This window comes from Pleurodeles waltl, chromosome 1_2, assembly GCF_031143425.1.
Source record: "Pleurodeles waltl isolate 20211129_DDA chromosome 1_2, aPleWal1.hap1.20221129, whole genome shotgun sequence".
In the NCBI taxonomy this organism is placed as follows: domain Eukaryota; kingdom Metazoa; phylum Chordata; class Amphibia; order Caudata; family Salamandridae; genus Pleurodeles; species Pleurodeles waltl.
In genome coordinates, this window is record NC_090437.1 from 373,035,993 (window position 1) to 373,180,171 (window position 144,179).

Here is a 144,179-nt window from a genome sequence, read left to right on the forward strand (position 1 = left end):
CGACGATAGGACCTTCAACAAATGGTCTTCAGCAGATTTCTAAAGTTGCCAAATTGTCTTAGGCTAAGGATTGTTCCAGTCGAAGGCCTTCAGATAAGGACCCCACCCTCACTTAGCAGTGTCCAGAATTACCTACAGTAATCCTCTATACAGAACATGGGCGTTCGTGGGCGTTTGTATGTCTACTGTAAAGCTTGTATGCTAAAACTGTGATGTCTAAAGTCCCAGTCCTGGTCTCATTGTCAGAGGCACAGCACAGCATAACATAGCATGCCAGACATGGCCACGCAATGCCATGCCATACCATGCCATACCAACTGCCCCTTCCCCACATTTGATGCATCATGCATTTTCAAGGCATAGTCAATCAGAGGCCTGACTGTGTCCTTTTATATCACTTCAAAATTCAACATGCTACCTTCTGACTGCAGCTAATAAGGGCTCTTTCACCTGCATAAAATTTTACCCTGCATTAAATCAACACCATTCAATCTATTTTATTATCTGCATGGAACCTTCCTCACATAATACAACTCAATTCTGGCTCCCCTTAGGCCATATTTGTGCTCTGCAGAACACCAATTTGAAAAAAAACGAATACATTCATAAATGAAGATAAGACGTTGCTCCTATTTAAGCTACTTGAGCAAAAGGAGGGAGGTGGCAGGTGGTGGTGGGGGTGGCAAGATTTGTAAATGTGCCCAACTAATGCAATCAAAAAATGAATTAAATTGTTCCTGTATTTTTTTTAAGTAAAAATAATCTTTTTACATGCAAAAAATCAAATACTGGATTTTTTCCATCTAAACATAATTTAATGGCAGTGGCAGGATTCTAACCCCTGTCCAGTGGTATCTCCCTGCACCAAAGTCACTAGACTTTGCCACTGAGCCATAGGCTCTCAATAGATTTGAGCTGTGCAAGAGACCGTATCAGCATCTGACAGGCCGTGGTGTCAGTGCTCATGGCTGCCACTGCACAGGACACATCATAGCCATGATATAGGAAAGATTTGACAATTAGAGATGGGGAAGCCTGTCTGGTCCAGTGGGTAAGTTCCTGCCTTCCACCCAGACAAGCAGGGTTCAATTCCCAGGCCTGACAGATGTCACACTCAATTTCTCAGCAAGCATCTGTGCTTTAACCACTTTTTTCATGCAATTTTCCTTCCAAATCCTGCAACCCCTTCACCACAAATACAGTCCAATCATTCCTCGATACTCATTCACTCAGTCAGTCCACTTCTCCATTCTACAGGCTCAACAAAAACCAACAAGAACAAGAGCTAGTTCAGCAAGCAGATTCAAAGCCTCTCTTTGGATTTATCTTGATGCTGCTGTCCTCTAGTAATTTTATATGGCAACTGCAGCATAATCACAGGATTGAGAAAGGGATAGTCCTATGCAAATAATCTCCTCCCATGATTACTTCTCTGAGCTTCCGTAGTGGTACGACGATAGGACCTTCAACAAATGGTCTTCAGCAGATTTCTAAAGTTGCCAAATTGTCTTAGGCTAAGGATTGTTCCAGTCGAAGGCCTTCAGATAAGGACCCCACCCTCACTTAGCAGGGACCAGAATTACTTGCAGTAATCCTCTATAGAGAACATGGGCGTTTGTGGGCCTACTGTAAAGGTTGTATGCTAAAACTGTGATGTCTAAAGTCCCAGTCCTGGTCTCATTGTCAGAGGCACAGCATAACATAGCATGCCAGACATGGCCACGCAATGCCATGCCAAACCAACTGCCCCTTCCCCACATTTGCTGCATAATGCATTTTCAAGGCATAGTCAATCAGAGGCCTGACTGTGTTCTTTTCTATCACTTCAAAATTCACCATGCTACCTTTTGACTGCAGCTAATAAGGGCTCTTTCACCTGCACAAAATTTTACCCTGCATTAAATCAACCCCATTCAACCTATTTTATTATCTGCATGGCACCTTCCTCACATAATACAGCTCAATTCTGGCCCCCCTTAGGCCATATTTGTGCTCTCCAGAACACCAATTTGAAAAGAAAAGGAATACATTCATAAATGAAGATAAGACCTTGCTCCTATTTAAGCTACTTGAGCAAAAGGAGGGAGGTGGAAGGTGGTGGTGGGGGTGGCAAGATTTGTAAATGTGCCCAACTAACGCAAACAAAAAATGACTTAAATTGTTCCTGTATTTTTTTTAAAGTAAAAATAATCTTTTTACGTGCAAAAAATCAAATAGTAGATTTTTTTCCATCTAAACATACCTTAACGGCAGGGGCTGGATTCAAACCCCTGTCCAGTGGTATATTTCTGCACCAAATTCACTATACTTTGCCACTGAGCCATAGGTTCCCAATGGATTTGAGTTGTGCAAGAGACCCTATCAGCTTCTGATATGCCGTGGTGTCAGTGCTGAAGGCTGCCACTGCACAGGACACATCATAGCCATAATATAGGGAAGATTTGACAAACTAGAGATGGGGAATCCTGTCTAGTCCAGTGGGTAAGTTCTTGCCTTCCACCCAGACAAGCAGGGTTCGATTCCCAGGCCTGACAGATGACACACACTCAATTTCTCAGCAAGCATCTGTGCATTAACCACTTTTTTCATGCAATTTTCCTTCCAAATCCTGCAACCCCTTCACCACAAATACAGTCCAATCATTCCTCGATACTCATTCACTCAGTCAGTCCACTTCTCCATTCTACAGGCTCAACAAAAACCAACAAGAACAAGAGCTAGTTCAGCAAGCAGATTCAAAGCCTCTCTTTGGATTTATCTTGATGCTGCTGTCCTCTAGTAATGTTATATGGCAACTGCAGCATAATCACAGGATTGAGAAAGGGGGAGTCCTATGCAATTAATCTCCTCCCATGATTACTTCTCTGAGCTTCCGTAGTGGTACGATGATAGGACCTTCATCAAATGGTCTTCAGCAGATTTCTAAAGTTGCCAAATTGTCTTAGGCTAAGGATTGTTCCAGTCGAAGGCCTTCAGATAAGGACCCCACCCTCACTTAGCAGGGTCCAGAATTACCTGCATTAATCCTCTATACAGAACATGGGTGTTCGTGGGCGTTTGTGGGCCTACTGTAAAGCTTGTATGCTAAAACTGGGATGTCTAAAGTCCCAGTCCTGGTCTCATTGTCAGAGGCACAGCATAACATAGCATGCCAGACATGGCCACACAATGCCATGCCAAACCAACTGCCCCTTCCCCACATTTGCTGCATCATGCATTTTCAAGGCATAGTCAATCAGAGGCCTGACTGTGTCCTTTTCTATCACTTCAAAATTCAACATGCTACCTTCTGACTGCAGCTAATGAGGGCTCTTTCACCTGCACAATATTTTACCCTGCATTAAATCAACACCATTCAACCTATTTTATTATCTGCATGGAACCTTCTTCACATAATACAGCTCAATTCTGGCCCCCCTTAGGCCATATTTGTGCTCTCCAGAACACCAATTTGAAAAAAAAAACGAATACATTCATAAATGAAGATAAGACCTTGCTCCTATTTAAGATACTTGAGCAAAAGGAGGGAGGTGGCAGGTGGTGGTGGGGGTGGCAAGATTTGTAAATGTGCCCAACTAATGCAAACAAAAAATTACTTAAATTGTTCCTGTATTTTTTTTAAGTAAAAATTATCTTTTTACGTGCAAAAAATCAAATAGTGTTTTTTTTTCCATCTAATCATAGCTTAACGGCAGGGGCTGGATTCAAACCCCTGTCCAGTGGTATATTCCTGCACCAAAGTCACTATACTTTGCCACTGAGCCATAGGTTCTCAATTAATTTGAGTTGTGCAGGAGACCCTATCAGCATCTGACATGCTGTGGTGTCAGTGCTGAAGGCTGCCACTGCACAGGACACATCATAGCCATAATATAGGGAAGATTTGACAAACTAGAGATGGGGAATCCTGTCTAGTCCAGTGGGTAAGTTCTTGCCTTCCACCCAGACAAGCAGGGTTCGATTCCCAGGCCTGACAGATGACACACACTCAATTTCTCAGCAAGCATCTGTGCATTAACCACTTTTTTCATGCAATTTTCCTTCCAAATCCTGCAACCCCTTCACCACAAATACAGTCCAATCATTCCTCGATACTCATTCACTCAGTCAGTCCACTTCTCCATTCTGCAGGCTCAACAAAAACCAACAAGAACAAGAGCTAGTTCAGCACGCAGATTCAAAGCCTCTCTTTGGATTTATCTTGATGCTGCTGTCCTCTAGTAATGTTATATGGCAACTGCAGCATAATCACAGGATTGAGAAAGGGGGAGTCCTATGCAAATAATCTCCTCCCATGATTACTTCTCTGAGCTTCCGTAGTGGTAAGATAATAGGACCTTCAACAAATGGTCTTCAGCAGATTTCTAAAGTTGCCAAATTGTCTTAGGCTAAGGATTGTTCCAGTCGAAGGCCTTCAGATAAGGACCCCACCCTCACTTAGCAGGGTCCAGAATTACCTGCAGTAATCCTCTATACAGAACATGGGCGTTCGTGGGCGTTTGTAGGCCTACTGTAAAGGTTGTATGCTAAAACTGGGATGTCTAAAGTCCCAGTCCTGGTCTCATTGTCAGAGGCACAGCATAACATAGCATGCCAGACATGGCCACGCAATGCCATGCCATAGCAACTGCCCCTTCCCCACATTTGCTGCATCATGCATTTTCAAGGCATAGTCAATCAGAGGCCTGACTGTGTCCTTTTCTATCACTTCAAAATTCAACATGCTACCTTCTGACTGCAGCTAATAAGGGCTCTTTCACCTGCTCAAAATTTTATCCTGCATTAAATCAACACCATTCAATCTATTTTATTATCTGCATGGAACCTTCCTCACATAATACAGCTCAATTCTGGCTCCCCTTAGGCCATATTTGTGCTCTGCAGAACACCAATTTGAAAAAAAACGAATACATTCATAAATGAAGGTAAGACGTTGCTCCTATTTAAGCTACTTGAGCAAAAGGAGGGAGGTGGCAGGTGGTGGTGGGGGTGGCAAGATTTGTAAATGTGCCCAACTAATGCAATCAAAAAATGACTTAAATTGTTCCTGTATTTTTTTTAAGTAAAAATAATCTTTTTACGTGCAAAAAATCAAATACTGGATTTTTTTCCATCTAAACATAATTTAATGGCAGTGGCTGGATTCAAACCCCTGTACAGTGGTATCTTCCTGCACCAAAATCACGAGACTTTGCCACTGAGCCATAGGTTCTCTTCCAGGGATTTGAGTTGTGCAAGAGAGCCTATCAGCATCTGACATGCCTTGGTGTCAGTGCTAATGGCTGCCCCTGCACAGGACACATCAAAGCCATGATATAGGGAAGATTTGACAAGCTAGAAATGTGGAGCCTGTCTTGTCCAGTGGGTAAGTTCCTGCCTTCCACCCAGGCAAGCAGGGTTCAATTCCCAGGCCTCACAGATGACTCACTCAATTTCTCAACAAGCATCTGTGCATTAACCACTTTTTTCATGCAATTTTCCTTCCAAATCCTGCAACCCCTTCACCACAAATACAGTCCAATCATTCCTCGATACTCATTCACTCAGTCAGTCCACTTCTCCATTCTACAGGCTCAACAAAAACCAACAAGAACAAGAGCTAGTTCAGCAAGCAGATTCAAAGCTCTCTTTGGATTTATCTTGATGCTGCTGTCCTCTAGTAATGTTATATGGCAACTGCAGCATAATCACAGGATTGAGAAAGGGGGAGTCCTATGCAAATAATCTCCTCCCATGATTACTTCTCTGAGCTTCTGTAGTGGTACGACGATAGGACCTTCAACAAATGGTCTTCAGCAGATTTCTAAAGTTGCCAAATTGTCTTAGGCTAAGGATTGTTCCAGTCGAAGGCCTTCAGATAAGGACCCCACCCTCACTTAGCAGGGACCAGAATTACCTGCAGTAATCCTCTATACAGAACATGGGTGTTCGTGGGCGTTTGAGGACCTATTGTAAAGGTTGTATGCTAAAACTGGGATGTCTAAAGTCCCAGTCCTGGTCTCATTGTCAGAGGCACAGCATAACATAGCATGCCAGACATGGCCACGCAATGCCATGCCCAACCAACTGCCCCTTTCCCACAGTTGCTGCATCATGCATTTTCAAGGCATAGTCAATCAGAGGCCTGACTGTGTCCTTTTCTATCACTTCAAAATTCACTATGCTACTTTTTGACTGCAGCTAATAAGGGCTCTTTCACCCGCACAAAATTTTACCCTGCATTAAATCAACACCATTCAACCTATTTTATTATCTGCATGGCACCTTCCTCACATAATACAGCTCAATTCTGGCCCCCCTTAGGCCATATTTGTGCTCTCCAGAACACCAATTTGAAAAAAAACCGAATACATTCATAAATGAAGATAAGACCTTGCTCCTATTTAAGCTACTTGAGCAAAAGGAGGGAGGTGGCAGGTGGTGGTGGGGGTGGCAAGATTTGTAAATGTGCCCAACTAATGCAATCAAAAAATGACTTAAATTGTTCCTGTATTTTTTTTTAAGTAAAAATAATCTTTTTACGTGCAAAAAATCAAATACTGGATTTTTTTCCATCTAAACATAATTTAATGGCAGTGGCTGGATTCAAACCCCTGTACAGTGGTATCTTCCTGCACCAAAGTCACTAGACTTTGCCACTGAGCCATAGGTTCTCAATGGATTTGAATTGTGCAAGAGAGCCTATCAGCATCTGACAGGCCTTGGTGTCAGTGCTAATGGCTGCCCCTGCACAGGACACATCATAGCCATGATATAGGGAAGATTTGACAAGCTAGAGATGGGGAAGCCTGTCTGGTCCAGTGGGTAAGTTCCTGCCTTTCACCCAGACAAGCAGGGTTTGATTCCCAGGCCTGACAGATGACGCACTCAATTTCTCAGCAAGCATCTGTGCATTAACCACTTTTTTCATGCAATTTTCCTTCCAAATCCTGCAACCCCTTCACCACAAATACAGTCCAATCATTCCTCGATACTCATTCACTCAGTCAGTCCACTTCTCCATTCTACAGGCTCAACAAAAACCAACAAGAACAAGAGCTAGTTCAGCAAGCAGATTCAAAGCCTCTCTTTGGATTTATCTTGATGCTGCTGTCCTCTAGTAATGTTATATGGCAACTGCAGCATAATCACAGGATTGAGAAAGGGGGAGTCCTATGCAAATAATCTCCTCCCATGATTACTTCTCTGAGCTTCCGTAGTGGTACGACGATAGGACCTTCAACAAATGGTCTTCAGCAGATTTCTAAAGTTGCCAAATTGTCTTAGGCTAAGGATTGTTCCAGTCGAAGGCCTTCAGATAAGGACCCCACCCTCACTTAGCAGGGACCAGAATTACTTGCAGTAATCCTCTATACAGAACATGGGCGTTTGTGGGCCTACTGTAAAGGTTGTATGCTAAAACTGGGATGTCTAAAGTCCCAGTACTGGTCTCATTGTCAGAGGCACAGCATAACATAGCATGCCAGACATGGCCACGCAATGCCATGCCAAACCAACTGCCTCTTCCCCACATTTGCTGCATCATGCATTTTCAAGGCATAGTCAATCAAAGGCCTGACTGTGTCCTTTTCTATCACTTCAAAATTCACCATGCTACCTTTTGACTGCAGCTAATAAGGGCTCTTTCACCTGCACAAAATTTTACCCTGCATTAAATCAACACCATTCAACCTATTTTATTATCTGCATGGCACCTTCCTCACATAATACAGCTCAATTCTGGCCCCCCTTAGGCCATATTTGTGCTCTCCAGACACCAATTTGAAAAGAAAACGAATACATTCATAAATGAAGATAAGACCTTGCTCCTATTTAAGCTACTTGAGCAAAAGGAGGGAGGTGGAAGGTGGTGGTGGGGGTGGCAAGATTTGTAAATGTGCCCAACTAATGCAAACAAAAAATGACTTAAATTGTTCCTGTATTTTTTTTAAGTAAAAATAATCTTATTACGTGCAAAACATCAAATACTGGATTTTTTTCCATCTAAACATAATTTAATGGCAGTGGCTGGATTCAACCCCCTGTACAGTGGTATCTTCCTGCACCAAAATCACTAGATTTTGCCACTGAGCCATAGGTTCTCAATGGGTTTCAATTGTGCAAGAGAGCCTATCAGCATCTGACATGCCGTGGTGTCAGTGCTGAAGGCTGCCACTGCACAGGACACATCATAGCCATGATATAGGGAAGATTTGACAAGCCAGAGATGGGGCATCCTGTCTGGTCCAGTGGGTAAGTTCCTGTCTTCCACCCAGACAAGCAGGGTTCAATTCCCAGGCCTGACAGATGACACACTTAATTTCTCAGCAAGCATCTGTGCTTTAACCACTTTTTTCATGCAATTTTCCTTCCAAATCCTGCAACCCCTTCACCACAAATACAGTCCAATCATTCCTCGATACTCATTCACTCAGTCAGTCCACTTCTCCATTCAACAGGCTCAACAAAAACCAACAAGAACAAGAGCTAGTTCAGCAAGCAGATTCAAAGCCTCTCTTTGGATTTATCTTGATGCTGCTGTCCTCTAGTAATGTTATATGGCAACTGCAGCATAATCACAGGATTGAGAAAGGGGGAGTCCTATGCAATTAATCTCCTCCCATGATTACTTCTCTGAGCTTCCGTAGTGGTACGATGATAGGACCTTCATCAAATGGTCTTCAGCAGATTTCTAAAGTTGCCAAATTGTCTTAGGCTAAGGATTGTTCCAGTCGAAGGCCTTCAGATAAGGACCCCACCCTCACTTAGCAGGGTCCAGAATTACCTGCATTAATCCTCTATACAGAACATGGGTGTTCGTGGGCGTTTGTGGGCCTACTGTAAAGCTTGTATGCTAAAACTGGGATGTCTAAAGTCCCAGTCCTGGTCTCATTGTCAGAGGCACAGCATAACATAGCATGCCAGACATGGCCACGCAATGCCATGCCCAACCAACTGCCCCTTTCCCACAGTTGCTGCATCATGCATTTTCAAGGCATAGTCAATCAGAGGCCTGACTGTGTCCTTTTCTATCACTTCAAAATTCACTATGCTACTTTTTGACTGCAGCTAATAAGGGCTCTTTCACCCGCACAAAATTTTACCCTGCATTAAATCAACACCATTCAACCTATTTTATTATCTGCATGGCACCTTCCTCACATAATACAGCTCAATTCTGGCCCCCCTTAGGCCATATTTGTGCTCTCCAGAACACCAATTTGAAAAAAAAACGAATACATTCATAAATGAAGATAAGACCTTGCTCCTATTTAAGCTACTTGAGCAAAAGGAGGGAGGTGGCAGGTGGTGGTGGGGGTGGCAAGATTTGTAAATGTGCCCAACTAATGCAATCAAAAAATGACTTAAATTGTTCCTGGATTTTTTTTTAAGTAAAAATAATCTTTTTACGTGCAAAAAATCAAATACTGGATTTTTTTCCATCTAAACATAATTTAATGGCAGTGGCTGGATTCAAACCCCTGTACAGTGGTATCTTCCTGCACCAAAGTCACTAGACTTTGCCACTGAGCCATAGGTTATCAATGGATTTGAATTGTGCAAGAGAGCCTATCAGCATCTGACAGGCCTTGGTGTCAGTGCTAATGGCTGCCCCTGCACAGGACACATCATAGCCATGATATAGGGAAGATTTGACAAGCTAGAGATGGGGAAGCCTGTCTGGTCCAGTGGGTAAGTTCCTGCCTTTCACCCAGACAAGCAGGGTTTGATTCCCAGGCCTGACAGATGACGCACTCAATTTCTCAGCAAGCATCTGTGCATTAACCACTTTTTTCATGCAATTTTCCTTCCAAATCCTGCAACCCCTTCACCACAAATACAGTCCAATCATTCCTCGATACTCATTCACTCAGTCAGTCCACTTCTCCATTCTACAGGCTCAACAAAAACCAACAAGAACAAGAGCTAGTTCAGCAAGCAGATTCAAAGCCTCTCTTTGGATTTATCTTGATGCTGCTGTCCTCTAGTAATGTTATATGGCAACTGCAGCATAATCACAGGATTGAGAAAGGGGGAGTCCTATGCAAATAATCTCCTCCCATGATTACTTCTCTGAGCTTCCGTAGTGGTATGACGATAGGACCTTCAACAAATGGTCTTCAGCAGATTTCTAAAGTTGCCAAATTGTCTTAGGCTAAGGATTGTTCCAGTCGAAGGCCTTCAGATAAGGACCCCACCCTCACTTAGCAGGGACCAGAATTACTTGCAGTAATCCTCTATACAGAACATGGGCGTTTGTGGGCCTACTGTAAAGGTTGTATGCTAAAACTGGGATGTCTAAAGTCCCAGTACTGGTCTCATTGTCAGAGGCACAGCATAACATAGCATGCCAGACATGGCCACGCAATGCCATGCCAAACCAACTGCCCCTTCCCCACATTTGCTGCATCATGCATTTTCAAGGCATAGTCAATCAAAGGCCTGACTGTGTCCTTTTCTATCACTTCAAAATTCACCATGCTACCTTTTGACTGCAGCTAATAAGGGCTCTTTCACCTGCACAAAATTTTACCCTGCATTAAATCAACACCATTCAACCTATTTTATTATCTGCATGGCACCTTCCTCACATAATACAGCTCAATTCTGGCCCCCCTTAGGCCATATTTGTGCTCTCCAGAACACCAATTTGAAAAGAAAACGAATACATTCATAAATGAAGATAAGACCTTGCTCCTATTTAAGCTACTTGAGTAAAAGGAGGGAGGTGGAAGGTGGTGGTGGGGGTGGCAAGATTTGTAAATGTGCCCAACTAATGCAAACAAAAAATGACTTAAATTGTTCCTGTATTTTTTTTAAGTAAAAATAATCTTATTACGTGCAAAACATCAAATACTGGATTTTTTTCCATCTAAACATAATTTAATGGCAGTGGCTGGATTCAACCCCCTGTACAGTGGTATCTTCCTGCACCAAAATCACTAGATTTTGCCACTGAGCCATAGGTTCTCAATGGGTTTCAATTGTGCAAGAGAGCCTATCAGCATCTGACATGCTGTGGTGTCAGTGCTGAAGGCTGCCACTGCACAGGACACATCATAGCCATGATATAGGGAAGATTTGACAAGCTAGAGATGGGGCATCCTGTCTGGTCCAGTGGGTAAGTTCCTGTCTTCCACCCAGACAAGCAGGGTTCAATTCCCAGGCCTGACAGATGACACACTTAATTTCTCAGCAAGCATCTGTGCTTTAACCACTTTTTTCATGCAATTTTCCTTCCAAATCCTGCAACCCCTTCACCACAAATACAGTCCAATCATTCCTCGATACTCATTCACTCAGTCAGTCCACTTCTCCATTCAACAGGCTCAACAAAAACCAACAAGAACAAGAGCTAGTTCAGCAAGCAGATTCAAAGCCTCTCTTTGGATTTATCTTGATGCTGCTGTCCTCTAGTAATGTTATATGGCAACTGCAGCATAATCACAGGATTGAGAAAGAAGGAGTCCTATGCAATTAATCTCCTCCCATGATTACTTCTCTGAGCTTCCGTAGTGGTACGATGATAGGACCTTCATCAAATGGTCTTCAGCAGATTTCTAAAGTTGCCAAATTGTCTTAGGCTAAGGATTGTTCCAGTCGAAGGCCTTCAGATAAGGACCCCACCCTCACTTAGCAGGGTCCAGAATTACCTGCATTAATCCTCTATACAGAACATGGGTGTTCGTGGGCGTTTGTGGGCCTACTGTAAAGCTTGTATGCTAAAACTGGGATGTCTAAAGTCCCAGTCCTGGTCTCATTGTCAGAGGCACAGCATAACATAGCATGCCAGACATGGCCACACAATGCCATGCCAAACCAACTGCCCCTTCCCCACATTTGCTGCATCATGCATTTTCAAGGCATAATCAATCAGAGGCCTGACTGTGTCCTTTTCTATCACTTCAAAATTCAACATGCTACCTTCTGACTGCAGCTAATGAGGGCTCTTTCACCTGCACAATATTTTACCCTGCATTAAATCAACACCATTCAACCTATTTTATTATCTGCATGGAACCTTCTTCACATAATACAGCTCAATTCTGGCCCCCCTTAGGCCATATTTGTGCTCTCCAGAACACCAATTTGAAAAAAAAAACGAATACATTCATAAATGAAGATAAGACCTTGCTCCTATTTAAGCTACTTGAGCAAAAGGAGGGAGGTGGCAGGTGGTGGTGGGGGTGGCAAGATTTGTAAATGTGCCCAACTAATGCAAACAAAAAATGACTTAAATTGTTCCTGTATTTTTTTTAAGTAAAAATAATCTTTTTACGTGCAAAAAATCAAATAGTGGATTTTTTTCCAACTAATAATAGCTTAACGGCAGGGGCTGGATTCAAACCCCTGTCCAGTGGTATATTCCTGCACCAAAGTCACTAGACTTTGCCACTGAGCCATAGGTTCTCAATCATTTTGAGTTGTGCAAGAGACCCTATCAGCATCTGACATGCCGTGGTGTCAGTGCTGAAGGCTGCCACTGCACAGGACACATCATAGCCATAATATAGGGAAGATTTGACAAGCTAGAAATGGGGAACCTGTCTGGTCCAGTGGGTAAGTTCCTGCCTTCCACCCAGGCAAGCAGGGTTCAATTCCCAGGCCTGACAGATGACACACTCAATTTCTCAACAAGCATCTGTGCATTAACCACTTTTTTCATGCAATTTTCCTTCCAAATCCTGCAACCCCTTCACCACAAATACAGTCCAATCATTCCTCGATACTCATTCACTCAGTCAGTCCACTTCTCCATTCTACAGGCTCAACAAAAACCAACAAGAACAAGAGCTAGTTCAGCAAGCAGATTCAAAGCCGCTCTTTGGATTTATCTTGATGCTGCTGTCCTCTAGTAATGTTATATGGCAACTGCAGCATAATCACAGGATTGAGAAAGGGGGAGTCCTATGCAAATAATCTCCTCCCATGATTACTTCTCTGAGCTTCCGTAGTGGTACGACGATAGGACCTTCAACAAATGGTCTTCAGCAGATTTCTAAAGTTGCCAAATTGTCTTAGGCTAAGGATTGTTCCAGTCGAAGGCCTTCAGATAAGGACCCCACCCTCACTTAGCAGGGACCAGACTTACCTGCAGTAATCCTCTATACAGAACATGGGTGTTCGTGGGCCTACTGTAAAGGTTGTATGCTAAAACTGGGATGTCTAAAGTCCCAGTCCTGGTCTCATTGTCAGAGGCACAGCATAACATAGCATGCCAGACATGGCCACGCAATGCCATGCCCAACCAACTGCCCCTTTCCCACAGTTGCTGCATCATGCATTTTCAAGGCATAGTCAATCAGAGGCCTGACTGTGTCCTTTTCTATCACTTCAAAATTCACTATGCTACTTTTTGACTGCAGCTAATAAGGGCTCTTTCACCCGCACAAAATTTTACCCTGCATTAAATCAACACCATTCAACCTATTTTATTATCTGCATGGCACCTTCCTCACATAATACAGCTCAATTCTGGCCCCCCTTAGGCCATATTTGTGCTCTCCAGAACACCAATTTGAAAAAAAACCGAATACATTCATAAATGAAGATAAGACCTTGCTCCTATTTAAGCTACTTGAGCAAAAGGAGGGAGGTGGCAGGTGGTGGTGGGGGTGGCAAGATTTGTAAATGTGCCCAACTAATGCAATCAAAAAATGACTTAAATTGTTCCTGTATTTTTTTTTAAGTAAAAATAATCTTTTTACGTGCAAAAAATCAAATACTGGATTTTTTTCCATCTAAACATAATTTAATGGCAGTGGCTGGATTCAAACCCCTGTACAGTGGTATCTTCCTGCACCAAAGTCACTAGACTTTGCCACTGAGCCATAGGTTCTCAATGGATTGAATTGTGCAAGAGAGCCTATCAGCATCTGACAGGCCTTGGTGTCAGTGCTAATGGCTGCCCCTGCACAGGACACATCATAGCCATGATATAGGGAAGATTTGACAAGCTAGAGATGGGGAAGCCTGTCTGGTCCAGTGGGTAAGTTCCTGCCTTTCACCCAGACAAGCAGGGTTTGATTCCCAGGCCTGACAGATGACGCACTCAATTTCTCAGCAAGCATCTGTGCATTAACCACTTTTTTCATGCAATTTTCCTTCCAAATCCTGCAACCCCTTCACCACAAATACAGACCAATCATTCCTCGATACTCATTCACTCAGTCAGTCCACTTCTCCATTCTACAGTCTCAACAAAAACCAACAAGAACAAGAGCTAGTTCAGCAAGCAGATTCAAAGCCTCTCTTTGGATTTATCTTGATGCTGCTGTCCTCTAGTAATGTTATATGGCAACTGCAGCATAATCACAGGATTGAGAAAGGGGGAGTCCTATGCAAATAATCTCCTCCCATGATTACTTCTCTGAGCTTCCGTAGTGGTACGACGATAGGACCTTCAACAAATGGTCTTCAGCAGATTTCTAAAGTTGCCAAATTGTCTTAGGCTAAGGATTGTTCCAGTCGAAGGCCTTCAGATAAGGACCCCACCCTCACTTAGCAGGGACCAGAATTACTTGCAGTAATACTCTATACAGAACATGGGCGTTTGTGGGCCTACTGTAAAGGTTGTATGCTAAAACTGGGATGTCTAAAGTCCCAGTACTGGTCTCATTGTCAGAGGCACAGCATAACATAGCATGCCAGACATGGCCACGCAATGCCATGCCAAACCAACTGCCTCTTCCCCACATTTGCTGCATCATGCATTTTCAAGGCATAGTCAATCAAAGGCCTGACTGTGTCCTTTTCTATCACTTCAAAATTCACCATGCTACCTTTTGACTGCAGCTAATAAGGGCTCTTTCACCTGCACAAAATTTTACCCTGCATTAAATCAACACCATTCAACCTATTTTATTATCTGCATGGCACCTTCCTCACATAATACAGCTCAATTCTGGCCCCCCTTAGGCCATAATTGTGCTCTCCAGAACACCAATTTGAAAAGAAAACGAATACATTCATAAATGAAGATAAGACCTTGCTCCTATTTAAGCTACTTGAGCAAAAGGAGGGAGGTGGAAGGTGGTGGTGGGGTTGGCAAGATTTGTAAATGTGCCCAACTAATGCAAACAAAAAATGACTTAAATTGTTCCTGTATTTTTTTTAAGTAAAAATAATCTTATTACGTGCAAAACATCAAATACTGGATTTTTTTCCATCTAAACATAATTTAATGGCAGTGGCTGGATTCAACCCCCTGTACAGTGGTATCTTCCTGCACCAAAATCACTAGATTTTGCCACTGAGCCATAGGTTCTCAATGGGTTTCAATTGTGCAAGAGAGCCTATCAGCATCTGACATGCCGTGGTGTCAGTGCTGAAGGCTGCCACTGCACAGGACACATCATAGCCATGATATAGGGAAGATTTGACAAGCTAGAGATGGGGCATCCTGTCTGGTCCAGTGGGTAAGTTCCTGTCTTCCACCCAGACAAGCAGGGTTCAATTCCCAGGCCTGACAGATGACACACTTAATTTCTCAGCAAGCATCTGTGCTTTAACCACTTTTTTCATGCAATTTTCCTTCCAAATCCTGCAACCCCTTCACCACAAATACAGTCCAATCATTCCTCGATACTCATTCACTCAGTCAGTCCACTTCTCCATTCAACAGGCTCAACAAAAACCAACAAGAACAAGAGCTAGTTCAGCAAGCAGATTCAAAGCCTCTCTTTGGATTTATCTTGATGCTGCTGTCCTCTAGTAATGTTATATGGCAACTGCAGCATAATCACAGGATTGAGAAAGGGGGAGTCCTATGCAATTAATCTCCTCCCATGATTACTTCTCTGAGCTTCCGTAGTGGTACGATGATAGGACCTTCATCAAATGGTCTTCAGCAGATTTCTAAAGTTGCCAAATTGTCTTAGGCTAAGGATTGTTCCAGTCGAAGGCCTTCAGATAAGGACCCCACCCTCACTTAGCAGGGTCCAGAATTACCTGCATTAATCCTCTATACAGAACATGGGTGTTCGTGGGCGTTTGTGGGCCTACTGTAAAGCTTGTATGCTAAAACTGGGATGTCTAAAGTCCCAGTCCTGGTCTCATTGTCAGAGGCACAGCATAACATAGCATGCCAGACATGGCCACACAATGCCATGCCAAACCAACTGCCCCTTCCCCACATTTGCTGCATCATGGATTTTCAAGGCATAATCTATCAGAGGCCTGACTGTGTCCTTTTCTATCACTTCAAAATTCAACATGGTTCCTTCTGACTGCAGCTAATGAGGGCTCTTTCACCTGCACAATATTTTACCCTGCATTAAATCAACACCATTCAACCTATTTTATTATCTGCATGGAACCTTCTTCACATAATACAGCTCAATTCTGGCCCCCCTTAGGCCATATTTGTGCTCTCCAGAACACCAATTTGAAAAAAAAAACGAATACATTCATAAATGAAGATAAGACCTTGCTCCTATTTAAGCTACTTGAGCAAAAGGAGGGAGGTGGCAGGTGGTGGTGGGGGTGGCAAGATTTGTAAATGTGCCCAACTAATGCAAACAAAAAATGACTTAAATTGTTCCTGTATTTTTTTTAAGTAAAAATAATCTTTTTACGTGCAAAAAATCAAATAGTGGATTTTTTTCCATCTAATCATAGCTTAACGGCAGGGGCTGGATTCAAACCCCTGTCCAGTGGTATATTCCTGCACCAAAGTCACTATACTTTGCCACTGAGCCATAGGTTGTCAATCGTTTTGAGTTGTGCAAGAGACCCTATCAGCATCTGACATGCCGTGGTGTCAGTGCTGAAGGCTGCCACTGCACAGGACACATCATAGCCATAATATAGGGAAGATTTGACAAGCTAGAAATGGGGAACCTGTCTGGTCCAGTGGGTAAGTTCTTGCCTTCCACCCAGGCAAGCAGGGTTCAATTCCCAGGCCTGACAGATGACACACTCAATTTCTCAACAAGCATCTGTGCATTAACCACTTTTTTCATGCAATTTTCCTTCCAAATCCTGCAACCCCTTCACCACAAATACAGTCCAATCATTCCTCGATACTCATTCACTCAGTCAGTCCACTTCTCCATTCTACAGGCTCAACAAAAACCAACAAGAACAAGAGCTAGTTCAGCAAGCAGATTCAAAGCCGCTCTTTGGATTTATCTTGATGCTGCTGTCCTCTAGTAATGTTATATGGCAACTGCAGCATAATCACAGGATTGAGAAAGGGGGAGTCCTATGCAAATAATCTCCTCCCATGATTACTTCTCTGAGCTTCCGTAGTGGTACGACGATAGGACCTTCAACAAATGGTCTTCAGCAGATTTCTAAAGTTGCCAAATTGTCTTAGGCTAAGGATTGTTCCAGTCGAAGGCCTTCAGATAAGGACCCCACCCTCACTTAGCAGGGACCAGACTTACCTGCAGTAATCCTCTATACAGAACATGGGTGTTCGTGGGCCTACTGTAAAGGTTGTATGCTAAAACTGGGATGTCTAAAGTCCCAGTCCTGGTCTCATTGTCAGAGGCATAGCATGCCAGACATGGCCACGCAATGCCATGCCCAACCAACTGCCCCTTTCCCACAGTTGCTGCATCATGCATTTTCAAGGCATAGTCAATCAGAGGCCTGACTGTGTCCTTTTCTATCACTTCAAAATTCACTATGCTACTTTTTGACTGCAGCTAATAAGGGCTCTTTCACCCGCACAAAATTTTACCCTGCATTAAATCAACACCATTCAACCTATTTTATTATCTGCATGGCACCTTCCTCACATAATACAGCTCAATTCTGGCCCCCCTTAGGCCATATTTGTGCTCTCCAGAACACCAATTTGAAAAAAAACCGAATACATTCCTAAATGAAGATAAGACCTTGCTCCTATTTAAGCTACTTGAGCAAAAGGAGGGAGGTGGCAGGTGGTGGTGGGGGTGGCAAGATTTGTAAATGTGCCCAACTAATGCAATCAAAAAATGACTTAAATTGTTCCTGTATTTTTTTTTAAGTAAAAATAATCTTTTTACGTGCAAAAAATCAAATACTGGATTTTTTTCCATCTAAACATAATTTAATGGCAGTGGCTGGATTCAAACCCCTGTACAGTGGTATCTTCCTGCACCAAAGTCACTAGACTTTGCCACTGAGCCATAGGTTATCAATGGATTTGAATTGTGCAAGAGAGCCTATCAGCATCTGACAGGCCTTGGTGTCAGTGCTAATGGCTGCCCCTGCACAGGACACATCATAGCCATGATATAGGGAAGATTTGACAAGCTAGAGATGGGGAAGCCTGTCTGGTCCAGTGGGTAAGTTCCTGCCTTTCACCCAGACAAGCAGGGTTTGATTCCCAGGCCTGACAGATGACGCACTCAATTTCTCAGCAAGCATCTGTGCATTAACCACTTTTTTCATGCAATTTTCCTTCCAAATCCTGCAACCCCTTCACCACAAATACAGTCCAATCATTCCTCGATACTCATTCACTCAGTCAGTCCACTTCTCCATTCTACAGGCTCAACAAAAACCAACAAGAACAAGAGCTAGTTCAGCAAGCAGATTCAAAGCCTCTCTTTGGATTTATCTTGATGCTGCTGTCCTCTAGTAATGTTATATGGCAACTGCAGCATAATCACAGGATTGAGAAAGGGGGAGTCCTATGCAAATAATCTCCTCCCATGATTACTTCTCTGAGCTTCCGTAGTGGTACGACGATAGGACCTTCAACAAATGGTCTTCAGCAGATTTCTAAAGTTGCCAAATTGTCTTAGGCTAAGGATTGTTCCAGTCGAAGGCCTTCAGATAAGGACCCCACCCTCACTTAGCAGGGACCAGAATTACTTGCAGTAATCCTCTATACAGAACATGGGCGTTTGTGGGCCTACTGTAAAGGTTGTATGCTAAAACTGGGATGTCTAAAGTCCCAGTACTGGTCTCATTGTCAGAGGCACAGCATAACATAGCATGCCAGACATGGCCACGCAATGCCATGCCAAACCAACTGCCCCTTCCCCACATTTGCTGCATCATGCATTTTCAAGGCATAGTCAATCAAAGGCCTGACTGTGTCCTTTTCTATCACTTCAAAATTCACCATGCTACCTTTTGACTGCAGCTAATAAGGGCTCTTTCACCTGCACAAAATTTTACCCTGCATTAAATCAACACCATTCAACCTATTTTATTATCTGCATGGCACCTTCCTCACATAATACAGCTCAATTCTGGCCCCCCTTAGGCCATATTTGTGCTCTCCAGAACACCAATTTGAAAAGAAAACGAATACATTCATAAATGAAGATAAGACCTTGCTCCTATTTAAGCTACTTGAGTAAAAGGAGGGAGGTGGAAGGTGGTGGTGGGGGTGGCAAGATTTGTAAATGTGCCCAACTAATGCAAACAAAAAATGACTTAAATTGTTCCTGTATTTTTTTTAAGTAAAAATAATCTTATTACGTGCAAAACATCAAATACTGGATTTTTTTCCATCTAAACATAATTTAATGGCAGTGGCTGGATTCAACCCCCTGTACAGTGGTATCTTCCTGCACCAAAATCACTAGATTTTGCCACTGAGCCATAGGTTCTCAATGGGTTTCAATTGTGCAAGAGAGCCTATCAGCATCTGACATGCCGTGGTGTCAGTGCTGAAGGCTGCCACTGCACAGGACACATCATAGCCATGATATAGGGAAGATTTGACAAGCTAGAGATGGGGCATCTTGTCTGGTCCAGTGGGTAAGTTCCTGTCTTCCACCCAGACAAGCAGGGTTCAATTCCCAGGCCTGACAGATGACACACTTAATTTCTCAGCAAGCATCTGTGCTTTAACCACTTTTTTCATGCAATTTTCCTTCCAAATCCTGCAACCCCTTCACCACAAATACAGTCCAATCATTCCTCGATACTCATTCACTCAGTCAGTCCACTTCTCCATTCAACAGGCTCAACAAAAACCAACAAGAACAAGAGCTAGTTCAGCAAGCAGATTCAAAGCCTCTCTTTGGATTTATCTTGATGCTGCTGTCCTCTAGTAATGTTATATGGCAACTGCAGCATAATCACAGGATTGAGAAAGGGGGAGTCCTATGCAATTAATCTCCTCCCATGATTACTTCTCTGAGCTTCCGTAGTGGTACGATGATAGGACCTTCATCAAATGGTCTTCAGCAGATTTCTAAAGTTGCCAAATTGTCTTAGGCTAAGGATTGTTCCAGTCGAAGGCCTTCAGATAAGGACCCCACCCTCACTTAGCAGGGTCCAGAATTACCTGCATTAATCCTCTATACAGAACATGGGTGTTCGTGGGCGTTTGTGGGCCTACTGTAAAGCTTGTATGCTAAAACTGGGATGTCTAAAGTCCCAGTCCTGGTCTCATTGTCAGAGGCACAGCATAACATAGCATGCCAGACATGGCCACACAATGCCATGCCAAACCAACTGCCCCTTCCCCACATTTGCTGCATCATGCATTTTCAAGGCATAATCAATCAGAGGCCTGACTGTGTCCTTTTCTATCACTTCAAAATTCAACATGCTACCTTCTGACTGCAGCTAATGAGGGCTCTTTCACCTGCACAATATTTTACCCTGCATTAAATCAACACCATTCAACCTATTTTATTATCTGCATGGAACCTTCTTCACATAATACAGCTCAATTCTGGCCCCCCTTAGGCCATATTTGTGCTCTCCAGAACACCAATTTGAAAAAAAAAACGAATACATTCATAAATGAAGATAAGACCTTGCTCCTATTTAAGCTACTTGAGCAAAAGGAGGGAGGTGGCAGGTGGTGGTGGGGGTGGCAAGATTTGTAAATGTGCCCAACTAATGCAAACAAAAAATGACTTAAATTGTTCCTGTATTTTTTTTAAGTAAAAATAATCTTTTTACGTGCAAAAAATCAAATAGTGGATTTTTTTCCATCTAATCATAGCTTAACGGCAGGGGCTGGATTCAAACCCCTGTCCAGTGGTATATTCCTGCACCAAAGTCACTATACTTTGCCACTGAGCCATAGGTTCTCAATCGTTTTGAGTTGTGCAAGAGACCCTATCAGCATCTGACATGCCGTGGTGTCAGTGCTGAAGGCTGCCACTGCACAGGACACATCATAGCCATAATATAGGGAAGATTTGACAAGCTAGAAATGGGGAACCTGTCTGGTCCAGTGGGTAAGTTCCTGCCTTCCACCCAGGCAAGCAGGGTTCAATTCCCAGGCCTGACAGATGACACACTCAATTTCTCAACAAGCATCTGTGCATTAACCACTTTTTTCATGCAATTTTCCTTCCAAATCCTGCAACCCCTTCACCACAAATACAGTCCAATCATTCCTCGATACTCATTCACTCAGTCAGTCCACTTCTCCATTCTACAGGCTCAACAAAAACCAACAAGAACAAGAGCTAGTTCAGCAAGCAGATTCAAAGCCGCTCTTTGGATTTATCTTGATGCTGCTGTCCTCTAGTAATGTTATATGGCAACTGCAGCATAATCACAGGATTGAGAAAGGGGGAGTCCTATGCAAATAATCTCCTCCCATGATTACTTCTCTGAGCTTCCGTAGTGGTACGACGATAGGACCTTCAACAAATGGTCTTCAGCAGATTTCTAAAGTTGCCAAATTGTCTTAGGCTAAGGATTGTTCCAGTCGAAGGCCTTCAGATAAGGACCCCACCCTCACTTAGCAGGGACCAGACTTACCTGCAGTAATCCTCTATACAGAACATGGGTGTTCGTGGGCCTACTGTAAAGGTTGTATGCTAAAACTGGGATGTCTAAAGTCCCAGTCCTGGTCTCATTGTCAGAGGCACAGCATAACATAGCATGCCAGACATGGCCACGCAATGCCATGCCCAACCAACTGCCCCTTTCCCACAGTTGCTGCATCATGCATTTTCAAGGCATAGTCAATCAGAGGCCTGACTGTGTCCTTTTCTATCACTTCAAAATTCACTATGCTACTTTTTGACTGCAGCTAATAAGGGCTCTTTCACCTGCACAAAATTTTACCCTGCATTAAATCAACACCATTCAACCTATTTTATTATCTGCATGGCACCTTCCTCACATAATACAGCTCAATTCTGGCCCCCCTTAGGCCATATTTGTGCTCTCCAGAACACCAACTTGAAAAAAAACCGAATACATTCATAAATGAAGATAAGACCTTGCTCCTATTTAAGCTACTTGAGCAAAAGGAGGGAGGTGGCAGGGGGTGGTGGGGGTGGCAAGATTTGTAAATGTGCCCAACTAATGCAATCAAAAAATGACTTAAATTGTTCCTGTATTTTTTTGAAGTAAAAATAATCTTTTTACGTGCAAAAAATCAAATACTGGATTTTTTTCCATCTAAACATAATTTAATGGCAGTGGCTGGATTCAAACCCCTGTACAGTGGTATCTTCCTGCACCAAAGTCACTAGACTTTGCCACTGAGCCATAGGTTCTCAATGGATTTGAATTGTGCAAGAGAGCCTATCAGCATCTGACAGGCCTTGGTGTCAGTGCTAATGGCTGCCCCTGCACAGGACACATCATAGCCATGATATAGGGAAGATTTGACAAGCTAGAAATGGGGAAGCCTGTCTGGTCCAGTGGGTAAGTTCCTGCCTTCCACCCAGAAAAGCAGGGTTCAATTCCCAGGCCTCACAGATGACACACTCAATTTCTCAGCAAGCATCTGTCCATTAACCACTTTTTTCATGCAATTTTCCTTCCAAATACTGCAACCCCTTCACCACAAATACAGTCCAATCATTCCTCGATACTCATTCACTCAGTCAGTCCACTTCTCCATTCTACAGGCTCAACAAAAACCAACAAGAACAAGAGCTAGTTCCGCAAGCAGATTCAAAGCCTCTCTTTGGATTTATCTTGATGCTGCTGTCCTCTAGTAATGTTATATGGCAACTGCAGCATAATCACAGGATTGAGAAAGGTGGAGTCCTATGCAAATAATCTCCTCCCATGATTACTTCTCTGAGCTTCCGTAGTTTGTACGATGATAGGACCTTCAACAAATGGTCTTCAGCAGATTTCTAAAGTTGCCAAATTGTCTTAGGCTAAGGATTGTTCCAGTCGAAGGCCTTCAGATAAGGACCCCACCCTCACTTAGCAGGGTCCAGAATTACCTGCAGTAATCCTCTATACAGAACATGGGCGTTCGTGGGCGTTTGTATGCCTACTGTAAAGGTTGTATGCTAAAACTGTGATGTCTAAAGTCCCAGTCCTGGTCTCTATGTCAGAGGCACAGCATAACATAGCATGCCAAACATGGCCACGCAATGCCATGCCAAACCAACTGCCCCTTCCCCACATTTTCTGCATCATGCATTTTCAAGGCATAGTCAATCAGAGGCCTGACTGTGTCCTTTTCTATCACTTCAAAATTCACCATGCAACCTTTTGACTGCAGCTAATAAGGGCTCTTTCACCTGCACAAAATTTTACCCTGCATTAAATCAACACCATTCAATCTATTTTATTATCTGCATGGAACCTTCCTCACATAATACAGCTCAATTCTGGCTCCCCTTAGGCCATATTTGTGCTCTGCAGAACACCAATTTGAAAAAAAACGAATACATTCATAAATGAAGATAAGACCTTGCTCCTATTTAAGCTACTTGAGCAAAAGGAGGGAGGTGGCAGGTGGTGGTGGCAAGATTTGTAAATGTGCCCAACTAATGCAATCAAAAAATGAATTAAATTGTTCCTGTATTTTTTTTTAAGTAAAAATAATCTTTTTACGTTCAAAAAATCAAATAGTGGATTTTTTTCCATCTAAACATATCTTAACGGCAGGGGCTGGATTAAAACCCCTGTCTACTGGTATATTCCTGCACCAAAGTCACTATACTTTGCCACTGAGCCATAGTTTCTCAATGGATTTGAGTTGTGCAAGAGACCCTATCAGCATCTGACATGCCGTGGTGTCAGTGCTTAAGGCGGCCACTGCACAGGACACATCATAGCCATGATATAGGGAAGATTTGACAAACTAGAGATGGGGAATCCTGTCTAGTCCAGTGGGTAAGTTCCTGCCTTCCACCCAGACAAGCAGGGTTCGATTCCCAGGCCTGACAGATGACACACTCAATTTCTCAACAAGCATCTGTGCATTACCCACTTTTTTCATGCAATTTTCCTTCCAAATCCTGCAACCCCTTCACCACAAATACAGTCCAATCATTCCTCGATACTCATTCACTCAGTCAGTCCACTTCTCCATTCTGCAGGCTCAACAAAAACCAACAAGAACAAGAGCTAGTTCAGCAAGCAGATTCAAAGCCTCTCTTTGGATTTATCTTGATGCTGCTGTCCTCTAGTAATGTTATATGGCAACTGCAGCATAATCACAGGATTGAGAAAGGGGGAGTCCTATGCAAATAATCTCCTCCCATGATTACTTCTCTGAGCTTCCGCAGTGGTACGACGATAGGACCTTCAACAAATGGTCTTCAGCAGATTTCTAAAGTTGCCAAATTGTCTTAGGCTAAGGATTGTTCCAGTCGAAGGCCTTCCGATAAGGACCCCACCCTCACTTAGCAGGGACCAGAATTACCTGCAGTAATCCTCTATACAGAACATGGGTGTTCGTGGGCGTTTGAGGACCTATTGTAAAGGTTGTATGCTAAAACTGGGATGTCTAAAGTCCCAGTCCTGGTCTCATTGTCAGAGGCACAGCATAACATAGCATGCCAGACATGGCCACGCCACGCAATGCCATGCCATGCCAAACCAACTGCCCCTTCCCCACATTTGCTGCATCATGCATTTTCAAGGCATAGTCAATCAGAGGCCTGACTGTGTCCTTTTCTATCGCTTCAAAATTCACCATGCTACCTTTTGACTGCAGCTAATAAGGGCTCTTTCACCTGCACAAAATTTTACCCTGCATTAAATCAAGACCATTCAATCTATTTTATTATCTGCATGGCACCTTCCTCACATAATACAGCTCAATTCTGGCCCCCCTTAGGCCATATTTGTGCTCTCCAGAACACCAATTTGAAAAAAAAACGAATACATTCATAAATGAAGATAAGACCTTGCTCCTATTTAAGCTACTTGAGCAAAAGGAGGGAGGTGGCAGGTGGTGGTGGGGGTGGCAAGATTTGTAAATGTGCCCAACTAATGCAATCAAAAAATGACTTAAATTGTTCCTGTATTTTTTTTAAGTAAAAATAATCTTTTTACGTGCAAAAAATCAAATACTGGATTTTTTTCCATCTAAACATAATTTAATGGCAGTGGCTGGATTCAAACCCCTGTACAGTGGTATCTTCCTGTACCAAAGTCACTAGACTTTGCCACTGAGCCACAGGTTCTCAACGGATTTGAGTTGTGCAAGAGAGCCTATCAGCATCTGACAGGCCTTGGTGTCAGTGCTAATGGCTGCCACTGCACAGGACACATCATAGTCATGATATAGGGAAGATTTGACCAGCTAGAGATGGGGAAGCCTGTCTGGTCCAGTGGGTAAGTTCCTGCCTTTCACCCAGACAAGCAGGGTTTGATTCCCAGGCCTGACAGATGACGCACTCAATTTCTCAGCAAGCATCTGTGCATTAACCACTATTTTCATGCAATTTTCCTTCCAAATCCTGCAACCCCTTCACCACAAATACAGTCCAATCATTCCTCGATACTCATTCACTCAGTCAGTCCACTTCTCCATTCTACAGGCTCAAAAAAACCAACAAGAACAAGAGCTAGTTCAGCAAGCAGATTCAAAGCCTCTCTTTGGATTTATCTTGATGCTGCTGTCCTCTAGTAATGTTATATGGCAACTGCAGCATAATCACAGGATTGAGAAAGGGGGAGTCCTATGCAAATAATCTCCTCCCATGATTACTTCTCTGAGCTTCCGTAGTGGTACGACGATAGGACCTTCAACAAATGGTCTTCAGCAGATTTCTAAAGTTGCCAAATTGTCTTAGGCTAAGGATTGTTCCAGTCGAAGGCCTTCAGATAAGGACCCCACCCTCACTTAGCAGGGACCAGAATTACTTGCAGTAATCCTCTATACAGAACATGGGCGTTTGTGGGCCTACTGTAAAGGTTGTATGCTAAAACTGGGATGTCTAAAGTCCCAGTCCTGGTCTCATTGTCCGAGGCACAGCATAACATAGCATGCCAGACATGGCCACGCAATGCCATGCCAAACCAACTGCCCCTTCCCCACATTTGCTGCATAATGCATTTTCAAGGCATAGTCAATCAGAGGCCTGACTGTGTTCTTTTCTATCACTTCAAAATTCACCATGCTACTTTTTGACTGCAGCTAATAAGGGCTCTTTCACCTGCACACAATTTTACCCTGCATTAAATCAACACCATTCAACCTATTTTATTATCTGCATGGCACCTTCCTCACATAATACAGCTCAATTCTGGCCCCTCTTAGGCCATATTTGTGCTCTCCAGAACACCAATTTGAAAAGAAAACGAATACATTCATAAATGAAGATAAGACCTTGCTCCTATTTAAGCTACTTGAGCAAAAGGAGGGAGGTGGAAGGTGGTGGTGGGGGTGGCAAGATTTGTAAATGTGCCCAACTAATGCAAACAAAAAATGACTTAAATTGTTCCTGTATTTTTTTTAAGTAAAAATAATCTTTTTACGTGTAAAAAATCAAATACTGGATTTTTTTCCATCTAAACATAATTTAATGGCAGTGGCTGGATTCAACCCCCTGTACAGTGGTATCTTCCTGCACCAAAATCACTAGATTTTGCCACTGAGCCATAGGTTCTCAATGGGTTTCAATTGTGCAAGAGAGCCTATCAGCATCTGACATGCCGTGGTGTCAGTGCTGAAGGCTGCCACTGCACAGGACACATCATAGCCATGATATAGGGAAGATTTGACAAGTTGGAGATGGGGCATCCTGTCTGGTCCAGTGGGTAAGTTCCTGTCTTCCACCCAGACAAGCAGGGTTCAATTCCCAGGCCTGACAGATGACACACTCAATTTCTCAGCAAGCATCTGTGCTTTAACCACTTTTTTCATGCAATTTTCCTTCCAAATCCTGCAACCCCTTCACCACAAATACAGTCCAATCATTCCTCGATACTCATTCACTCAGTCAGTCCACTTCTCCATTCTGCAGGCTCAACAAAAACCAACAAGAACCAGAGCTAGTTCAGCAAGCAGATTCAAAGCCTCTCTTTGGATTTATCTTGATGCTGCTGTCCTCTAGTAATGTTATATGGCAACTGCAGCATAATCACAGGATTGAGAAAGGGGGAGTCCTATGCAATTAATCTCCTCCCATGATTACTTCTCTGAGCTTCCATAGTGGTACAATGATAGGACCTTCATCAAATGGTCTTCAGCAGATTTCTAAAGTTGCCAAATTGTCTTAGGCTAAGGATTGTTCCAGTCGAAGGCCTTCAGATAAGGACCCCACCCTCACTTAGCAGGGTCCAGAATTACCTGCATTAATCCTCTTTACAGAACATGGGTGTTCGTGGGCGTTTGTGGGCCTACTGTAAAGCTTGTATGCTAAAACTGGGATGTCTAAAGTCCCAGTCCTGGTCTCATTGTCAGAGGCACAGCATAACATAGCATTCCAGACATGGCCACACAATGCCATGCCAAACCAACTGCCCCTTCCCCACATTTGCTGCATCATGCATTTTCAAGGCATAGTCAATCAGAGGCCTGACTGTGTCCTTTTCTATCACTTCAAAATTCAACATGCTACCTTCTGACTGCAGCTAATGAGGGCTCTTTCACCTGCACAATATTTTACCCTGCATTAAATCAACACCATTCAACCTATTTTATTATCTGCATGGAACCTTCTTCACATAATACAGCTCAATTCTGGCCCCCCTTAGGCCATATTTGTGCTCTCCAGAACACCAATTTGAAAAAAAAAACGAATACATTCATAAATGAAGATAAGACCTTGCGCCTATTTAAGCTACTTGAGCAAAAGGAGGGAGGTGGCAGGTGGTGGTGGGGGTGGCAAGATTTGTAAATGTGCCCAACTAATGCAAACAAAAAATGACTTAAATTGTTCCTGTATTTTTTTTAAGTAAAAATAATCTTTTTACGTGCAAAAAATCAAATAGTGGATTTTTTTCAATCTAATCATAGCTTAACAGCAGGGGCTGGATTCAAACCCCTGTCCAGTGGTATATTCCTGCACCAAAGTCACTATACTTTGCCACTGAGCCATAAGTTCTCAATCGATTTGAGTTGTGCAAGAGACCCTATCAGCATCTGACATGCCGTGGTGTCAGTGCTGAAGGCTGCCACTGCACAGGACACATCATAGCCATAATATAGGGAAGAATTGACAAACTAGAGATGGGGAATCCTGTCAAGTCCAGTGGGTAAGATCCTGCTTTCCACCCAGACAAGCAGGGTTTGGTTCCCAGGCCTGACAGATGACACACACTCATTTTCTCAGCAAGCATCTGTGCATTAACAACTTTTTTCATGCAATTTTCCTTCCAAATCCTGCAACCCCTTCACCACAAATACAGTCCAATCATTCCTCGATACTCATTCACTCAGTCAGTCCACTTCTCCATTCTGCAGGCTCAACAAAAACCAACAAGAACCAGAGCTAGTTCAGCAAGCAGATTCAAAGCCTCTCTTTGGATTTATCTTGATGCTGCTGTCCTCTAGTAATGTTATATGGCAACTGCAGCATAATCACAGGATTGAGAAAGGGGGAGTCCTATGCAAATAATCTCCTCCCATGATTACTTCTCTGAGCTTCCGTAGTGGTAAGATAATAGGACCTTCAACAAATGGTCTTCAGCAGATTTCTAAAGTTGCCAAATTGTCTTAGGCTAAGGATTGTTCCAGTCGAAGGCCTTCAGATAAGGACCCCACCCTCACTTAGCAGGGACCAGACTTACCTGCAGTAATCCTCTATACAGAACATGGGTGTTCGTGGGCCTACTGTAAAGGTTGTATGCTAAAACTGGGATGTCTAAAGTCCCTGTCCTGGTCTCATTGTCAGAGGCACAGCATAACATAGCATGCCAGACATGGCCACGCAATGCCATGCCCAACCAACTGCCCCTTTCCCACAGTTGCTGCATCATGCATTTTCAAGGCATAGTCAATCAGAGGCCTGACTGTGTCCTTTTCTATCACTTCAAAATTCACTATGCTACTTTTTGACTGCAGCTAATAAGGGCTCTTTCACCCGCACAAAATTTTACCCTGCATTAAATCAACACCATTCAACCTATTTTATTATCTGCATGGCACCTTCCTCACATAATACAGCTCAATTCTGGCCCCCCTTAGGCCATATTTGTGCTCTCCAGAACACCAATTTGAAAAAAAACCGAATACATTCATAAATGAAGATAAGACCTTGCTCCTATTTAAGCTACTTGAGCAAAAGGAGGGAGGTGGCAGGTGGTGGTGGGGGTGGCAAGATTTGTAAATGTGCCCAACTAATGCAATCAAAAAATGACTTAAATTGTTCCTGTATTTTTTTTTAAGTAAAAATAATCTTTTTACGTGCAAAAAATCAAATACTGGATTTTTTTCCATCTAAACATAATTTAATGGCAGTGGCTGGATTCAAACCCCTGTACAGTGGTATCTTCCTGCACCAAAGTCACTAGACTTTGCCACTGAGCCATAGGTTCTCAATGGATTTGAATTGTGCAAGAGAGCCTATCAGCATCTGACAGGCCTTGGTGTCAGTGCTAATGGCTGCCCCTGCACAGGACACATCATAGCCATGATATAGGGAAGATTTGACAAGCTAGAGATGGGGAAGCCTGTCTGGTCCAGTGGGTAAGTTCCTTCCTTTCACCCAGACAAGCAGGGTTTGATTCCCAGGCCTGACAGATGACGCACTCAATTTCTCAGCAAGCATCTGTGCATTAACCACTTTTTTCATGCAATTTTCCTTCCAAATCCTGCAACCCCTTCACCACAAATACAGACCAATCATTCCTCGATACTCATTCACTCAGTCAGTCCACTTCTCCATTCTACAGGCTCAACAAAAACCAACAAGAACAAGAGCTAGTTCAGCAAGCAGATTCAAAGCCTCTCTTTGGATTTATCTTGATGCTGCTGTCCTCTAGTAATGTTATATGGCAACTGCAGCATAATCACAGGATTGAGAAAGGGGGAGTCCTATGCAAATAATCTCCTCCCATGATTACTTCTCTGAGCTTCCGTAGTGGTACGACGATAGGACCTTCAACAAATGGTCTTCAGCAGATTTCTAAAGTTGCCAAATTGTCTTAGGCTAAGGATTGTTCCAGTCGAAGGCCTTCAGATAAGGACCCCACCCTCACTTAGCAGGGACCAGAATTACTTGCAGTAATCCTCTATACAGAACATGGGCGTTTGTGGGCCTACTGTAAAGGTTGTATGCTAAAACTGGGATGTCTAAAGTCCCAGTACTGGTCTCATTGTCAGAGGCACAGCATAACATAGCATGCCAGACATGGCCACGCAATGCCATGCCAAACCAACTGCCTCTTCCCCACATTTGCTGCATCATGCATTTTCAAGGCATAGTCAATCAAAGGCCTGACTGTGTCCTTTTCTATCACTTCAAAATTCACCATGCTACCTTTTGACTGCAGCTAATAAGGGCTCTTTCACCTGCACAAAATTTTACCCTGCATTAAATCAACACCATTCAACCTATTTTATTATCTGCATGGCACCTTCCTCACATAATACAGCTCAATTCTGGCCCCCCTTAGGCCATATTTGTGCTCTCCAGAACACCAATTTGAAAAGAAAACGAATACATTCATAAATGAAGATAAGACCTTGCTCCTATTTAAGCTACTTGAGCAAAAGGAGGGAGGTGGAAGGTGGTGGTGGGGGTGGCAAGATTTGTAAATGTGCCCAACTAATGCAAACAAAAAATGACTTAAATTGTTCCTGTATTTTTTTTAAGTAAAAATAATCTTATTACGTGCAAAACATCAAATACTGGATTTTTTTCCATCTAAACATAATTTAATGGCAGTGGCTGGATTCAACCCCCTGTACAGTGGTATCTTCCTGCACCAAAATCACTAGATTTTGCCACTGAGCCATAGGTTCTCAATGGGTTTCAATTGTGCAAGAGAGCCTATCAGCATCTGACATGCCGTGGTGTCAGTGCTGAAGGCTGCCACTGCACAGGACACATCATAGCCATGATATAGGGAAGATTTGACAAGCTAGAGATGGGGCATCCTGTCTGGTCCAGTGGGTAAGTTCCTGTCTTCCACCCAGACAAGCAGGGTTCAATTCCCAGGCCTGACAGATGACACACTTAATTTCTCAGCAAGCATCTGTGCTTTAACCACTTTTTTCATGCAATTTTCCTTCCAAATCCTGCAACCCCTTCACCACAAATACAGTCCAATCATTCCTCGATACTCATTCACTCAGTCAGTCCACTTCTCCATTCAACAGGCTCAACAAAAACCAACAAGAACAAGAGCTAGTTCAGCAAGCAGATTCAAAGCCTCTCTTTGGATTTATCTTGATGCTGCTGTCCTCTAGTAATGTTATATGGCAACTGCAGCATAATCACAGGATTGAGAAAGGGGGAGTCCTATGCAATTAATCTCCTCCCATGATTACTTCTCTGAGCTTCCGTAGTGGTACGATGATAGGACCTTCATCAAATGGTCTTCAGCAGATTTCTAAAGTTGCCAAATTGTCTTAGGCTAAGGATTGTTCCAGTCGAAGGCCTTCAGATAAGGACCCCACCCTCACTTAGCAGGGTCCAGAATTACCTGCATTAATCCTCTATACAGAACATGGGTGTTCGTGGGCGTTTGTGGGCCTACTGTAAAGCTTGTATGCTAAAACTGGGATGTCTAAAGTCCCAGTCCTGGTCTCATTGTCAGAGGCACAGCATAACATAGCATGCCAGACATGGCCACACAATGCCATGCCAAACCAACTGCCCCTTCCCCACATTTGCTGCATCATGGATTTTCAAGGCATAATCAATCAGAGGCCTGACTGTGTCCTTTTCTATCACTTCAAAATTCAACATGCTACCTTCTGACTGCAGCTAATGAGGGCTCTTTCACCTGCACAATATTTTACCCTGCATTAAATCAACACCATTCAACCTATTTTATTATCTGCATGGAACCTTCTTCACATAATACAGCTCAATTCTGGCCCCCCTTAGGCCATATTTGTGCTCTCCAGAACACCAATTTGAAAAAAAAAACGAATACATTCATAAATGAAGATAAGACCTTGCTCCTATTTAAGCTACTTGAGCAAAAGGAGGGAGGTGGCAGGTGGTGGTGGGGGTGGCAAGATTTGTAAATGTGCCCAACTAATGCAAACAAAAAATGACTTAAATTGTTCCTGTATTTTTTTTAAGTAAAAATAATCTTTTTACGTGCAAAAAATCAAATAGTGGATTTTTTTCCATCTAATCATAGCTTAACGGCAGGGGCTGGATTCAAACCCCTGTCCAGTGGTATATTCCTGCACCAAAGTCACTATACTTTGCCACTGAGCCATAGTTTCTCAATCGTTTTGAGTTGTGCAAGAGACCCTATCAGCATCTGACATGCCGTGGTGTCAGTGCTGAAGGCTGCCACTGCACAGGACACATCATAGCCATAATATAGGGAAGATTTGACAAGCTAGAAATGGGGAACCTGTCTGGTCCAGTGGGTAAGTTCCTGCCTTCCACCCAGGCAAGCAGGGTTCAATTCCCAGGCCTGACAGATGACACACTCAATTTCTCAACAAGCATCTGTGCATTAACCACTTTTTTCATGCAATTTTCCTTCCAAATCCTGCAACCCCTTCACCACAAATACAGTCCAATCATTCCTCGATACTCATTCACTCAGTCAGTCCACTTCTCCATTCTACAGGCTCAACAAAAACCAACAAGAACAAGAGCTAGTTCAGCAAGCAGATTCAAAGCCGCTCTTTGGATTTATCTTGATGCTGCTGTCCTCTAGTAATGTTATATGGCAACTGCAGCATAATCACAGGATTGAGAAAGGGGGAGTCCTATGCAAATAATCTCCTCCCATGATTACTTCTCTGAGCTTCCGTAGTGGTACGACGATAGGACCTTCAACAAATGGTCTTCAGCAGATTTCTAAAGTTGCCAAATTGTCTTAGGCTAAGGATTGTTCCAGTCGAAGGCCTTCAGATAAGGACCCCACCCTCACTTAGCAGGGACCAGACTTACCTGCAGTAATCCTCTATACAGAACATGGGTGTTCGTGGGCCTACTGTAAAGGTTGTATGCTAAAACTGGGATGTCTAAAGTCCCAGTCCTGGTCTCATTGTCAGAGGCACAGCATAACATAGCATGCCAGACATGGCCACGCAATGCCATGCCCAACCAACTGCCCCTTTCCCACAGTTGCTGCATCATGCATTTTCAAGGCATAGTCAATCAGAGGCCTGACTGTGTCCTTTTCTATCACTTCAAAATTCACTATGCTACTTTTTGACTGCAGCTAATAAGGGCTCTTTCACCCGCACAAAATTTTACCCTGCATTAAATCAACAACATTCAACCTATTTTATTATCTGCATGGCACCTTCCTCACATAATACAGCTCAATTCTGGCCCCCCTTAGGCCATATTTGTGCTCTCCAGAACACCAATTTGAAAAAAAACCGAATACATTCATAAATGAAGATAAGACCTTGCTCCTATTTAAGCTACTTGAGCAAAAGGAGGGAGGTGGCAGGTGGTGGTGGGGGTGGCAAGATTTGTAAATGTGCCCAACTAATGCAATAAAAAAATGACTTAAATTGTTCCTGTATTTTTTTTTAAGTAAAAATAATCTTTTTACGTGCAAAAAATCAAATACTGGATTTTTTTCCATCTAAACATAATTTAATGGCAGTGGCTGGATTCAAACCCCTGTACAGTGGTATCTTCCTGCACCAAAGTCACTAGACTTTGCCACTGAGCCATAGGTTATCAATGGATTTGAATTGTGCAAGAGAGCCTATCAGCATCTGACAGGCCTTGGTGTCAGTGCTAATGGCTGCCCCTGCTCAGGACACATCATAGCCATGATATAGGGAAGATTTGACAAGCTAGAGATGGGGAAGCCTGTCTGGTCCAGTGGGTAAGTTCCTGCCTTTCACCCAGACAAGCAGGGTTTGATTCCCAGGCCTGACAGATGACGCACTCAATTTCTCAGCAAGCATCTGTGCATTAACCACTTTTTTCATGCAATTTTCCTTCCAAATCCTGCAACCCCTTCACCACAAATACAGTCCAATCATTCCTCGATACTCATTCACTCAGTCAGTCCACTTCTCCATTTTACAGGCTCAACAAAAACCAACAAGAACAAGAGCTAGTTCAGCAAGCAGATTCAAAGCCTCTCTTTGGATTTATCTTGATGCTGCTGTCCTCTAGTAATGTTATATGGCAACTGCAGCATAATCACAGGATTGAGAAAGGGGGAGTCCTATGCAAATAATCTCCTCCCATGATTACTTCTCTGAGCTTCCGTAGTGGTACGACGATAGGACCTTCAACAAATGGTCTTCAGCAGATTTCTAAAGTTGCCAAATTGTCTTAGGCTAAGGATTGTTCCAGTCGAAGGCCTTCAGATAAGGACCCCACCCTCACTTAGCAGGGACCAGAATTACTTGCAGTAATCCTCTATACAGAACATGGGCGTTTGTGGGCCTACTGTAAAGGTTGTATGCTAAAACTGGGATGTCTAAAGTCCCAGTACTGGTCTCATTGTCAGAGGCACAGCATAACATAGCATGCCAGACATGGCCACGCAATTCCATGCCAAACCAACTGCCCCTTCCCCACATTTGCTGCATCATGCATTTTCAAGGCATAGTCAATCAAAGGCCTGACTGTGTCCTTTTCTATCACTTCAAAATTCACCATGCTACCTTTTGACTGCAGCTAATAAGGGCTCTTTCACCTGCACAAAATTTTACCCTGCATTAAATCAACACCATTCAACCTATTTTATTATCTGCATGGCACCTTCCTCACATAATACAGCTCAATTCTGGCCCCCCTTAGGCCATATTTGTGCTCTCCAGAACACCAATTTGAAAAGAAAACGAATACATTCATAAATGAAGATAAGACCTTGCTCCTATTTAAGCTACTTGAGTAAAAGGAGGGAGGTGGAAGGTGGTGGTGGGGGTGGCAAGATTTGTAAATGTGCCCAACTAATGCAAACAAAAAATGACTTAAATTGTTCCTGTATTTTTTTTAAGTAAAAATAATCTTATTACGTGCAAAACATCAAATACTGGATTTTTTTCCATCTAAACATAATTTAATGGCAGTGGCTGGATTCAACCCCCTGTACAGTGGTATCTTCCTGCACCAAAATCACTAGATTTTGCCACTGAGCCATAGGTTCTCAATGGGTTTCAATTGTGCAAGAGAGCCTATCAGCATCTGACATGCCGTGGTGTCAGTGCTGAAGGCTGCCACTGCACAGGACACATCATAGCCATGATATAGGGAAGATTTGACAAGCTAGAGATGGGGCATCCTGTCTGGTCCAGTGGGTAAGTTCCTGTCTTCCACCCAGACAAGCAGGGTTCAATTCCCAGGCCTGACAGATGACACACTTAATTTCTCAGCAAGCATCTGTGCTTTAACCACTTTTTTCATGCAATTTTCCTTCCAAATCCTGCAACCCCTTCACCACAAATACAGTCCAATCATTCCTCGATACTCATTCACTCAGTCAGTCCACTTCTCCATTCAACAGGCTCAACAAAAACCAACAAGAACAAGAGCTAGTTCAGCAAGCAGATTCAAAGCCTCTCTTTGGATTTATCTTGATGCTGCTGTCCTCTAGTAATGTTATATGGCAACTGCAGCATAATCACAGGATTGAGAAAGGGGGAGTCCTATGCAATTAATCTCCTCCCATGATTACTTCTCTGAGCTTCCGTAGTGGTACGATGATAGGACCTTCATCAAATGGTCTTCAGCAGATTTCTAAAGTTGCCAAATTGTCTTAGGCTAAGGATTGTTCCAGTCGAAGGCCTTCAGATAAGGACCCCACCCTCACTTAGCAGGGTCCAGAATTACCTGCATTAATCCTCTATACAGAACATGGGTGTTCGTGGGCGTTTGTGGGCCTACTGTAAAGCTTGTATGCTAAAACTGGGATGTCTAAAGTCCCAGTCCTGGTCTCATTGTCAGAGGCACAGCATAACATAGCATGCCAGACATGGCCACACAATGCCATGCCAAACCAACTGCCCCTTCCCCACATTTGCTGCATCATGCATTTTCAAGGCATAATCAATCAGAGGCCTGACTGTGTCCTTTTCTATCACTTCAAAATTCAACATGCTACCTTCTGACTGCAGCTAATGAGGGCTCTTTCACCTGCACAATATTTTACCCTGCATTAAATCAACACCATTCAACCTATTTTATTATCTGCATGGAACCTTCTTCACATAATACAGCTCAATTCTGGCCCCCCTTAGGCCATATTTGTGCTCTCCAGAACACCAATTTGAAAAAAAAAACGAATACATTCATAAATGAAGATAAGACCTTGCTCCTATTTAAGCTACTTGAGCAAAAGGAGGGAGGTGGCAGGTGGTGGTGGGGGTGGCAAGATTTGTAAATGTGCCCAACTAATGCAAACAAAAAATGACTTAAATTGTTCCTGTATTTTTTTTAAGTAAAAATAATCTTTTTACGTGCAAAAAATCAAATAGTGGATTTTTTTCCATCTAATCATAGCTTAACGGCAGGGGCTGGATTCAAACCCCTGTCCAGTGGTATATTCCTGCACCAAAGTCACTATACTTTGCCACTGAGCCATAGGTTCTCAATCGTTTTGAGTTGTGCAAGAGACCCTATCAGCATCTGACATGCCGTGGTGTCAGTGCTGAAGGCTGCCACTGCACAGGACACATCATAGCCATAATATAGGGAAGATTTGACAAGCTAGAAATGGGGAACCTGTCTGGTCCAGTGGGTAAGTTCCTGCCTTCCACCCAGGCAAGCAGGGTTCAATTCCCAGGCCTGACAGATGACACACTCAATTTCTCAACAAGCATCTGTGCATTAACCACTTTTTTCATGCAATTTTCCTTCCAAATCCTGCAACCCCTTCACCACAAATACAGTCCAATCATTCCTCGATACTCATTCACTCAGTCAGTCCACTTCTCCATTCTACAGGCTCAACAAAAACCAACAAGAACAAGAGCTAGTTCAGCAAGCAGATTCAAAGCCGCTCTTTGGATTTATCTTGATGCTGCTGTCCTCTAGTAATGTTATATGGCAACTGCAGCATAATCACAGGATTGAGAAAGGGGGAGTCCTATGCAAATAATCTCCTCCCATGATTACTTCTCTGAGCTTCCGTAGTGGTACGACGATAGGACCTTCAACAAATGGTCTTCAGCAGATTTCTAAAGTTGCCAAATTGTCTTAGGCTAAGGATTGTTCCAGTCGAAGGCCTTCAGATAAGGACCCCACCCTCACTTAGCAGGGACCAGACTTACCTGCAGTAATCCTCTATACAGAACATGGGTGTTCGTGGGCCTACTGTAAAGGTTGTATGCTAAAACTGGGATGTCTAAAGTCCCAGTCCTGGTCTCATTGTCAGAGGCACAGCATAACATAGCATGCCAGACATGGCCACGCAATGCCATGCCCAACCAACTGCCCCTTTCCCACAGTTGCTGCATCATGCATTTTCAAGGCATAGTCAATCAGAGGCCTGACTGTGTCCTTTTCTATCACTTCAAAATTCACTATGCTACTTTTTGACTGCAGCTAATAAGGGCTCTTTCACCTGCACAAAATTTTACCCTGCATTAAATCAACACCATTCAACCTATTTTATTATCTGCATGGCACCTTCCTCACATAATACAGCTCAATTCTGGCCCCCCTTAGGCCATATTTGTGCTCTCCAGAACACCAACTTGAAAAAAAACCGAATACATTCATAAATGAAGATAAGACCTTGCTCCTATTTAAGCTACTTGAGCAAAAGGAGGGAGGTGGCAGGTGGTGGTGGGGGTGGCAAGATTTGTAAATGTGCCCAACTAATGCAATCAAAAAATGACTTAAATTGTTCCTGTATTTTTTTGAAGTAAAAATAATCTTTTTACGTGCAAAAAATCAAATACTGGATTTTTTTCCATCTAAACATAATTTAATGGCAGTGGCTGGATTCAAACCCCTGTACAGTGGTATCTTCCTGCACCAAAGTCACTAGACTTTGCCACTGAGCCATAGGTTCTCAATGGATTTGAATTGTGCAAGAGAGCCTATCAGCATCTGACAGGCCTTGGTGTCAGTGCTAATGGCTGCCCCTGCACAGGACACATCATAGCCATGATATAGGGAAGATTTGACAAGCTAGAAATGGGGAAGCCTGTCTGGTCCAGTGGGTAAGTTCCTGCCTTCCACCCAGAAAAGCAGGGTTCAATTCCCAGGCCTCACAGATGACACACTCAATTTCTCAGCAAGCATCTGTCCATTAACCACTTTTTTCATGCAATTTTCCTTCCAAATACTGCAACCCCTTCACCACAAATACAGTCCAATCATTCCTCGATACTCATTCACTCAGTCAGTCCACTTCTCCATTCTACAGGCTCAACAAAAACCAACAAGAACAAGAGCTAGTTCCGCAAGCAGATTCAAAGCCTCTCTTTGGATTTATCTTGATGCTGCTGTCCTCTAGTAATGTTATATGGCAACTGCAGCATAATCACAGGATTGAGAAAGGTGGAGTCCTATGCAAATAATCTCCTCCCATGATTACTTCTCTGAGCTTCCGTAGTTTGTACGATGATAGGACCTTCAACAAATGGTCTTCAGCAGATTTCTAAAGTTGCCAAATTGTCTTAGGCTAAGGATTGTTCCAGTCGAAGGCCTTCAGATAAGGACCCCACCCTCACTTAGCAGGGTCCAGAATTACCTGCAGTAATCCTCTATACAGAACATGGGCGTTCGTGGGCGTTTGTATGCCTACTGTAAAGGTTGTATGCTAAAACTGTGATGTCTAAAGTCCCAGTCCTGGTCTCTATGTCAGAGGCACAGCATAACATAGCATGCCAAACATGGCCACGCAACGCAATGCCATGCCAAACCAACTGCCCCTTCCCCACATTTTCTGCATCATGCATTTTCAAGGCATAGTCAATCAGAGGCCTGACTGTGTCCTTTTCTATCACTTCAAAATTCACCATGCAACCTTTTGACTGCAGCTAATAAGGGCTCTTTCACCTGCACAAAATTTTACCCTGCATTAAATCAACACCATTCAATCTATTTTATTATCTGCATGGAACCTTCCTCACATAATACAGCTCAATTCTGGCTCCCCTTAGGCCATATTTGTGCTCTGCAGAACACCAATTTGAAAAAAAACGAATACATTCATAAATGAAGATAAGACCTTGCTCCTATTTAAGCTACTTGAGCAAAAGGAGGGAGGTGGCAGGTGGTGGTGGCAAGATTTGTAAATGTGCCCAACTAATGCAATCAAAAAATGAATTAAATTGTTCCTGTATTTTTTTTTAAGTAAAAATAATCTTTTTACGTTCAAAAAATCAAATAGTGGATTTTTTTCCATCTAAACATATCTTAACGGCAGGGGCTGGATTAAAACCCCTGTCTACTGGTATATTCCTGCACCAAAGTCACTATACTTTGCCACTGAGCCATAGTTTCTCAATGGATTTGAGTTGTGCAAGAGACCCTATCAGCATCTTACATGCCGTGGTGTCAGTGCTTAAGGCGGCCACTGCACAGGACACATCATAGCCATGATATAGGGAAGATTTGACAAACTAGAGATGGGGAATCCTGTCTAGTCCAGTGGGTAAGTTCCTGCCTTCCACCCAGACAAGCAGGGTTCGATTCCCAGGCCTGACAGATGACACACTCAATTTCTCAACAAGCATCTGTGCATTACCCACTTTTTTCATGCAATTTTCCTTCCAAATCCTGCAACCCCTTCACCACAAATACAGTCCAATCATTCCTCGATACTCATTCACTCAGTCAGTCCACTTCTCCATTCTGCAGGCTCAACAAAAACCAACAAGAACAAGAGCTAGTTCAGCAAGCAGATTCAAAGCCTCTCTTTGGATTTATTTTGATGCTGCTGTCCTCTAGTAATGTTATATGGCAACTGCAGCATAATCACAGGATTGAGAAAGGGGGAGTCCTATGCAAATAATCTCCTCCCATGATTACTTCTCTGAGCTTCCGCAGTGGTACGACGATAGGACCTTCAACAAATGGTCTTCAGCAGATTTCTAAAGTTGCCAAATTGTCTTAGGCTAAGGATTGTTCCAGTCGAAGGCCTTCAGATAAGGACCCCACCCTCACTTAGCAGGGACCAGAATTACTTGCAGTAATCCTCTATACAGAACATGGGCGTTTGTGGGCCTACTGTAAAGGTTGTATGCTAAAACTGGGATGTCTAAAGTCCCAGTCCTGGTCTCATTGTCCGAGGCACAGCATAACATAGCATGCCAGACATGGCCACGCAATGCCATGCCAAACCAACTGCCCCTTCCCCACATTTGCTGCATAATGCATTTTCAAGGCATAGTCAATCAGAGGCCTGACTGTGTTCTTTTCTATCACTTCAAAATTCACCATGCTACTTTTTGACTGCAGCTAATAAGGGCTCTTTCACCTGCACACAATTTTACCCTGCATTAAATCAACACCATTCAACCTATTTTATTATCTGCATGGCACCTTCCTCACATAATACAGCTCAATTCTGGCCCCTCTTAGGCCATATTTGTGCTCTCCAGAACACCAATTTGAAAAGAAAACGAATACATTCATCAATGAAGATAAGACCTTGCTCCTATTTAAGCTACTTGAGCAAAAGGAGGGAGGTGGAAGGTGGTGGTGGGGGTGGCAAGATTTGTAAATGTGCCCAACTAATGCAAACAAAAAATGACTTAAATTGTTCCTGTATTTTTTTTAAGTAAAAATAATCTTTTTACGTGTAAAAAATCAAATACTGGATTTTTTTCCATCTAAACATAATTTAATGGCAGTGGCTGGATTCAACCCCCTGTACAGTGGTATCTTCCTGCACCAAAATCACTAGATTTTGCCACTGAGCCATAGGTTCTCAATGGGTTTCAATTGTGCAAGAGAGCCTATCAGCATCTGACATGCCGTGGTGTCAGTGCTGAAGGCTGCCACTGCACAGGACACATCATAGCCATGATATAGGGAAGATTTGACAAGCTAGAGATGGGGCATCCTGTCTGGTCCAGTGGGTAAGTTCCTGTCTTCCACCCAGACAAGCAGGGTTCAATTCCCAGGCCTGACAGATGACACACTCAATTTCTCAGCAAGCATCTGTGCTTTAACCACTTTTTTCATGCAATTTTCCTTCCAAATCCTGCAACCCCTTCACCACAAATACAGTCCAATCATTCCTCGATACTCATTCACTCAGTCAGTCCACTTCTCCATTCTGCAGGCTCAACAAAAACCAACAAGAACCAGAGCTAGTTCAGCAAGCAGATTCAAAGCCTCTCTTTGGATTTATCTTGATGCTGCTGTCCTCTAGTAATGTTATATGGCAACTGCAGCATAATCACAGGATTGAGAAAGGGGGAGTCCTATGCAATTAATCTCCTCCCATGATTACTTCTCTGAGCTTCCATAGTGGTACGATGATAGGACCTTCATCAAATAGTCTTCAGCAGATTTCTAAAGTTGCCAAATTGTCTTAGGCTAAGGATTGTTCCAGTCGAAGGCCTTCAGATAAGGACCCCACCCTCACTTAGCAGGGTCCAGAATTACCTGCATTAATCCTCTTTACAGAACATGGGTGTTCGTGGGCGTTTGTGGGCCTACTGTAAAGCTTGTATGCTAAAACTGGGATGTCTAAAGTCCCAGTCCTGGTCTCATTGTCAGAGGCACAGCATAACATAGCATTCCAGACATGGCCACACAATGCCATGCCAAACCAACTGCCCCTTCCCCACATTTGCTGCATCATGCATTTTCAAGGCATAGTCAATCAGAGGCCTGACTGTGTCCTTTTCTATCACTTCAAAATTCAACATGCTACCTTCTGACTGCAGCTAATGAGGGCTCTTTCACCTGCACAATATTTTACCCTGCATTAAATCAACACCATTCAACCTATTTTATTATCTGCATGGAACCTTCTTCACATAATACAGCTCAATTCTGGCCCCCCTTAGGCCATATTTGTGCTCTCCAGAACACCAATTTGAAAAAAAAACCGAATACATTCATAAATGAAGATAAGACCTTGCGCCTATTTAAGCTACTTGAGCAAAAGGAGGGAGGTGGCAGGTGGTGGTGGGGGTGGCAAGATTTGTAAATGTGCCCAACTAATGCAAACAAAAAATGACTTAAATTGTTCCTGTATTTTTTTTAAGTAAAAATAATCGTTTTACGTGCAAAAAATCAAATAGTGGATTTTTTTCAACCTAATCATAGCTTAACAGCAGGGGCTGGATTCAAACCCCTGTCCAGTGGTATATTCGTGCACCAAAGTCACTATACTTTGCCACTGAGCCATAAGTTCTCAATCGATTTGAGTTGTGCAAGAGACCCTATCAGCATCTGACATGCCGTGGTGTCAGTGCTGAAGGCTGCCACTGCACAGGACACATCATAGCCATAATATAGGGAAGAATTGACAAACTAGAGATGGGGAATCCTGTCAAGTCCAGTGGGTAAGTTCCTGCTTTCCACCCAGACATGCAGGGTTTGATTCCCAGGCCTGACAGATGACACACACTCATTTTCTCAGCAAGCATCTGTGCATTAACAACTTTTTTCATGCAATTTTCCTTCCAAATCCTGCAACCCCTTCACCACAAATACAGTCCAATCATTCCTCGATACTCATTCACTCAGTCAGTCCACTTCTCCATTCTGCAGGCTCAACAAAAACCAACAAGAACCAGAGCTAGTTCAGCAAGCAGATTCAAAGCCTCTCTTTGGATTTATCTTGATGCTGCTGTCCTCTAGTAATGTTATATGGCAACTGCAGCATAATCACAGGATTGAGAAAGGGGGAGTCCTATGCAAATAATCTCCTCCCATGATTACTTCTCTGAGCTTCCGTAGTGGTAAGATAATAGGACCTTCAACAAATGGTCTTCAGCAGATTTCTAAAGTTGCCAAATTGTCTTAGGCTAAGGATTGTTCCAGTCGAAGGCCTTCAGATAAGGACCCCACCCTCACTTAGCAGGGACCAGAATTACCTGCAGTAATCCTCTATACAGAACATGGGCGTTCGTGGGCGTTCGAGGGCCTACTGTAAAGGTTGTATGCTAAAACTGGGATGTTTAAAGTCCCAGTCCTGGTCTCATTGTCAGAGGCACAGCATAACATAGCATGCCAAACATGGCCACGCAATGCCATGCCAAACCAACTGCCCCTTCCCCACATTTACTGCATCATGCATTTTCAAGGCATAGTCAATCAAAGGCCTGACTGTGTCCTTTTCTATCACTTCAAAATTCAACATGCTACCTTTTGACTGCAGCTAATAAGGGCTCTTTCACCTGCACAAAATTTTACCCTGCATTAAATCAACACCATTCAACCTATTTTATTATCTGCATGGCACCTTCCTCACATAATACAGCTCAATTCTGGCCCCCCTTAGGCCATATTTGTGCTCTCCAGAACACCAATTTGAAAAAAAAACGAATACATTCATAAATGAATATAAGACCTTTCTCCTATTTAAGCTACTTGAGCAAAAGGAGGGAGGTGGCAGGTGGTGGTGGGGGTGGCAAGATTTGTAAATGTGCCCAACTAATGCAATAAAAAAATGACTTAAATTGTTCCTGTATTTTTTTAAGTAAAAATAATCTTTTTACGTGCAAAAAATCAAATACTGGATTTTTTTCCATCTAAACATAATTTAATGGCAGTGGCTGGATTCAAACCCCTGTACAGTGGTATCTTCCTGCACCAAATTCACTAGACTTTGCCACTGAGCCATAGGTTCTCAATGGACTTGAGTTGTGCAAGAGAGCCTATCAGCATCTGACAGGCCTTGGAGTCAGTGCTAATGGCTGCCCCTGCACAGGACACATCATAGCCATGATATAGGGAAGATTTGACAAGCTAGAGACGGGGAAGCCTGTCTGGTCCAGTGGGTAAGTTCCTGCCTTCCACCCAGACAAGCAGAGTTCGATTCCCAGGCCTCACAGATGACACACTCAATTTCTCAGCAAGCATCTGTGCATTAACCACTTTTTTCATGCAATTTTCCTTCCAAATCCTGCAACCCCTTCACCACAAATACAGTCCAATCATTCCTCGATACTCATTCACTCAGTCAGTCCACTTCTCCATTCTACAGGCTCAACAAAAACCAACAAGAACAAGAGCTAGTTCAGCAAGCAGATTCAAAGCCTCTCTTTGGATTTATCTTGATGCTGCTGTCCTCTAGTAATGTTATATGGCAACTGCAGCATAATCACAGGATTGAGAAAGGGGGAGTCCTATGCAAATAATCTCCTCCCATGATTACTTCTCTGAGCTTCCGTAGTGGTACGACGATAGGACCTTCAACAAATGGTCTTCAGCAGATTTCTAAAGTTGCCAAATTGTCTTAGGCTAAGGATTGTTCCAGTCGAAGGCCTTCAGATAAGGACCCCACCCTCACTTAGCAGGGTCCAGAATTACCTGCAGTAATCCTCTATACAGAACATGGGCGTTCGTGGGCGTTTGTATGTCTACTGTAAAGCTTGTATGCTAAAACTGGGATGTCTAAAGTCCCAGTCTTGGTCTCGTTGTCAGAGGCACAGCACAGCATAACATAGCATGCCAGACATGACCACACAATGCCATGCCAAACCAACTGCCCCTTCCCCACATTTGCTGCATCATGCATTTTCAAGGCATAGTCAATCAGAGGCCTGACTGTGTCCTTTTCTATCACTTCAAAATTCAACATGCTACCTTCTGACTGCAGCTAATGAGGGCTTTTTCACCTGCACAATATTTTACCCTGCATTAAATCAACACCATTCAACCTATTTTATTATCTGCATGGAACCTTCTTCACATATTACAGCTCAATTCTGGCCCCCCTTAGGCCATATTTGTGCTCTCCAGAACACCAATTTGAAAAAAAAACGAATACATTCATAAATGAAGATAAGACCTTGCTCCTATTTAAGCTACTTGAGCAAAAGGAGGGAGGTGGCAGGTGGTGGTGGGGGTGGCAAGATTTGTAAAAGTGCCCAACTAATGCAATAAAAAAATGACTTAAATTGTTCCTGTATTTTTTTTATAGTAAAAATAATCTTTTTACGTGCAAAAAATCAAATAGTAGACTTTTTTCCATCGAAACATACCTTAACGGCAGGGACTGGATTCAAACCCCTGTCCAGTGGTATATTCCTGCACCAAAGTCACTATATTTTGCCACTGAGCCATAGGTTCCCAATGGATTTGAGTTGTGCAAGAGACCCTATCAGCTTCTGATATGCCGTGGTGTCAGTGCTGAAGGCTGCCACTGCACAGGACACATCATAGCCATAATATAGGGAAGATTTGACAAACTAGAGATGGGGAATCCTGTCTAGTCCAGTGGGTAAGTTCCTGCCTTCCACCCAGACAAGCAGGGTTTGATTCCCAGGCCTGACAGATGACACACTCTCAATTTCTCAGCAAGCATCTGTGCATTAACCACTTTTTTCATGCAATTTTCCTTCCAAATCCTGCAACCCCTTCACCACAAATACAGTCCAATCATTCCTCGATACTCATTCACTCAGTCAGTCCACTTCTCCATTCTACAGGCTCAACAAAAACCAACAAGAACAACAGCTAGTTCAGCAAGCAGATTCAAAGCCTCTCTTTGGATTTATCTTGATGCTGCTGTCCTCTAGTAATGTTATATGGCAACTGCAGCATAATCACAGGATTGAGAAAGGGGGAGTCCTATGCAAATAATCTCCTCCCATGATTACTTCTCTGAGCTTCCGTAGTGGTACGACGATAGGACCTTCAACAAATGGTCTTCAGCAGATTTCTAAAGTTGCCAAATTGTCTTAGGCTAAGGATTGTTCCAGTCGAAGGCCTTCAGATAAGGACCCCACCCTCACTTAGCAGGGTCCAGAATTACCTGCAGTAATCCTCTATACAGAACATGGGCGTTCGTGGGCGTTTGTAGGCCTACTGTAAAGGTTGTATGCTAAAACTGGGATGTCTAAAGTCCCAGTCCAGGTCTCATTGTCAGAGGCACAGCATAACATAGCATGCCAGACATGGCCACGCAATGCCATGCCATGCCATACCAACTGCCCCTTCCCCACATTTGCTGCATCATGCATTTTCAAGGCATAGTCAATCAGAGGCCTGACTGTGTCCTTTTCTATCACTTCAAAAGTCAACATGCTACCTTCTGACTGCAGCTAATAAGGGCTCTTTCACCTGCACAAAATTTTACCCTGCATTAAATCAACACCATTCAATCTATTTTATTATCTGCATGGAACCTTCCTCACATAATACAGCTCAATTCTGGCTCCCCTTAGGCCATATTTGTGCTCTGCAGAACACCAATTTGAAAAAAAACGAATACATTCATAAATGAAGGTAAGACGTTGATCCTATTTAAGCTACTTGAGCAAAAGGAGGGAGGTGGCAGGTGGTGGTGGGGGTGGCAAGATTTGTAAATGTGCCCAACTAATGCAATCAAAAAATGAATTAAATTGTTCCTGTATTTTTTTTAAGTAAAAATAATCTTTTTACGTGCAAAAAATCAAATACTGGATTTTTTTCCATCTAAACATAATTTAATGGCAGTGGCTGGATTCAAACCCCTGTACAGTGGTATCTTCCTGCACCAAAGTCACTAGACTTTGCCACTGAGCCATAGGTTCTCAAGGGATTTGAGTTGTGCAAGAGAGCCTATCAGCATCTGACAGGCCTTGGTGTCAGTGCTAATGGCTGCCCCTGCACAGGACACATCAAAGCCATGATATAGGGAAGATTTGACAAGCTAGAAATGGGGAACCTGTCTGGTCCAGTGGGTAAGTTCCTGCCTTCCACCCAGGCAAGCAGTGTTCAATTCCCAGGCCTGACAGATGACACACTCAATTTCTCAACAAGCATCTGTGCATTAACCACTTTTTTCATGCAATTTTCCTTCCAAATCCTGCAACCCCTTCACCACAAATACAGTCCAATCATTCCTCGATACTCATTCACTCAGTCAGTCCACTTCTCCATTCTACAGGCTCAACAAAAACCAACAAGAACAAGAGCTAGTTCAGCAAGCAGATTCAAAGCCTCTCTTTGGATTTATCTTGATGCTGCTGTCCTCTAGTAATGTTATATGGCAACTTCAGCATAATCACAGGATTGAGAAAGGGGGAGTCCTATGCAAATAATCTCCTCCCATGATTACTTCTCTGAGCTCCTGTAGTGGTACGACGATAGGACCTTCAACAAATGGTCTTCAGCAGATTTCTAAAGTTGCCAAATTGTCTTAGGCTAAGGATTGTTCCAGTCTAAGGCCTTCAGATAAGGACCCCACCCTCACTTAGCAGGGACCAGACTTACCTGCAGTAATCCTCTATACAGAACATGGGTGTTCGTGGGCCTACTGTAAAGGTTGTATGCTAAAACTGGGATGTCTAAAGTCCCAGTCCTGGTCTCATTGTCAGAGGCACAGCATAACATAGCATGCCAGACATGGCCACGCAATGCCTGCCTAACCAACTGCCCCTTCCCCACATTTGCTGCATCATGCATTTTCAAGGCATAGTCAATCAGAGGCCTGACTGTGTCCTTTTCTATCACTTCAAAATTCACTATGCTACTTTTTGACTGCAGCTAATAAGGGCTCTTTCACCTGCACAAAATTTTACCCTGCATTAAATCAACACCATTCAACCTATTTTATTATCTGCATGGCACCTTCCTCACATAATACAGCTCAATTCTGGCCCCCCTTAGGCCATATTTGTGCTCTCCAGAACACCAACTTGAAAAAAAAACGAATACATTAATAAATGAAGATAAGACCTTGCTCCTATTTAAGCTACTTGAGCAAAAGGAGGGAGGTGGCAGGTGGTGGTGGGGGTGGCAAGATTTGTAAATGTGCCCAACTAATGCAATCAAAAAATGAATTAAATTGTTCCTGTATTTTTTTTAAGTAAAAATAATCTTTTTACGTGCAAAAAATCAAATACTGGATTTTTTTCCATCTAAACATAATTTAATGGTAGTGGCTGGATTCAAACCCCTGTACAGTGGTATCTTCCTGCACCAAAGACACTAGACTTTGCCACTGAGCCATAGGTTCTCAATGGATTTGACCTGTGCAAGAGAGCCTATCAGCATCTGACAGGCCTTGGTGTCAGTGCTAATGGCTGCCCCTGCACAGGACACATCATAGCCATGATATAGGGAAGATTTGACAAGCTAGAGATGGGGAAGCCTGTCTGGTCCAGTGGGTAAGTTCCTGCCTTTCACCCAGACAAGCAGGGTTCGATTCCCAGGCGTGACAGATGACACACTCAATTTCTCAGCAAGCATCTGTCCATTAACTGCTTTTTTCATGCAATTTTCCTTCCAAATACTGCAACCCCTTCACCACAAATACAGTCCAATCATTCCTCGATACTCATTCACTCAGTCAGTCCACTTCTCCATTCTACAGGCTCAACAAAAACCAACAAGAACAAGAGCTAGTTCCGCAAGCAGATTCAAAGCCTCTCTTTGGATTTATCTTGATGCTGCTGTCCTCTAGTAATGTTATATGGCAACTGCAGCATAATCACAGGATTGAGAAAGGTGGAGTCCTATGCAAATAATCTCCTCCCATGATTACTTCTCTGAGCTTCCGTAGTTTGTACGATGATAGGACCTTCAACAAATGGTCTTCAGCAGATTTCTAAAGTTGCCAAATTGTCTTAGGCTAAGGATTGTTCCAGTCGAAGGCCTTCAGATAAGGACCCCACCCTCACTTAGCAGGGTCCAGAATTACCTGCAGTAATCCTCTATACAGAACATGGGCGTTCGTGGGCGTTTGTATGCCTACTGTAAAGGTTGTATGCTAAAACTGGGATGTTTAAAGTCCCAGTCCTGGTCTCATAGTCAGAGGCACAGCATAACATAGCATGCCAGACATGGCCACGCAATGCCATGCCAAACCAACTGCCCCTTCCCCACATTTGCTGCATCATGCATTTTCAAAGCATAGTCAATCAGAGGCCTGACTGTGTCCTTTTCTATCACTTCAAAATTCACCATGCTACCTTTTGACTGCAGTTAATAAGGGCTCTTTCACCTGCACAAAATTTTACCCTGCATTAAATCAACACCATTCAATCTATTTTATTATCTGCATGGAACCTTCCTCACATAATACAGCTCAATTCTGGCTCCCCTTAGGCCATATTTGTGCTCTGCAGAACACCAATATGAAAAAAAACGAATACATTCATAAATGAAGATAAGACCTTGCTCCTATTTAAGCTACTTGAGCAAAAGGAGGGAGGTGGCAGGTGGTGGTGGGGGTGGCAAGATTTGTAAATGTGCCCAACTAATGCAATAAAAAAATGAATTAAATTGTTCCTGTATTTTTTTTAAGTAAAAATAATCTTTTTACGTGCAAAAAATCAAATGGTGGATTTTTTTCCATGTAAACATACCTTAACGGCAGGGGCTGGATTAAAACCCCTGTACACTGGTATATTCCTGCACCAAAGTCACTATACTTTGCCACTGAGCCATAGGTTCTCAATGGATTTGAGTTGTGCAAGAGACCCTATCAGCATCTGACATGCCGTGGTGTCAGTGCTGAAGGCTGCCACTGCACAGGACATATCATAGCCATAATACAGGGAAGATTTGACAAGTTAGAGATGGGGAATCCTGTCTAGTCCAGTGGGTAAGTTCTTGCCTTCAACCCAGACAAGCAGGTTTCAATTCCCAGGCCTGACAGATGACACACTCAATTTCTCAGCAAGCATCTGTGCATTAACCACTATTTTCATGCAATTTTCCTTCCAAATCCTGCAACCCCTTCACCACAAATACAGTCCAATCATTCCTCGATACTCATTCACTCAGTCAGTCCACTTCTCCATTCTGCAGGCTCAACAAAAACCAACAAGAACAAGAGCTAGTTCAGCAAGCAGATTCAAAGCCTCTCTTTGGATTTATCTTGATGCTGCTGTCCTCTAGTAATGTTATATGGCAACTGCAGCATAATCACAGGATTGAGAAAGGGGGAGTCCTATGCAAATAATCTCCTCCCATGATTACTTCTCTGAGCTTCCGTAGTGGTAAGATGATAGGACCTTCAACAAATGGTCTTCAGCAGATTTCTAAAGTTGCCAAATTGTCTTAGGCTAAGGATTGTTCCAGTCGAAGGCCTTCAGATAAGGACCCCACCCTCACTTAGCAGGGACCGGAATTACCTGCAGTAATCCTCTACACAGAACATGGGCGTTCGTGGGCGTTTGAGGGCCTACTGTAAAGGTTGTATGCTAAAACTGGGATGTCTAAAGTCCCAGTCCCAGTCCCAGTCCCAGTCCCAGTCCCAGTCCCAGTCCCAGTCCCAGTCCCAGTCCCAGTCCCAGTCCCAGTCCCAGTCCCAGTCCCAGTCCCAGTCCCGGTCTCATTGTCAGAGGCACAGCATAACATAGCATGCCAGACATGGCCACGCAATGCCATGCCAAACCAACTGCTCCTTCCCCGCATTTGCTGCATCATGCATTTTCAAGGCATAGTCAATCAGAGGCCTGACTGTGTCCTTTTCTATCACTTCAAAATTCAACATGCTACCTTTTGACTGCAGCTAATAAGGGCTCTTTCACCTGCTCAAAATTTTACCCTGCATTAAGTCAACACCATTCAACCTATTTTATTATCTGCATGGCACCTTCCTCACATAATACAGCTCAATTCTGGCTCCCCTTAGGCCATATTTGTGCTCTCCAGAACACCAATTTGAAAAAAAACGAATACATTCATAAATGAAGATAAGACCTTGCTCCTATTTAAGCTACTTGAGCAAAAGGAGGGAGGTGGCAGGTGGTGGTGGGGGTGGCAAGATTTGTAAATGTGCCCAACTAATCCAATAAAAAAATGACTTAAATTGTTCCTGTATTTTTTTTAGGTAAAAATAATCTTTTTACGTGCAAAAAATCACATTCTGGATTTTTTTCCATCTAAACATAATTTAATGGTAGTGGTTGGATTCAAACCACTGTACAGTGGTATCTTCCTGCACCAAAGTCACTAGACTTTGCCACTGAGCCATAGGTTCTCAATGGATTTGAGTTGTGCAAGAGAACCTATCAGCATCTGACAGGCCTTGGTGTCAGTGCTAATGGCTGCCCCTGCACAGGACACATCATAGCCATGATATAGGGAAGATTTGACTAGCTAGAGATGGGGAAGCCTGTCTGGTCCAGTGGGTAAGTTCCTGCCTTTCACCCAGACAAGCAGGGTTCGATTCCCAAGCCTGACAGATGACACACTCAATTTCTCAGCAAGCATCTGTGCATTAACCACTTTTTTCATGCAATTTTCCTTCCAAATCCTGCAACCCCTTCACCACAAATACAGTCCAATCATTCCTCGATACTCATTCACTCAGTCAGTCCACTTCTCCATTCTACAGGCTCAACAAAAACCAACAAGAACAAGAGCTAGTTCAGCAAGCAGATTCAAAGCCTCTCTTTGGATTTATCTTGATGCTGCTGTCCTCTAGTAATGTTATATGGCAACTGCAGCATAATCACAGGATTGAGAAAGGGGGAGTCCTATGCAAATAATCTCCTCCCATGATTACTTCTCTGAGCTTCCGTAGTGTTACGACGATAGGACCTTCAACAAATGGTCTTCAGCAGATTTCTAAAGTTGCCAAATTGTCTTAGGCTAAGGATTGTTCCAGTCGAAGGCCTTCAGATAAGGACCCCACCCTCACTTAGCAGGGTCCAGAATTACCTGCAGTAATCCTCTATACAGAACATGGGCGTTCGTGGGCGTTTGTAGGCCTACTGTAAAGGTTGTATGCTAAAACTGGGATGTCTAAAGTCTCAGTCCTGGTCTCATTGTCAGAGGCACAGCATAACATAGCATGCCAGACATGGCCATGCAATGCCATGCCATGCCAAACCAACTGCCCCTTCCCCACATTTGCTGCATCATGCATTTTCAAGGCATAGTCAATCAGAGGCCTGACTGTGGCCTTTTCTATCACTTCAAAATTCAACATGCTACCGTCTGACTGCAGCTAATAAGGGCTCTTTCACCTGCACAAAATTTTACCCTGCATTAAATCAACACCATTCAATCTATTTTATTATCTGCATGGAACCTTCCTCACATAATACAGCTCAATTCTGGCTCCCCTTAGGCCATATTTGTGCTCTGCAGAACACCAATTTGAAAAAAACCGAATACATTCATAAATGAAGATAAGACGTTGCTCTTATTTAAGCTACTTGAGCAAAAGGAGGGAGGTGGCAGGTGGTGGTGGGGGTGGCAAGATTTGTAAATGTGCCCAACTAATGCAATCAAAAAATGAATTAAATTGTTCCTGTATTTTTTTAAGTAAAAATAATCTTTTTACATGCGAAAAATCAAATACTGGATTTTTTTCCATCTAAACATAATTTAATGACAGTGGCTGGATTCTAAACCCTGTCCAGTGGTATCTTCCTGCACCAAAGTCACTAGACTTTGCCACTGAGCCATAGGTTCTCGATGGATTTGAGCTGTGCAAGAGACTCTATCAGCATCTGACAGGCCATGGTGTCAGTGCTCATGGCTGCCACTGCACAGGACACATCATAGCCATGATATAGGGAAGATTTGACAAGATAGAGATGGGGAATCCTGTCTGGTCCAGTGGTTAAGTTCCTGCCTTGCACCCACACAAGCAGGGTTCGATTCCCAGGCCTGACAGATGACACACTCAATTTCTCAGCAAGCATCTGTGCTTTAACCACTTTTTTCATGCAATTTTCCTTCCAAATCCTGCAACCCCTTCACCACAAATACAGTCCAATCATTCCTCGATACTCATTCACTCAGTCAGTCCACTTCTCCATTCTACAGGCTCAACAAAAACCAACAAGAACAAGAGCTAGTTCAGCAAGCAGATTCAAAGCCTCTCTTTGGATTGATCTTGATGCTGCTGTCCTCTAGTAATGTTATATGGCAACTGCAGCATAATCACAGGATTGAGAAAGGGGGAGTCCTATGCAAATAATCTCCTCCCATGATTACTTATCTGAGCTTCCGTAGTGGTACGATGATAGGACCTTCAACAAATGGTCTTCAGCAGATTTCTAAAGTTGCCAAATTGTCTTAGGCTAATGATTGTTCCAGTCGAAGGCCTTCAGATAAGGACCCCACCCTCACTTAGCAGGGTCCAGAATTACCTGCAGTAATCCTCTATACAGAACATGGGTGTTCGTGGGCGTTTGTAGGTCTATTGTAAAGGTTGTATGCTAAAACTGGGATGTCTAAAGTCCCAGTCCTGGTCTCATTGTCAGAGGCACAGCATAACATAGCATGCCAGACATGGCCACGCAATGCCATGCCAAACCAACTGCCCCTTCCCCACATTTTCTTCATCATCCATTTTCAAGGCATAGTCAATCAGAGGCCTGACTGTGTCCTTTTCTATCACTTCAAAATTCAACATGCTACCTTTTGACTGCAGCTAATAAGGGCTCTTTCACCTGCTCAAAATTTTACCCTGCATTAAATCAACACCATTCAACCTATTTTATTATCTGCATGGCACCTTCCTCACATAATACAGCTCAATTCTGGCTCCCCTTAGGCCATATTTGTGCTCTCCAGAACACCAATTTGAAAAAAAAATGAATACATTCATAAATGAAGATAAGACCTTGCTCCTATTTAAGCTACTTGAGCAAAAGGAGGGAGGTGGCAGGTGGTGGTGGGGGTGGCAAGATTTGTAAAATGTGCCCAACTAATCCAATAAAAAAATGACTTAAATTGTTCCTGTATTTTTTTTAAGTAAAAATAATCTTTTTACGTGCAAAAAATCAAATACTGGATTTTTTTCCATCTAAACATAATTTCTTGGCAGTGGCTGGATTCAAACCCCTGTACAGTGGTATCTTCCTGCACCAAAGTCACTAGACTTTGCTGCTGAGCCATAGGTTCTCAATGGATTTGAGTTGTGCAAGAGAGCCTATCAGCATCTGACAGGCCTTGGTGTCAGTGCTAATGGCTGCCCCTGCACAGGACACATCATAGCCATGATATAGGGAAGATTTGACAAGCTAGAGATGGGGAAGCCTGTCTGGTCCAGTGGGTAAGTTCCTTGCCTTTCACCCAGACAAGCAGGGTTCGATTCCCAGGCCTGACAGATGACACACTCAATTTCTCAGCAAGCATCTGTGCATTAACACTTTTTTCATGCAATTTTCCTTCCAAATCCTGCAACCCCTTCACCACAAATACAGTCCAATCATTCCTCGATACTCATTCACTCAGTCAGTCCACTTCTCCATTCTACAGGCTCAACAAAAACCAACAAGAACAAGAGCTAGTTCAGCAAGCAGATTCAAAGCCTCTCTTTGGATTTATCTTGATGCTGCTGTCCTCTAGTAATGTTATATGGCAACTGCAGCATAATCACAGGATTGAGAAAGGGGGAGTCCTATGCAAATAATCTCCTCCCATGATTACTTCTCTGAGCTTCCGTAGTGGTACGACGATAGGACCTTCAACAAATGGTCTTCAGCAGATTTCTAAAGTTGCCAAATTGTCTTAGGCTAAGGATTGTTCCAGTCGAAGGCCTTCAGATAAGGACCCCACCCTCACATAGCAGGGTCCAGAATTACCTGCAGTAATCCTCTATACAAAACATGGGCGTTCGTGGGCGTTTGTAGGCCTATTGTAAAGGTTGTATGCTAAAACTGGGATGTCTAAAGTCCCGGTCCTGGTCTCATTGTCAGAGGCACAGCATAACATAGCATGCCAGACATGGCCACGCAATGCCATGCCAAACCAACTGCCCCTTCCCCACATTTGCTGCATCATGCATTTTCAAGGCATAGTCAATCAGAGGCCTGACTGTGTCCTTTTCTATCACTTCAAAATTCAACATGCTACCTTCTGACTGCAGCTAATGAGGGCTCTTTCACCTGCACAATATTTTACCCTGCATTAAATCAACACCATTCAACCTATTTTATTATCTGCATGGAACCTTCTTCACATAATACAGCTCAATTCTGGCCCCCCTTAGGCCATATTTGTGCTCTGCAGAACACCAATTTGAAAAAAAAACGAATACATTCATAAATGAAGATAAGACCTTGATCCTATTTAAGCTACTTGAGCAAAAGGAGGGAGGTGGCAGGTGGTGGTGGGGGTGGCAAGATTTGTAAATGTGCCCAACTAATCCAATAAAAAATTGACTTAAATTGTTCCTGTATTTTTTTTAAGTAAAAATAATCTTTTTACGTGCAAAAAATCAAATAGTGGATTTTTTTCCATCTAAACATACCTTAACGGCGGGAGCTGGATTCAAACCCCTGTCCAGTGGTATATTCCACCACCAAAGTCACTATACTTTGCCACTGAGCCATAGGTTCTCAATGGATTTGAGGTGTGCAAGAGACCCTATCAGCATCTGACATGCCGTGGTGTCAGTGCTGAAGGCTGCCACTGCACAGGACACATCATAGCCATAATATAGGGAAGATTTGACAAGCTAGAGATGGGGAATCCTGTCTAGTCCAGTGGGTAAGTTCTTGCCTTCCACCCAGACAAGCAGGGTTTAATTCCCAGGCCTGACAGATGACACACTCAATTTCTCAGCAATCATCTGTGCATTAACCACTTTTATCATGCAATTTCCTTCCAAATCCTGCAACCCCTTCACCACAAATACAGTCCAATCATTCCTCGATACTCATTCACTCAGTCAGTCCACTTCTCCATTCTGCAGGCTCAACAAAAACCAACAAGAACAAGAGCTAGTTCAGCAAGCAGATTCAGAGCCTCTCTTTGGATTTATCTTGATGCTGCTGTCCTCTAGTAATGTTATATGGCAACTGCAGCATAATCACAGGATTGAGAAAGGGGGAGTCCTATGCAAATAATCTCCTCCCATGATTACTTCTCTGAGCTTCCGTAGTGGTAAGATGATAGGACCTTCAACAAATGGTCTTCAGCAGATTTCTAAAGTTGCCAAATTGTCCTAGGCTAAGGATTGTTCCAGTCGAAGGCCTTCAGATAAGGACCCCACCCTCACTTAGCAGGGACCAGAATTACCTGCAGTAATCCTCTATACAGAACATGGGCGTTCGTGGGCGTTTGAGGGCCTACTGTAAAGGTTGTATGCTAAAACTGGGATGTCTAAAGTCCCAGTCCTGGTCTCATTGTCAGAGGCACAGCATAACATAGCATGCCAGACATGGCCACGCAATGCCATGCCAAACCAACTGCCCCTTCCCAACATTTGCTGCATCATGCATTTTCAAGGCATAGTCAATCAGAGGCCTGACTGTGTCCTTTTCTATCACTTCAAAATTCAACATGCTACCGTCTGACTGCAGCTAATAAGGGCTCTTTCACCTGCCCAAAATTTTACCCTGCATTAAATCAACACCATTCAATCTATTTTATTATCTGCATGGAACCTTCCTCACATAATACAGCTCAATTCTGGCTCCCCTTAGGCCATATTTGTGCTCTGCAGAACACCAATTTGAAAAAAAACGAATACATTCATAAATGAAGATAAGACGTTGCTCCTATTTAAGCTACTTGAGCAAAAGGAGGGAGGTGGCAGGTGGTGGTGGGGGTGGCAAGATTTGTAAATGTGCCCAACTAATGCAATAAAAAAATGAATAAAATTGTTCCTGTATTTTTTTTAAGTAAAAATAATCTTTTTACGTGCAAAAAATCAAATACTGGATTTTTTTGCATCTAAACATAATTTAATGGCAGTGGCTGGATTCTAACCCCTGTCCAGTGGTATCTTCCTGCACCAAAGTCACTAGACTTTGCCACTGAGCCATAGGTTCTGGATGGATTTGAGATGTGCAAGAGACTCTATCAGCATCTGACAGGCCGTGGTGTCAGTGCTCATGGCTGACACTGCACAGGACACATCATAGCCATGATATAGGGAAGATTTGACAATCTCGAGATGGGGAAGCCTGTCTGGTCCAGTGGGTAAGTTCCTGCCTTCCACCCAAACAAGCAGGGTTCGAATCCCAGGCCTGACAGTATGACACACTCAATTTCTCAGCAAGCATATGTGCATTAACCACTTATTTCATGCAATTTTCCTTCCAAATCCTGCAACCCCTTCACCACAAATACAGTCCAATCATTCCTCGATACTCATTCACTCAGTCAGTCCACTTCTCCATTCTACAGGCTCAAAAAAAACCAACAAGAGCTAGTTCAGCAAGCAGATTCAAAGCCTCTCTTTGGATTTATCTTGATGCTGCTGTCCTCTAGTATTGTTATATGGCAACTGCAGCACAATCACAGGATTGAGAAAGGGGGAGTCCTATGCAAATAATCTCCTCCCATGATTACTTATCTGAGCTTCCGTAGTGGTACGATGATAGGACCTTCAACAAATGGTCTTCAGCAGATTTCTAAAGTTGCCAAATTGTCTTAGGCTAATGATTGTTCCAGTCGAAGGCCTTCAGATAAGGACCCCACCCTCACTTAGCAGTGTCCAGAATTACCTGCAGTAATCCTCTTTACAGAACATGGGTATTCGTGGGCGTTCGTGGGTCTATTGTAAAGGTTGTATGCTAAAACTGGGATGTCTAAAGTCCCAGTCCCAGTCCTGGTCTCATTGTCAGAGGCACAGCATAACATAGCATGCCAGACATGGCCACGCAATGCCATGCCAAACCAACTGCCTCTTCCCCACATTTGCTGCATCATGCATTTTCAAGGCATAGTCAATCAGAGGCCTGACTGTGTCCTTTTCTATCACTTCAAAATTCAACATGCTACCTTCTGACTGCAGCTAATGCGGGCTCTTTCACCTGCACAATATTTTACCCTGCATTAAATCAACACCATTCAACCTATTTTATTATCTGCATGGAACCTTCTTCACATAATACAGCTCAATTCTGGCCCCCCTTAGGCCATATTTGTGCTCTGCAGAACACCAATTTGAAAAAAAATCGAATACATTCATAAATGAAGATAAGACCTTCCTCCTATTTAAGCTACGTGAGCAAAAGGATGGAGGTGGCAGGTGGTGGTGGGGGTGGCAAGATTTGTAAATGTTCCCAACTAATCCAATAAAAAAATGACTTAAATTATTCCTGTATTTTTTTAAGTAAAAATAATCTTTTTACGTGCAAAAAATCAAATACTGGATTTTTTTCCATCTAAACATACCTTAACAGCAGGGGCTGGATTCAAACCCCTGTACAGTGGCATATTCCTGCACCAAAGTCACTATACTTTGCCACTGAGCCATAGGTTCTCAATGGATTTCAGTTGTGCAAGAGACCCTATCAGCATCTGACACGCCGTGGTGTCAGTGCTGAAGGCTGCCACTGCACAGGACACATCACAGCCATGATATAGGAAAGATTTGACCAGCTAGAGATGGGGAAGCCTGTCTGGTCCAGTGGGCAAGTTCCTGCCTTCCACCCAAACAAGCAGGGATCGAATCCCAGGCCTGACAGATGACACACTCAATTTCTCAGCAAGCATATGTGCATTAACCACTTTTTTCATGCAATTTTCCTTCCAAATCCTGCAACCCCTTCACCACAAATACAGTCCAATCATTCCTCGATACTCATTCACTCAGTCAGTCCACTTCTCCATTGTACAGGCTCAACAAAAACCAACAAGAACAAGAGCTAGTTCAGCAAGCAGATTCAAAGCCTCTCTTTGGATTTATCTTGATGCTGCTGTCCTCTAGTAATGTTATATGGCAACTGCAGCATAATCACAGGATTGAGAAAGGGGGAGTCCTATGCAAATAATCTCCTCCCATGATTACTTATCTGAGCTTCCGTAGTGGTACGATGATAGGACCTTCAACAAATGGTCTTCAGCAGATTTCTAAAGTTGCCAAATTGTCTTAGGCTAAGGATTGTTCCAGTCGAAGGCCTTCAGATAAGGACCCCACCCTCACTTAGCAGGGTCCAGAATTACCTGCAGTAATCCTCTATACAGAACATGGGTGTTCGTGGGTGTTTGTGGGCCTACTGTAAAGGTAGTATGCTAAAACTGGTATGTCTAAAGTCCCAGTCCTGGTCTCATTGTCAGAGGCACAGCATAACATAGCATGCCAGACATGGCCACTCAATGCCTTGCCAAACCAACTGCCCCTTCCCCACATTTGCTGCATCATGCATTTTCAAGGCATAGTCAATCAGAGGCCTGACTGTGTCCTTTTCTATCACTTCAAAATTCAACATGCTACCTTCTGACTGCAGCTAATGAGGGCTCTTTCATCTGCACAATATTTTACCCTGCATTAAATCAACACCATTCAACCTATTTTATTATCTGCATGGAACCTTCTTCACATAATACAGCTCAATTCTGCCCCCCCTTAGGCAATATTTGTGCTCTCCAGAACACCAATTTGAAAAAAAAACGAATACATTCATAAATGAAGATAAGACCTTGCTCCTATTTAAGCTACTTGAGCAAAAGGAGGGAGGTGGCAGGTGCTGGTGGGGGTGGCAAGATTTGTAAATGTGCCCAACTAATCCAATAAAAAAATGACTTAAATTGTTCCTGTATTTTTTTTAAGTAAAAATAATCTTTTTACGTGCAAAAAATCAAATACTGGATTTTTTTCCATCTAAACATACCTTAACAGCAGGGGTTGGATTCAAACCCCTGTACAATGGTATATTCCTGCACCAAAGTCACTATACTTTGCCACTGAGCCATAGGTTCTCAATGGATTTGAGTTGTGCAAGAGACCCTATCAGCATCTGACATGCCGTGGTGTCAGTGTTGAAGGCTGCCACTGCACAGGACACATCATAGCCATGATATAGGGAAGATTTGACAAGCTAGTGACGGGGAAACCTGTCTACTCCAGTGGCTAAGTTCCTGCCTTCCACCCAGACAAGCAGGGTTCAATTCCCAGGCCTGACAGATGACACACTCAATTTTTCAGCAAGCATCTGTGCATTAACCACTTTTTTCATGCAATTTTCCTTCCAAATCCTGCAACCCCTTCACCACAAATACAGTCCAATCATTCCTCGATACTCATTCACTCAGTCAGTCCACTTCTCCATTCTGCAGGCTCAACAAAAACCAACAAGAACAAGAGCTAGTTCAGCAAGCAGATTCAAAACCTCTCTTTGGATTTATCTTGATGCTGCTGTCCTCTAGTAATGTTATATGGCAACTGCAGCATAATCACAGGATTGAGAAAGGGGGAGTCCTATGCAAATAATCTCCTCCCATGATTACTTCTCTGAGCTTCCGTAGTGGTAAGATGATAGGACCTTCAACAAATGGTCTTCAGCAGATTTCTAAAGTTGCCAAATTGTCCTAGGCTAAGGATTGTTCCAGTCGAAGGCCTTCAGATAAGGACCCCACCCTCACTTAGCAGGGACCAGAATTACCTGCAGTAATCCTCTATACCGAACATGGGCGTTCGTGGGCGTTTGAGGGCCTACTGTAAAGGTTGTATGCTAAAACTGGGATGTCTAAAGTCCCAGTCCTGGTCTCATTGTCAGAGGCACAGCATAACATAGCATGCCAGACATGGCCACGCAATGCCATGCCAAACCAACTGCTCCTTCCCCACATTTGCTGCATCATGCATTTTCAAGGCATAGTCAATCAGAGGCCTGACTGTGTCCTTTTCTATCACTTCAAAATTCAACATGCTACCTTTTGATTGCAGCTAATAAGGGCTCTTTCACCTGCACAAAATTTTACCCTGCATTAAATCAACACCATTCAACCTATTTTATTATCTGCATGGCACCTTCCTCACATAATACAGCTCAATTCTGGCTCCCCTTAGGCCATATTTGTGCTCTCCAGAACACCAATTTGAAAAAAAAATGAATACATTCATAAATGAAGATAAGACCTTGCTCCTATTTAAGCTACTTGAGCAAAAGGAGGGAGGTGGCAGGTGGTGGTGGGGGTGGCAAGATTTGTAAATGTGCCCAACTAATCCAATAAAAAAATGACTTAAATTGTTCCTGTATTTTTTTTAAGTAAAAATAATCTTTTTACGTGCAAAAAATAAAATACTGGATTTTTTTCCATCTAAACATAATTTCTTGACGGTGGCTGGATTCAAACCCCTGTACAGTGGTATCTTCCTGCACCAAAGTCACTAGACTTTGCCACTGAGCCATAGGTTCTCAATGGATTTGAGCTGTGCAAGAGAGCCTATCAGCATCTGAGAGGCCTTGGAGTCAGTGCTAATGGCTGCCCCTGCACAGGACACATCATAGCCATGATATAGGGAAGATTTGACAAGCTAAAGATGGGGAAGCCTGTCTGGTCCAGTGGGTAAGTTCCTGCCTTTCACCCAGACAAGCAGGGTTCGATTCCCAGGCCTGACAGATGAAACACTCAATTTCTCAGCAAGCATCTGTGCATTAACACTTTTTTCATGCAATTTTCCTTCCAAATCCTGCAACCCCTTCACCACAAATACAGTCCAATCATTCCTCGATACTCATTCACTCAGTCAGTCCACTTCTCCATTCTACAGGCTCAACAAAAACCAACAAGAACAAGAGCTAGTTCAGCAAGCAGATTCAAAGCCTCTCTTTGGATTTATCTTGATGCTGCTGTCCTCTAGTAATGTTATATGGCAACTGCAGCATAATCACAGGATTGAGAAAGGGGGAGTCCTATGCAAATAATCTCCTCCCATGATTACTTCTCTGAGCTTCCGTAGTGGTACGACGATAGGACCTTCAACAAATGGTCTTCAGCAGATTTCTAAAGTTGCCAAATTGTCTTAGGCTAAGGATTGTTCCAGTCGAAGGCCTTCAGATAAGGACCCCACCCTCACTTAGCAGGGTCCAGAATTACCTGCAGTAATCCTCTATACAGAACATGGGCGTTCGTGGGCGTTTGTAGGCCTACTGTAAAGGTTGTATGCTAAAACTGGGATGTCTAAAGTCCCAGTCCTGGTCTCATTGTCAGAGGCACAGCATAACATAGCATGCCAGACATGGCCACGCAATGCCATGCCAAACCAACTGCTCCTTCCCAACATTTGCTGCATCATGCATTTTCAAGGCATAGTCAATCAGAGGCCTGACTGTGTCTTTTTCTATCACTTCAAAATTCAACATGCTACCGTCTGACTGCAGCTAATAAGGGCTCTTTCACTTGCACAAAATTTTACCCTGCATTAAATCAACACCATTCAATCTATTTTATTATCTGCATGGAACCTTCCTCACATAATACAGCTCAATTCTGGCTCCCCTTAGGCCATATTTGTGCTCTGCAGAACACCAATGTGAAAAAAAACGAATACATTCATAAATGAAGATAAGACGTTGCTCCTATTTAAGCTACTTGAGCAAAAGGAAGGAGGTGGCAGGTGGTGGTGGGGGTGGCAAGATTTGTAAATGTGCCCAACTAATGCAATCAAAAAATGAATTAAATTGTTCCTGTATTTTTTTTAAGTAAAAATAATCTTTTTACATGCAAAAAATCAAATACTGGATTTTTTTCCATCTAAACATAATTTAATGGCAGTGGCTGGATTCTAACCCCTGTCCAGTGGTATCTTCCTGCACCAAAGTCACTAGACTTGGCCACTGAGCCATAGGTTCTTGATGGATTTGAGATGTGCAAGAGACTCTATCAGCATCTGACAGGCCGTGGTGTCAGTGCTCATGGCTGACACTGCACAGGACACATCATAGCCATGACATAGGGAAGATTTGACAATTTCGAGATGGGGAAGCCTGTCTGGTCCAGTGGGTAAGTTCTTGCCTTCCACCCAGACAAGCAGGGTTCGAATCCCAGGCCTGACACATGACACACTCAATTTCTCAGAAAGCATATGTGCATTAACCACTTTTTTCATGCAATTTTCCTTCCAAATCCTGCAACCCCTTCACCACAAATACAGTCCAATCATTCCTCGATACTCATTCACTCAGTCAGTCCACTTCTCCATTCTACAGGCTCAACAAAAACCAACAAGAACAAGAGCTAGTTCAGCAAGCAGATTCAAAGCCTCTCTTTGGATTTATCTTGATGCTGCTGTCCTCTAGTATAGTTATATGGCAACTGCAGCACAATCACAGGATTGAGAAAGGGGGAGTCCTATGCAAATAATCTCCTCCCATGATTACTTATCTGAGCTTCCGTAGTGGTACGATGATAGGACCTTCAACAAATGGTCTTCAGCAGATTTCTAAAGTTGCCAAATTGTCTTAGGCTAATGATTGTTCCAGTCGAAGGCCTTCAGATAAGGACCCCACCCTCACTTAGCAGGGTCCAGAATTACCTGCAGTAATCCTCTTTACAGAACATGGGTGTTCGTGGGCGTTCGTGGGTCTATTGTAAAGGTTGTATGCTAAAACTGGGATGTCTAAAGTCCCAGTCCCAGTCCCAGTCCTGGTCTCATTGTCAGAGGCACAGCATAACATAGCATGCCAGACATGGCCACCCAATGCCATGCCAAACCAACTGCCCCTTCCCCACATTTGCTGCATCATGCATTTTCAAGGCATAGTCAATCAGAGGCCTGACTGTGTACTTTTCTATCACTTCAAAATTCAACATGCTACCTTCTGACTGCAGCTAATGAGGGCTCTTTCACCTGCACAATATTTTACCCTGCATTAAATCAACACCATTCAACCTATTTTATTATCTGCATGGAACCTTCTTCACATAATACAGCTCAATTCTGGCCCCCCTTAGGCCATATTTGTGCTCTGCAGAACACCAATTTGAAAAAAAATCGAATACATTCATAAATGAAGATAAGACCTTGCTCCTATTTAAGCTACTTGAGCGAAAGGAGGGAGGTGGCAGGTGGTGGTGGGGGTGGCAAGATTTGTAAATGTGCCCAACTAATCCAATAAAAAAATGACTTAAATTGTTCCTGTATTTTTTCAAGTAAAAATAATCTTTTTACGTGCAAAAAATCAAATACTGGATTTTTTTCCATCTAAACATACCTTAACAGCAGGGGCTGGATTCAAACCCCTGTACAGTGGCATATTCCTGCACCAAAGTCACTATACTTTGCCACTGAGCCATAGGTTCTCAATGGATTTGAGTTGTGCAAGAGACCCTATCAGCATCTGACACGCCGTGGTGTCAGTGCTGAAGGCTGCCACTGCACAGGACACATCACAGCCATGATATAGGAAAGATTTGACCAGCTAGAGATGGGGAAGCCTGTCTGGTCCAGTGGGCAAGTTCCTGCCTTCCACCCAGACAAGCAGGGATCAAATCCCAGGCCTGACAGAAGACACACTCAATTTCTCAGCAAGCATATGTGCATTAACCACTTTTTTCATGCAATTTTCCTTCCAAATCCTGCAACCCCTTCACCACAAATACAGTCCAATCATTCCTCGATACTCATTCACTCAGTCAGTCCACTTCTCCATTGTACAGGCTCAACAAAAACCAACAAGAACAAGAGCTAGTTCAGCAAGCAGATTCAAAGCCTCTCTTTGGATTTATCTTGATGCTGCTGTCCTCTAGTAATGTTATATGGCAACTGCAGCATAATCACAGGATTGAGAAAGGGGGAGTCCTATGCAAATAATCTCCTCCCATGATTACTTCTCTGAGCTTCCGTAGTGGTACGATGATAGGACCTTCAACAAATGGTCTTCAGCAGATTTCTAAAGTTGCCAAATTGTCTTAGGCTAAGGATTGTTCCAGTCGAAGGCCTTCAGATAAGGACCCCACCCTCACTTAGCAGGGTCCAGAATTACCTGCAGTAATCCTCTATACAGAACATGGGTGTTCGTGGGCGTTTGTGGGCCTACTGTAAAGGTTGTATGCTAAAACTGGGATGTCTAAAGTCCCAGTCCTGGTCTCATTGTCAGAGGCACAGCATAACATAGCATGCCAGACATGGCCACGCAATGCCTTGCCAAACCAACTGCCCCTTCCCCACATTTGCTGCATCATGCATTTTCAAGGCATAGTCAATCAGAGGCCTGACTGTGTCCTTTTCTATCACTTAAAAATTCAACATGCTACCTTCTGACTGCAGCTAATGAGGGCTCTTTCATCTGCACAATATTTTACCCTGCATTAAATCAACACCATTCAACCTATTTTATTATCTGCATGGAACCTTCTTCACATAATACAGCTCAATTCTGCCCCCCCTTAGGCAATATTTGTGCTCTCCAGAACACCAATTTGAAAAAAAAACGAATACATTCATAAATGAAGATAAGACCTTGCTCCTATTTAAGCTACTTGAGCAAAAGGAGGGAGGTGGCAGGTGCTGGTGGGGGTGGCAAGATTTGTAAATGTGCCCAACTAATCCAATAAAAAAAAATGACTTAAATTGTTCCTGTATTTTTTTTAAGTAAAAATAATCTTTTTACGTGCAAAAAATCAAATACTGGATTTTTTTCCATCTAAACATACCTTAATGGCAGGATTCAAACCCCTGTACAGTGGTATATTCCTGCACCAAAGTCACTATACTTTGCCACTGAGCCATAGGTTCTCAATGGATTTGAGTTGTGCAAGAGACCCTATCAGCATCTGACATGCCGTGGTGTCAGTGTTGAAGGCTGCCACTGCACAGGACACATCATAGCCATGATATAGGGAAGATTTGACAAGCTAGTGATGGGGAAACCTGTCTACTCCAGTGGCTAAGTTCCTGCCTTCCACCCAGACAAGCAGGGTTCAATTCCCAGGCCTGACTGATGAAACACTAAATTTTTCAGCAAGCATCTGTGCATTAACCACTTTTTTCATGCAATTTTCCTTCCAAATCCTGCAACCCCTTCACCACAAATACAGTCCAATCATTCCTCGATACTCATTCACTCAGTCAGTCCACTTCTCCATTCTGCAGGCTCAACAAAAACCAACAAGAACAAGAGCTAGTTCAGCAAGCAGATTCAAAGCCTCTCTTTGGATTTATCTTGATGCTGCTGTCCTCTAGTAATGTTATATGGCAACTGCAGCATAATCACAGGATTGAGAAAGGGGGAGTCCTATGCAAATAATCTCCTCCCATGATTACTTCTCTGAGCTTCTGGTGTGGTACGACGAAAGGACCTTCAACAAATGGTCTTCAGCAGATTTCTAAAGTTGCCAAATTGTCTTAGGCTAAGGATTGTTCCAGTCGAAGGCCTTCAGATAAGGACCCCACCCTCACTTAGCAGGGACCAGAATTACCTGCAGTAATCCTCTATACAGAGCATGGGCGTTTGTGGGCGTTTGAGGACCTACTGTAAAGGTTGTATGCTAAAACTGGGATGTCTAAAGTCCCAGTCCTGGTCTCTATGTCAGAGGCACAGCATAACATAGCATGCCAGACATGGCCACGCAATGCCATGCCAAACCAACTGCCCCTTCCCCACATTTGCTGCATCATGCATTTTCAAGGCATAGTCAATCAAAGGCCTGACTGTATCCTTTTCTATCACTTCAAAATTCACCATGCTACCTTTTGACTGCAGGTAATAAGGGCTCTTTCACCTGCACAAAATTTTACCCTGCATTAAATCAACACCATTCAACCTATTTTATTATCTGCATGGCACCTTCCTCACATAATACAGCTCAATTCTGGCCCCCCTTAGGCCATATTTGTGCTCTCCAGAACACCAATTTGAAAAAAAAACGAATACATTCATAAATGAAGATAAGACCTTGCTCCTATTTAAGCTACTTGAGCAAAAGGAGGGAGGTGGCAGGTAGTGGTGGGGGTGGCAAGATTTGTAAATGTGCCCAACCAATGCAATAAAAAAATGATTTAAATTGTTCCTGTATTTTTTTTAAGTAAAAATAATCTTTTTACGTGCAAAAAATCAAATACTGGATTTTTTTCCATCTAAACATAATTTAATGGCAGGGGCTGGATTCAAACCACTATACAGTGGTATTTTCCTGCACCAAAGTCACTAGACTTTCCCATTGAGCCATAGGTTCTCAATGGATTTGAGATGTGCAAGAGAGCCTATCAGCATCTGACAGGCCTTGGTGTCAGTGCTAATGGCTGCCCCTGCACAGGACACATCATAGCCATGATATAGGGAAGATTTGACAAGCTAGAAATGGGGAAGCCTGTCTGGTCCAGTGGGTAAGTTCCTGCCTTTCACCCAGACAAGCAGGGTTCGATTCCCAGGCCTGACAGATGACACACTCAATTTCTCAGCAAGCATCTGTCCATTAACCACTTTTTTCATGCAATTTTCCTTCCAAATACTGCAACCCCTTCACCACAAATACAGTCCAATCATTCCTCGATACTCATTCACTCAGTCAGTCCACTTCTCCATTCTACAGGCTCAACAAAAACCAACAAGAACAAGAGCTAGTTCCGCAAGCAGATTCAAAGCCTCTCTTTGGATTTATCTTGATGCTGCTGTCCTCTAGTAATGTTATATGGCAACTGCAGCATAATCACAGGATTGAGAAAGGGGGAGTCCTATGCAAATAATCTCCTCCCATGATTACTTCTCTGAGCTTCCGTAGTGGTACGACGATAGGACCTTCAACAAATGGTCTTCAGCAGATTTCTAAAGTTGCCAAATTGTCTTAGGCTAAGTATTGTTCCTGTCGAAGGCCTTCAGATAAGGACCCCACCCTCACTTAGCAGGGTCCAGAATTACCTGCAGTAATCCTCTATACAGAACATGGGCGTTCGTGGGCGTTTGTAGGCCTACTGTAAAGGTTGTATGCTAAAACTGGGATGTCTAAAGTCCCAGTTCTGGTCTCATTGTCAGAGGCACAGCATAACATAGCATGCCAGACATGGCCACGCAATGCCATGCCAAACCAACTGCCCCTTCCCAACATTTGCTGCATCATGCATTTTCAAGGCATAGTCAATCAGAGCCCTGACTGTGTCCTTTTCTATCACTTCAAAATTCAACATGCTACTGTCTGACTGCAGCTAATAAGGGCTCTTTCACCTGCACAAAATTTTACCCTGCATTAAATCAACACCATTCAATCTATTTTATTATCTGCATGGAACCTTCCTCACATAATACAGCTCAATTCTGGCTCCCCTTAGGCCATATTTGTGCTCTGAAGAACACCAATTTGAAAAAAAACGAATACATTCATAAAAGAAGATAAGACGTTGCTCCTATTTAAGCTACTTGAGCAAAAGGAGGGAGGTGGCAGGTGGTGGTGGGGGTGGCAAGATTTGTAAATGTGCCCAACTAATGCAATCAAAAAATGAATTAAATTGTTCCTGTATTTTTTTTAAGTAAAAATAATCTTTTTACGTGCAAAAAATCAAATACTGGATTTTTTTCCATCTAAACATAATTTAATGGCAGTGGCTGGATTCTAACCCCTGTCCAGTGGTATCTTCCTGCACCAAAGTCACTAGACTTTGCCACTGAGCCATAGGTTCTGGATGGATTTGAGATGTGCAAGAGACTCTATCAGCATCTGACAGGCCGTGGTGTCAGTGCTCATGGCTGACACTGCACAGGACACATCATAGCCATGATATAGGGAAGATTTGACAATCTCGAGATGGGGAAGCCTGTCTGGTCCAGTGGGTAAGTTCCTGCCTTCCACCCAAACAAGCAGGGTTCGAATCCCAGGCCTGACAGATGACACACTCAATTTCTCAGCAAGCATATGTGCATTAACCACTTTTTTCATGCAATTTTCCTTCCAAATCCTGCAACCCCTTCACCACAAATACAGTCCAATCATTCCTCGATACTCATTCACTCAGTCAGTCCACTTCTCCATTCTACAGGCTCAACAAAAACCAACAAGAACAAGAGCTAGTTCAGCAAGCAGATTCAAAGCCTCTCTTTGGATTTATCTTGATGCTGCTGTCCTCTAGTATTGTTATATGGCAACTGCAGCACAATCACAGGATTGAGAAAGGGGGAGTCCTATGCAAATAATCTCCTCCCATGATTACTTATCTGAGCTTCCGTAGTGGTACGATGATAGGACCTTCAACAAATGGTCTTCAGGAGATTTCTAAAGTTGACAAATTGTCTTAGGCTAATGATTGTTCCAGTCGAAGGCCTTCAGATAAGGACCCCACCCTCACTTAGCAGGGTCCAGAATTACCTGCAGTAATCCTCTTTACAGAACATGGGTGTTCGTGGGCGTTCGTGGGTCTATTGTAAAGGTTGTATGCTAAAACTGGGATGTCTAAAGTCCCAGTCCCAGTCCTGGTCTCATTGTCAGAGGCACAGCGTAACATAGCATGCCAGACATGGCCACGCAATGCCATGCCAAACCAATTGCCCCTTCCCCACATTTGCTGCATCATGCATTTTCAAGGCATAGTCAATCAGAGGCCTGACTGTGTCCTTTTCTATCACTTCAAAATTCAACATGCTACCTTCTGACTGCAGCTAATGAGGGCTCTTTCACCTGCACAATATTTTACCCTGCATTAAATCAACACCATTCAACCTATTTTATTATCTGCATGGAACCTTCTTCACATAATACAGCTCAATTCTGGCCCCCCTTAGGCCATATTTGTGCTCTGCAGAACACCAATTTGAAAAAAAATCGAATACATTCATAAATGAAGATAAGACCTTGCTCCTATTTAAGCTACTTGAGCAAAAGGAGGGAGGTGGCAGGTGGTGGTGGGGGTGGCAAGATTTGTAAATGTGCCCAACTAATCCAATAAAAAAATGACTTAAATTGTTCCTGTATTTTGTTAAGTAAAAATAATCTTTTTACGTGCAAAAAATCAAATACTGGATTTTTTTCCATCTAAACATACCTTAACAGCAGGGGCTGGATTCAAAGCCCTGAACAGTGGCATATTCCTGCACCAAAGTCACTATACTTTGCCACTGAGCCATAGGTTCTCAATGGATTTCAGTTGTGCAAGAGACCCTATCAGCATCTGACACGCCGTGGTGTCAGTGCTGAAGGCTGCCACTGCACAGGACACATCACAGCCATGATATAGGGAAGATTTGACCAGCTAGAGATGGGGAAGCCTGTCTGGTCCAGTGGGCAAGTTCCTGCCTTCCACCCAGACAAGCAGGGATCGAATCCCAGGCCTGACAGATGACACACTCAATTTCTCAGCAAGCATATGTGCATTAACCACTTTTTTCATGCAATTTTCCTTCCAAATCCTGCAACCCCTTCACCACAAATACAGTCCAATCATTCCTCGATACTCATTCACTCAGTCAGTCCACTTCTCCATTCTACAGGCTCAACAAAAACCAACAAGAACAAGAGCTAGTTCAGCAAGCAGATTCAAAGCCTCTCTTTGGATTTATCTTGATGCTGCTGTCCTCTAGTAATGTTATATGGCAACTGCAGCATAATCACAGGATTGAGAAAGGGGGAGTCCTATGCAAATAATCTCCTCCCATGATTACTTCTCTGAGCTTCCGTAGTGGTACGATGATAGGACCTTCAACAAATGGTCTTCAGCAGATTTCTAAAGTTGCCAAATTGTCTTAGGCTAAGGATTGTTCCAGTCGAAGGCCTTCAGATAAGGACCCCACCCTCACTTAGCAGGGTCCAGAATTACCTGCAGTAATCCTCTATACAGAACATGGGTGTTCGTGGGCGTTTGTGGGCCTACTCTAAAGGTTGTATGCTAAAACTGGGATGTCTAAAGTCCCAGTCCTGGTCTCATTGTCAGAGGCACAGCATAACATAGCATGCCAGACATGGCCACGCAATGCCTTGCCAAACCAACTGCCCCTTCCCCACATTTGCTGCATCATGCATTTTCAAGGCATAGTCAATCAGAGGCCTGACTGTGTCCTTTTCTATCACTTCAAAATTCAACATGCTACCTTCTGACTGCAGCTAATGAGGGCTCTTTCATCTGCACAATATTTTACTCTGCATTAAATCAACACCATTCAACCTATTTTATTATCTGCATGCAACCTTCTTCACATAATACAGCTCAATTCTGCCCCCACTTAGGCAATATTTGTGCTCTCCAGAACACCAATTTGAAGAAAAAAACGAATACATTCATAAATGAAGATAAGACCTTGCTCCTATTTAAGCTACTTGAGCAAAAGGAGGGAGGTGGCAGGTGCTGGTGGGGGTGGCAAGATTTGTAAATGTGCCCAACTAATCCAATAAAAAAATGACTTAAATTGTTCCTGTATTTTTTTTAAGTAAAAATAATCTTTTTACGTGCAAAAAATCAAATACTGGATTTTTTTCCATCTAAACATACCTTAACGGCAGGTGCTGGATTCAAACCCCTGTACAGTGGTATATTCCTGCACCAAAGTCACTAGACTTTACCACTGAGCCATAGGTTCTCAATGGATTTGAGTTGTGCAAGAGACCCTATCAGCATCTGACATGCCGTGGTGTCAGTGTTGAAGGCTGCCACTGCACAGGACACATCATAGCCATGATATAGGGAAGATTTGACAAGCTAGTGATGGGGAAACCTGTCTACTCCAGTGGCTAAGTTCCTGCCTTCCACCCAGACAAGCAGGGTTCAATTCCCAGGCCTGACAGATGACACACTCAATTTTTCAGCAAGCATCTGTGCATTAACCACTTTTTTCATGCAATTTTCCTTCCAAATCCTGCAACCCCTTCACCACAAATACAGTCCAATCATTCCTCGATACTCATTCACTCAGTCAGTCCACTTCTCCATTCTGCAGGCTCAACAAAAACCAACAAGAACAAGAGCTAGTTCAGCAAGCAGATTCAAAGCCTCTCTTTGGATTTATCTTGATGCTGCTGTCCTCTAGTAATGTTATATGGCAACTGCAGCATAATCACAGGATTGAGAAAGGGGGAGTCCTATGCAAATAATCTCCTCCCATGATTACTTCTCTGAGCTTCCGTAGTGGTAAGATGATAGGACCTTCAACAAATGGTCTTCAGCAGATTTCTAAAGTTGCCAAATTGTCCTAGGCTAAGGATTGTTCCAGTCGAAGGCCTTCAGATAAGGACCCCACCCTCACTTAGCAGGGACCAGAATTACCTGCAGTAATCCTCTATACAGAACATGGGTGTTCGTGGGCGTTTGAGGGCCTACTGTAAAGGTTGTATGCTAAAACTGGGATGTCTAAAGTCCCAGTCCTGGTCTCATTGTCAGAGGCACAGCATAACATAGCATGCCAGACATGGCCACGCAATGCCATGCCAAACCAACTGCTCCTTCCCCACATTTGCTGCATCATGCATTTTCAAGGTATAGTCAATCAGAGGCCTGACTGTGTCCTTTTCTATCACTTCAAAATTCAACATGCTACCTTTTGACTGCAGCTAATAAGGGCTCTTTCACCTGCACAAAATTTTACCCTGCATTAAATCAACACCATTCAACCTATTTTATTATCTGCATGGCACCTTCCTCACATAATACAGCTCAATTCTGGCTCCCCTTAGGCCATATTTGTGCTCTCCAGAACACCAATTTGAAAAAAAAATGAATACATTCATAAATGAAGATAAGACCTTGCTCCTATTTAAGCTACTTGAGCAAAAGGAGGGAGGTGGCAGGTGGTGGTGGGGGTGGCAAGATTTGTAAATGTGCCCAACTAATCCAATAAAAAAATGACTTAAATTGTTCCTGTATTTTTTTTAAGTAAAAATAATCTTTTTACGTGCAAAAAATCAAATACTGGATTTTTTTCCATCTAAACATAATTTCTTGGCAGTGGCTGGATTCAAACCCCTGTACAGTGGTATCTTCCTGCACCAAAGTTACTAGACTTTGCCACTGAGCCATAGGTTCTCAATGGATTTGAGTTGTGCAAGAGAGCCTATCAGCATCTGACAGGCCTTGGTGTCAGTGCTAATGGCTGCCCCTGCACAGGACACATCATAGCCATGATATAGGGAAGATTTGACAAGCTAGAGATGGGGAAGCCTGTCTGGACCAGTGGGTAAGTTCCTTCCTTTCACCCAGACAAGCAGGGTTCGGTTCCCAGGCCTGACAGATGACACACTCAATTTCTCTGCAAGCATCTGTGCATTAACACTTTTTTCATGCAATTTTCCTTCCAAATCCTGCAACCCTTTCACCACAAATACAGTCCAATCATTCCTCGATACTCATTCACTCAGTCAGTCCACTTCTCCATTCTACAGGCTCAACAAAAACCAACAAGAACAAGAGCTAGTTCAGCAAGCAGATTCAAAGCCTCTCTTTGGATTTATCTTGATGCTGCTGTCCTCTAGTAATGTTATATGGCAACTGCAGCATAATCACAGGATTGAGAAAGGGGGAGTCCTATGCAAATAATCTCCTCCCATGATTACTTCTCTGAGCTTCCATAGTGGTACGACGATAGGACCTTCAACAAATGGTCTTCAGCAGATTTCTAAAGTTGCCAAATTGTCTTAGGCTAAGGATTGTTCCAGTCGAAGGCCTTCAGATAAGGACCCCACCCTCACTTAGCAGGGTCCAGAATTACCTGCAGTAATCCTCTATACAGAACATGGGCATTCGTGGGCGTTTGTAGGCCTACTGTAAAGGTTGTATGCTAAAACTGGGATGTCTAAAGTCCCAGTCCTGGTCTCATTGTCAGAGGCACAACATAACATAGCATGCCAGACATGGCCACGCAATGCCATGCCAAACCAACTGCTCCTTCCCAACATTTGCTGCATCATGCATTTTCAAGGCATAGTCAATCAGAGGCCTGACTGTGTCTTTTTCTATCACTTCAAAATTCAACATGCTACCGTCTGACTACAGCTAATAAGGGCTCTTTCACTTGCACAAAATTTTACCCTGCATTAAATCAACACCATTCAATCTATTTTATTATCTGCATGGAACCTTCCTCACATAATACTGCTCAATTCTGGCTCCCCTTAGGCCATATTTGTGCTCTGCAGAACACCAATGTGAAAAAAAACGAATACATTCATAAATGAAGATAAGACGTTGCTCCTATTTAAGCTACTTGAGCAAAAGGAGGGAGGTGGCAGGTGGTGGTGGGGGTGGCAAGATTTGTAAATGTGCCCAACTAATGCAATCAAAAAATGAATTAAATTGTTCCTGTATTTTTTTTAAGTAAAAATAATCTTTTTACATGCAAACAATCAAATACTGGATTTTTTTCCATCTAAACATAATTTAATGGCAGTGGCTGGATTCTAACCCCTGTCCAGTGGTATCTTCCTGCACCAAAGTCACTAGACTTTGCCACTGAGCCATAGGTTCTGGATGGATTTGAGATGTGCAAGAGACTCTATCAGCATCTGACAGGCCGTGGTGTCAGTGCTCATGGCTGACACTGCACAGGACACATCATAGCCATGATATAGGGAAGATTTGACAATCTCGAGATGGGGAAGCCTGTCTGGTCCAGTGGGTAAGTTCCTGCCTTCCACCCAGACAAGCAGGGTTCGAATCCCAGGCCTGACACATGACACACTCAATTTCTCAGCAAGCATATGTGCATTAACCACTTTTTTCATGCAATTTTCCTTCCAAATCCTGCAACCCCTTCACCACAAATACAGTCCAATCATTCCTCGATACTCATTCACTCAGTCAGTCCACTTCTCCATTCTACAGGCTCAACAAAAACCAACAAGAACAAGAGCTAGTTCAGCAAGCAGATTCAAAGCCTCTCTTTGGATTTATCTTGATGCTTCTGTCCTCTAGTATAGTTATATGGCAACTGCAGCACAATCACAGGATTGAGAAAGGGGGAGTCCTATGCAAATAATCTCCTCCCATGATTACTTATCTGAGCTTCCGTAGTGGTACGATGATAGGACCTTCAACAAATGGTCTTCAGCAGATTTCTAAAGTTGCCAAATTGTCTTAGGCTAATGATTGTTCCAGTCGAAGGCCTTCAGATAAGGACCCCACCCTCAATTAGCAGGGTCCAGAATTACCTGCAGTAATCCTCTTTACAGAACATGGGTGTTCGTGGGCGTTCGTGGGTCTATTGTAAAGGTTGTATGCTAAAACTGGGATGTCTAAAGTCCCAGTCCCAGTCCTGGTCTCATTGTCAGAGGCACAGCATAACATAGCATGCCAGACATGGCCACGCAATGCCATGCCAAACCAACTGCCCCTTCCCCACATTTGCTGCATCATGCATTTTCAAGGCATAGTCAATCAGAGGCCTGACTGTGTCCTTTTCTATCACTTCAAAATTCAAAATGCTACCTTCTGACTGCAGCTAATGAGGGCTCTTTCATCTGCACAATATTTTACCCTGCATTAAATCAACACCATTCAATCTATTTTATTATCTGCATGGAACCTTCCTCACATAATACTGCTCAATTCTGGCTCCCCTTAGGCCATATTTGTGCTCTGCAGAACACCAATGTGAAAAAAAACGAATACATTCATAAATGAAGATAAGACCTTGCTCCTATTTAAGCTACTTGAGCAAAAGGAGGGAGGTGGCAGGTGGTGGTGGGGGTGGCAAGATTTGTAAATGTGCCCAACTAATCCAATAAAAAAATGACTTAAATTGTTCCTGTATTTTTTTAAGTAAAAATAATCTTTTTACGTGCAAAAAATCAAAAACTGGATTTTTTTCCATCTAAACATACCTTAACAGCAGGGGCTGAATTCAAACCCCTGTACAGTGGCATATTCCTGCACCAAAGTCACTATACTTTGCCACTGAGCCATAGGTTCTCAATGGATTTCAGTTGTGCAAGAGACCCTATCAGCATCTGACACGCCGTGGTGTCAGTGCTGAAGGCTGCCACTGCACAGGACACATCACAGCCATGATATAGGGAAGATTTGACCAGCTAGAGATGGGGAAGCCTGTCTGGTCCAGTGGGCAAGTTCCTGCCTTCCACCCAGACAAGCAGGGATCGAATCCCAGGCCTGACAGATGACACACTCAATTTCTAAGCAAGCATATGTGCATTAACCACTTTTTTCATGCAATTTTCCTTCCAAATCCTGCAACCCCTTCACCACAAATACAGTCCAATCATTCCTCGATACTCATTCACTCAGTCAGTCCACTTCTCCATTCTACAGGCTCAACAAAAACCAACAAGAACAAGAGCTAGTTCAGCAAGCAGATTCAAAGCCTCTCTTTGGATTTATCTTGATGCTGCTGTCCTCTAGTAATGTTATATGGCAACTGCAGCATAATCACAGGGTTGAGAAAGGGGGAGTCCTATGCAAATAATCTCCTCCCATGATTACTTCTCTGAGCTTCCGTAGTGGTACGATGATAGGACCTTCAACAAATGGTCTTCAGCAGATTTCTAAAGTTGCCAAATTGTCTTAGGCTAAGGATTGTTCCAGTCGAAGGCCTTCAGATAAGGACCCCACCCTCACTTAGCAGGGTCCAGAATTACCTGCAGTAATCCTCTATACAGAACATGGGTGTTCGTGGGCGTTTGTGGGCCTACTCTAAAGGTTGTATGCTAAAACTGGGATGTCTAAAGTCCCAGTCCTGGTCTCATTGTCAGAGGCACAGCATAACATAGCATGCCAGACATGGCCACGCAATGCCTTGCCAAACCAACTGCCCCTTCCCCACATTTGCTGCATCATGCATTTTCAAGGCATAGTCAATCAGAGGCCTGACTGTGTCCTTTTCTATCACTTAAAAATTCAAAATGCTACCTTCTGACTGCAGCTAATGAGGGCTCTTTCATCTGCACAATATTTTACCCTGCATTAAATCAACACCATTCAACCTATTTTATTATCTGCATGGAACCTTCTTCACATAATACAGCTCAATTCTGCCCCCCCTTAGGCAATATTTGTGCTCTCCAGAACACCAATTTGAAAAAAAAACGAATACATTCATAAATGAAGATAAGACCTTGCTCCTATTTAAGCTACTTGAGCAAAAGGAGGGAGGTGGCAGGTGCTGGTGGGGGTGGCAAGATTTGTAAATGTGCCCAACTAATCCAATAAAAAAATGACTTAAATTGTTCCTGTATTTTTTTTAAGTAAAAATAATCTTTTTACGTGCAAAAAATCAAATACTGGATTTTTTTCCATCTAAACATACCTTAATGGCAGGGGCTGGATTCAAACCCCTGTACAGTGGTATATTCCTGCACCAAAGTCACTATACTTTGCCACTGAGCCATAGGTTCTCCATGGATTTGAGTTGTGCAAGAGACCCTATCAGCATCTGACATGCCGTGGTGTCAGTGTTGAAGGCTGCCACTGCACAGGACACATCATAGCCATGATATAGGGAAGATTTGACAAGCTAGTGATGGGGAAACCTGTCTACTCCAGTGGCTAAGTTCCTGCCTACCACCCAGACAAGCAGGGTTCAATTCCCAGACCTGACAGATGACACACTCAATTTTTCAGCAAGCATCTGTGCATTAACCACTTTTTTCATGCAATTTTCCTTCCAAATCCTGCAACCCCTTCACCACAAATACAGTCCAATCATTCCTCGATACTCATTCACTCAGTCAGTCCACTTCTCCATTCTGCAGGCTCAACAAAAACCAACAAGAACAAGAGCTAGTTCAGCAAGCAGATTCAAAGCCTCTCTTTGGATTTATCTTGATGCTGCTGTCCTCTAGTAATGTTATATGGCAACTGCAGCATAATCACAGGATTGAGAAAGGGGGAGTCCTATGCAAATAATCTCCTCCCATGATTACTTCTCTGAGCTTCCGGTGTGGTACGACGATAGGACCTTCAACAAATGGTCTTCAGCAGATTTCTAAAGTTGCCAAATTGTCTTAGGCTAAGGATTGTTCCAGTCGAAGGCCTTCAGATAAGGACCCCACCCTCACTTAGCAGGGACCAGAATTACCTGCAGTAATCCTCTATACAGAGCATGGGCGTTTGTGGGCGTTTGAGGACCTACTGTAAAGGTTGTATGCTAAAACTGGGATGTCTAAAGTCCCAGTCCTGGTCTCTATGTCAGAGGCACAGCATAACATAGCATGCCAGACATGGCCACGCAATGCCATGCCAAACCAACTGCCCCTTCCCCACATTTGCTGCATCATGCATTTTCAAGGCATAGTCAATCAAAGGCCTGACTGTATCCTTTTCTATCACTTCAAAATTCACCATGCTACCTTTTGACTGCAGCTAATAAGGGCTCTTTCACCTGCACAAAATTTTACCCTGCATTAAATCAACACCATTCAACCTATTTTATTATCTGCATGGCACCTTCCTCACATAATACAGCTCAATTCTGGCCCCCCTTAGGCCATATATGTGCTCTCCAGAACACCAATTTGAAAAAAAAACGAATACATTCATAAATGAAGATAAGACCTTGCTCCTATTTAAGCTACTTGAGCAAAAGGAGGGAGGTGGCAGGTAGTGGTGGGGGTGGCAAGATTTGTAAATGTGCCCAACTAATGCAATCAAAAAATGACTTAAATTGTTCCTGTATTTTTTTTAAGTAAAAATAATCTTTTTACGTGCAAAAAATCAAATACTGGATTTTTTTCCATCTAAACATAATTTAATGGCAGTGGCTGGATTCAAACCACTGTACAGTGGTATCTTCCTGCACCAAAGTCACTAGACTTTCCCAATGAGCCATAGGTTCTCAATGGATTTGAGTTGTGCAAGAGAGCCTATCAGCATCTGACAGGCCTTGGTGTCAGTGCTAATGGCTGCCCCTGCACAGGACACATCATAGCCATGATATAGGGAAGATTTGACAAGCCAGAGATGGGGAAGCCTGTCTGGTCCAGTGGGTAAGTTCCTGCCTTTCACCCAGACAAGCAGGGTTCGATTCCCAGGCCTGACAGATGACACACTCAATTTCTCAGCAAGCATCTGTCCATTAACCACTTTTTTCATGCAATTTTCCTTCCAAATACTGCAACCCCTTCACCACAAATACAGTCCAATCATTCCTCGATACTCATTCACTCAGTCAGTCCACTTCTCCATTCTACAGGCTCAACAAAAACCAACAAGAACAAGAGCTAGTTCCGCAAGCAGATTCAAAGCCTCTCTTTGGATTTATCTTGATGCTGCTGTCCTCTAGTAATGTTATATGGCAACTGCAGCATAATCACAGGATTGAGAAAGGTGGAGTCCTATGCAAATAATCTCCTCCCATGATTACTTCTCTGAGCTTCCGTAGTTTGTACGATGATAGGACCTTCAACAAATGGTCTTCAGCAGATTTCTAAAGTTGCCAAATTGTCTTAGGCTAAGGATTGTTCCAGTCGAAGGCCTTCAGATAAGGACCCCACCCTCACTTAACAGGGTCCAGAATTACCTGCAGTAATCCTCTATACAGAACATGGGTGTTCGTGGGCGTTTGTATGCCTACTGTAAAGGTTGTATGCTAAAACTGGGATGTCTAAAGTCCCAGTCCCAGTCCCAGTCCCAGTCCCAGTCCCAGTCCCAGTCCCAGTCCCAGTCCCAGTCCCAGTCCCAGTCCCAGTCCCAGTCCCAGTCCCAGTCCCAGTCCCAGTCCCAGTCCCAGTCCTGGTCTCATTGTCAGAGGCACAGCATAACATAGCATGCCAGACATGGCCACGCAATGCCATGCCAAACCAACTGCTCCTTCCCCGCATTTGCTCCATCATGCATTTTCAAGGCATAGTCAATCAGAGGCCTGACTGTGTCCTTTTCCATCACTTCAAAATTCAACATGCTACCTTTTGACTGCAGCTAATAAGGGCTCTTTCACCTGCACAAAATTTTACCCTGCATTAAATCAACACCATTCAACCTATTTTATTATCTGCATGGCACCTTCCTCACATAATACAGCTCAATTCTGGCTCCCCTTAGGCCATATTTGTGCTCTCCAGAACACCAATTTGAAAAAAAAACGAATACATTCATAAATGAAGATAAGACCTTGCTCCTATTTAAGCTACTTGAGCAAAAGGAGGGAGGTGGCAGGTGGTGGTGGGGGTGGCAAGATTTGTAAATGTGCCCAACTAGTCCAATAAAAAAATGACTTAAATTGTTCCTGTATTTTTTTTAAGTAAAAATAATCTTTTTACGTGCAAAAAATGACATACTGGATTTTTTTCCATCTAAACATAATTTAATGGCTGTGGCTGGATTCAAACCCCTGTACAGTGGTATCTTCCTGCACCAAAGTCACTAGACTTTGCCACTGAGCCATAGGTTCTCAATGGATTTGAGTTGTGCAAGAGAGCCTATCAGCATCTGACAGGCCTTGGTGTCACTGCTAATGGCTGCCCCTGCACAGGACACATCATAGCCATGATATAGGGAAGATTTGACAAACTAGAGATGGGGAAGCCTGTCTGGTCCAGTGGGTAAGTTCCTGCCTTTCACCCAGACAAGCAGGCTTCAATTCCCAGGCCTGACAGATGACTCACTCAATTTCTCAGCAAGCATCTGTGCATTAACCACTTTTTTCATGCAATTTTCCTTCCAAATCCTGCAACCCCTTCAACACAAATACAGTCCAATCATTCCTCGATACTCATTCACTCAGTCAGTCCACTTCTCCATTCTACAGGCTCAACAAAAACCAACAAGAACAAGAGCTAGTTCAGCAAGCAGATTCAAAGCCTCTCTTTGGATTTATCTTGATGCTGCTGTCCTCTAGTAATGTTATATGGCGACTGCAGCATAATCACAGGATTGAGAAAGGGGGAGTCCTATGCAAATAATCTCCTCCCATGATTACTTCTCTGAGCTTCCGTAGTGGTACGACGATAGGACCTTCAACAAATGGTCTTCAGCAGATTTCTAAAGTTGCCAAATTGTCTTAGGCTAAGGATTGTTCCAGTCGAAGGCCTTCAGATAAGGACCCCACCCTCACTTAGCAGGGTCCAGAATTACCTGCAGTAATCCTCTATACAGAACATGGGTGTTTGTGGGCGTTTGTAGGCCTACTGTAAAGGTTGTATGCTAAAACTGGGATGTCGAAAGTCCCAGTCCTGGTCTCATTGTCAGAGGCACAGCATAACATAGCATGCCAGACATGGCCATGTAATGCCATGCCAAACCAACTGCCCCTTCCCCACATTTGCTGCATCATGCATTTTCAAGGCATAGTCAATCAGAGGCCTGACTGTGGCCTTTTCTATCACTTCAAAATTCAACATGCTACCGTCTGACTGCAGCTAATAAGGGCTCTTTCACCTGCACAAAATTTTACCCTGCATTAAATCAACACCATTCAATCTATGTTATTATCTGCATGGAACCTTCCTCACATAATACAGCTCAATTCTGGCTCCCCTTAGGCCATATTTGTGCTCTGCAGAACACCAATTTGAAAAAAAACGAATACATTCATAAATGAAGATAAGACGTTGCTCTTATTTAAGCTACTTGAGCAAAAGGAGGGAGGTGGCAGGTGGTGGTGGGGGTGGCAAGATTTGTAAATGTGCCCAACTAATGCAATCAAAAAATGAATTAAATTGTTCCTGTATTTTTTTTAAGTAAAAATAATCTTTTTACATGCAAAAAATCAAATACTGGATTTTTTTCCATCTAAACATAATTTAATGGCAGTGGCTGGATTCTAACCCCTGTCCAGTGGCATCTTCCTGCACCAAAGTCACTATACTTTGCCACTGAGCCAAAGGTTCTCGATGGATTTGAGCTGTGCAAGAGACTCTATCAGCATCTGACAGGCCGTGGTGTCAGTGCTCATGGCTGACACTGCACAGGACACATCATAGCCATGATATAGGGAAGATTTGACAATCTCAAGATGGGGAAGCCTGTATGGTCCAGTGGGTAAGTTCCTTCCTTTCACCCAGACAAGCAGGGTTCGATTCCCAGGCCTGACAGATGACACTCTCAATTTCTCAGCAAGCATCTGTGCATTAACACTTTTTTCATGCAATTTTCCTTCCAAATCCTGCAACCCCTTCACCACAAATACAGTCCAATCATTCCTCGATACTCATTCACTCAGTCAGTCCACTTCTCCATTCTACAGGCTCAACAAAAACCAACAAGAACAAGAGCTAGTTCAGCAAGCAGATTCAAAGCCTCTCTTTGGATTTATCTTGATGCTGCTGTCCTCTAGTAATGTTATATGGCAACTGCAGCATAATCACAGGATTGAGAAAGGGGGAGTCCTATGCAAATAATCTCCTCCCATGATTACTTATCTGAGCTTCCGTAGTGGTACGATGATAGGACCTTCAACAAATGGTCTTCAGCAGATTTCTAAAGTTGCCAAATTGTCTTAGGCTAACGATTGTTCCAGTCGAAGGCCTTCAGATAAGGACCCCACCCTCACTTAGCAGGGTCCAGAATTACCTGCAGTAATCCTCTATACAGAACATGGGCATTCGTGGGCGTTTGTGGGCCTACTGTAAAGGTTGTATGCTAAAACGGGGATGTCTAAAGTCCCAGTCCTGGTCTCATTGTCAGAGGCACAGCATAACATAGCATGCCAGACATGGCCACGCAATGCCATGCCAAACCAACTGCCCCTTCCCCACATTTGCTGCATCATGCATTTTCAAGGCATAGTCAATCAGAGGTCTGACTGTGTCCTTTTCTATCACTTCAAAATTCAACATGCTACCTTTTGACTGCAGCTAATAAGGGCTCTTTCACCTGCACAAAATTTTACCCTGCATTAAATCAACACCATTCAACCTATTTTATTATCTGCATGGCACCTTCCTCACATAATACAGCTCAATTCTGGCCCCCTTTAGGCCATATTTGTGCTCTCCAGAACACCAATTTGAAAAAAAAACGAATACATTCATAAATGAAGATAAGACCTTGCTCCTATTTAAGCTACTTGAGCAAAAGGAGGGAGGTGGCAGGTGGTGGTGGGGGTGGCAAGATTTGTAAATGTGCCCAACTAATGCAATCAAAAAATGACTTAAATTGTTCCTGTATTTTTTTTAAGTAAAAATAATCTTTTTACGTGCAAAAAATCAAATACTGGATTTTTTCCCATCTAAACACACTTTAATGGCAGTGGTTGGATTCTAACCCCTGTCCAGTGGTATCTTTCTGCACCAAAGTCACTAGACTTTGCCACTGAGCCATAGGTTCTCAATGTATTTGAGTTGTGCAAGAGAGCCTATCAGCATCTGACAGGCCTTGGTGTCAGTGCTAATGGCTGCAACTACACAGGACACATCATAGCCATGATATAGGGAATATTTGACAAGCTAGAGATGGGGAAGCCTGTCTGGTCCAGTGGGTAAGCTCCTGCCTTCCACCCAGACAAGCAGGGTTCGATTCCCAGGCCTGACAGATGACAGACTCAATTTCTCAGCAAGCATCTGTGCATTAACCACTTTTTTCATGCAATTTTCCTTCCAAATCCTGCAACCCCTTCACCACAAATACAGTCCAATCATTCCTCGATACTCATTCACTCAGTCAGTCCACTTCTCCATTCTACAGGCTCAACAAAAACCAACAAGAACAAGAGCTAGTTCAGCAAGCAGATTCAAAGCCTCTCTTAGGATTTATCTTGATGCTGCTGTTCACTAGTAATGTTATATGGCAACTGCAGCATAATCACAGGATTGAGAAAGGGGGAGTCCTATGCAAATAATCACCTCCCTTGATTACTTCTCAGAGCTTCCGTAGTGGTACGACGATAGGACCTTCAACAAATGGTCTTCAGCAGATTTCTAAAGTTGCCAAATTGTCTTAGGCTAAGGATTGTTCCAGTCGAAGTCCTTCAGATAAGGACCCCACCCTCACTTAGCAGGGTCCAGAATTACCTGCAGTAATCCTCTATACAGAAAAGGGGTGTTCGTGGGCGTTTGTGGGCCTACTGTAAAGGTTGTATGCTAAAACCAGGATGTCTAAAGTCCCAGTCCTGGTCTCATTGTCAGAGGCACAGCATAACATAGCATGCCAGACATGGCCACGCAATGCCATGCCAAACCAACTTCCCCTTCCCACATTTGCTGCATCATGCATTTTCAAGGCATAGTCAATCAGAGGCCTGACTGTGACCTTTTCTATCACTTCAAAATTCAACATGGTACCTTCTGACTGCAGCTAATAAGGGCTCTTTCACCTGCACAAAATGTTACCCTGCATTAAATCAACACCATTCAACCTATTTTATTATCTGCATGGAAACTTCCTCACATAATACAGCTCAATTCTGGCCCCCCTTAGGCCATATTTGTGCTCTCCAGAACACCAATTTGAAAAAAAAACGAATACATTCATAAATTATGATAAGACCTTGCTCCTATTTAAGCTACTTGAGCAAAAGGAGGGAGGTGGCAGGTGGTGGTGGGGGTGACAAGATTTGTAAATGTGCTCAACTAATGCAATCAAAAAATGAATTAAATTGTTCCTGTATTTTTTTTTAAGTAAAAATAATCTTTTTACGTGCAAAAAATTAAATACTGGATTTTTTTCCATCTAAACATAATTTAATGGCAGTGGCTGGATTGTAACCCCTGTCCAGTGGTATCTTCCTGCACCAAAGTCACTCGACTTTGCCACTGAGCCATAGGTTCTCGATGGATTTGAGCTGTGCAAGAGACCCTATCAGCATCTGACAGGCCGTGATGTCAGTGCTAATGGCTGCCCCTGCACAGGACACATCATAGCCATGATATAGGGAAGATTTGACAAACTAGAAATGGGGAATCCTGTCTGGTCCAGTGGGTAAGTTCCTGCCTTCCACCCAGACAAGCATGGATTGATTCCCAGGCCTGACAGATGACACACTCAATTTCTCAGCAAGCATCTGTGCATTAACCACTTTTTTCATGCAATTTTCCTTCCAAATCCTGCAACCCCTTCACCACAAATACAGTCCAATCATTCCTCGATACTCATTCACTCAGTCAGTCCACTTCTCCATTCTACAGGCTCAACAAAAACCAACAAGAACAAGAGCTAGTTCAGCAAGCAGATTCAAAGCCTCTCTTTGGATTTATCTTGATGCTGCTGTCCTCTAGTAATTTTATATGGCAACTGCAGCATAATCACAGGATTGAGAAAGGGGGAGTCCAGTGCAAATAATCTCCTCCCATGATTACTTCTCTGAGCTTCCGTAGTGGTACGACGATAGCACCTTCAACAAATGGTCTTCAGCAGATTTCTAAAGTTGCCAAATTGTCTTAGGCTAAGGATTGTTCCAGTCGAAGGCCTTCAGATAAGGACCCCACCCTCACTTAGCAGGGTCCAGAATTACCTGCAGTAATCCTCTATACAGAACATGGGCATTCGTGGGCGTTTGTGGGCCTACTGTAAAGGTTGTATGCTAAAACGGGGATGTCTAAAGTCCCAGTCCTGGTCTCATTGTCAGAGGCACAGCATAACATAGCATGCCAGACATGGCCACGCAATGCCATGCCAAACCAACTGCCCCTTCCCCACATTTGCTGCATCATGCATTTTCAAGGCATAGTCAATCAGAGGTCTGACTGTGTCCTTTTCTATCACTTCAAAATTCAACATGCTACCTTTTGACTGCAGCTAATAAGGGCTCTTTCACCTGCACAAAATTTTACCCTGCATTAAATCAACACCATTCAACCTATTTTATTATCTGCATGGCACCTTCCTCACATAATACAGCTCAATTCTGGCCCCCCTTAGGCCATATTTGTGCTCTCCAGAACACCAATTTGAAAAAAAAACGAATACATTCATAAATGAAGATAAGACCTTGCTCCTATTTAAGCTACTTGAGCAAAAGGAGGGAGGTGGCAGGTGGTGGTGGGGGTGGCAAGATTAGTAAATTTGCCCAACTAATGCAATCAAAAAATGACTTAAATTGTTCCTGTATTTGTTTTAAGTAAAAATAATCTTTTTACGTGCAAAAAATCAAATACTGGATTTTTTTTCCATCTAAACATAATTAATGGCAGTAGCTGGATTCAAACCCCTGTACAGTGATATTTTCCTGCACCACTGTCACTAGACTTTGCCACTGAGCCATAGATTCTCAATGGATTTGTGTTGTGCAAGAGAGCCTATCAGCATCTGACAGGCCTTGGTGTCAGTGCTAATGGCTGCCCCTGCACAGGACACATCATAGCCATGATATATGGAAGATTTGACAAGCTAGAGATGGGGAAGCCTGTCTGGTCCAGTGGGTAAGTTCCTGCCTTCCACCGAAACAAGCAGGGTTCGATTCCCAGGCCTGACATATGATACTCTCAATTTCTCAGCAAGCATCAGTGCATTAACCACTTTTTTCATACAATTTTCCTTCCAAATCCTGCAACCCCTACACCACAAATACAGTCCAATCATTCCTCGATTCTCATTCACTCAGTCAGTCCACTTCTCAATCCTACATGCTCAACAAAAACCAACAAGAACAAGAGCTAGTTCAGCAAGCAGATTCAAAGCCTCTCTATGGATTTATCTTGATGCTGCTGTCCTCTAGTAATTTTATATGGCAACTGCAGCATAATCACAGGATTGAGAAAGGGGGAGTCCAATGCAAATAATCTCCTCCCATGATTACTTCTCTGAGCTTCCGTAGTGGTACGACGATAGGACCTTCAACAAATGGTCTTCAGCAGATTTCTAAAGTTGCCAAATTGTCTTAGGCTAAGGATTGTTCCAGTCGAAGGCCTTCAGATAAGGACCCCACCCTCACTTAGCAGGGTCCAGAATTACCTGCAGTAATCCTCTATACAGAACATGGGCGTTCATGGGCATTTGTGGGCCTACTGTAAAGTTGTATGCTAAAACCAGGATGTCTAAAGTCCCAGTCCTGGTCTCATTGTCAGAGGCACAGCATAACATAAAATGCCAGACATGGCCACGCAATGCCATGCCAAACCAACGGCCCCTTCCCCACATTTGCTGCATCATGCATTTTCAAGGCACAGTCAATCAGAGGCCTGACTGTGTCCTTTTCTATCACTTCAAAATTCAACATGCTACCTTTTGACTGCAGCTAATAAGGGCTCTTTCACCTGCAAAATTTTTTACCCTGCATTAAATCAACACCATTCAACCTATTTTATTATCTGTATGGCACCTTCCTCACATAATACAGCTCAATTCTGGCCCCCCTTAGGCCATATTTGTGCTCTCCAGAAAACCAATTTGAAAAAAAAACGAATACATTCATAAATGAAGATAAGACCTTGCTCCTATTTAAGCTACTTGAGCAAAAGGAGGCAGGTGGCAGGTGGTGGTGGGGGTGGCAAGATTTGTAAATGTGCCCAACTAATGCAATCAAAAAATGACTTAAATTGTTCCTGTATTTTATTTAAGTAAAAATAATCTTTTTACGTGCAAAAAATCAAATACTGGATTTTTTTCCATCTAAACATTATTTAATGGCAGTGGCTGGATTCTAACCCCTGTCCAGTGGTATCTTCCTGCACCAAAGTCACTAGACTTTGCCACTGAGCCATAGGTTCTCAATGGATTTGAGTTGTGCAAGAGACCCTATCAGCATCTGACAGGCCGTGGTGTCAGTGCTAATGGCTGCCACTGCGCAGGATACATCATAGCCATGATATAGGGAAGATTTGACAACCTAGTGACCGAGAAGCCTGCTTGGTCCAGTGGGTAAGTTCCTGCCTTCCACCCAGACAAGCAGGGTTCGATTCCTAGGCCTGACAGATGACACACTCAATTTCTCAGCAAGCATATGTGCATTAACCACTTTTTTCAAGCAATTTTCATTCCAAATCCTGCAACCCCTTCACCACAAATACAGTCCAATCATTCCTCGATACTCAGTCACTCAGTCAGTCTACTTCTCCATTCTACAGGCTCAACAAAAACCAACAAGAGCTAGTTCAGCAAGCAGATTCAAAGCCTCTCTTTGGATTTATCTTGATGCTGCTGTCCTCTAGTAATGTTATATGGCAACTGCAGCATAATCACAGGATTGAGAAAGGGGGAGTCCTATGCAAATAATCTCCTCCCATGATTACTTCTCTGAGCTTCCGTAGTGGTACGACGATAGGACCTTCAACAAATGGTCTTCAGCAGATTTCTAAAGTTGCCAAATTGTCTTAGGCTAAGGATTGTTCCAGTCGAAGGCCTTCTGATAAGGACCCCACCCTCACTTAGCAGGGTCCAGAATTACCTCCAGTAATCCTCTGTACAGAACATGGGCGTTCGTGGGCCTACTGTAAAGGTTGTATGCTAAAACTGGGATGTCTAAAGTCCCAGTCCTGGTCTCATTGTCAGAGGCACAGCATAACATAGCATGCCAGACATGGCCACACAATGCCATGCCAAACCAACTGCCGCTTCCCCACATTTGCTGCATCATGCATTTTCAAGGCGTAGTCAATCAGAGGCCTGACTGTCTCCTTTTCTATCACTTCAAAATTCAACATGCTACCTTCTGACTGCAGCTAATAAGGGCTCTTTCACCTGCACAAAATTTTACCCTGCATTAAATCAACACCATTCAACCTATTTTATTATCTGCATGGCACCTTCCTCACATAATACAGCTCAATTCTGGCCCCCCTTAGGCCATATATGTGCTCTCCAGAACACCAATTTGTAAAGAAAACGAATACATTCATAAATGAAGATAAGACCTTGCTCCTATTTAAGCTACTTGAGCAAAAGGAGGGAGGTGGCAGGTGGTGGTGGGTGTGGCAAGATTTGTAAATGTGCCCAACTAATGCAATCAAAAAATGACTTAAATTGTTAATGTATTTTTTTTAAGTAAAAATAATCTTTTAACGTGCAAAAAATCAAATACTGGATTTATTTCCATCTAAATGTACCTTAATGGCAAAGGCTGGATTCAAACCCCTGTCCAGTGGTATATTCCTGCACCAAAGTCACTAGACTTTGCCACTGAGCCAAAGGTTCTCAAAGGAATTGAGTTGTGCAAGAGACCCTATCAGCATCTGACATGCCGTGGTGTCAGTGCTGAAGGCTGCCACTGCACAGGACACATCATAGCCATGATATAGGGAAGATTTGACAAGCTAGAGATGGGGAAGCCTGTCTGGTCCAGTGGGTAAGTTCCTGCTTTCCACCCAGACAAGCAAGGTTCTATTCCCAGGCCTGACAGATGACACTCTCAATTTCTCAGCAAGCATCTGTGCATTAACCACTTTTTTCATGCAATTTTCCTTCAAAATCCTGCAACCCCTTCACCACAAATACAGTCCAATCATTCCTCGATACTTATTTACTCAGTCAGTCCACTTCTCCATTCTACAGGCTCACAAAAACCAACAAGAACAAGAGCTAGTTCAGCAAGCAGAATCAAAGCCTCTCTTTGGATTTATCTTGATGCTACTGTCCTCTAGTAATGTTATATGGCAACTGCAGCATAATCACTGGATTGAGAAAGGGGGAGTCCTATGCAAATAATCACCTCCCATGATTATTTCTCAGAGCTTCCGTAGTGGTACGACGATAGGACCTTCAACAAATGGTCTTCAGCAGATTTCTAAAGTTGCCAAATTGTCTTATGCTAAGGAATGTTCCAGTCGAAGGCCTTCAGATAAGGACCCCACCTTCACTTAGCAGGGTCCAGAATTACCTGCAGTAATCCTCTATACAGAACAGGGGCGTTCGTGGGCCTACTGTAAAGGTTGTATGCTAAGACCAGGATGTCTAAAGTCCCAGTCCTGGTCTCATTGTCAGAGGCACAGCATAACATAGCATGCCAGACATGGCCACGCAATGCCATGCCAAACCAACTGCCCCTTCCCCACATTTGCTGCATCATGCATTTTCACGGCATAGTCAATCAGAGGCCTGACTGTGTCCTTTTCTATCACTTCAAAATTCAACATGCTACCTTCTGACTGCAGCTAATAAGGTCTCTTTCACCTGCACAAAATGTTACCCTGCATTAAATCAACACCATTCAACCTATTTTATTATCTGCATGCAACCTTCCTCACATAATACAGCTCAATTCTGGCCCCCCTTAGGCCATATGTGTGCTCTCCAGAACACCAATTTGAAAAAAAACGAATCCATTCATAAATGAAGATAAGACCTTGCTCCTATTTAAGCTACTTGAGCAAAAGGAGGGAGGTGGCAGGTGGTGGTGGGGGTGGCAAGATTTGTAAATGTGCACAACTAATGCAATCAAAAAATGAATTAAATTGTTCCTGTATTTTTTTTAAGTAAAAATAATCTTTTTACGTGCAAAAAAATTAATACTGGATTTTTTTCCATCTAAACATAATTTAATGGCAGTGGCTGGATTCTAAACCCTGTCCAGTGGTATCTTCATGCACCAAAGTCACTAGACTTTGCCACTGAGCCATAGGTTCTCGATGGATTTGAGTTGTGCAAGAGACCCTATCAGCATCTGACACGCCGTGGTGTCAGTGCTAATGGCTGCCACTGTACAGGACACATCATAGGCATGATATAGGGAAGATTTGACAAGTTAGAGATGGGCAAGCCTGTCTGGTCCAGTGGGTAAGTTCCTGCCTTCCACCAAGACAAGCAGGGTTCGATTCCCAGGCCTGACAAATGACACACTCAATTTCTCAGCAAGCATCTGTGCATTAACCACTTTTTTCAGACAATTTTCCTTCCAAATCCTGCAACCCCTTCACCACAAATACAGTCCAATCATTCCTCGATACTCATTCTCTGTCAGTCCACTTCTCCATTCTACAGGCTCAACAAAAACCAACAAGAACAAGAACTAGTTCAGCAAGCAGATTCAAAGCCTCTCTTTGGATTTATCTTGATGCTGCTGTCCTCTAGTAATGTTATATGGCAACTGCAGCATAATCACAGGATTGAGAAAGGGGGAGTCCTATGCAAATAATCTCCTCCCATGATTACTTCTCTGAGCTTCCGTAGTGGTACGACGATAGGACCTTCAACAAATGGTCTTCAGCAGATTTCTAAAGTTGCCAAATTGTCTTAGGCTAAGGATTGTTCCAGTCGAAGGCCTTCAGATAAGGACCCCACCCTCACTTAGCAGGGTCCATAATTACCTGCAGTAATCCTCTAAACAGAACATGGGCGTTCGTGGGTGTTTGTGGGCCTACTGTAAAGGTTGTATGCTAAAACTGGGATGTCTAAAGTCCCAGTCCTGGTCTCATTGTCAGAGGCACAGCATAACATAGCATGCCAGACATGGCCACGCAATGCCATGCCAAACCAACTGCCGCTTCCCCACATTTGCTGCATCATGCATTTTCAAGGCATAGTCAATCAGAGGCCTGACTGTGTCCTTTTCTATCACTTCAAAATTCAACATGCTACCTTCTGACTGCAGCTAATAAGGGCTCTTTCACCTGCACAAAATTTTACCCTGCATTAAATCAACACCATTCAACCTATTTTATTATCTGCATGGCACCTTCCTCACATAATACAGCTCAATTCTGGCACCCCTTAGGCCATATTTGTGCTCTCCAGAACACCAATTTGAAAAAAAAACGAATACATTCATAAATGAAGATAAGACCTTGCTCCTATTTAAGCTACTTGAGCAAAAGGAGGGAGGTGGCAAGTGGTGGTGGGGGTGGCAAGATTAGTAAATTTGCCCAACTAATGCAATCAAAAAATGACTTAAATTGTTCCTGTAATTTTTTTTAAGTAAAAATAATCTTTTTACGTGCAAAAAATCAAATACTGGATTTTTTTCCATCTAAACATAATTTAATGGCAGTGGCTGGATTCAAACCCCTGTACAGTGGTATCTTCCTGCACCACAGTCACTAGACTTTGCCACTGAGCCATAGGTTCTCAATGGACTGGAGTTGTGCAAGAGAGCCTATCAGCTTCTGACAGGCCTTGGCGTCAGTGCTAATGGCTGTCCCTGCACAGGACACATCATAGCCATGATATAGGGAAGATTTGACAAGTTAGAGATGGGCAAGCCTGTCTGGTCCAGTGGGTAAGTTCCTGCCTTCCACCAAGACAAGCAGGGTTCGATTCCCAGGCCTGACAAATGACACACTCAATTTCTCAGCAAGCATCTGTGCATTAACCACTTTTTTCAGACAATTTTCCTTCCAAATCCTGCAACCCCTTCACCACAAATACAGTCCAATCATTCCTCGATTCTCATTCACTCAGTCAGTCCACTTCTCAATCCTACAGGCTCAACAAAACCAACAAGAACAAGAGCTAGTTCAGCAAGCAGATTCAAAGCCTCTCTTTGGATTTATCTTGATGCTGCTGTCCTCTAGTAATGTTATATGGCAACTGCAGCATAATCACAGGATTGAGAAAGGGGGAGTCCAATGCAAATAATCTCCTCCCATGATTACTTCTCTGAGCTTCCGTAGTTTGTACGACGATAGGACCTTCAACAAATGGTCTTCAGCAGATTTCTAAAGTTGCCAAATTGTCTTAGGCTAAGGATTGTTCCAGTCAAACGCCTTCAGATAAGGACCCCACCCTCACTTAGTAGGGTCCAGAATTACCTGCAGTAATCCTCTATACAGAACATGGGCGTTCGTGGGTGTTTGTGGGCCTACTGTAAAGGTTGTATGCTAAAACTGGGATGTCTAAAGTCCCAGTCCCAGTCCTGGTCTCATTGTCAGAGGCACAGCATAACATAGCATGCCAGACATGGCCACGCAATGCCATGCCAAACCAACTGCCCCTTCCCCACATTTGCTGCATCATGCATTTTCAAGGCATAGTCAATCAGAGGCCTGACTGTGTCCTTTTCTATCACTTCAAAATTCAACATGCTACCTTCTGACTGCAGCTAATAAGGGCTCTTTCACCTGCACAAAATGTTACCCTGCATTAAATCAACACCATTCAACCTATTTTATTATCTGCATGGAACCTTCCTCACATAATACAGCTCAATTCTGGCCCCCCTTAGGCCATATTTGTGCTCTCCAGAACACCAATTTGAAAAAAAACGAATACATTCATAAATGAAGATAAGACCTTGCTCCTATTTAAGCTACTTGAGCAAAAGGAGGGAGGTGGCAGGTGGTGGTGGGGGTGGCAAGATTTGTAAATGTGCAACACTAATGCAATCAAAAAATGAATTAAATTGTTCCTGTATTTTTTTTAAGTAAAAATAATCTTTTTACGTGCAAAAAATGTAATACTGGATTTTTTTCCATCTAAACATAATTTAATGGCAGTGGCTGGATTCTAACCCCTGTACAGTGGTATCTTCATGCACCAAAGTCACTAGACTTTGCCACTGAGCCATAGGTTCTCAATGGATTTGAGTTGTGCAAGAGACCCTATCAGCATCTGACACGCTGTGGTGTCAGTGCTAATGGCTGCCACTGCACAGGACACATCATAGGCATGATATAGGGAAGATTTGACAATCTAGAGACTGGGAAGCCTGTCTGGTCCAGTGGGTAAGTTCCTGCCTTCCACCCAGAAAAGCAGAGTTCGATTCCTAGGCCTGACAGATGACACACTCAATTTCTCAGCAATCATATGTGCATTAACCACTTTTTTCATGCAATTTTCCTTCCAAATCCTGCAACCCCTTCACCACAAATACAGTCCAATCATTCCTCGATACTCATTCACTGTCAGTCCACTTCTCCATTCTACAGCCTCAACAAAAACCAACAAGAACTAGTTCAGCAAGCAGATTCAAAGCCTCTCTTTGGATTTATCTTGATGCTGCTGTCCTCTAGTAATGTTATATGGCAACTGCAGCATAATCACAGGATTGAGAAAGGGGGAGTCCTATGCAAATAATCTCCTCCCCATGATTACTTCTCTGAGCTTCCGTAGTGGTACGACGATAGGACCTTCAACAAATGGTCTTCAGCAGATTTCTAAAGTTGCCAAATTGTCTTAGGCTAAGGATTGTTCCAGTCGAAGGCCTTCAGATAAGGACCCCACCCTCACTTAGCAGGGTCCATAATTACCTGCAGTAATCCTCTAAACAGAACATGGGCGTTTGTGGGTGTTTGTGGGCCTACTGTAAAGGTTGTATGCTAAAACTGGGATGTCTAAAGTCCCAGTCCTGGTCTCATTGTCAGAGGCACAGCATAACATAGCATGCCAGACATGGCCATGCAATGCCATGCCAAACCAACTGCCGCTTCCCCACATTTGCTGCATCATGCATTTTCAAGGCATAGTCAATCAGAGGCCTGACTGTGTCCTTTTCTATCACTTCAAAATTCAACATGCTACCTTCTGACTGCAGCTAATAAGGGCTCTTTCACCTGCACAAAATTTTACCCTGCATTAAATCAACACCATTCAACCTATTTTATTATCTGCATGGCACCTTCCTCACATAATACAGCTCAATTCTGGCACCCCTTAGGCCATATTTGTGCTCTCCAGAACACCAATTTGAAAAAAAAACGAATACATTCATAAATGAAGATAAGACCTTGCTCCTATTTAAGCTACTTGAGCAAAAGGAGGGAGGTGGCAAGTGGTGGTGGGGGTGGCAAGATTAGTAAATTTGCCCAACTAATGCAATCAAAAAATGACTTAAATTGTTCCTGTAATTTTTTTTAAGTAAAAATAATCTTTTTACGTGCAAAAAATCAAATACTGGATTTTTTTCCATCTAAACATAATTTAATGGCAGTGGCTGGATTCAAACCCCTGTACAGTGGTATCTTCCTGCACCACAGTCACTAGACTTTGCCACTGAGCCATAGGTTCTCAATGGACTGGAGTTGTGCAAGAGAGCCTATCAGCTTCTGACAGGCCTTGGCGTCAGTGCTAATGGCTGTCCCTGCACAGGACACATCATAGCCATGATATAGGGAAGATTTGACAAGTTAGAGATGGGCAAGCCTGTCTGGTCCAGTGGGTAAGTTCCTGCCTTCCACCAAGACAAGCAGGGTTCGATTCCCAGGCCTGACAAATGACACACTCAATTTCTCAGCAAGCATCTGTGCATTAACCACTTTTTTCAGACAATTTTCCTTCCAAATCCTGCAACCCCTTCACCACAAATACAGTCCAATCATTCCTCGATTCTCATTCACTCAGTCAGTCCACTTCTCAATCCTACAGGCTCAACAAAACCAACAAGAACAAGAGCTAGTTCAGCAAGCAGATTCAAAGCCTCTCTTTGGATTTATCTTGATGCTGCTGTCCTCTAGTAATGTTATATGGCAACTGCAGCATAATCACAGGATTGAGAAAGGGGGAGTCCAATGCAAATAATCTCCTCCCATGATTACTTCTCTGAGCTTCCGTAGTTTGTACGACGATAGGACCTTCAACAAATGGTCTTCAGCAGATTTCTAAAGTTGCCAAATTGTCTTAGGCTAAGGATTGTTCCAGTCAAAGGCCTTCAGATAAGGACCCCACCCTCACTTAGCAGGGTCCAGAATTACCTGCAGTAATCCTCTATACAGAACATGGGCGTTCGTGGGCGTTTGTGGGCCTACTGTAAAGGTTGTATGCTAAAACTGGGATGTCTAAACTCCCAGTCCCAGTCCTGGTCTCATTGTCAGAGGCACAGCATAACATAGCATGCCAGACATGGCCACGCAATGCCATGCCAAACCAACTGCCCCTTCCCCACATTTGCTGCATCATGCATTTTCAAGGCATAGTCAATCAGAGTCCTGACTGTGTCCTTTTCTATCACTTCAAAATTCAACATGCTACCTTCTGACTGCAGCTAATAAGGGCTCTTTCACCTGCACAAAATTTTACCCTGCATTAAATCAACACCATTCAACCTATTTTATTATCTGCATGGCACCTTCCTCACATAATACAGCTCAATTCTGGCCCCCCTTAGGCCATATTTGTGCTCTCCAAAACACCAATTTGAAGAAAAAACGAACACATTCATAAATGAAGATAAGACCTTGCTCCTATTTAAACTACTTGAGCAAAAGGAGGGAGGTGGCAGGTGGTGGTGGGGGTGGCAAGATTTGTAAATGTGCCCAACTAATGCAATCAAAAAATGACTTAAATTGTTCCTGTATTTTTTTTAAGTAAAAATAATCTTTTTACGTGCAAAAAATCAAATACTGGATTTTTTTACCATCTAATCATACTTTAATTGCAGTGGCTGGATTCAAACCCCTTTCCAGAGGTATCTTCTTGCACCAAAGTCACTAGACTTTGCCTCTGAGCCATAGGGTCCCAATGTGTTTGAGTTGTGCAAGAGACCCTATCAGCATCTGACAGGCCTTGGTGTCAGTGCTAATGGCTGCCCCTGCACAGGACACATCACAACCATGATATAGGGAAGATTTCACAAGATAGAGATGGGAAAGCCTGTCTGGTCCAGTGGGTAAGTTCCTGCCTTCCACCCCGACAAGCAGGGTTCAAATCCCAGGCCTAACAGATGACACACTCAATTTCTCAGCAAGCATCTGTGCATTAACCACTTTTTTCATGCAATTTTCCTTCCAAATCCTGCAACCCCTTCACCACAAATACAGTCCAATCATTCCTCGATACTCATTCACTCAGTCAGTCCACTTCTCCATTCTACAGGCTCAACAAAAACCAACAAGAACAAGAGCTAGTTCAGCAAGCAGATTCAAAGCCTCTCTTTGGATTTATCTTGATGCTGCTGTCCTCTACTAATGTTATATGGCAACTGCAGCATAATCACAGGATTGAGAAAGGGAGAGTCCTATGCAAATAATCTCTTCCCATGATTACTTCTCTGAGCTTCCGTAGTGGTACGACGATAGGACCTTCAACAAATGGTCTTCAGCAGATTTCTAAAGTTGCCAAATTGTCTTAGGCTAAGGATTGTTCCAGTCGAAGGCATTCAGATAAGGACCCCACCCTCACTTAGCAGGGTCCAGAATTATCTGCAGTAATCCTCTATACAGAACATGGGCGTTCGTGGGCATTTGTGGGCCTACTGTAAAGGTTGTATGCTAAAACTGGGATGTCTAAAGTCTCAGTCCTGGTCTCATTGTCAGAGGCACAGCATAACACAGCATGCCAGACATGGCCACGCAATGCCATGCCAAACCAACTGCCCCTACCCCACACTTGCTGCATCATGCATTTTCAAGGCATAGTCAATCAGAGGCCTGACTGTGTCCTTTTCTATCACTTCAAAATTCAACATGCTACCTTCTGACTGCAGCTAATAAGGGCTGTTTCACCTGCACAAAATTTTACCCTGCATTAAATCAACACCATTCAACCTATTTTATTATCTGCATGGCACCTTCCTCACATAATACAGCTCAATTCTGGCCCCCCTTAGGCCATATTTGTGCTCTCCAGAATACCAATTTGAAGAAAAAACGAATACATTCATGAATGAAGATAAGACCTTGCTCCTATTTAAACTACTTGAGCAAAATGAGGGAGGTGGCAGGTGGTGGTGGGGGTGCAAGATTTGTAAATGTGCCCAACTAATGCAATCAAAAAATGACTTGAATTGTTCCTGTATTTTTTTTAAGTAAAAATAATCTTTTTATGTGCAAAAAATCAAATACTGGATTTTTTACCATCTAAACGTACTTTAATTGCAGTGGCTGGATTCAAACCCCTTTCCAGTGGTATCTTCCTGCACCAAAGTCACTAGACTTTGCCACTGAGCCATAGGTTCTGAATGTGTTTGAGTTGTGCAAGAGACCCTATCAGCATCTGACAGGCCTTGGTGTCAGTGCTAATGGCTGCCCCTGCACAGGACACATCACAACCATGAGATAGGGAAGATTTGACAAGCTAGCGATGGGAAAGCCTGTCTGGTCCAGTGGGTAAGTTCCTGTCTTCCTCCCAGACAAGCAGGGTTCGAATCCCAGGCCTCACAGATGACACACACAATTTCTCAGCAAGCATCTGTGCATTAACCACTTTTTTCATGCAATTTTCCTTCCAAATCCTGCAACCCCTTCACCACAAATACAGTCCAATCATTCCTCAATACTCATTCACTCAGTCAGTCCACTTCTCCATTCTACAGGCTCAACAAAAACCAACGAGAAGAAGAGCTAGTTCAGCAAGCAGATTCAAAGCCTCTCTTTGGATTTATCTTGATGCTGCTGTCCTCTAGTAATGTTATATGGCAACTGCAGCATAATCACAGGATTGAGAAAGGGAGAGTCCTATGCAAATAACCTCCTCTCATGATTACTTCTCTGAGCTTCCGTAGTGGTACGACGATAGGACCTTCAACAAATGGTCTTCAGCAGATTTCTAAAGTTGCCAAATTGTCTTAGGCTAAGGATTGTTCCAGTCGAAGGCATTCAGATAAGGAACCCACCCTCACTTAGCAGGGTCAGGAATTACCTGCAGTAATCCTCTATACAGAACATGGGCGTTCGTGGGCGTTTGTGGGCCTACTGTAAAGGTTGTATGCTAAAACTGTGATGTCTAAAGTCCCAGTCCTGGTCTCATTGTCAGAGGCACAGCATAACATAGCATGCCAGACATGGCCACGCAATGCCATGCCAAACCAACTGCCCCTTCCTCACATTTGCTGCATCATGCATTTTCAAGACATAGTCAATCAGAGGCCTGACTGTGTCCTTTTCTATCACTTCAAAATTCAACATGCTACCTTCTGACTGCAGCTAATAAGGGCTGTTTCACCTGCACAAATTTTGCCCCGCATTAAATCAACATCATTCAACCTATTTTATTATCTGCATGGCACCTTCCTCACATAATACAGCTCAATTCTGGCCCCCCTTAGGCCATATTTGTGCTCTCCAGAACACCAATTTGAAGAAAAAACGAATACATTCATAAATGAAGTTAAGACCTTGCTCCTATTTAAAATACTTGAGCAAAAGGAGGGAGGTGGCAGGTGGTGGTGGGGGTGGCAAGATTTGTAAATGTGCCCAACTAATGCAATCAAAAAATGACTTAAATTGTTCCTGTATTTTTTTTAAGCAAAAATAATCTTTTTACGTGCAAAAAATCAAATACCGGATTTTTTTTCTATCTAAACATACTTTAATGGCAGTGGCTGGATTCAAACTCCTTTCCAGTGGTATCTTCCTGCACTAAAGTCACTAGACTTTGCCACTGAGCCATAGGTTCTCAATGTATTTGAGTTGTGCAAGAGACCCTATAAGCATCTGACAGGCCTTGGTGTCAGTGCTAATGGCTGCCCCTGCACAGGACACATCATAGCCATGATATAGGGAAGATTTGACAAACTAGAGCTGGGAAAGCCTGTCTGGTCCAGTGGGTAAGTTCTTCCCTTCCACCCAGACAAGCAGGGTTCAATTCCCAGGCCTGACAGATGACACACTCAATTTCTCAGCAAGCATCTGTGCAATAACCACTTTTTTCATGCAATTTTCCTTCCAAATCCTGCAACCCCTTCACCACAAATACAGTCCAATCATTCCTCGATACTCATTCACTCAGTCAGTCCACTTCTCCATTCTACAGTCTCAACAAAAACCAACAAGAACAAGAGCTAGTTCAGCAAGCAGATTCAAAGCCTCTCTTTGGATTTATCTTGATGCTGCTGTCCTCTAGTAATGTTATATGGCAACTGCAGCATAATCACAGGATTGAGAAAGGGGGAGTCCTATGCAAATAATCTCCTCCCATGATTACTTCTCTGAGCTTCCGTAGTGGTACGACGATAGGACCTTCAACAAATGGTCTTCAGCAGATTTCTAAAGTTGCCAAATTGTCTTAGGCTAAGGATTGTTCCAGTCGAAGGCCTTCAGATAAGGACCCCACCCTCACTTAGCAGGGTCCAGAATTACCTGCAGTAATCCTCTATACAGAACATGGGCGTTCCTGGGCGTTTGTGGGCCTACTGTAAAGGTTGTATGCTAAAACTGGGATGTCTAAAGTCCCAGTCCTGGTCTCATTGTCAGAGGCACAGCATAACATACCATGCCAGACATGGCCACGCAATGCCATGACAAACCAACTGCCCCTTCCCCACACTTGCTGCATCATGCATTTTCAAGGCATAGTCAATCAGAAGCCTGACTGTGTCCTTTTCTATCACTTCAAAATTCAACATGCTACCTTCTGACTGCAGCTAATAAGGGCTCTTTCACCTGCACAAAATTTTACCCTGCATTAAATCAACACCATTCAACCTATTTTATTATCTGCATGGCACCTTCCTCACATAATACAGCTCAATTCTGGCCCCCCTTAGGCCATATTTGTGCTCTCCAAAACACCAATTTGAAGAAAAAACGAACACATTCATAAATGAAGATAAGACCTTGCTCCTATTTAAACTACTTGAGCAAAAGGAGGGAGGTGGCAGGTGGTGGTGGGGGTGGCAAGATTTGTAAATGTGCCCAACTAATGCAATCAAAAAATGACTTAAATTGTTCCTGTATTTTTTTTAATTAAAAATAATCTTTTTACGTGCAAAAAATCAAATACTGGATTTTTTACCATCTAATCATACTTTAATTGCAATGGCTGGATTCAAACCCCTTTCCAGAGGTATCTTCTTGCACCAAAGTCACTAGACTTTGCCTCTGAGCCATAGGGTCCCAATGTGTTTGAGTTGTGCAAGAGACCCTATCAGCATCTGACAGGCCTTGGTGTCAGTGCTAATGGCTGCCCCTGCACAGGACACATCACAACCATGATATAGGGAAGATTTCACAAGATAGAGATGGGAAAGCCTGTCTGGTCCAGTGGGTAAGTTCCTGCCTTCCACCCCGACAAGCAGGGTTCAAATCCCAGGCCTAACAGATGACACACTCAATTTCTCAGCAAGCATCTGTGCATTAACGCCTTTTTTCATGCAATTTTCCTTCCAAATCCTGCAACCCCTTCACCACAAATACAGTCCAATCATTCCTCGATACTCATTCACTCAGTCAGTCCACTTCTCCATTCTACAGGCTCAACAAAAACCAAGAACAAGAGCTAGTTCAGCAAGCAGATTCAAAGCCTCTCTTTGGATTTATCTTGATGCTGCTGTCCTCTACTAATGTTATATGGCAACTGCAGCATAATCACAGGATTGAGAAAGGGAGAGTCCTATGCAAATAATCTCTTCCCATGATTACTTCTCTGAGCTTCCGTAGTGGTACGACGATAGGACCTTCAACAAATGGTCTTCAGCAGATTTCTAAAGTTGCCAAATTGTCTTAGGCTAAGGATTGTTCCAGTCGAAGGCATTCAGATAAGGACCCCACCCTCACTTAGCAGGGTCCAGAATTATCTGCAGTAATCCTCTATACAGAACATGGGCGTTCGTGGGCATTTGTGGGCCTACTGTAAAGGTTGTATGCTAAAACTGGGATGTCTAAAGTCTCAGTCCTGGTCTTATTGTCAGAGGCACAGCATAACACAGCATGCCAGACATGGCCACGCAATGCCATGCAATGCCATGCCAAACCAACTGCCCCTACCCCACACTTGCTGCATCATGCATTTTCAAGGCATAGTCAATCAGAGGCCTGACTGTGTCCTTTTCTATCACTTCAAAATTCAACATGCTACCTTCTGACTGCAGCTAATAAGGGCTGTTTCACCTGCACAAAATTTTACCCTGCATTAAATCAACACCATTCAACCTATTTTATTATCTGCATGGCATCTTCCTCACATAATACAGCTCAATTCTGGTCCCCCTTAGGCCATATTTGTGCTCTCCAGAACACCAATTTGAAGAAAACGAATACATTCATAAATGAAGATAAGACCTTGCTCCTATTTAAACTACTTGAGCAAAAGGAGGGAGGTGGCAGGTGGTGGTGAGGGTGCAGGATTTGTAAATGTGCCCAACTAATGCAATCAAAAAATGACTTAAATTGTTCCTGTATTTTTTTTAAGTAAAAATAATCTTTTTAAGTGCAAAAAATCAAATACTGGATTTTTTTCCATCTAAATATACCTTAATAGCAGGGGCCGGATTCAAACCCCTTTCCAGTGGTATATTCCTGCACCAAAGTCACTAGACTTTGCCACTGAGCCATAGGCTCTCAATGGATTGGAGTTGTTCAAGAGACCCTATCAGCATCTGACAGGCCGTGGTGTCAGTGCTCATGGCTGCCACTGCACAGGACACATCATAGCCATGATATAGGGAAGATTTGACAAGCTAGAGATGGGGAAACCTGTCTGGTCCAGTGGGTAAGTTCCTGCCTTCCACCCAGACAAGCAGGGCTCGATTCCCAGGCCTGACAGATGACACACTCAAATTCTCAGCAAGCATATGTGCTTTAACCACTTTTTTCATGCAATTTTCCTTCCAAATCCTGCAACCCCTTCACCACAAATACAGTCCAATCATTCCTCGATACTCATTCACTCAGTCAGTCCAGTTCTCCATTCTACAGGCTCAACAAAAACCAACAAGAACAAGAGCTAGTTCAGCAAGCAGATTCAAAGCCTCTCTTTGGATTTATCTTGATGCTGCTGTCCTCTAGTAATGTTATATGGCAACTGCAGCATAATCACAGGATTGAGAAAGGGGGAGTCCTATGCAAATAATCTCCTCCCATGATTACTTCTCTGAGCTTCTGTAGTGGTACGACGATAGGACCTTCAACAAATGGTCTTCAGCAGATTTCTAAAGTTGCCAAATTGTCTTAGGCTAAGGATTGTTCCAGTCGAAGGCCTTCAGATAAGGACCCCACCCTCACTTAGCAGGGTCCAGAATTACCTGCAGTAATCCTCTATACAGAATATGGGTGTTCGTGGGCCTTTGTGGGCCTACTGTAAAGGTTGTTTGCTAAAACTGGGATGTCTAAAGTCCCAGTCCTCGTCTCATTGTCAGAGGCACAGCATAACATAGCATGCCAGACATGGCCACGCAATGCCATGCCGAACCAACTGCCCCTTCCCCACATTTGCTGCATCATGCATTTTCAAGGCATAGTCAATCAGAGGCCTGACTGTGTCCTTTTCTATCACTTCAAAATTCAACATGCTACCTTCTGACTGCAGCTAATAAGGGCTCTTTCACCTGCCCAAAATGTTACCCTGCATTAAATCAACACCATTCAACCTATTTTATTATCTGCATGGAACCTTCTTCACATAATACAGCTCAATTCTGGACCCCCTTAGGCCATATTTGTGCTCTCCAGAACACCAATTTGAAAAAAAAACGAATACATTCATAAATGAAGATAAGACCTTGCTCCTATTTAAGCTACTTGAGCAAAAGGAGGGAGGTGGCAGGTGGTGGTGGGGGTGGCAAGATTTGTAAATGTGCCCAACTAATGCAATCAAAAAATGACTTAAATTGTTCCTGTATTTTTTTTAAGTAAAAATAATCTTTTTACGTGCAAAAAATCAAATAGTGGATTTTTTTCCATCTAAACATACCTTAATGGCAGTGGCTGGATTCAAACCCCTGTACAGTGGTATATTCCTGCACCAAAGTCACTAGACGTTGCCACTGAGCCATAGGTTCTCAATGGATATAAGCTGTGCAAGAGACCCTATCAGCATCTGACATGCCGTGGTGTCAGTGCTGAAGGCTGCCACTGCACAGGACACATCATAGCCATGATATAGGGAAGATTTGAAAAGCTAGAGATGGGGAATCCTGTCTGATGCAGTGGGTAAGTTCCTGCCCTCCACCCAGACAAGCAGGGTTCGATTCCCAGGCCTGACAGATGACGCACTCAATTTCTCAGCAAGCATCTGTGCATTAACCACTTTTTTCATGCAATTTTCCTTCCAAATCCTGCAACCCCTTCACCACAAATACAGTCCAATCATTCCTCGATACTCATTCACTCAGTCAGTCCACTTCTCCATTCTACAGGCTCAACAAAAACCAACAAGAACAAGAGCTAGTTCAGCAAGCAGATTCAAACCCTCTCTTTGGATTTATCTTGATGCTGCTGTCCTCTAGTAATGTTATATGGCAACTGCAGCATAATCACAGGATTGAGAAAGGGGGAGTCCTATGCAAATAATCTCCTCCGATGATTACTTCTCTGAGCTTCCGTAGTGGTACGATGATAGGACCTTCAACAAATGGTCTTCAGCAGATTTCTAAAGTTGCCAAATTGTCTTAGGCTAAGGATTGTTCCAGTCGAAGGCCTTCAGATAAGGACCCCACCCTCACTTAGCAGGGTCCAGAATTACCTGCAGTAATCCTCTATACAGAACATGGGTGTTCGTGGGCGTTTGTGGGCCTACTGTAAAGGTTGTATGCTAAAACTGGGATGTCTAAAGTCCCAGTCCTGGTCTCATTGTCAGAGGCACAGCATAACATAGCATGCCAGACATGGTCACGCAATGCCATGCCAAACCAACTGCCCCTTCCCCACATTTGTTGCATCATGCATTTTCAAGGCATAGTCAATCAGAGGCCTGACTGTGTCTTTTTCTATCACTTCAAAATTCAACATGCTACCTTCTGACTGCAGCTAATAAGGGCTCTTTCACCTGCAAATTTTTTTACCCTGCATTAAATCAACACCATTCAACCTATTTTATTATCTGCATGGAACCTTCTTCACATAATACAGCTCAATTCTGGCCCCCCTTAGGCCATATTTGTGCTCTCCAGAACACCAATTTGAAAAAAAAACGAATACATTCATAAATGAAGATAAGACCTTGCTCCTATTTAAGCTACTTGAGCAAAAGGAGGGAGGTGGCAGGTGATGGTGGGGGTGGCAAGATTTGTAAATGTGCCCAACTAATGCAATCAAAAAATGACTTAAATTGTTCCTGTATTTTTTTTAAGTAAAAATAATCTTTTTACGTGCAAAAATCAAATACTAGATTTTTTTCTATCTAAACATACCTTAATGGCAGGGGCTGGATTCAAACCCCTTTCCAGTGGTATATTCCTGCACCAAAGTCACTAGACTTTGCCACTGAGCCATAGGCTCTCAATGGATTGGAGTTGTTCAAGAGACCCTATCAGCATCTGACAGGCCGTGGTGTCAGTGCTCATGGCTGCCACTGCACAGGACACATCATAGCCATGATATAGGGAAGATTTGACAAGCTAGAGATGGGGAAACCTGTCTGGTCCAGTGGGTAAGTTCCTGCCTTCCACCCAGACAAGCAGGGCTCGATTCCCAGGCCTGACAGATGACACACTCAAATTCTCAGCAAGCATATGTGCTTTAACCACTTTTTTCATGCAATTTTCCTTCCAAATCCTGCAACCCCTTCACCACAAATACAGTCCAATCATTCCTCGATACTCATTCACTCAGTCAGTCCACTTCTCCATTCTACAGGCTCAACAAAAACCAACAAGAACAAGAGCTAGTTCAGCAAGCAGATTCAAAGCCTCTCTTTGGATTTATCTTGATGCTGCTGTCCTCTAGTAATGTTATATGGCAACTGCAGCATAATCACAGGATTGAGAAAGGGGGAGTCCTATGCAAATAATCTCCTCCCATGATTACTTCTCTGAGCTTCTGTAGTGGTACGACGATAGGACCTTCAACAAATGGTCTTCAGCAGATTTCTAAAGTTGCCAAATTGTCTTAGGCTAAGGATTGTTCCAGTCGAAGGCCTTCAGATAAGGACCCCACCCTCACTTAGCAGGGTCCAGAATTACCTGCAGTAATCCTCTATACAGAATATGGGTGTTCGTGGGCCTTTGTGGGCCTACTGTAAAGGTTGTTTGCTAAAACTGGGATGTCTAAAGTCCCAGTCCTCGTCTCATTGTCAGAGGCACAGCATAACATAGCATGCCAGACATGGCCACGCAATGCCATGCCGAACCAACTGCCCCTTCCCCACATTTGCTGCATCATGCATTTTCAAGGCATAGTCAATCAGAGGCCTGACTGTGTCCTTTTCTATCACTTCAAAATTCAACATGCTACCTTCTGACTGCAGCTAATAAGGGCTCTTTCACCTGCGCAAAATGTTACCCTGCATTAAATCAACACCATTCAACCTATTTTATTATCTGCATGGAACCTTCTTCACATAATATAGCTCAATTCTGGACCCCCTTAGGCCATATTTGTGCTCTCCAGAACACCAATTTGAAAAAAAAACGAATACATTCATAAATGAAGATAAGACCTTGCTCCTATTTAAGCTACTTGAGCAAAAGGAGGGAGGTGGCAGGTGGTGGTGGGGGTGGCAAGATTTGTAAATGTGCCCAACTAATGCAATCAAAAAATGACTTAAATTGTTCCTGTATTTTTTTTAAGTAAAAATAATCTTTTTACGTGCAAAAAATCAAATAGTGGATTTTTTTCCATCTAAACATACCTTAATGGCAGTGGCTGGATTCAAACCCCTGTACAGTGGTATATTCCTGCACCAAAGTCACTAGACGTTGCCACTGAGCCATAGGTTCTCAATGGATATAAGCTGTGCAAGAGACCCTATCAGCATCTGACATGCCGTGGTGTCAGTGCTGAAGGCTGCCACTGCACAGGACACATCATAGCCATGATATAGGGAAGATTTGACAAGCTAGAGATGGGGAATCCTGTCTGATGCAGTGGGTAAGTTCCTGCCCTCCACCCAGACAAGCAGGGTTCGATTCCCAGGCCTGACAGATGACGCACTCAATTTCTCAGCAAGCATCTGTGCATTAACCACTTTTTTCATGCAATTTTCCTTCCAAATCCTGCAACCCCTTCACCACAAATACAGTCCAATCATTCCTCGATACTCATTCACTCAGTCAGTCCACTTCTCCATTCTACAGGCTCAACAAAAACCAACAAGAACAAGAGCTAGTTCAGCAAGCAGATTCAAACCCTCTCTTTGGATTTATCTTGATGCTGCTGTCCTCTAGTAATGTTATATGGCAACTGCAGCATAATCACAGGATTGAGAAAGGGGGAGTCCTATGCAAATAATCTCCTCCGATGATTACTTCTCTGAGCTTCCGTAGTGGTACGATGATAGGACCTTCAACAAATGGTCTTCAGCAGATTTCTAAAGTTGCCAAATTGTCTTAGGCTAAGGATTGTTCCAGTCGAAGGCCTTCAGATAAGGACCCCACCCTCACTTAGCAGGATCCAGAATTACCTGCAGTAATCCTCTATACAGAACATGGGTGTTCGTGGGCGTTTGTGGGCCTACTGTAAAGGTTGTATGCTAAAACTGGGATGTCTAAAGTCCCAGTCCTGGTCTCATTGTCAGAGGCACAGCATAACATAGCATGCCAGACATGGTCACGCAATGCCATGCCAAACCAACTGCCCCTTCCCCACATTTGTTGCATCATGCATTTTCAAGGCATAGTCAATCAGAGGCCTGACTGTGTCTTTTTCTATCACTTCAAAATTCAACATGCTACCTTCTGACTGCAGCTAATAAGGGCTCTTTCACCTGCAATTTTTTTTACCCTGCATTAAATCAACACCATTCAACCTATTTTATTATCTGCATGGAACCTTCTTCACATAATACAGCTCAATTCTGGCCCCCCTTAGGCCATATTTGTGCTCTCCAGAACACCAATTTGAAAAAAAAACGAATACATTCATAAATGAAGATAAGACCTTGCTCCTATTTAAGCTACTTGAGCAAAAGGAGGGAGGTGGCAAGTGGTGGTGGGGGTGGCAAGATTAGTAAATTTGCCCAACTAATGCAATCAAAAAATGACTTAAATTGTTCCTGTAATTTTTTTTAAGTAAAAATAATCTTTTTACGTGCAAAAAATCAAATACTGGATTTTTTTCCATCTAAACATAATTTAATGGCAGTGGCTGGATTCAAACCCCTGTACAGTGGTATCTTCCTGCACCACAGTCACTAGACTTTGCCACTGAGCCATAGGTTCTCAATGGACTTGAGTTGTGCAAGAGAGCCTATCAGCATCTGACAGGCCTTGGCGTCAGTGCTAATGGCTGTCCCTGCACAGGACACATCATAGCCATGATATAGGGAAGATTTGACAAGTTAGAAATGGGGAAGCCTGTCTGGTCCAGTGGGTAAGTTCCTGCCTTCCACCAAGACAAGCAGGGTTCGATTCCCAGGCCTGACAAATGACACACTCAATTTCTCAGCAAGCATCTGTGCATTAACCACTTTTTTCAGACAATTTTCCTTCCAAATCCTGCAACCCCTTCACCACAAATACAGTCCAATCATTCCTCGATTCTCATTCACTCAGTCAGTCCACTTCTCAATCCTACAGGCTCAACAAAAACCAACAAGAACAAGAGCTAGTTCAGCAAGCAGATTCAAAGCCTCTCTTTGGATTTATCTTGATGCTGCTGTCCTCTAGTAATGTTATATGGCAACTGCAGCATAATCACAGGATTGAGAAAGGGGGAGTCCAATGCAAATAATCTCCTCCCATGATTACTTCTCTGAGCTTCCGTAGTTTGTACGACGATAGGACCTTCAACAAATGGTCTTCAGCAGATTTCTAAAGTTGCCAAATTGTCTTAGGCTAAGGATTGTTCCAGTCAAAGGCCTTCAGATAAGGACCCCACCCTCACTTAGCAGGGTCCAGAATTACCTGCAGTAATCCTCTATACAGAACATGGGCGTTCGTGGGCGTTTGTGGGCCTACTGTAAAGGTTGTATGCTAAAACTGGGATGTCTAAAGTCCCAGTCCCAGTCCTGGTCTCATTGTCAGAGGCACAGCATAACATAGCATGCCAGACATGGCCACGCAATGCCATGACAAACCAACTGCCCCTTCCCCACATTTGCTGCATCATGCATTTTCAAGGCATAGTCAATCAGAGTCCTGACTGTGTCCTTTTCTATCACTTCAAAATTCAACATGCTACCTTCTGACTGCAGCTAATAAGGGCTCTTTCACCTGCACAAAATTTTACCCTGCATTAAATCAACACCATTCAACCTATTTTATTATCTGCATGGCACCTTCCTCACATAATACAGCTCAATTCTGGCCCCCCTTAGGCCATATTTGTGCTCTCCAAAACACCAATTTGAAGAAAAAACGAACACATTCATAAATGAAGATAAGACCTTGCTCCTATTTAAACTACTTGAGCAAAAGGAGGGAGGTGGCAGGTGGTGGTGGGGGTGGCAAGATTTGTAAATGTGCCCAACTAATGCAATCAAAAAATGACTTAAATTGTTCCTGTATTTTTTTTAAGTAAAAATAATCTTTTTACGTGCAAAAAATCAAATACTGGATTTTTTACCATCTAATCATACTTTAATTGCAGTGGCTGGATTCAAACCCCTTTCCAGAGGTATCTTCTTGCACCAAAGTCACTAGACTTTGCCTCTGAGCCATAGGGTCCCAATGTGTTTGAGTTGTGCAAGAGACCCTATCAGCATCTGACAGGCCTTGGTGTCAGTGCTAATGGCTGCCCCTGCACAGGACACATCACAACCATGATATAGGGAAGATTTCACAAGATAGAGATGGGAAAGCCTGTCTGGTCCAGTGGGTAAGTTCCTGCCTTCCACCCCGACAAGCAGGGTTCAAATCCCAGGCCTAACAGATGACACACTCAATTTCTCAGCAAGCATCTGTGCATTAACCACTTTTTTCATGCAATTTTCCTTCCAAATCCTGCAACCCCTTCACCACAAATACAGTCCAATCATTCCTCGATACTCATTCACTCAGTCAGTCCACTTCTCCATTCTACAGGCTCAACAAAAACCAACAAGAACAAGAGCTAGTTCAGCAAGCAGATTCAAAGCCTCTCTTTGGATTTATCTTGATGCTGCTGTCCTCTACTAATGTTATATGGCAACTGCAGCATAATCACAGGATTGAGAAAGGGAGAGTCCTATGCAAATAATCTCTTCCCATGATTACTTCTCTGAGCTTCCGTAGTGGTACGACGATAGGACCTTCAACAAATGGTCTTCAGCAGATTTCTAAAGTTGCCAAATTGTCTTAGGCTAAGGATTGTTCCAGTCGAAGGCATTCAGATAAGGACCCCACCCTCACTTAGCAGGGTCCAGAATTATCTGCAGTAATCCTCTATACAGAACATGGGCGTTCGTGGGCATTTGTGGGCCTACTGTAAAGGTTGTATGCTAAAACTGGGATGTCTAAAGTCTCAGTCCTGGTCTTATTGTCAGAGGCACAGCATAACACAGCATGCCAGACATGGCCACGCAATGCCATGCAATGCCATGCCAAACCAACTGCCCCTACCCCACACTTGCTGCATCATGCATTTTCAAGGCATAGTCAATCAGAGGCCTGACTGTGTCCTTTTCTATCACTTCAAAATTCAACATGCTACCTTCTGACTGCAGCTAATAAGGGCTGTTTCACCTGCACAAAATTTTACCCTGCATTAAATCAACACCATTCAACCTATTTTATTATCTGCATGGCATCTTCCTCACATAATACAGCTCAATTCTGGTCCCCCTTAGGCCATATTTGTGCTCTCCAGAACACCAATTTGAAGAAAACGAATACATTCATAAATGAAGATAAGACCTTGCTCCTATTTAAACTACTTGAGCAAAAGGAGGGAGGTGGCAGGTGGTGGTGAGGGTGCAGGATTTGTAAATGTGCCCAACTAATGCAATCAAAAAATGACTTAAATTGTTCCTGTATTTTTTTTAAGTAAAAATAATCTTTTTAAGTGCAAAAAATCAAATACTGGATTTTTTTCCATCTAAATATACCTTAATAGCAGGGGCTGGATTCAAACCCCTTTCCAGTGGTATATTCCTGCACCAAAGTCACTAGACTTTGCCACTGAGCCATAGGCTCTCAATGGATTGGAGTTGTTCAAGAGACCCTATCAGCATCTGACAGGCCGTGGTGTCAGTGCTCATGGCTGCCACTGCACAGGACACATCATAGCCATGATATAGGGAAGATTTGACAAGCTAGAGATGGGGAAACCTGTCTGGTCCAGTGGGTAAGTTCCTGCCTTCCACCCAGACAAGCAGGGCTCGATTCCCAGGCCTGACAGATGACACACTCAAATTCTCAGCAAGCATATGTGCTTTAACCACTTTTTTCATGCAATTTTCCTTCCAAATCCTGCAACCCCTTCACCACAAATACAGTCCAATCATTCCTCGATACTCATTCACTCAGTCAGTCCACTTCTCCATTCTACAGGCTCAACAAAAACCAACAAGAACAAGAGCTAGTTCAGCAAGCAGATTCAAAGCCTCTCTTTGGATTTATCTTGATGCTGCTGTCCTCTAGTAATGTTATATGGCAACTGCAGCATAATCACAGGATTGAGAAAGGGGGAGTCCTATGCAAATAATCTCCTCCCATGATTACTTCTCTGAGCTTCTGTAGTGGTACGACGATAGGACCTTCAACAAATGGTCTTCAGCAGATTTCTAAAGTTGCCAAATTGTCTTAGGCTAAGGATTGTTCCAGTCGAAGGCCTTCAGATAAGGACCCCACCCTCACTTAGCAGGGTCCAGAATTACCTGCAGTAATCCTCTATACAGAATATGGGTGTTCGTGGGCCTTTGTGGGCCTACTGTAAAGGTTGTTTGCTAAAACTGGGATGTCTAAAGTCCCAGTCCTCGTCTCATTGTCAGAGGCACAGCATAACATAGCATGCCAGACATGGCCACGCAATGCCATGCCGAACCAACTGCCCCTTCCCCACATTTGCTGCATCATGCATTTTCAAGGCATAGTCAATCAGAGGCCTGACTGTGTCCTTTTCTATCACTTCAAAATTCAACATGCTACCTTCTGACTGCAGCTAATAAGGGCTCTTTCACCTGCCCAAAATGTTACCCTGCATTAAATCAACACCATTCAACCTATTTTATTATCTGCATGGAACCTTCTTCACATAATACAGCTCAATTCTGGACCCCCTTAGGCCATATTTGTGCTCTCCAGAACACCAATTTGAAAAAAAAACGAATACATTCATAAATGAAGATAAGACCTTGCTCCTATTTAAGCTACTTGAGCAAAAGGAGGGAGGTGGCAGGTGGTGGTGGGGGTGGCAAGATTTGTAAATGTGCCCAACTAATGCAATCAAAAAATGACTTAAATTGTTCCTGTATTTTTTTTAAGTAAAAATAATCTTTTTACGTGCAAAAAATCAAATAGTGGATTTTTTTCCATCTAAACATACCTTAATGGCAGTGGCTGGATTCAAACCCCTGTACAGTGGTATATTCCTGCACCAAAGTCACTAGACGTTGCCACTGAGCCATAGGTTCTCAATGGATATCAGCTGTGCAAGAGACCCTATCAGCATCTGACATGCCGTGGTGTCAGTGCTGAAGGCTGCCACTGCACAGGACACATCATAGCCATGATATAGGGAAGATTTGACAAGCTAGAGATGGGGAATCCTGTCTGATGCAGTGGGTAAGTTCCTGCCCTCCACCCAGACAAGCAGGGTTCGATTCCCAGGCCTGACAGATGACGCACTCAATTTCTCAGCAAGCATCTGTGCATTAACCACTTTTTTCATGCAATTTTCCTTCCAAATCCTGCAACCCCTTCACCACAAATACAGTCCAATCATTCCTCGATACTCATTCACTCAGTCAGTCCACTTCTCCATTCTACAGGCTCAACAAAAACCAACAAGAACAAGAGCTAGTTCAGCAAGCAGATTCAAACCCTCTCTTTGGATTTATCTTGATGCTGCTGTCCTCTAGTAATGTTATATGGCAACTGCAGCATAATCACAGGATTGAGAAAGGGGGAGTCCTATGCAAATAATCTCCTCCGATGATTACTTCTCTGAGCTTCCGTAGTGGTACGATGATAGGACCTTCAACAAATGGTCTTCAGCAGATTTCTAAAGTTGCCAAATTGTCTTAGGCTAAGGATTGTTCTAGTCGAAGGCCTTCAGATAAGGACCCCACCCTCACTTAGCAGGGTCCAGAATTACCTGCAGTAATCCTCTATACAGAACATGGGTGTTCGTGGGCGTTTGTGGGCCTACTGTAAAGGTTGTATGCTAAAACTGGGATGTCTAAAGTCCCAGTCCTGGTCTCATTGTCAGAGGCACAGCATAACATAGCATGCCAGACATGGTCACGCAATGCCATGCCAAACCAACTGCCCCTTCCCCACATTTGTTGCATCATGCATTTTCAAGGCATAGTCAATCAGAGGCCTGACTGTGTCTTTTTCTATCACTTCAAAATTCAACATGCTACCTTCTGACTGCAGCTAATAAGGGCTCTTTCACCTGCAATTTTTTTTACCCTGCATTAAATCAACACCATTCAACCTATTTTATTATCTGCATGGAACCTTCTTCACATAATACAGCTCAATTCTGGCCCCCCTTAGGCCATATTTGTGCTCTCCAGAACACCAATTTGAAAAAAAAACGAATACATTCATAAATGAAGATAAGACCTTGCTCCTATTTAAGCTACTTGAGCAAAAGGAGGGAGGTGGCAAGTGGTGGTGGGGGTGGCAAGATTAGTAAATTTGCCCAACTAATGCAATCAAAAAATGACTTAAATTGTTCCTGTAATTTTTTTTAAGTAAAAATAATCTTTTTACGTGCAAAAAATCAAATACTGGATTTTTTTCCATCTAAACATAATTTAATGGCAGTGGCTGGATTCAAACCCCTGTACAGTGGTATCTTCCTGCACCACAGTCACTAGACTTTGCCACTGAGCCATAGGTTCTCAATGGACTTGAGTTGTGCAAGAGAGCCTATCAGCATCTGACAGGCCTTGGCGTCAGTGCTAATGGCTGTCCCTGCACAGGACACATCATAGCCATGATATAGGGAAGATTTGACAAGTTAGAAATGGGGAAGCCTGTCTGGTCCAGTGGGTAAGTTCCTGCCTTCCACCAAGACAAGCAGGGTTCGATTCCCAGGCCTGACAAATGACACACTCAATTTCTCAGCAAGCATCTGTGCATTAACCACTTTTTTCAGACAATTTTCCTTCCAAATCCTGCAACCCCTTCACCACAAATACAGTCCAATCATTCCTCGATTCTCATTCACTCAGTCAGTCCACTTCTCAATCCTACAGGCTCAACAAAAACCAACAAGAACAAGAGCTAGTTCAGCAAGCAGATTCAAAGCCTCTCTTTGGATTTATCTTGATGCTGCTGTCCTCTAGTAATGTTATATGGCAACTGCAGCATAATCACAGGATTGAGAAAGGGGGAGTCCAATGCAAATAATCTCCTCCCATGATTACTTCTCTGAGCTTCCGTAGTTTGTACGACGATAGGACCTTCAACAAATGGTCTTCAGCAGATTTCTAAAGTTGCCAAATTGTCTTAGGCTAAGGATTGTTCCAGTCAAAGGCCTTCAGATAAGGACCCCACCCTCACTTAGCAGGGTCCAGAATTACCTGCAGTAATCCTCTATACAGAACATGGGCGTTCGTGGGCGTTTGTGGGCCTACTGTAAAGGTTGTATGCTAAAACTGGGATGTCTAAAGTCCCAGTCCCAGTCCTGGTCTCATTGTCAGAGGCACAGCATAACATAGCATGCCAGACATGGCCACGCAATGCCATGACAAACCAACTGCCCCTTCCCCACATTTGCTGCATCATGCATTTTCAAGGCATAGTCAATCAGAGTCCTGACTGTGTCCTTTTCTATCACTTCAAAATTCAACATGCTACCTTCTGACTGCAGCTAATAAGGGCTCTTTCACCTGCACAAAATTTTACCCTGCATTAAATCAACACCATTCAACCTATTTTATTATCTGCATGGCACCTTCCTCACATAATACAGCTCAATTCTGGCCCCCCTTAGGCCATATTTGTGCTCTCCAAAACACCAATTTGAAGAAAAAACGAACACATTCATAAATGAAGATAAGACCTTGCTCCTATTTAAACTACTTGAGCAAAAGGAGGGAGGTGGCAGGTGGTGGTGGGGGTGGCAAGATTTGTAAATGTGCCCAACTAATGCAATCAAAAAATGACTTAAATTGTTCCTGTATTTTTTTTAAGTAAAAATAATCTTTTTACGTGCAAAAAATCAAATACTGGATTTTTTACCATCTAATCATACTTTAATTGCAGTGGCTGGATTCAAACCCCTTTCCAGAGGTATCTTCTTGCACCAAAGTCACTAGACTTTGCCTCTGAGCCATAGGGTCCCAATGTGTTTGAGTTGTGCAAGAGACCCTATCAGCATCTGACAGGCCTTGGTGTCAGTGCTAATGGCTGCCCCTGCACAGGACACATCACAACCATGATATAGGGAAGATTTCACAAGATAGAGATGGGAAAGCCTGTCTGGTCCAGTGGGTAAGTTCCTGCCTTCCACCCCGACAAGCAGGGTTCAAATCCCAGGCCTAACAGATGACACACTCAATTTCTCAGCAAGCATCTGTGCATTAACCACTTTTTTCATGCAATTTTCCTTCCAAATCCTGCAACCCCTTCACCACAAATACAGTCCAATCATTCCTCGATACTCATTCACTCAGTCAGTCCACTTCTCCATTCTACAGGCTCAACAAAAACCAACAAGAACAAGAGCTAGTTCAGCAAGCAGATTCAAAGCCTCTCTTTGGATTTATCTTGATGCTGCTGTCCTCTACTAATGTTATATGGCAACTGCAGCATAATCACAGGATTGAGAAAGGGAGAGTCCTATGCAAATAATCTCTTCCCATGATTACTTCTCTGAGCTTCCGTAGTGGTACGACGATAGGACCTTCAACAAATGGTCTTCAGCAGATTTCTAAAGTTGCCAAATTGTCTTAGGCTAAGGATTGTTCCAGTCGAAGGCATTCAGATAAGGACCCCACCCTCACTTAGCAGGGTCCAGAATTATCTGCAGTAATCCTCTATACAGAACATGGGCGTTCGTGGGCATTTGTGGGCCTACTGTAAAGGTTGTATGCTAAAACTGGGATGTCTAAAGTCTCAGTCCTGGTCTCATTGTCAGAGGCACAGCATAACACAGCATGCCAGACATGGCCACGCAATGCCATGCCAAACCAACTGCCCCTACCCCACACTTGCTGCATCATGCATTTTCAAGGCATAGTCAATCAGAGGCCTGACTGTGTCCTTTTCTATCACTTCAAAATTCAACATGCTACCTTCTGACTGCAGCTAATAAGGGCTGTTTCACCTGCACAAAATTTTACTCTGCATTAAATCAACACCATTCAACCTATTTTATTATCTGCATGGCACCTTCCTCACATAATACAGCTCAATTCTGGCCCCCCTTAGGCCACATTTGTGCTCTCCAGAATACCAATTTGAAGAAAAAACGAATACATTCATGAATGAAGATAAGACCTTGCTCCTATTTAAACTACTTGAGCAAAATGAGGGAGGTGGCAGGTGGTGGTGGGGGTGCAAGATTTGTAAATGTGCCCAACTAATGCAATCAAAAAATGACTTGAATTGTTCCTGTATTTTTTTTAAGTAAAAATAATCTTTTTATGTGCAAAAAATCAAATACTGGATTTTTTACCATCTAAACGTACTTTAATTGCAGTGGCTGGATTCAAACCCCTTTCCAGTGGTATCTTCCTGCACCAAAGTCACTAGACTTTGCCACTGAGCCATAGGTTCTGAATGTGTTTGAGTTGTGCAAGAGACCCTATCAGCATCTGACAGGCCTTGGTGTCAGTGCTAATGGCTGCCCCTGCACAGGACACATCACAACCATGAGATAGGGAAGATTTGACAAACTAGAGATGGGAAAGCCTGTCTGGTCCAGTGGGTAAGTTCCTGTCTTCCTCCCAGACAAGCAGGGTTCGAATCCCAGGCCTCACAGATGACACACACAATTTCTCAGCAAGCATCTGTGCATTAACCACTTTTTTCATGCAATTTTCCTTCCAAATCCTGCAACCCCTTCACCACAAATACAGTCCAATCATTCCTCAATACTCATTCACTCAGTCAGTCCACTTCTCCATTCTACAGGCTCAACAAAAACCAACGAGAAGAAGAGCTAGTTCAGCAAGCAGATTCAAAGCCTCTCTTTGGATTTATCTTGATGCTGCTGTCCTCTAGTAATGTTATATGGCAACTGCAGCATAATCACAGGATTGAGAAAGGGAGAGTCCTATGCAAATAACCTCCTCTCATGATTACTTCTCTGAGCTTCCGTAGTGGTACGACGATAGGACCTTCAACAAATGGTCTTCAGCAGATTTCTAAAGTTGCCAAATTGTCTTAGGCTAAGGATTGTTCCAGTCGAAGGCATTCAGATAAGGAACCCACCCTCACTTAGCAGGGTCAGGAATTACCTGCAGTAATCCTCTATACAGAACATGGGCGTTCGTGGGCGTTTGTGGGCCTACTGTAAAGGTTGTATGCTAAAACTGTGATGTCTAAAGTCCCAGTCCTGGTCTCATTGTCAGAGGCACAGCATAACATAGCATGCCAGACATGGCCACGCAATGCCATGCCAAACCAACTGCCCCTTCCTCACATTTGCTGCATCATGCATTTTCAAGACATAGTCAATCAGAGGCCTGACTGTGTCCTTTTCTATCACTTCAAAATTCAACATGCTACCTTCTGACTGCAGCTAATAAGGGCTGTTTCACCTGCACAAATTTTGCCCCGCATTAAATCAACATCATTCAACCTATTTTATTATCTGCATGGCACCTTCCTCACATAATACAACTCAATTCTGGCCCCCCTTAGGCCATATTTGTGCTCTCCAGAACACCAATTTGAAGAAAAAACGAATACATTCATAAATGAAGTTAAGACCTTGCTCCTATTTAAAATACTTGAGCAAAAGGAGGGAGGTGGCAGGTGGTGGTGGGGGTGGCAAGATTTGTAAATGTGCCCAACTAATGCAATCAAAAAATGACTTAAATTGTTCCTGTATTTTTTTTAAGCAAAAATAATCTTTTTACGTGCAAAAAATCAAATACCGGATTTTTTTTCTATCTAAACATACTTTAATGGCAGTGGCTGGATTCAAACGCCTTTCCAGTGGTATCTTCCTGCACCAAAGTCACTAGACTTTGCCACTGAGCCATAGGTTCTCAATGTATTTGAGTTGTGCAAGAGACCCTATAAGCATCTGACAGGCCTTGGTGTCAGTGCTAATGGCTGCCCCTGCACAGGACACATCATAGCCATGATATAGGGAAGATTTGACAAACTAGAGCTGGGAAAGCCTGTCTGGTCCAGTGGGTAAGTTCTTCCCTTCCACCCAGACAAGCAGGGTTCAATTCCCAGGCCTGACAGATGACACACTCAATTTCTCAGCAAGCATCTGTGCAATAACCACTTTTTTCATGCAATTTTCCTTCCAAATCCTGCAACCCCTTCACCACAAATACAGTCCAATCATTCCTCGATACTCATTCACTCAGTCAGTCCACTTCTCCATTCTACAGTCTCAACAAAAACCAACAAGAACAAGAGCTAGTTCAGCAAGCAGATTCAAAGCCTCTCTTTGGATTTATCTTGATGCTGCTGTCCTCTAGTAATGTTATATGGCAACTGCAGCATAATCACAGGATTGAGAAAGGGGGAGTCCTATGCAAATAATCTCCTCCCATGATTACTTCTCTGAGCTTCCGTAGTGGTACGACGATAGGACCTTCAACAAATGGTCTTCAGCAGATTTCTAAAGTTGCCAAATTGTCTTAGGCTAAGGATTGTTCCAGTCGAAGGCCTTCAGATAAGGACCCCACCCTCACTTAGCAGGGTCCAGAATTACCTGCAGTAATCCTCTATACAGAACATGGGCGTTCCTGGGCGTTTGTGGGCCTACTGTAAAGGTTGTATGCTAAAACTGGGATGTCTAAAGTCCCAGTCCTGGTCTCATTGTCAGAGGCACAGCATAACATACCATGCCAGACATGGCCACGCAATGCCATGACAAACCAACTGCCCCTTCCCCACACTTGCTGCATCATGCATTTTCAAGGCATAGTCAATCAGAAGCCTGACTGTGTCCTTTTCTATCACTTCAAAATTCAACATGCTACCTTCTGACTGCAGCTAATAAGGGCTCTTTCACCTGCACAAAATTTTACCCTGCATTAAATCAACACCATTCAACCTATTTTATTATCTGCATGGCACCTTCCTCACATAATACAGCTCAATTCTGGCCCCCCTTAGGCCATATTTGTGCTCTCCAAAACACCAATTTGAAGAAAAAACGAACACATTCATAAATGAAGATAAGACCTTGCTCCTATTTAAACTACTTGAGCAAAAGGAGGGAGGTGGCAGGTGGTGGTGGGGGTGGCAAGATTTGTAAATGTGCCCAACTAATGCAATCAAAAAATGACTTAAATTGTTCCTGTATTTTTTTTAAGTAAAAATAATCTTTTTACGTGCAAAAAATCAAATACTGGATTTTTTACCATCTAATCATACTTTAATTGCAGTGGCTGGATTCAAACCCCTTTCCAGAGGTATCTTCTTGCACCAAAGTCACTAGACTTTGCCTCTGAGCCATAGGGTCCCAATGTGTTTGAGTTGTGCAAGAGACCCTATCAGCATCTGACAGGCCTTGGTGTCAGTGCTAATGGCTGCCCCTGCACAGGACACATCACAACCATGATATAGGGAAGATTTCACAAGATAGAGATGGGAAAGCCTGTCTGGTCCAGTGGGTAAGTTCCTGCCTTCCACCCCGACAAGCAGGGTTCAAATCCCAGGCCTAACAGATGACACACTCAATTTCTCAGCAAGCATCTGTGCATTAACCACTTTTTTCATGCAATTTTCCTTCCAAATCCTGCAACCCCTTCACCACAAATACAGTCCAATCATTCCTCGATACTCATTCACTCAGTCAGTCCACTTCTCCATTCTACAGGCTCAACAAAAACCAAGAACAAGAGCTAGTTCAGCAAGCAGATTCAAAGCCTCTCTTTGGATTTATCTTGATGCTGCTGTCCTCTACTAATGTTATATGGCAACTGCAGCATAATCACAGGATTGAGAAAGGGAGAGTCCTATGCAAATAATCTCTTCCCATGATTACTTCTCTGAGCTTCCGTAGTGGTACGACGATAGGACCTTCAACAAATGGTCTTCAGCAGATTTCTAAAGTTGCCAAATTGTCTTAGGCTAAGGATTGTTCCAGTCGAAGGCATTCAGATAAGGACCCCACCCTCACTTAGCAGGGTCCAGAATTATCTGCAGTAATCCTCTATACAGAACATGGGCGTTCGTGGGCATTTGTGGGCCTACTGTAAAGGTTGTATGCTAAAACTGGGATGTCTAAAGTCTCAGTCCTGGTCTTATTGTCAGAGGCACAGCATAACACAGCATGCCAGACATGGCCACGCAATGCCATGCAATGCCATGCCAAACCAACTGCCCCTACCCCACACTTGCTGCATCATGCATTTTCAAGGCATAGTCAATCAGAGGCCTGACTGTGTCCTTTTCTATCACTTCAAAATTCAACATGCTACCTTCTGACTGCAGCTAATAAGGGCTGTTTCACCTGCACAAAATTTTACCCTGCATTAAATCAACACCATTCAACCTATTTTATTATCTGCATGGCATCTTCCTCACATAATACAGCTCAATTCTGGTCCCCCTTAGGCCATATTTGTGCTCTCCAGAACACCAATTTGAAGAAAACGAATACATTCATAAATGAAGATAAGACCTTGCTCCTATTTAAACTACTTGAGCAAAAGGAGGGAGGTGGCAGGTGGTGGTGAGGGTGCAGGATTTGTAAATGTGCCCAACTAATGCAATCAAAAAATGACTTAAATTGTTCCTGTATTTTTTTTAAGTAAAAATAATCTTTTTAAGTGCAAAAAATCAAATACTGGATTTTTTTCCATCTAAATATACCTTAATAGCAGGGGCTGGATTCAAACCCCTTTCCAGTGGTATATTCCTGCACCAAAGTCACTAGACTTTGCCACTGAGCCATAGGCTCTCAATGGATTGGAGTTGTTCAAGAGACCCTATCAGCATCTGACAGGCCGTGGTGTCAGTGCTCATGGCTGCCACTGCACAGGACACATCATAGCCATGATATAGGGAAGATTTGACAAGCTAGAGATGGGGAAACCTGTCTGGTCCAGTGGGTAAGTTCCTGCCTTCCACCCAGACAAGCAGGGCTCGATTCCCAGGCCTGACAGATGACACACTCAAATTCTCAGCAAGCATATGTGCTTTAACCACTTTTTTCATGCAATTTTCCTTCCAAATCCTGCAACCCCTTCACCACAAATACAGTCCAATCATTCCTCGATACTCATTCACTCAGTCAGTCCACTTCTCCATTCTACAGGCTCAACAAAAACCAACAAGAACAAGAGCTAGTTCAGCAAGCAGATTCAAAGCCTCTCTTTGGATTTATCTTGATGCTGCTGTCCTCTAGTAATGTTATATGGCAACTGCAGCATAATCACAGGATTGAGAAAGGGGGAGTCCTATGCAAATAATCTCCTCCCATGATTACTTCTCTGAGCTTCTGTAGTGGTACGACGATAGGACCTTCAACAAATGGTCTTCAGCAGATTTCTAAAGTTGCCAAATTGTCTTAGGCTAAGGATTGTTCCAGTCGAAGGCCTTCAGATAAGGACCCCACCCTCACTTAGCAGGGTCCAGAATTACCTGCAGTAATCCTCTATACAGAATATGGGTGTTCGTGGGCCTTTGTGGGCCTACTGTAAAGGTTGTTTGCTAAAACTGGGATGTCTAAAGTCCCAGTCCTCGTCTCATTGTCAGAGGCACAGCATAACATAGCATGCCAGACATGGCCACGCAATGCCATGCCGAACCAACTGCCCCTTCCCCACATTTGCTGCATCATGCATTTTCAAGGCATAGTCAATCAGAGGCCTGACTGTGTCCTTTTCTATCACTTCAAAATTCAACATGCTACCTTCTGACTGCAGCTAATAAGGGCTCTTTCACCTGCCCAAAATGTTACCCTGCATTAAATCAACACCATTCAACCTATTTTATTATCTGCATGGAACCTTCTTCACATAATACAGCTCAATTCTGGACCCCCTTAGGCCATATTTGTGCTCTCCAGAACACCAATTTGAAAAAAAAACGAATACATTCATAAATGAAGATAAGACCTTGCTCCTATTTAAGCTACTTGAGCAAAAGGAGGGAGGTGGCAGGTGGTGGTGGGGGTGGCAAGATTTGTAAATGTGCCCAACTAATGCAATCAAAAAATGACTTAAATTGTTCCTGTATTTTTTTTAAGTAAAAATAATCTTTTTACGTGCAAAAAATCAAATAGTGGATTTTTTTCCATCTAAACATACCTTAATGGCAGTGGCTGGATTCAAACCCCTGTACAGTGGTATATTCCTGCACCAAAGTCACTAGACGTTGCCACTGAGCCATAGGTTCTCAATGGATATCAGCTGTGCAAGAGACCCTATCAGCATCTGACATGCCGTGGTGTCAGTGCTGAAGGCTGCCACTGCACAGGACACATCATAGCCATGATATAGGGAAGATTTGACAAGCTAGAGATGGGGAATCCTGTCTGATGCAGTGGGTAAGTTCCTGCCCTCCACCCAGACAAGCAGGGTTCGATTCCCAGGCCTGACAGATGACGCACTCAATTTCTCAGCAAGCATCTGTGCATTAACCACTTTTTTCATGCAATTTTCCTTCCAAATCCTGCAACCCCTTCACCACAAATACAGTCCAATCATTCCTCGATACTCATTCACTCAGTCAGTCCACTTCTCCATTCTACAGGCTCAACAAAAACCAACAAGAACAAGAGCTAGTTCAGCAAGCAGATTCAAACCCTCTCTTTGGATTTATCTTGATGCTGCTGTCCTCTAGTAATGTTATATGGCAACTGCAGCATAATCACAGGATTGAGAAAGGGGGAGTCCTATGCAAATAATCTCCTCCGATGATTACTTCTCTGAGCTTCCGTAGTGGTACGATGATAGGACCTTCAACAAATGGTCTTCAGCAGATTTCTAAAGTTGCCAAATTGTCTTAGGCTAAGGATTGTTCCAGTCGAAGGCCTTCAGATAAGGACCCCACCCTCACTTAGCAGGGTCCAGAATTACCTGCAGTAATCCTCTATACAGAACATGGGTGTTCGTGGGCGTTTGTGGGCCTACTGTAAAGGTTGTATGCTAAAACTGGGATGTCTAAAGTCCCAGTCCTGGTCTCATTGTCAGAGGCACAGCATAACATAGCATGCCAGACATGGTCACGCAATGCCATGCCAAACCAACTGCCCCTTCCCCACATTTGTTGCATCATGCATTTTCAAGGCATAGTCAATCAGAGGCCTGACTGTGTCTTTTTCTATCACTTCAAAATTCAACATGCTACCTTCTGACTGCAGCTAATAAGGGCTCTTTCACCTGCAAATTTTTTTACCCTGCATTAAATCAACACCATTCAACCTATTTTATTATCTGCATGGAACCTTCTTCACATAATACAGCTCAATTCTGGCCCCCCTTAGGCCATATTTGTGCTCTCCAGAACACCAATTTGAAAAAAAAACGAATACATTCATAAATGAAGATAAGACCTTGCTCCTATTTAAGCTACTTGAGCAAAAGGAGGGAGGTGGCAGGTGATGGTGGGGGTGGCAAGATTTGTAAATGTGCCCAACTAATGCAATCAAAAAATGACTTAAATTGTTCCTGTATTTTTTTTAAGTAAAAATAATCTTTTTACGTGCAAAAATCAAATACTAGATTTTTTTCTATCTAAACATACCTTAATGGCAGGGGCTGGATTCAAACCCCTTTCCAGTGGTATATTCCTGCACCAAAGTCACTAGACTTTGCCACTGAGCCATAGGCTCTCAATGGATTGGAGTTGTTCAAGAGACCCTATCAGCATCTGACAGGCCGTGGTGTCAGTGCTCATGGCTGCCACTGCACAGGACACATCATAGCCATGATATAGGGAAGATTTGACAAGCTAGAGATGGGGAAACCTGTCTGGTCCAGTGGGTAAGTTCCTGCCTTCCACCCAGACAAGCAGGGCTCGATTCCCAGGCCTGACAGATGACACACTCAAATTCTCAGCAAGCATATGTGCTTTAACCACTTTTTTCATGCAATTTTCCTTCCAAATCCTGCAACCCCTTCACCACAAATACAGTCCAATCATTCCTCGATACTCATTCACTCAGTCAGTCCACTTCTCCATTCTACAGGCTCAACAAAAACCAACAAGAACAAGAGCTAGTTCAGCAAGCAGATTCAAAGCCTCTCTTTGGATTTATCTTGATGCTGCTGTCCTCTAGTAATGTTATATGGCAACTGCAGCATAATCACAGGATTGAGAAAGGGGGAGTCCTATGCAAATAATCTCCTCCCATGATTACTTCTCTGAGCTTCTGTAGTGGTACGACGATAGGACCTTCAACAAATGGTCTTCAGCAGATTTCTAAAGTTGCCAAATTGTCTTAGGCTAAGGATTGTTCCAGTCGAAGGCCTTCAGATAAGGACCCCACCCTCACTTAGCAGGGTCCAGAATTACCTGCAGTAATCCTCTATACAGAATATGGGTGTTCGTGGGCCTTTGTGGGCCTACTGTAAAGGTTGTTTGCTAAAACTGGGATGTCTAAAGTCCCAGTCCTCGTCTCATTGTCAGAGGCACAGCATAACATAGCATGCCAGACATGGCCACGCAATGCCATGCCGAACCAACTGCCCCTTCCCCACATTTGCTGCATCATGCATTTTCAAGGCATAGTCAATCAGAGGCCTGACTGTGTCCTTTTCTATCACTTCAAAATTCAACATGCTACCTTCTGACTGCAGCTAATAAGGGCTCTTTCACCTGCGCAAAATGTTACCCTGCATTAAATCAACACCATTCAACCTATTTTATTATCTGCATGGAACCTTCTTCACATAATACAGCTCAATTCTGGACCCCCTTAGGCCATATTTGTGCTCTCCAGAACACCAATTTGAAAAAAAAACGAATACATTCATAAATGAAGATAAGACCTTGCTCCTATTTAAGCTACTTGAGCAAAAGGAGGGAGGTGGCAGGTGGTGGTGGGGGTGGCAAGATTTGTAAATGTGCCCAACTAATGCAATCAAAAAATGACTTAAATTGTTCCTGTATTTTTTTTAAGTAAAAATAATCTTTTTACGTGCAAAAAATCAAATAGTGGATTTTTTTCCATCTAAACATACCTTAATGGCAGTGGCTGGATTCAAACCCCTGTACAGTGGTATATTCCTGCACCAAAGTCACTAGACGTTGCCACTGAGCCATAGGTTCTCAATGGATATAAGCTGTGCAAGAGACCCTATCAGCATCTGACATGCCGTGGTGTCAGTGCTGAAGGCTGCCACTGCACAGGACACATCATAGCCATGATATAGGGAAGATTTGACAAGCTAGAGATGGGGAATCCTGTCTGATGCAGTGGGTAAGTTCCTGCCCTCCACCCAGACAAGCAGGGTTCGATTCCCAGGCCTGACAGATGACGCACTCAATTTCTCAGCAAGCATCTGTGCATTAACCACTTTTTTCATGCAATTTTCCTTCCAAATCCTGCAACCCCTTCACCACAAATACAGTCCAATCATTCCTCGATACTCATTCACTCAGTCAGTCCACTTCTCCATTCTACAGGCTCAACAAAAACCAACAAGAACAAGAGCTAGTTCAGCAAGCAGATTCAAACCCTCTCTTTGGATTTATCTTGATGCTGCTGTCCTCTAGTAATGTTATATGGCAACTGCAGCATAATCACAGGATTGAGAAAGGGGGAGTCCTATGCAAATAATCTCCTCCGATGATTACTTCTCTGAGCTTCCGTAGTGGTACGATGATAGGACCTTCAACAAATGGTCTTCAGCAGATTTCTAAAGTTGCCAAATTGTCTTAGGCTAAGGATTGTTCCAGTCGAAGGCCTTCAGATAAGGACCCCACCCTCACTTAGCAGGATCCAGAATTACCTGCAGTAATCCTCTATACAGAACATGGGTGTTCGTGGGCGTTTGTGGGCCTACTGTAAAGGTTGTATGCTAAAACTGGGATGTCTAAAGTCCCAGTCCTGGTCTCATTGTCAGAGGCACAGCATAACATAGCATGCCAGACATGGTCACGCAATGCCATGCCAAACCAACTGCCCCTTCCCCACATTTGTTGCATCATGCATTTTCAAGGCATAGTCAATCAGAGGCCTGACTGTGTCTTTTTCTATCACTTCAAAATTCAACATGCTACCTTCTGACTGCAGCTAATAAGGGCTCTTTCACCTGCAATTTTTTTTACCCTGCATTAAATCAACACCATTCAACCTATTTTATTATCTGCATGGAACCTTCTTCACATAATACAGCTCAATTCTGGCCCCCCTTAGGCCATATTTGTGCTCTCCAGAACACCAATTTGAAAAAAAAACGAATACATTCATAAATGAAGATAAGACCTTGCTCCTATTTAAGCTACTTGAGCAAAAGGAGGGAGGTGGCAAGTGGTGGTGGGGGTGGCAAGATTAGTAAATTTGCCCAACTAATGCAATCAAAAAATGACTTAAATTGTTCCTGTAATTTTTTTTAAGTAAAAATAATCTTTTTACGTGCAAAAAATCAAATACTGGATTTTTTTCCATCTAAACATAATTTAATGGCAGTGGCTGGATTCAAACCCCTGTACAGTGGTATCTTCCTGCACCACAGTCACTAGACTTTGCCACTGAGCCATAGGTTCTCAATGGACTTGAGTTGTGCAAGAGAGCCTATCAGCATCTGACAGGCCTTGGCGTCAGTGCTAATGGCTGTCCCTGCACAGGACACATCATAGCCATGATATAGGGAAGATTTGACAAATTAGAAATGGGGAAGCCTGTCTGGTCCAGTGGGTAAGTTCCTGCCTTCCACCAAGACAAGCAGGGTTCGATTCCCAGGCCTGACAAATGACACACTCAATTTCTCAGCAAGCATCTGTGCATTAACCACTTTTTTCAGACAATTTTCCTTCCAAATCCTGCAACCCCTTCACCACAAATACAGTCCAATCATTCCTCGATTCTCATTCACTCAGTCAGTCCACTTCTCAATCCTACAGGCTCAACAAAAACCAACAAGAACAAGAGCTAGTTCAGCAAGCAGATTCAAAGCCTCTCTTTGGATTTATCTTGATGCTGCTGTCCTCTAGTAATGTTATATGGCAACTGCAGCATAATCACAGGATTGAGAAAGGGGGAGTCCAATGCAAATAATCTCCTCCCATGATTACTTCTCTGAGCTTCCGTAGTTTGTACGACGATAGGACCTTCAACAAATGGTCTTCAGCAGATTTCTAAAGTTGCCAAATTGTCTTAGGCTAAGGATTGTTCCAGTCAAAGGCCTTCAGATAAGGACCCCACCCTCACTTAGCAGGGTCCAGAATTACCTGCAGTAATCCTCTATACAGAACATGGGCGTTCGTGGGCGTTTGTGGGCCTACTGTAAAGGTTGTATGCTAAAACTGGGATGTCTAAAGTCCCAGTCCCAGTCCTGGTCTCATTGTCAGAGGCACAGCATAACATAGCATGCCAGACATGGCCACGCAATGCCATGACAAACCAACTGCCCCTTCCCCACATTTGCTGCATCATGCATTTTCAAGGCATAGTCAATCAGAGTCCTGACTGTGTCCTTTTCTATCACTTCAAAATTCAACATGCTACCTTCTGACTGCAGCTAATAAGGGCTCTTTCACCTGCACAAAATTTTACCCTGCATTAAATCAACACCATTCAACCTATTTTATTATCTGCATGGCACCTTCCTCACATAATACAGCTCAATTCTGGCCCCCCTTAGGCCATATTTGTGCTCTCCAAAACACCAATTTGAAGAAAAAACGAACACATTCATAAATGAAGATAAGACCTTGCTCCTATTTAAACTACTTGAGCAAAAGGAGGGAGGTGGCAGGTGGTGGTGGGGGTGGCAAGATTTGTAAATGTGCCCAACTAATGCAATCAAAAAATGACTTAAATTGTTCCTGTATTTTTTTTAAGTAAAAATAATCTTTTTACGTGCAAAAAATCAAATACTGGATTTTTTACCATCTAATCATACTTTAATTGCAGTGGCTGGATTCAAACCCCTTTCCAGAGGTATCTTCTTGCACCAAAGTCACTAGACTTTGCCTCTGAGCCATAGGGTCCCAATGTGTTTGAGTTGTGCAAGAGACCCTATCAGCATCTGACAGGCCTTGGTGTCAGTGCTAATGGCTGCCCCTGCACAGGACACATCACAACCATGATATAGGGAAGATTTCACAAGATAGAGATGGGAAAGCCTGTCTGGTCCAGTGGGTAAGTTCCTGCCTTCCACCCCGACAAGCAGGGTTCAAATCCCAGGCCTAACAGATGACACACTCAATTTCTCAGCAAGCATCTGTGCATTAACCACTTTTTTCATGCAATTTTCCTTCCAAATCCTGCAACCCCTTCACCACAAATACAGTCCAATCATTCCTCGATACTCATTCACTCAGTCAGTCCACTTCTCCATTCTACAGGCTCAACAAAAACCAACAAGAACAAGAGCTAGTTCAGCAAGCAGATTCAAAGCCTCTCTTTGGATTTATCTTGATGCTGCTGTCCTCTACTAATGTTATATGGCAACTGCAGCATAATCACAGGATTGAGAAAGGGAGAGTCCTATGCAAATAATCTCTTCCCATGATTACTTCTCTGAGCTTCCGTAGTGGTACGACGATAGGACCTTCAACAAATGGTCTTCAGCAGATTTCTAAAGTTGCCAAATTGTCTTAGGCTAAGGATTGTTCCAGTCGAAGGCATTCAGATAAGGACCCCACCCTCACTTAGCAGGGTCCAGAATTATCTGCAGTAATCCTCTATACAGAACATGGGCGTTCGTGGGCATTTGTGGGCCTACTGTAAAGGTTGTATGCTAAAACTGGGATGTCTAAAGTCTCAGTCCTGGTCTCATTGTCAGAGGCACAGCATAACACAGCATGCCAGACATGGCCACGCAATGCCATGCCAAACCAACTGCCCCTACCCCACACTTGCTGCATCATGCATTTTCAAGGCATAGTCAATCAGAGGCCTGACTGTGTCCTTTTCTATCACTTCAAAATTCAACATGCTACCTTCTGACTGCAGCTAATAAGGGCTGTTTCACCTGCACAAAATTTTACCCTGCATTAAATCAACACCATTCAACCTATTTTATTATCTGCATGGCACCTTCCTCACATAATACAGCTCAATTCTGGCCCCCCTTAGGCCATATTTGTGCTCTCCAGAATACCAATTTGAAGAAAAAACGAATACATTCATGAATGAAGATAAGACCTTGCTCCTATTTAAACTACTTGAGCAAAATGAGGGAGGTGGCAGGTGGTGGTGGGGGTGCAAGATTTGTAAATGTGCCCAACTAATGCAATCAAAAAATGACTTGAATTGTTCCTGTATTTTTTTTAAGTAAAAATAATCTTTTTATGTGCAAAAAATCAAATACTGGATTTTTTACCATCTAAACGTACTTTAATTGCAGTGGCTGGATTCAAACCCCTTTCCAGTGGTATCTTCCTGCACCAAAGTCACTAGACTTTGCCACTGAGCCATAGGTTCTGAATGTGTTTGAGTTGTGCAAGAGACCCTATCAGCATCTGACAGGCCTTGGTGTCAGTGCTAATGGCTGCCCCTGCACAGGACACATCACAACCATGAGATAGGGAAGATTTGACAAGCTAGAGATGGGAAAGCCTGTCTGGTCCAGTGGGTAAGTTCCTGTCTTCCTCCCAGACAAGCAGGGTTCGAATCCCAGGCCTCACAGATGACACACACAATTTCTCAGCAAGCATCTGTGCATTAACCACTTTTTTCATGCAATTTTCCTTCCAAATCCTGCAACCCCTTCACCACAAATACAGTCCAATCATTCCTCAATACTCATTCACTCAGTCAGTCCACTTCTCCATTCTACAGGCTCAACAAAAACCAACGAGAAGAAGAGCTAGTTCAGCAAGCAGATTCAAAGCCTCTCTTTGGATTTATCTTGATGCTGCTGTCCTCTAGTAATGTTATATGGCAACTGCAGCATAATCACAGGATTGAGAAAGGGAGAGTCCTATGCAAATAACCTCCTCTCATGATTACTTCTCTGAGCTTCCGTAGTGGTACGACGATAGGACCTTCAACAAATGGTCTTCAGCAGATTTCTAAAGTTGCCAAATTGTCTTAGGCTAAGGATTGTTCCAGTCGAAGGCATTCAGATAAGGAACCCACCCTCACTTAGCAGGGTCAGGAATTACCTGCAGTAATCCTCTATACAGAACATGGGCGTTCGTGGGCGTTTGTGGGCCTACTGTAAAGGTTGTATGCTAAAACTGTGATGTCTAAAGTCCCAGTCCTGGTCTCATTGTCAGAGGCACAGCATAACATAGCATGCCAGACATGGCCACGCAATGCCATGCCAAACCAACTGCCCCTTCCTCACATTTGCTGCATCATGCATTTTCAAGACATAGTCAATCAGAGGCCTGACTGTGTCCTTTTCTATCACTTCAAAATTCAACATGCTACCTTCTGACTGCAGCTAATAAGGGCTGTTTCACCTGCACAAATTTTGCCCCGCATTAAATCAACATCATTCAACCTATTTTATTATCTGCATGGCACCTTCCTCACATAATACAGCTCAATTCTGGCCCCCCTTAGGCCATATTTGTGCTCTCCAGAACACCAATTTGAAGAAAAAACGAATACATTCATAAATGAAGTTAAGACCTTGCTCCTATTTAAAATACTTGAGCAAAAGGAGGGAGGTGGCAGGTGGTGGTGGGGGTGGCAAGATTTGTAAATGTGCCCAACTAATGCAATCAAAAAATGACTTAAATTGTTCCTGTATTTTTTTTAAGCAAAAATAATCTTTTTACGTGCAAAAAATCAAATACCGGATTTTTTTTCTATCTAAACATACTTTAATGGCAGTGGCTGGATTCAAACGCCTTTCCAGTGGTATCTTCCTGCACCAAAGTCACTAGACTTTGCCACTGAGCCATAGGTTCTCAATGTATTTGAGTTGTGCAAGAGACCCTATAAGCATCTGACAGGCCTTGGTGTCAGTGCTAATGGCTGCCCCTGCACAGGACACATCATAGCCATGATATAGGGAAGATTTGACAAACTAGAGCTGGGAAAGCCTGTCTGGTCCAGTGGGTAAGTTCTTCCCTTCCACCCAGACAAGCAGGGTTCAATTCCCAGGCCTGACAGATGACACACTCAATTTCTCAGCAAGCATCTGTGCAATAACCACTTTTTTCATGCAATTTTCCTTCCAAATCCTGCAACCCCTTCACCACAAATACAGTCCAATCATTCCTCGATACTCATTCACTCAGTCAGTCCACTTCTCCATTCTACAGTCTCAACAAAAACCAACAAGAACAAGAGCTAGTTCAGCAAGCAGATTCAAAGCCTCTCTTTGGATTTATCTTGATGCTGCTGTCCTCTAGTAATGTTATATGGCAACTGCAGCATAATCACAGGATTGAGAAAGGGGGAGTCCTATGCAAATAATCTCCTCCCATGATTACTTCTCTGAGCTTCCGTAGTGGTACGACGATAGGACCTTCAACAAATGGTCTTCAGCAGATTTCTAAAGTTGCCAAATTGTCTTAGGCTAAGGATTGTTCCAGTCGAAGGCCTTCAGATAAGGACCCCACCCTCACTTAGCAGGGTCCAGAATTACCTGCAGTAATCCTCTATACAGAACATGGGCGTTCCTGGGCGTTTGTGGGCCTACTGTAAAGGTTGTATGCTAAAACTGGGATGTCTAAAGTCCCAGTCCTGGTCTCATTGTCAGAGGCACAGCATAACATACCATGCCAGACATGGCCACGCAATGCCATGACAAACCAACTGCCCCTTCCCCACACTTGCTGCATCATGCATTTTCAAGGCATAGTCAATCAGAAGCCTGACTGTGTCCTTTTCTATCACTTCAAAATTCAACATGCTACCTTCTGACTGCAGCTAATAAGGGCTCTTTCACCTGCACAAAATTTTACCCTGCATTAAATCAACACCATTCAACCTATTTTATTATCTGCATGGCACCTTCCTCACATAATACAGCTCAATTCTGGCCCCCCTTAGGCCATATTTGTGCTCTCCAAAACACCAATTTGAAGAAAAAACGAACACATTCATAAATGAAGATAAGACCTTGCTCCTATTTAAACTACTTGAGCAAAAGGAGGGAGGTGGCAGGTGGTGGTGGGGGTGGCAAGATTTGTAAATGTGCCCAACTAATGCAATCAAAAAATGACTTAAATTGTTCCTGTATTTTTTTTAAGTAAAAATAATCTTTTTACGTGCAAAAAATCAAATACTGGATTTTTTACCATCTAATCATACTTTAATTGCAGTGGCTGGATTCAAACCCCTTTCCAGAGGTATCTTCTTGCACCAAAGTCACTAGACTTTGCCTCTGAGCCATAGGGTCCCAATGTGTTTGAGTTGTGCAAGAGACCCTATCAGCATCTGACAGGCCTTGGTGTCAGTGCTAATGGCTGCCCCTGCACAGGACACATCACAACCATGATATAGGGAAGATTTCACAAGATAGAGATGGGAAAGCCTGTCTGGTCCAGTGGGTAAGTTCCTGCCTTCCACCCCGACAAGCAGGGTTCAAATCCCAGGCCTAACAGATGACACACTCAATTTCTCAGCAAGCATCTGTGCATTAACCACTTTTTTCATGCAATTTTCCTTCCAAATCCTGCAACCCCTTCACCACAAATACAGTCCAATCATTCCTCGATACTCATTCACTCAGTCAGTCCACTTCTCCATTCTACAGGCTCAACAAAAACCAAGAACAAGAGCTAGTTCAGCAAGCAGATTCAAAGCCTCTCTTTGGATTTATCTTGATGCTGCTGTCCTCTACTAATGTTATATGGCAACTGCAGCATAATCACAGGATTGAGAAAGGGAGAGTCCTATGCAAATAATCTCTTCCCATGATTACTTCTCTGAGCTTCCGTAGTGGTACGACGATAGGACCTTCAACAAATGGTCTTCAGCAGATTTCTAAAGTTGCCAAATTGTCTTAGGCTAAGGATTGTTCCAGTCGAAGGCATTCAGATAAGGACCCCACCCTCACTTAGCAGGGTCCAGAATTATCTGCAGTAATCCTCTATACAGAACATGGGCGTTCGTGGGCATTTGTGGGCCTACTGTAAAGGTTGTATGCTAAAACTGGGATGTCTAAAGTCTCAGTCCTGGTCTTATTGTCAGAGGCACAGCATAACACAGCATGCCAGACATGGCCACGCAATGCCATGCAATGCCATGCCAAACCAACTGCCCCTACCCCACACTTGCTGCATCATGCATTTTCAAGGCATAGTCAATCAGAGGCCTGACTGTGTCCTTTTCTATCACTTCAAAATTCAACATGCTACCTTCTGACTGCAGCTAATAAGGGCTGTTTCACCTGCACAAAATTTTACCCTGCATTAAATCAACACCATTCAACCTATTTTATTATCTGCATGGCATCTTCCTCACATAATACAGCTCAATTCTGGTCCCCCTTAGGCCATATTTGTGCTCTCCAGAACACCAATTTGAAGAAAACGAATACATTCATAAATGAAGATAAGACCTTGCTCCTATTTAAACTACTTGAGCAAAAGGAGGGAGGTGGCAGGTGGTGGTGAGGGTGCAGGATTTGTAAATGTGCCCAACTAATGCAATCAAAAAATGACTTAAATTGTTCCTGTATTTTTTTTAAGTAAAAATAATCTTTTTAAGTGCAAAAAATCAAATACTGGATTTTTTTCCATCTAAATATACCTTAATAGCAGGGGCTGGATTCAAACCCCTTTCCAGTGGTATATTCCTGCACCAAAGTCACTAGACTTTGCCACTGAGCCATAGGCTCTCAATGGATTGGAGTTGTTCAAGAGACCCTATCAGCATCTGACAGGCCGTGGTGTCAGTGCTCATGGCTGCCACTGCACAGGACACATCATAGCCATGATATAGGGAAGATTTGACAAGCTAGAGATGGGGAAACCTGTCTGGTCCAGTGGGTAAGTTCCTGCCTTCCACCCAGACAAGCAGGGCTCGATTCCCAGGCCTGACAGATGACACACTCAAATTCTCAGCAAGCATATGTGCTTTAACCACTTTTTTCATGCAATTTTCCTTCCAAATCCTGCAACCCCTTCACCACAAATACAGTCCAATCATTCCTCGATACTCATTCACTCAGTCAGTCCACTTCTCCATTCTACAGGCTCAACAAAAACCAACAAGAACAAGAGCTAGTTCAGCAAGCAGATTCAAAGCCTCTCTTTGGATTTATCTTGATGCTGCTGTCCTCTAGTAATGTTATATGGCAACTGCAGCATAATCACAGGATTGAGAAAGGGGGAGTCCTATGCAAATAATCTCCTCCCATGATTACTTCTCTGAGCTTCTGTAGTGGTACGACGATAGGACCTTCAACAAATGGTCTTCAGCAGATTTCTAAAGTTGCCAAATTGTCTTAGGCTAAGGATTGTTCCAGTCGAAGGCCTTCAGATAAGGACCCCACCCTCACTTAGCAGGGTCCAGAATTACCTGCAGTAATCCTCTATACAGAATATGGGTGTTCGTGGGCCTTTGTGGGCCTACTGTAAAGGTTGTTTGCTAAAACTGGGATGTCTAAAGTCCCAGTCCTCGTCTCATTGTCAGAGGCACAGCATAACATAGCATGCCAGACATGGCCACGCAATGCCATGCCGAACCAACTGCCCCTTCCCCACATTTGCTGCATCATGCATTTTCAAGGCATAGTCAATCAGAGGCCTGACTGTGTCCTTTTCTATCACTTCAAAATTCAACATGCTACCTTCTGACTGCAGCTAATAAGGGCTCTTTCACCTGCCCAAAATGTTACCCTGCATTAAATCAACACCATTCAACCTATTTTATTATCTGCATGGAACCTTCTTCACATAATACAGCTCAATTCTGGACCCCCTTAGGCCATATTTGTGCTCTCCAGAACACCAATTTGAAAAAAAAACGAATACATTCATAAATGAAGATAAGACCTTGCTCCTATTTAAGCTACTTGAGCAAAAGGAGGGAGGTGGCAGGTGGTGGTGGGGGTGGCAAGATTTGTAAATGTGCCCAACTAATGCAATCAAAAAATGACTTAAATTGTTCCTGTATTTTTTTTAAGTAAAAATAATCTTTTTACGTGCAAAAAATCAAATAGTGGATTTTTTTCCATCTAAACATACCTTAATGGCAGTGGCTGGATTCAAACCCCTGTACAGTGGTATATTCCTGCACCAAAGTCACTAGACGTTGCCACTGAGCCATAGGTTCTCAATGGATATAAGCTGTGCAAGAGACCCTATCAGCATCTGACATGCCGTGGTGTCAGTGCTGAAGGCTGCCACTGCACAGGACACATCATAGCCATGATATAGGGAAGATTTGACAAGCTAGAGATGGGGAATCCTGTCTGATGCAGTGGGTAAATTCCTGCCCTCCACCCAGACAAGCAGGGTTCGATTCCCAGGCCTGACAGATGACGCACTCAATTTCTCAGCAAGCATCTGTGCATTAACCACTTTTTTCATGCAATTTTCCTTCCAAATCCTGCAACCCCTTCACCACAAATACAGTCCAATCATTCCTCGATACTCATTCACTCAGTCAGTCCACTTCTCCATTCTACAGGCTCAACAAAAACCAACAAGAACAAGAGCTAGTTCAGCAAGCAGATTCAAACCCTCTCTTTGGATTTATCTTGATGCTGCTGTCCTCTAGTAATGTTATATGGCAACTGCAGCATAATCACAGGATTGAGAAAGGGGGAGTCCTATGCAAATAATCTCCTCCGATGATTACTTCTCTGAGCTTCCGTAGTGGTACGATGATAGGACCTTCAACAAATGGTCTTCAGCAGATTTCTAAAGTTGCCAAATTGTCTTAGGCTAAGGATTGTTCCAGTCGAAGGCCTTCAGATAAGGACCCCACCCTCACTTAGCAGGGTCCAGAATTACCTGCAGTAATCCTCTATACAGAACATGGGTGTTCGTGGGCGTTTGTGGGCCTACTGTAAAGGTTGTATGCTAAAACTGGGATGTCTAAAGTCCCAGTCCTGGTCTCATTGTCAGAGGCACAGCATAACATAGCATGCCAGACATGGTCACGCAATGCCATGCCAAACCAACTGCCCCTTCCCCACATTTGTTGCATCATGCATTTTCAAGGCATAGTCAATCAGAGGCCTGACTGTGTCTTTTTCTATCACTTCAAAATTCAACATGCTACCTTCTGACTGCAGCTAATAAGGGCTCTTTCACCTGCAAATTTTTTTACCCTGCATTAAATCAACACCATTCAACCTATTTTATTATCTGCATGGAACCTTCTTCACATAATACAGCTCAATTCTGGCCCCCCTTAGGCCATATTTGTGCTCTCCAGAACACCAATTTGAAAAAAAAACGAATACATTCATAAATGAAGATAAGACCTTGCTCCTATTTAAGCTACTTGAGCAAAAGGAGGGAGGTGGCAGGTGATGGTGGGGGTGGCAAGATTTGTAAATGTGCCCAACTAATGCAATCAAAAAATGACTTAAATTGTTCCTGTATTTTTTTTAAGTAAAAATAATCTTTTTACGTGCAAAAATCAAATACTAGATTTTTTTCTATCTAAACATACCTTAATGGCAGGGGCTGGATTCAAACCCCTTTCCAGTGGTATATTCCTGCACCAAAGTCACTAGACTTTGCCACTGAGCCATAGGCTCTCAATGGATTGGAGCTGTTCAAGAGACCCTATCAGCATCTGACAGGCCGTGGTGTCAGTGCTCATGGCTGCCACTGCACAGGACACATCATAGCCATGATATAGGGAAGATTTGACAAGCTAGAGATGGGGAAACCTGTCTGGTCCAGTGGGTAAGTTCCTGCCTTCCACCCAGACAAGCAGGGCTCGATTCCCAGGCCTGACAGATGACACACTCAAATTCTCAGCAAGCATATGTGCTTTAACCACTTTTTTCATGCAATTTTCCTTCCAAATCCTGCAACCCCTTCACCACAAATACAGTCCAATCATTCCTCGATACTCATTCACTCAGTCAGTCCACTTCTCCATTCTACAGGCTCAACAAAAACCAACAAGAACAAGAGCTAGTTCAGCAAGCAGATTCAAAGCCTCTCTTTGGATTTATCTTGATGCTGCTGTCCTCTAGTAATGTTATATGGCAACTGCAGCATAATCACAGGATTGAGAAAGGGGGAGTCCTATGCAAATAATCTCCTCCCATGATTACTTCTCTGAGCTTCTGTAGTGGTACGACGATAGGACCTTCAACAAATGGTCTTCAGCAGATTTCTAAAGTTGCCAAATTGTCTTAGGCTAAGGATTGTTCCAGTCGAAGGCCTTCAGATAAGGACCCCACCCTCACTTAGCAGGGTCCAGAATTACCTGCAGTAATCCTCTATACAGAATATGGGTGTTCGTGGGCCTTTGTGGGCCTACTGTAAAGGTTGTTTGCTAAAACTGGGATGTCTAAAGTCCCAGTCCTCGTCTCATTGTCAGAGGCACAGCATAACATAGCATGCCAGACATGGCCACGCAATGCCATGCCGAACCAACTGCCCCTTCCCCACATTTGCTGCATCATGCATTTTCAAGGCATAGTCAATCAGAGGCCTGACTGTGTCCTTTTCTATCACTTCAAAATTCAACATGCTACCTTCTGACTGCAGCTAATAAGGGCTCTTTCACCTGCGCAAAATGTTACCCTGCATTAAATCAACACCATTCAACCTATTTTATTATCTGCATGGAACCTTCTTCACATAATACAGCTCAATTCTGGACCCCCTTAGGCCATATTTGTGCTCTCCAGAACACCAATTTGAAAAAAAAACGAATACATTCATAAATGAAGATAAGACCTTGCTCCTATTTAAGCTACTTGAGCAAAAGGAGGGAGGTGGCAGGTGGTGGTGGGGGTGGCAAGATTTGTAAATGTGCCCAACTAATGCAATCAAAAAATGACTTAAATTGTTCCTGTATTTTTTTTAAGTAAAAATAATCTTTTTACGTGCAAAAAATCAAATAGTGGATTTTTTTCCATCTAAACATACCTTAATGGCAGTGGCTGGATTCAAACCCCTGTACAGTGGTATATTCCTGCACCAAAGTCACTAGACGTTGCCACTGAGCCATAGGTTCTCAATGGATATAAGCTGTGCAAGAGACCCTATCAGCATCTGACATGCCGTGGTGTCAGTGCTGAAGGCTGCCACTGCACAGGACACATCATAGCCATGATATAGGGAAGATTTGACAAGCTAGAGATGGGGAATCCTGTCTGATGCAGTGGGTAAGTTCCTGCCCTCCACCCAGACAAGCAGGGTTCGATTCCCAGGCCTGACAGATGACGCACTCAATTTCCCAGCAAGCATCTGTGCATTAACCACTTTTTTCATGCAATTTTCCTTCCAAATCCTGCAACCCCTTCACCACAAATACAGTCCAATCATTCCTCGATACTCATTCACTCAGTCAGTCCACTTCTCCATTCTACAGGCTCAACAAAAACCAACAAGAACAAGAGCTAGTTCAGCAAGCAGATTCAAACCCTCTCTTTGGATTTATCTTGATGCTGCTGTCCTCTAGTAATGTTATATGGCAACTGCAGCATAATCACAGGATTGAGAAAGGGGGAGTCCTATGCAAATAATCTCCTCCGATGATTACTTCTCTGAGCTTCCGTAGTGGTACGATGATAGGACCTTCAACAAATGGTCTTCAGCAGATTTCTAAAGTTGCCAAATTGTCTTAGGCTAAGGATTGTTCCAGTCGAAGGCCTTCAGATAAGGACCCCACCCTCACTTAGCAGGATCCAGAATTACCTGCAGTAATCCTCTATACAGAACATGGGTGTTCGTGGGCGTTTGTGGGCCTACTGTAAAGGTTGTATGCTAAAACTGGGATGTCTAAAGTCCCAGTCCTGGTCTCATTGTCAGAGGCACAGCATAACATAGCATGCCAGACATGGTCACGCAATGCCATGCCAAACCAACTGCCCCTTCCCCACATTTGTTGCATCATGCATTTTCAAGGCATAGTCAATCAGAGGCCTGACTGTGTCTTTTTCTATCACTTCAAAATTCAACATGCTACCTTCTGACTGCAGCTAATAAGGGCTCTTTCACCTGCAATTTTTTTTACCCTGCATTAAATCAACACCATTCAACCTATTTTATTATCTGCATGGAACCTTCTTCACATAATACAGCTCAATTCTGGCCCCCCTTAGGCCATATTTGTGCTCTCCAGAACACCAATTTGAAAAAAAAACGAATACATTCATAAATGAAGATAAGACCTTGCTCCTATTTAAGCTACTTGAGCAAAAGGAGGGAGGTGGCAAGTGGTGGTGGGGGTGGCAAGATTAGTAAATTTGCCCAACTAATGCAATCAAAAAATGACTTAAATTGTTCCTGTAATTTTTTTTAAGTAAAAATAATCTTTTTACGTGCAAAAAATCAAATACTGGATTTTTTTCCATCTAAACATAATTTAATGGCAGTGGCTGGATTCAAACCCCTGTACAGTGGTATCTTCCTGCACCACAGTCACTAGACTTTGCCACTGAGCCATAGGTTCTCAATGGACTTGAGTTGTGCAAGAGAGCCTATCAGCATCTGACAGGCCTTGGCGTCAGTGCTAATGGCTGTCCCTGCACAGGACACATCATAGCCATGATATAGGGAAGATTTGACAAGTTAGAAATGGGGAAGCCTGTCTGGTCCAGTGGGTAAGTTCCTGCCTTCCACCAAGACAAGCAGGGTTCGATTCCCAGGCCTGACAAATGACACACTCAATTTCTCAGCAAGCATCTGTGCATTAACCACTTTTTTCAGACAATTTTCCTTCCAAATCCTGCAACCCCTTCACCACAAATACAGTCCAATCATTCCTCGATTCTCATTCACTCAGTCAGTCCACTTCTCAATCCTACAGGCTCAACAAAAACCAACAAGAACAAGAGCTAGTTCAGCAAGCAGATTCAAAGCCTCTCTTTGGATTTATCTTGATGCTGCTGTCCTCTAGTAATGTTATATGGCAACTGCAGCATAATCACAGGATTGAGAAAGGGGGAGTCCAATGCAAATAATCTCCTCCCATGATTACTTCTCTGAGCTTCCGTAGTTTGTACGACGATAGGACCTTCAACAAATGGTCTTCAGCAGATTTCTAAAGTTGCCAAATTGTCTTAGGCTAAGGATTGTTCCAGTCAAAGGCCTTCAGATAAGGACCCCACCCTCACTTAGCAGGGTCCAGAATTACCTGCAGTAATCCTCTATACAGAACATGGGCGTTCGTGGGCGTTTGTGGGCCTACTGTAAAGGTTGTATGCTAAAACTGGGATGTCTAAAGTCCCAGTCCCAGTCCTGGTCTCATTGTCAGAGGCACAGCATAACATAGCATGCCAGACATGGCCACGCAATGCCATGACAAACCAACTGCCCCTTCCCCACATTTGCTGCATCATGCATTTTCAAGGCATAGTCAATCAGAGTCCTGACTGTGTCCTTTTCTATCACTTCAAAATTCAACATGCTACCTTCTGACTGCAGCTAATAAGGGCTCTTTCACCTGCACAAAATTTTACCCTGCATTAAATCAACACCATTCAACCTATTTTATTATCTGCATGGCACCTTCCTCACATAATACAGCTCAATTCTGGCCCCCCTTAGGCCATATTTGTGCTCTCCAAAACACCAATTTGAAGAAAAAACGAACACATTCATAAATGAAGATAAGACCTTGCTCCTATTTAAACTACTTGAGCAAAAGGAGGGAGGTGGCAGGTGGTGGTGGGGGTGGCAAGATTTGTAAATGTGCCCAACTAATGCAATCAAAAAATGACTTAAATTGTTCCTGTATTTTTTTTAAGTAAAAATAATCTTTTTACGTGCAAAAAATCAAATACTGGATTTTTTACCATCTAATCATACTTTAATTGCAGTGGCTGGATTCAAACCCCTTTCCAGAGGTATCTTCTTGCACCAAAGTCACTAGACTTTGCCTCTGAGCCATAGGGTCCCAATGTGTTTGAGTTGTGCAAGAGACCCTATCAGCATCTGACAGGCCTTGGTGTCAGTGCTAATGGCTGCCCCTGCACAGGACACATCACAACCATGATATAGGGAAGATTTCACAAGATAGAGATGGGAAAGCCTGTCTGGTCCAGTGGGTAAGTTCCTGCCTTCCACCCCGACAAGCAGGGTTCAAATCCCAGGCCTAACAGATGACACACTCAATTTCTCAGCAAGCATCTGTGCATTAACCACTTTTTTCATGCAATTTTCCTTCCAAATCCTGCAACCCCTTCACCACAAATACAGTCCAATCATTCCTCGATACTCATTCACTCAGTCAGTCCACTTCTCCATTCTACAGGCTCAACAAAAACCAACAAGAACAAGAGCTAGTTCAGCAAGCAGATTCAAAGCCTCTCTTTGGATTTATCTTGATGCTGCTGTCCTCTACTAATGTTATATGGCAACTGCAGCATAATCACAGGATTGAGAAAGGGAGAGTCCTATGCAAATAATCTCTTCCCATGATTACTTCTCTGAGCTTCCGTAGTGGTACGACGATAGGACCTTCAACAAATGGTCTTCAGCAGATTTCTAAAGTTGCCAAATTGTCTTAGGCTAAGGATTGTTCCAGTCGAAGGCATTCAGATAAGGACCCCACCCTCACTTAGCAGGGTCCAGAATTATCTGCAGTAATCCTCTATACAGAACATGGGCGTTCGTGGGCATTTGTGGGCCTACTGTAAAGGTTGTATGCTAAAACTGGGATGTCTAAAGTCTCAGTCCTGGTCTCATTGTCAGAGGCACAGCATAACACAGCATGCCAGACATGGCCACGCAATGCCATGCCAAACCAACTGCCCCTACCCCACACTTGCTGCATCATGCATTTTCAAGGCATAGTCAATCAGAGGCCTGACTGTGTCCTTTTCTATCACTTCAAAATTCAACATGCTACCTTCTGACTGCAGCTAATAAGGGCTGTTTCACCTGCACAAAATTTTACCCTGCATTAAATCAACACCATTCAACCTATTTTATTATCTGCATGGCACCTTCCTCACATAATACAGCTCAATTCTGGCCCCCCTTAGGCCATATTTGTGCTCTCCAGAATACCAATTTGAAGAAAAAACGAATACATTCATGAATGAAGATAAGACCTTGCTCCTATTTAAACTACTTGAGCAAAATGAGGGAGGTGGCAGGTGGTGGTGGGGGTGCAAGATTTGTAAATGTGCCCAACTAATGCAATCAAAAAATGACTTGAATTGTTCCTGTATTTTTTTTAAGTAAAAATAATCTTTTTATGTGCAAAAAATCAAATACTGGATTTTTTACCATCTAAACGTACTTTAATTGCAGTGGCTGGATTCAAACCCCTTTCCAGTGGTATCTTCCTGCACCAAAGTCACTAGACTTTGCCACTGAGCCATAGGTTCTGAATGTGTTTGAGTTGTGCAAGAGACCCTATCAGCATCTGACAGGCCTTGGTGTCAGTGCTAATGGCTGCCCCTGCACAGGACACATCACAACCATGAGATAGGGAAGATTTGACAAGCTAGAGATGGGAAAGCCTGTCTGGTCCAGTGGGTAAGTTCCTGTCTTCCTCCCAGACAAGCAGGGTTCGAATCCCAGGCCTCACAGATGACACACACAATTTCTCAGCAAGCATCTGTGCATTAACCACTTTTTTCATGCAATTTTCCTTCCAAATCCTGCAACCCCTTCACCACAAATACAGTCCAATCATTCCTCAATACTCATTCACTCAGTCAGTCCACTTCTCCATTCTACAGGCTCAACAAAAACCAACGAGAAGAAGAGCTAGTTCAGCAAGCAGATTCAAAGCCTCTCTTTGGATTTATCTTGATGCTGCTGTCCTCTAGTAATGTTATATGGCAACTGCAGCATAATCACAGGATTGAGAAAGGGAGAGTCCTATGCAAATAACCTCCTCTCATGATTACTTCTCTGAGCTTCCGTAGTGGTACGACGATAGGACCTTCAACAAATGGTCTTCAGCAGATTTCTAAAGTTGCCAAATTGTCTTAGGCTAAGGATTGTTCCAGTCGAAGGCATTCAGATAAGGAACCCACCCTCACTTAGCAGGGTCAGGAATTACCTGCAGTAATCCTCTATACAGAACATGGGCGTTCGTGGGCGTTTGTGGGCCTACTGTAAAGGTTGTATGCTAAAACTGTGATGTCTAAAGTCCCAGTCCTGGTCTCATTGTCAGAGGCACAGCATAACATAGCATGCCAGACATGGCCACGCAATGCCATGCCAAACCAACTGCCCCTTCCTCACATTTGCTGCATCATGCATTTTCAAGACATAGTCAATCAGAGGCCTGACTGTGTCCTTTTCTATCACTTCAAAATTCAACATGCTACCTTCTGACTGCAGCTAATAAGGGCTGTTTCACCTGCACAAATTTTGCCCCGCATTAAATCAACATCATTCAACCTATTTTATTATCTGCATGGCACCTTCCTCACATAATACAGCTCAATTCTGGCCCCCCTTAGGCCATATTTGTGCTCTCCAGAACACCAATTTGAAGAAAAAACGAATACATTCATAAATGAAGTTAAGACCTTGCTCCTATTTAAAATACTTGAGCAAAAGGAGGGAGGTGGCAGGTGGTGGTGGGGGTGGCAAGATTTGTAAATGTGCCCAACTAATGCAATCAAAAAATGACTTAAATTGTTCCTGTATTTTTTTTAAGCAAAAATAATCTTTTTACGTGCAAAAAATCAAATACCGGATTTTTTTTCTATCTAAACATACTTTAATGGCAGTGGCTGGATTCAAACACCTTTCCAGTGGTATCTTCCTGCACCAAAGTCACTAGACTTTGCCACTGAGCCATAGGTTCTCAATGTATTTGAGTTGTGCAAGAGACCCTATAAGCATCTGACAGGCCTTGGTGTCAGTGCTAATGGCTGCCCCTGCACAGGACACATCATAGCCATGATATAGGGAAGATTTGACAAACTAGAGCTGGGAAAGCCTGTCTGGTCCAGTGGGTAAGTTCTTCCCTTCCACCCAGACAAGCAGGGTTCAATTCCCAGGCCTGACAGATGACACACTCAATTTCTCAGCAAGCATCTGTGCAATAACCACTTTTTTCATGCAATTTTCCTTCCAAATCCTGCAACCCCTTCACCACAAATACAGTCCAATCATTCCTCGATACTCATTCACTCAGTCAGTCCACTTCTCCATTCTACAGTCTCAACAAAAACCAACAAGAACAAGAGCTAGTTCAGCAAGCAGATTCAAAGCCTCTCTTTGGATTTATCTTGATGCTGCTGTCCTCTAGTAATGTTATATGGCAACTGCAGCATAATCACAGGATTGAGAAAGGGGGAGTCCTATGCAAATAATCTCCTCCCATGATTACTTCTCTGAGCTTCCGTAGTGGTACGACGATAGGACCTTCAACAAATGGTCTTCAGCAGATTTCTAAAGTTGCCAAATTGTCTTAGGCTAAGGATTGTTCCAGTCGAAGGCCTTCAGATAAGGACCCCACCCTCACTTAGCAGGGTCCAGAATTACCTGCAGTAATCCTCTATACAGAACATGGGCGTTC